Here is a 144179-nt window from a genome sequence, read left to right as displayed (position 1 = left end):
GCCTGAAATATCCAACTATCTATGCAATACCCGACAGAGCTCTCTTTCCCTTTGCCATGGCAAACAGCCACTTTCAGGATGATCCATCATGAGAAAACATGGAGTAGAACCCTAGGCAGACTTTACTGAACCTGTAGCATAAGTAAGAAATAAACTTTTGTCCCCAACCTTTTAATGTGAAAATGTTGAAATCTACAGAAAAGTGGAAAGAACTGTACAACAAACATCCACATACCCATCACCTGGATTTCACAATTGACATATTGATATATTTGCTTTATCACTTATCCATCCATTCATCCACCCACCTATCCATCCATCCATCCATCCATCCATCCATTCTCCTATGCTGAATCAATCTATCTTTTTTTTTTTTTTTTTGGTTAATGAGAAGCTACCGTAAAATACTACTAAGATTAGGTGTTGTTTATTATGACAGTATAACTTAGACTTTCCTGATCTACAGCTGAGGAGCCCTGACCAGCTACTCTCCTTTTCTACTGAGGATTCTAAAGTGGAACTACTCCAAAAGGAAAAGTAATTGTTTTAAACTAGTTCTAAGACATCATTTCCTGCCAGGGAAAATTTAAAGTCATGGAATGAATTAGGAGATTAATTAAACCATCTTTTTTTCCTCTCATGGACTTAAAAAATAAGATAAACTGTAAGCTAGTTTAGGTGAAGCTCTGTCTGGAGGCAATAGGATGGATTAAATGGGGGGAAAGGAAAGGCAAAAAGCACATTCATTAAGTGCTTGTTGTGGGGCAGACATTACTATATACTATCTCATTAAATCCTCTAAACTACCCTATAAACTATACATGATTTCAATTTTTAAAATAGGGATATTAAGCTCAGAGGAGTTAGGCAGCTGGCTCAAGGTCACATAGCTAGTGTGAGCAGAAGAGGCGGAGTTGAAAACCCAATGATTCCAACACATGTAACCTTCTCTAGAAATCTGCAAACCCCTGTTCTCTGATAGTCCCAGACGCTGTTTCTCTCCCACTCACAAAGTCACTCATAGAAAGGACATCGCCCATGAGGTGACACTTGGTGTTGGTAGCACTCTTCCTCAAATTATTTGAGAAAAATATTTTTTAAATATTCCAAAAATTCAACAAGCCCATTAAACCTAGGAGCATGGTGAATTTTTCAAAGCTGAAACAGCTGTTTATCCTTTTCCTTTATCAGTCACTTTCTCTGATTAACCAAAAATAAAAAAATTCAAAAATACTTCTTTTTCCATTTGTTTAGCTCAAAACCCAGTCAGAATGTTGATTTTCCCAGTTTATTCTTTAGGCTTGTATTTTGTTGTGGAATAGATGCACATATGTGTGTGTATGTGCACACACACATGTACACTGGGCACTTATTTCCCCAAATGTAGGTGATTGCACCTTGAAATTTAATGAAGAGACCACACTCAGAGTCTATTTTTAGAATTTTGATGGCTACAGCCTAATTTTGCATTCACATAACTTATACCCAAAGTAATCAGTGGGATGGATGTAACTTTATTTATTTTTAAATGTTCATTTATTTTTGAGAGAGTGTGTGTGCACAAGCAGGGTAAAGGGCAGAAAGAGAGGAGAGAGAGAATTCCAAGCAAATTCCAAGCAGGTTCCATGCTGTCAGCACAGAGCCTGGTGTGGGGCTCTACCTGACAAATCTTTTTTTTTTTTTTTTAATGTTTACTTATTTTTGAGACAATGCAAGACACAAAGTGCAAGCAGGGGAGGGGCAGACAGAGGGAGACACAGAATCTGAAGCAGGATCCAGGCTCTGAGCTGTTAGCACAAAGCCCGATGTGGAGCTCGAACTCACGAACCGTTGGATCATGACCTAAGCTAAAGTCAGATGCTTAACCAACTGAGCCACTCAGGCGCCCCTGTACCTGACAAATCTTGAGACCATGACCTGAGCTGAAATCAAGAGTCAGACACTTAACCACTGAGCCACCTAGGTTCCCAAACTTGAAATCATCAGGTTTCCATTCAGGGTAGGGATGTTTTTCCTGAACTAGGTAGCTCTTGCTTGCCTGTGTAAAAGGGAATAGCTCAGCTAGATTGCCTGGGAAGATAACCTAAGAACCCACTTAGCACTTGGGATTATAGGAATCTATCCTCACCCTGTAGATGTAATCTAATCCTGAATGAGAAGTTCCTTCAAGTATTGAACACAGACTTTCTTCACTTTTTATACAGCTTAACCTTTTCCCAGCAATTTTTATGAGACTAAGCCTTAAAGTAAAGCATGGATACAAAGGGACAGCAAGCAGGAGTTGCCTGGGGTGTTGAAACTGTTCTGTATCCTGACAGTGTTGGTGGTTAGATGAGTGTATACATGTGTTAAAACTCTATTCATAGAACTGTACACACACACACACACACACAGTTAATTTTACTATATGTTTACTTAAAAAAAAAAAGCATGAACATACTAATGCAAAGTGGCCCATGAGTCAAGAAATCAAGTTTTCAAGGTCAGGCATCTCCCTAAAGCATCAGAGAGGGACACATTCCACAGGGACAGACCACCGAACACACTTCCCAAGGAGTAGCTGCCAGTATGGTTCTCTCCTCTTTCCTTCAGGTATATAGATCCTTCTGGGAAACTGACAAGAACCAAATGTTTTCCAGAAACCATCTGAGAAGAGTTCAGTGTCTATCCCTGATGGTCTGCTTTGAATATATACATATCTTACCTTACTTTTGTAGTGGTATTTTTGTCCAATCTGGAGTCATGAAGCCGAAGGGTGGGTATGGTAAGAAGACCATGATCTAGAAGGCAGAACCCGGCAAATATGGAGTCAGGGAAGTACCTAAATCAGAAACTATGTTAATTCAATTGGGTTAGCCTCATTGGATCTGAGGAAATCCAAGTCTGTAGAGCTGAGAGGGGGTTCACCAGAAGAAAAGTCACAGGAATGAGGAGTCAGGGCAAATCCAGGCAGATCCATGGACTTGGACAGTGGCTGACTAAGTAGGAGCCCCTGGACCTTTGGGAGAACTGGTGCTCGGCACCAGTGGGCATCTGCTGCCTAAAAGTTCTGAACTTAACCCATCTTTACCACTGTCTCTACAAGATCCTGTCATTTAGTTGTGTCAAGTCTTCACTTTGGTCAATGTGTTCCTTGGCAGCCCTGCATTGTCCTGTGAATCTTTTTGCAGCTTATCTATCCAGTGTGGGAAATTTCTGAACAGACTTGAAGGCAGGGGTGGGAGCCACCTGGTGAAGACACCAGTAAGCATTTGGCAGGGTGGGTGGGGAAAGTGAGAGAGAGCGGAGGGTAGGGGCTGGAATTATCCCACTCTCTCCCTCTTTGCTTACATCTGGTGCCCCAGGAGCTGTTCTTGAGCAATGCCTCTAAGAGTTGGCGTGAACTTGTGCTTGTTCCTCCCTCAGGGAATGAGGGAAGACAGGCTTAAAGCTGCTAAAATGCTTGGAGAACATCCAAAGAGAAGCTTAATACAAATGCAACACATTAATGAAAACAGGTTGGGTCTGGCTAAATAGTGACTATTCTAACAAAACAAACATAACAAAACCTGACAATTGTTCTGAAAAAGAAACAGTCCAGCCCTTGTACATAAAGGTTGATGCTTCTTTAGAGTATTCACAGAATTCACTTCATTCTGGTTTCCTCAAACTCAGGCTGCTATCTATTTATTCTCAGAAGTGCCAACCACCGCAGGAGAACAGTCGCCTCAAAGGATCGCTTATGGGCATAAGCACATTTTTCAGTGTATGCCATCTCGAGGAACAAATATTCCTTGCTTTTTTTTTCCCCCAGATTATTTGCTTTGCATTCTAGGGGAGGGCTTCTTCCCACAGGCCATCGGAATTATCTGGGGTGCTTGTTAAAATGTAGATTCCTGAATTCTACCTTTTGCAGACCTGCCAAATTAGGTAGACGCTCTGAGAGTAAATCCAAAGTATCTGCATTTTAATAAGCACCTTAGACGACCCTTATCACAGTAAAGTTTAGAAACCGTAAGGTCTATTCTCTATAGTTCTTCTCTTTAATGTTCATTCACTCATTCAACAGACGTTTGTGCTACCAACTGCTCTGCAGGCCAGGAAATGGTGAGGGTGCTACAATAAGTATTCAAAGTGCTCATCACCAGATAATTACAATAAAATGTGGTAAATGCTGTACTGAAGGGGATATAAAATACATAAAAGGATAGGAGGACCCTGCAGGAGTTGAAGGCAGTTTCATAGGTGATATCAGAGATGTATCTTGACAAATTAGTAAAATCTAATCAGGAAGGGAGACAGGAGAAAAAGCACATTTGAAGCACAGAGAAGGAATGGCAGGATATTTGCATATGAAGGCTGGTAATCCACTCTGGAACAAGGGATTCTGTGTGGGTGGAGTGTAGGGAATAGTGGAGGAGGAAAAAAGGCTCAGGTTGGGGCCAGACTGCGAGGAGCCTTGCATACATGCAAATGGTTTAGGCTTTGCTCTGTAGAAAATAGAGCTGGAGGAATTTTTTAAGTGTAAAATGACAGAATGAAATGTGTGTTACAGAGTGATCTCCCTGTTGGCAGTTCAGAGGCAGGGAGAGGAAGACCAAAGCATCTGCAGAGATGAGGAGTGAGAGGGGGTAGACCCAGACAATGGCCCATGTGGACAGAGTGGTCTCCGAGGTGGGGTTAACAGACTATGAGAATGAGGGAGAGGAGGCTGTGTGGAGGCACTGCTGGTTTAGACCACAGCATGGGGAAGTAGAGGGACTATAGCCCTGGGAAGGAATGGGGTAGGGCAAGTAATAATAGCTAGTCTGAGTCAAGAACCGCTCCAGCAGAAGGCATTTTTAATACCCATATAATTCTTCCAGCTCAGCAATTTGAAAGCCCATCTGACAATTATGCTTGTGAGCAAACCGTAGTGTCTGGACCCACTAGTGATCGTTTCTGTTGTGCTAGGGACTAGGTACACTTGTTAAATGAAAAAAAAATCACCCCGTTATAGGTAGCATGATTCCACTTACATTTTTTAAAACTAAGCACGGGGAGACAAATAGAGAGTCAGGGAAACAGACAAAAAGAATGAGACAGACAGACAGGGGTTGGGATTTGAAGACGTGTATGGAAAAGGCGGGTTACTATTAATCAGGAAGAGGAGTAGGCCTGGGAGAGGGAATCTTGACAATTTGCTCTGAATTCCGGTGCATTTTCGAGTTGTTTTTAACAGTGAGTTTTATAGACGTATGCTTTTGTGACTTTTTAAAGCCGTTTGTTAAAAAATGCTTACACATCTTCTTGGTTGCCACTAGGTGGTACTGGTGGCAGGACAGATTGGACAGCCTTTAAGTTTGCTGTGCCCCTCCAGGACACCTGCATGTGCTCTAACTTCTTAACAGTAAAGAGTGAAATGAATTACTTCACCCATTATTATTAGCATATATTCTCAGAGCTTGGGGCTCAAGGGCCCCAGACGTCCCTTTTATTCCCCCTTTGGATATAAAATAAAGGATTTTCTATTCAATTTGTATCAAAATATTTTCAAGTCCAAAAATGTTCTTTCTGCACAATGTAAGTTGTACCCAGTTTAGTTCACATGTATTCAGATTTATCTCAAGATCTCCACTCTACAATAATATTCCCAAGCCAAATTTTAATCAGATGCCTAAAAATAATTTAACTCTTCCCTGTGATGTCACCCTTGACCCGAGGTTTCCTAATTCCAAGAATTAGGCCTTTCTTTTCATCCATGTACACTTAATTCTTTTGGAGAGTCATATCTTCCACCGATTCAGCTGATGTGAGCAGGAGACAGAAATGTTATCACTTATTCTCTTTCCATGTCCCATGAGAATGCAGTAATTGTGATTTCAGTTATGGGGGATAAGCAGGGCTTATCTCCTCTCATGTCATGGAGTGGTCTGAATTGTCCTTTGTTCTAAAACAGTATTTCATCCTCAAAACAAGTACCTGGGACTTCCAATCCTGGACTTAACCATAGCCTAGCAGAATGCAGTGAAAACACTTGTGTGCTCCCTTCAAAATGCCAATTAGACCAGCCCGGCACACACAAAACTACTTAGTCCCAAGGGCTGCAAAATCAAGAGGCATCTGCTATGGCTCTGGCTTGGCTAAGGCGTGCTCCTGGTCATAATCCTCCCTAGACCTGCCCGTGATTCTTCAACTTTCTTACTCCCACCCCCTACCTGACCCCTCCAGCAGGGGCAGTATGCTGAGTCAGCTTTTGGATCAAACCCAAGAAGAAAGTGACCAAGGTTACAGGGTTGTGCTCGACACTCCCTGCATAGCCAGTTGAGCCACTGATAAATACCAGGGCGGGGGGGAGGGAGTTAGGAACATTCCATACGGATGGCATTAGATATCAAATGGGTATTAGCTACTGTCCATTATTATTAATAATAAAGACTACTGTTTATTCAAACTCTTATTATTTGCCAAACCCTGTGCTAAATCCTTCACGTACTTTATCTTGATTTCCCTAACCACGCTGTAAGGTAAGCATTATTGCTCCCATTTTACAGATATGAAAACAGAGATTGGAAAGGTTCAAGTGGCAGGCTCAGATTTATCTGTTTTCAAAGCTTGTCCTCTTAATCCCTGTCCTTTTCTGGAGATGGTTAAGGGTCCTGATTGTTCAGAGATCTGTTTACACCAACATTTAGTAAGTTACCAAGGACCTCAACTTTCCCCGCTCCTTTACCTCTTAGTTCATTACCTTTTGCAAAGGGGAGAGAAAAGTTCAAGGCAAGAAGGTAAATGTAAATCATCCATGTGATATATATCCATGTGATAACATCTTGCCTTCACATTTTTGATGGCAAGAGCTATGTTTTTCAGTTACTTTTTGTCTTCCCTCAGCACTTCCCATGATGGTCTACCCACAATGGTTTCTCAATACTTTGATGCTTCAGTGACTGGCTGGCCTCTTGTTCACATTTGGGGTCAAGAAGGCTCATGGGATATAACCCAAGGTTTGTGATTTTCTGCGGGCAGAGATAATTTTTGCCATCTGTTTCCCTTTACCATGAATCCTTGAAAATTGGTCTCCAAATTGAAATATTTCATCTAGTTTTTTAGATGGGTCTAATTATATTATTTTAAGAAAAAACAGATCAAGCATAGTTGTTTGAAAGTAGTAAACAAAAATAAATCCACCACAACACTCTCTTTCCTAGGAACTTGGAGCTAGAGATTGTTTTTATGGTATAATTAGGTAGGGACTTCTGTGACTTAATTTAAAAGCCTGAATTATAATCACCTTTTTTTTTTTTTTTCAAAACAGTTTTCTTCTCTGCTACCCCTGGATGAACCTGGCTCTGCCTCTCCAAATTCAATGATGTCAGGTCAGCAGGGAGCAAATTTGAGACTCTACAATTCCCATCAGCTATTAGCTGGGGAGATGTTTTCATCCCCAAGGTCCAAGTTCAATGCTACAGGGCATGTTTTCTTTCTGACAGATGTGGTTATCCCTTATTAACAGTAATGGGTGTTAAGTGTGAATGTGAAGAAGACGCTATACCCCTAAGATTTTCCCAAGCTTGAATTTCGTGAGGCCAAAGTAAACACGGTTTTGCTCTTTGGCTCCATCCTCCTCTATGTTTGGACAAACGGTGACACCTGAATAAGACTCCAAGTGATGAAATGCCAACACATGTGGCTTCTGCATATGTCATCTAAAGGACGTGGGTTTTGAAAATGGGTTCTTCTCTGTGTAATTGTTGGCCTGGCAAGCCATTGTGACCGGGTGAGGGAGGCGAGGAGACATTTCTGAACAGTTTTCTTTTTCTGCCCAGATGTCATACAACTTGTGCCAACAAATGAGATAATACTCAGTACTGCGTTAATGTCCTATTTGAAATGCTTGCATCCCAGTCTACCTTCAGTTGATCTTATCAGTATCAGATACTGTGCCATCACGGACTGAAAAACAGGCACTGAAAAAAAGAGCAACTAAAATATGAATAATGAACTGTTCGAGATGAGACGGACAGTTCTGGAGGGCTGGCTCCACTTGCCTGAGAGGGTGTATAGCAACGTCAAATAAGCCAAATAAGAGGCAGCCTTGTTTGTATAGTACTTAATAGGCCCCAGAGGGAAAAGAGCTCAATGAAACAATCTTGCCTTATCTTTTCTTCCTTAGATTCTTTGCTCTATTTCATGTAACTGATGATTTAGAAACACTAAAATGTGCCGGTTGTAAGAAGACCCGTCTGCCAGGATTGTTAAAGTACACGTTAACAGCTTTAATCTGGTTGGATATACAGCTATCAATAGCAGCAGTGGCTTTAGCATGCACTTAAATTCAATAATTTCTGCCAATGAGGGCTTAGCTGACATTTATAAATTCTTCGCCAGAAAAAGAGTGGGAAATAATATGATTAATAGTAAGATGAAGACTCTTTCTTTTCCTCTGACATTATTTTAAGGATATAAACAACTCATTCTCTCCTTTGCTGGTATTAACCTACAAAAGACAAGAAGTCAACTTGTGGTTATTTCTTCATGACTGTTGGCCTCAATTCCCGGCTCAGGAGGTAACATAAAGCAGTTCAACTGGTTTCGTCTTGTTTGAGAAACTAAAATTAAAATCTCAGGAGTTACTTATTTTAACCCAGAAACAGGAAAGGAAGCAGTCTATCAGAAAAAATCATAAACACAGTTTCCCAAACGTGCGGACTTTTTACACTTAGTACCAATCTTTCACAAAAAACAAAACAAAACAAAAGTAGTTGGTTTTTTTTCTTTAGTTTTTTTTTAATGTTTTTTGAAAAATGTCTTTCTGTAGTTGCAACCCGACACTGCTACTGGCATGTCATAATCTACTCTGGGGAATGACTAACTAAATTACTATATCCATAAATATTCTAGTGGAAAACATTTGCAAGGCTCATTTTCAAAAGTACACTAAAGTACCTCGAAGTTGAGACCAATCTCATAAGACCAAATTCAATTCTATTTTTCTACATTATAGTCAACAATTTCAAGGTGTTATTTTAAACATCACAGCTCCAAAAGTATGACAGAAAAGAGTTATATGCATGCTATATAAACCAATACTGCAGTTTATTATGGAAAAAAAAAACCTACTCAGTGATGGTGAATTCCATTTTTCATACTACCCAATTCTGATAGTCAAGCAGCCTCTGGAATTTATTCTTGGCTAGGATAAGTGATTTTTTTGGAATATAAGATTTGGACAAATGTATGTTATGCTGGCTCTTGACACATTCAATCTTTCTGTTTTTTTAAAATCATAAATCATGCTCCTGTTGTCAAATTTTAAGCTTTTGAAGAAGAAATAGCACTAGGTGTTTATTTACCAAAGCTAGCTCAGTTGAAGTCATCACAACTAATTCTGGCTCCTTCCTGGAAATCTGCTAATCACAAATTACTTGGTTAAAGGAGTAAATGTGCTATATTAACTGAATGCTTGAGTGAGTAAAGTTGTTTATACATTGTGTTACCCATTAGACAAAATTCTATACTAGTTACTGGACAATCTCTAATTAGAAGGGGTATTGTGTTTCAGCCAATAAGGCTTTATTGAGTGCCTTCTATACATTAAAGGATAGAGACAGAAAAAGAGATCACAAAATAATTTCCGGATTATTTTACAAGTTACAATCATTGAGATAAAAATGTGAAAGTAAAAACCAGGACAAACAAGTAAATAACCTATCTGCTGAAGAGGAAGATCTTTTATTTTCATTTTTACTTTTGGTCTTCATTGTTATTAAATTCCATTTTTTTTAATATCTTTTTTTTTAATTTTTTTTTAACATTTATTTATTTTTGAGACAGAGAGAGACAGAGCATGAACGGGGGAGGGTCAGAGAGAGGGAGACACAGAATCCGAAACAGGCTCCAGGCTCTGAGTTGTCAGCACAGAGCCCGACACGGGGCTCGAACTCACGGACTGCGAGATCATGACCTGAGCCGAAGTCAGCCGCTTAACTGACTGAGCCACCCAGGCGCCCCTAAATTCCATTTTTAATCCACTTATAGGAACAATTTGAAGCTTACTAGGTAAGTTTAGATCTAAAAGATTGAGATCTTAGCATTATCAACAATTTGTGGTTGCAATTCCTGGAAACAAAGAGGTAACATTTTTGAGGGTCTCCGTAGGACACACAACACCCCCCCCACCCGCCACCAAATATATCAATCTAAAGAGAAGTAGAAATATTTTTATGCATGAATAATGAGTAGAATAAATGCATGCATGCATGAATAAAGAAGATTTTTTTAAGACTTTTTTCTTTTCTTTCTTTTTTTCTTTTTTTCTTCCTTTCTTTCTTTTTTTTTTTTTTTTAAATAACAACCCCCAGAGATCAAGAGTTGCATGCTCCACCAACTGAGCCAGCTAGGTGCCCTGGAATGAGTCTCTCCTTAAGTTGTAAACACAAAGGGCTCCAATTCCAACCTCCTTGGTTCCCTTCTTGGCTTGGCAACTTCTTCCACACATCCCCAGGGTGAATTGCTTTGTCTCATGGACACTTCATCTTCCTGCCTGGAAAAAGGAGAGGAAGAATAATAATGCTTTGACAGCAGAGGTGTTGGTAAGAATTAATTAATATTTATAATATGCTACATTAAGGTCCTCAAGTAATTCATAACAGAATTTATATGGCACTTGATCATTGCTTAAAGTTTTTAAAACAGTCCTTGGTTTTTCAATTCAGGCAAAAAAAAAAAAAAAAAGAGCAACAAATCTTTATATGTCAAACAGTAGGATTAAGCATAGGAACATTTTGGCTTTCCTAGGAGCAATTATTTTCCTGAGGTGAAAATATTGCTTTGCTTTAGGCTATGAATAGAGTAGCTTTCACTTAGAGTTGATAAAAGCCCAAGGAAGGAGGTTTTTAAAAAGCCATTTTAATAGCTTATTCTGCCATCTTTGGGTGTGTTTTCAACTACTTGTTATTCAAGGGGAATCGATTAATCTATTTTATAATTATTTAATTCTAGCACTTAAAAGAAACCCAAGAAGTCATTTGATTGATGTCCTCTTCCTGCAGAAATAGTATTGAGCACTTTTTCTGCAAAGCAACACTCTCATTTTATACATAAGGAAATGAAGGCTTGGTGAGCTTAAGTAACAGAGCAGGGATTTAAATCCACATCATTGGACTATATAGCCTATTCTCTTTCTACTACCTCAAACAACCGTTTTCAAGAAATGATACCAAAAGGTGCCCTGCCCTGTGCAAATAGGCATTTCTTCTCTTTGTTCCTTTCCTTTCTCTGAACTTAAAAATTAAACTAAGACATTCTAATGGAACTCAGTCCCATGCCAGAAAGCCCAAATCATCAGTTATTTTTGAAGTTGTTTTTGAAGGATAGGTAGTTTATAATCATTTTAAAAAGATGCTTTTATGAATTTTTATTGAAGAAACAATAGGTACATATATCCTTTTTTGAAAATTGACTTAGTTCGCTCAGTTTCCATAATTACTTATAGCAAATTAAAATGCATGTTTTATTTTCAGAGCCTTTAAACTTTGTATTAAAGTATAATATACGTACAGAAATGAAATGTACTGCCTAAATAAATGTCTAAAGTCCATTCCATCTTCATCTTACAAGACATGGTGCCATTTCACATCTCAGAGAAATCTATACAAGTAATAATGAGCTCTAATAATGTATAAATTACCTCATATACTTCAGAGTGCTCTGAAAGGTTAAGCTCATTATTTAAATTAAGATATTTTTATAAAGTATTATTATAATTGTGATTATCATTTTTTTTAAACGTTTATTTATTTTTCAGAGAGAGAGGGACAGCGTGAGTGGGGGAGGGGCAGAGAGAGAAGGATACAGTAGAGAACCCAACGCAAGGCTCCACCTCACAAACCATGAGATCATAACCTGAGCCGAAGTAGGACACTTAACCAACTGAGCCACCCAGGAGCCCTGTGATTATCACTTTAAATGATAATTACATATTTTTCTTTTGCTTTTGGACAGCAGGCAAGACAAGATAAAGGTAATTTTAAAAAGTGTAACCACCTCTGCGCATTATCACTGTCCTTAAACAGTGATTAATAACCCACACAAGTATGAATATGTACAAAATTTTGTTCATACAATTTACCTCCACACAATTGCATAGATCATCTTTGTTGCTTATTATTGGAATGATACGGCCTTCAGGGCCAGAGATACCTAAACACTTGAATAGCAATTAAGAGGAGTCAGTCCTAAGTTGATATCCATCTGTGTCCTTTCATTTTGACTCCTATTTCTCTGTTTAACATTCACTGACATGTAAACAGATGGAGAGACCTTTTCAAACTCACATCATTGTTCTAAGCTGGTAAATACCAAATTCCCAACTATGGAGGCTCTGTGATGCTCGTGGGCTAGGAGCACCTATTTATGGAAACATCACCAATGAGCATAGGTCTTCTATTGTACTTGGTTGCACTCACTTATCTCGAGACGGTGAGTCAGTTCAGCACTACTTTTAACTCAGGTAGAAGGATATAGGCCACTATCCTTCTACCTAAGTTGAAAGTATGCCAAGACTGAAACACACACACACACAAAATACATACACCTTGAAAGAATGACTTGGACTTAGTCCCTATTCTCTGTGTGTGTTATGACAGGTGTAAGAGCTGAGTGGCCTTCTGGGTACCATATCTCAGCTGTGCATCTCCTTCCTGGTCGTGGGGCTCTGGCACCATTAGGAGAAAACACCCTAAGAAAGCTTCCCCCAAGGGACTGAATTCAGCTTTTGTCTGCCTGGTGAAAAACATAATTCTTCTCCTACAGTTCCCCAAAGATTTTCCTAAGGGAGCAACACATAACACTAAACTGACCCAATTTGAAGAACAAGTTAGCTAGATGAGAAAGAAAACAATGTTCCATAAACATACTGACTGAAACCTCAGTAGTTTCAGTTTAATTTGCTGTCAGAAGTTGGTTAATTATGTTCTTTTTTGGCACTGAAATCTGGCCGTAAGTTTTCAGGAAAATATATTTTTAGAAAATATTAAATATAAATGCAGGTATTAAAAAGATCATAAAAACTTTCTTTTTTTTTTTTAATTTTTTTTTTCAACGTTTATTTATTTTTGGGACAGAGAGAGACAGAGCATGAATGGGGGAGGGGCAGAGAGAGAGGGAGACACAGAATCGGAAACAGGCTCCAGGCTCTGAGCCATCAGCCCAGAGCCTGACGCGGGGCTCGAACTCACAGACCGCGAGATCGTGACCTGGCTGAAGTCGGACGCTTAACCGACTGCGCCACCCAGGCGCCCCCATAAAAACTTTCTTAAGAGCTTTGTGGAGAGTAATTTATGTCTGAAATTTATTAGGGCCCAATATAATCACCTATTTAAATAATTTGATTTTCTAAATTTTTTTTCTTTAGAATTGAAATTTCTACAATGTTTTAGATTTCTCCCCAAATTTTATTTACATGGAAATATTTTTAAAGATCTTCATTTTGGGGCGCCTGGGTGGCTCAGTCAGTTGAGCATCTGACTCAGGTCATGATCTCATGGTTCATGGATTCAAGCCCCGTGTCAGGCTCTGTGCTGACAGCTCAGAGGCTGGAGCCTGCTTTAGATTCTGTGTCTCCTCTCTCTGCCCCTCCCCTGATCACACTCAGTCTCTCTCTCTCTCTCAAAAATAAATAAACATTAAAAAAATAAAAGAAATAAAAAAATAAAGGTCTTAATTTTATAAACATTATATGGTCCCAGAAATTAAGATAGATAAATACATACATACATACATACATACTTACATAAAACAACTAAACAATAAAAAAAAAAAGTTATGGGGTGAGGAGTAGAGAGAAATTAGAACTGATCTGTTGTCATATATTTTCCTACTAAATCATACAGATAGATCAGCAGATATAAAGCTATTCCAATTTACCTTGTAAAGACTTGGTGATACTTTAAAAATTGCCATGGTAAGAAAGTGTTTCCAGATAGCTACAATTAATGATGAAAATGAATGGTCATTATCTACATAGAAACACTGTACTTCTGGTACAATGAAATTCAAAAACTAAATTCATAAAGCAACTAAAAATAAGTAGAAAGTCTATATGAATCTATTTCTGAGACAAGTCTCTTGACTAATTCAAAAAGTATCAGTCTTTGCTCCCCTTCAAATGATCACTTGATTTCCTTACCTTCTAGTTACATAACTGATTCTGTGACTTGTAAACAAACATCCCCATTTCTTGACAATTCTGGATCTGTGGGTTTGTACTGCTGTTTCCCTGTGGAGGTTGAGAGCTGCATAATGATTTATTCTTCCCCGCCCCTGCCTTCTTTTCCTATTTTGCTCCCTCTTTTTTTGTCAAAGTAGGTTAAAAAAAAAATTCAAGGGAACTAAATGTGAAAACAAACCCTGGTGCTATAGGATTGAGGCCAGCGATTTAAACACCCTAGGCATAAGAAATGCAAAATGTGAGGGTCTCATACTCAGATGAGCTCCCCGCAGGGAGACTACTAATCTGTAGTATTTTTCAGCATCCCCTGGAATCCTAAACATATGCTTCTGTGTAAAGCAGCTTTGATTCTCCTGATTTCCCACGCATGAAATTCATAGCTTCAAAGAGAGCTCTGCATGCAAAAGATCCATGGTTGGGCGTTGGGGGGAGTTCAGGAGGAGAACAGGCTAGAAGGCAGAATGTGGGTGAATTAACATTTGAGTCTGTGCTTTAATTCCAGTTCTATCTTTCATTGTTGTCCCAGTTAAAATATTGCCTGCTAGCAAATTAGAAGCTTTCTATTTTGGTGATTAGACTTAATCAGTTAACTGGAATTAAAACACACCTAATTCCACCACAGAGAAGTTAGATTCCAGATAGGATGTTATGTGGTAGATTTGATTTATTTTCCATAGTTTAGATTAACTACAATTTATACTGTGGAGTGTTGTACCATGCACTTACTGGCATTTTGTGTTGCTGATGGAATCTTCAGGAAATATTTTCATTACATAATCACTTGATGCAGGTAAAATAAAGATGAATAAACTAAGTTTTTGGAGTTTTTTAAAAAAATTTTTTAACGTATATTTTTGAGACAGAAAGAGACAGAGCATGAACGGAGGAGGGTCAGAGAGAGAGGGAGACACAGAATCCAAAGCAGGCTCCGGGCTCTGAGCTGTCAGCACAGAGCCCAATGAGGGGCTCGAACTCACGAACGGTGAGATCATGACCTGAGCTGAAGTTGGACGCTCAACCAACTGAGCCACCCAGGCGCCCCTGGAGTTTTTAAAAAATAGAAATGTGATCTTAAGTGAGGACAAATAACAGAGCCTTTATATACTTTCGATGATTATGAAATTTTAACTAATTCTTCTTTTGTGCTTGCTATTTATTTATTTATTTATTTATTATTATTTTTAACGTTTATTTATTTTTGAGACAGAGAGAGACAGAGCATGAACAGGGGATGGTCAGACAGAGGGAGACACAGAATCTGAAACAGGCTCCAGGCTCTGAGCTGTCAGCACAGAGCCTGACGTGGGGCTCTAACTCACGGAGCGCGAGATCATGACCTGAGCCGAAGTCGGACGCTTAACCGACTGAGCCACCCAGGCGCCCCTGTGCTTGCTATTTTAGAAGACCTTTTTTCCTAAGTATTTTTTAGAACATTTTCTTTTCCACTTATCAGTTATTCTTCCATGAGTCTGGGCAGTGTAAATTATTTCTTTGCCAAAGAATCTCTTGGAACATCAAGAGATTGTGGACTTCCTTCTTTCATAAAAAGCCCCTGAAAGTATTTTATTAGCTACAACAGGGCAGAAATAAGGATCTTTTGAAATTGCAAACAGCATCTTTGCATAATGTCTGGCGATTTGGTATTAGTCCCAGGAGTGTTAAGTATTGTGACTAAGGAATATTTGATGATCTCTTTAAATGATGTTTGCCCTTCCCCTTTAAAAAAACATGTTGTCCTGCGAACTTTTTTACATTAGTGTATTCCCTAGCTTTATTTTTGAAATTTATTTTCACATGTATATTTTGGATAAGATAGCCCTATTCTCTCTGACTTTGATCTAGGTGATCCAGGTTGAAAGTGGCAGGCCCCAGTTCTGTAGCCAGCAGACTAAAAAGAGATTCTGAAGTGAAGTAGTTGCTGAACCCAAGAAATTAAGAGGAGCCTCTGTTCTTCCCAGAGACTATCATTAGAGCTTGCCTAGTTTTGCTCTGGCAAGTTTCATAAGGTCTGTTAGAAACAATAGAACCATAGATCTACTGAGCTGAAAGGGATCGTGCTTAGCCTTCATCTATTCTAAATCCCTTATGGTAGAGATGAGAAAATGCATCCCAGACAGGGATTGTGATCTTTTTTATTTTTAATTAGATATATATTTTTAAGTATTTATTTATTTATTTATTTATTTATTTATTTTGAGAGAGACAGAGAGTATGAGCAGGGGAGGGGTGGTGAAAGAGGGAGAATCTTAGGCAGGCTCCATGCTGTCAGCACAGAGCCCATGCAGGGCTCGAACTTGTGAACCGTGAGATCATGATCCAAGCCAAAGAAAGTCAAGAGTCAGACACCTAACTCACTGAGCCACCCAGGTGCCTCAGGGATTGTGATCTTGAGGGGCACATTTTCTATTTGTATTCTTTTTTAAAAAGCCATTTCTAATTCAAGTTCATTTTAACAATATTTATACCGTACTGTGGCCAGGACTCCCAAAATTTGTTGTGATTGCTGTGTTCATATGGTAGAGGAATTGAAGGGAAAGACTAGTTTGCTCCCACGAAAGGACTGAGAAAATACAGAGCAAAACATTGGACAAAACATAAGGACCTGGATGTGATTTGCCAGCCTCCATGTTAGTAAAAACAACTATTTGACTTACTTTATATAATCACAAACTTCAACTATGAAATAGAATAATAAAACAGTGTTATGGAAGACTACATGTTTCTCCATAATAGAACATAGTTGGTATTTTATTATTTTTTTAATCGTTTATCTATTTTTGAGAGAGGGAGAGACAGTATGAGTGGGGGAGGGGCTGAGAGGGGGGGAGGGGCAGAGAGAGATAGGGAGAAAGAGGATCTAAAGTGGGCTCCACGCTGACAGCATAGAGCCCAGTGCGGGGCTCGAACTCACAAACCGCGAGATCATGACCTGAGCTGAAGTCGGAGGCTCAACCGACTGAGCCAACCAGGTGCCCCCATAATTGGTATTTTGAAAAGGTAGTTTAAAAATTAGCTTTCTTACTCCACATACCTGCTTCCTGTGTATCTTGGAAACACATTTATTTACTGTATAAACAAAGTTGTAGTTTTTTTTTAAGTTTACTGCTACTTTTTGTTATTTAATGAGTAGAAACACTAGTTGAGGAAACAGTAGAGATTATCTTTCTGTTATTTCTACACACTAGCCCAAAACATTCCAAGTAAGAAAAAGTTGGTGAGTCTGTTGTCATGGATGCCCCCAAATGTCTCTATGATTTGACTGTTTTTACAAAGTCAGAAAAATTGGACCAATGCCTTTTCTCTCATTGCTACTTCTGGACTTGCTGTCTGACGGATGACTGGCACGAGTCATTGGTAGATTTAGTATGGCCTTCTGGGACTGTTCTTTACAGAGGGAATGGTTTTTATTTAAATGTGGTTCTCAGGCTAAGGGTTATATACCAGGAACCATTGTTACCAGAGCTCTCCAAAGCCTAAAGTGTTACACGAATACCACAGTTGGTAAGGAAAACAGTTACCCAACAGCGTCAACATCCTATTTTTATTTTAAAGAGAAAATTAAATACATAAGGGCAATGCATGTGTGTTTTTGCATGCGCACACAGATAGAGGTGTACCATAGTGGTGAAAAGCTTGAGCTTTGGAGTCACACAGACCTGAGTTCTACTTCCAGCTCCAGTACTTAATATCCTCTTTTCTTAGACCCACAAAATGATTTTCAGTCAACTGTGAAGAATTAAAAATATGGTATGGGTTTCAAAGTGCTTAAAATTATGTCTCTATAAACTATTTATACTCATTCCCACACTCTTCCAGCCAGCCATACCTATGATTCTTTATGACCTGCTAACCAGCCAAGCTCAGATCTCTCACTCCTTCTCCACCAAGTACTAGAGGGCTCTCTGGGGTTCAAACTTCTTAAATTCAGTGTTTATAGTCCTTCATTCTTCCACCCACCACTATCTAAACATCCTGCAGCCCCTGCCTGTCCAAAGCTTGTTTACTGTCACAAAAACATGCAGATCTCAACCACTAGTTGATTTGAATCTTCTGAGACTCCTCTTCTGATCTCAACCTCATAAGTCCTTATTCTTTTTTTTTTTTTTTTTAACGTTTATTTATTTTTGAGACAGAGAGAGACAGAGCATGAACAGGGGAGGGGCAGAGAGAGACGGAGACACAGAATCCGAAACAGGCTCCAGGCTCTGAGCTGTCAGCACAGAGCCCGACGCGGGGCTCGAACTCACGGACCGTGAGATCATGACCTGAGCCGAAGTCGGATGCTTAACTGACTGAGCCACCCAGGCACCCCCATAAGTCCTTATTCTTTTTTTTTTAATTTTTTTTAATGTTTATTTATTTTTGAGAGAGAGACACAGAGCACGAACAGGGGAGGGGCAGAGAGAGAGGGAGACACAGAATTGGAAGCAGGCTCCAGGCTCCGAGCCATCAGCCCAGAGCCTGACGCGGGGCTCGAACTCACGGACCGCGAGATCGTGACCCGAGCTGAAGTCAAATGCTTAACCAACTGAGCCACCCAGGCACCCCATCCAAAAACCAGTTTTAAATGGTAGAACATGTAGAATTTGCTGAGGAAAACTCATTTACCAAACATTTCATCCTTAGTCTAAAATATACAATTTTTAAGTAAAATATTTTCTTCTATTTCTTAGAAATACAATCACCTTCCTCATTCTAACAAAATTCATAAAATATATCTACATTGCAATTTCCAGCTGTGGCCTTGAAAATTTTAGCACTAGCACAATTTGCCAATTATGTAGAACCAATGAGTTCTATTTAAAGTATTCTAAATTTTGCATATCTTCTACATGTTTATAAACTTTTTTCAGAAGACCAAATTATTTTAAAAAGCGTATTGATTAATTTTAGTGACAGTCTTGAATATGTAGGTATGGCTCATTTACTGAATATTCACAGTTTACAACACTGTATTGGATATATTTCCTTCCACGAGTATTTTTCTTCACAATATGCCTTTTTGGTTACTCTTACATTTCCTGGAAGAATAGCATTAAATGTGGTTCTCAGGCTAAGGGTTATATACCATATCTCAACAGATATGTCCAGGTGTATACCAACGGCCTGAACTTTTCTATCTGTCTTAGTCCTTTTTGACATGCTGCTGGACCATCCTTTTCATCGTGAACTCCTCTTCTTCAGCTTCCTGGGCATCCTTGCTGCGTCTCCTGCCCTTAGCCAAGTCCATTATCTTCTCTGTCACTTCCTTCTCCCTCCACTACTTAAATGTAGATGCTACCTTTGGTTCTGCCTTGGTACTGCTCTATTGCTTCTATGTTCTCTGATTTCTGTCCTCTATCTCATGGTTTCAACATTCATCTTTATGCAGATAACGACCCAATTCTAACATACTTATCATCTGGAAAAATGATCAGCACACAAAAAGAATTGCTCATTATATGAAGAGTGTTAACAGACAGCCTCTAAAAGTACTGTGGGGTATTCCTCTAACACAGAGATTTAGATGTGGATTCAGGAAGTTTAGGAACACATTTCAGAAAGACTTTTATCCCCTTTTCTTTTTGGCCCAGTATATAATATAAAAATAACTTACATAACCAATTAATCACATAATTTTGGGAAACTTTTCCAAATTTAAAAATATTTCTGATTTGTGTTTCATCTGAAAATTAAATGATAGAGTTTTATTTTGAACAAATTCAATGTTGTTAATTCTTATGAGAATTAGAAAAGTTGCACATAATCCATAATTTAAAGTGTTTTATGCTTAAAAATTTTTAAATTCCATCCAGTAATTGATATACATTTTCCCCAAACTCATTAATTCATGAAGCTATGTATTATGAGCATTGTTTTTCTACCATTATGTTTTTAATAGCAAATACACAGAGTTTCAGCTACATTATCATTTAAATAGGCTTTTGCAGAAAGTCCATTGTTTACAAAACTCTTTGTAAAATGGGTTTCCACGGAGAAATGAGTTTCCAAGATGGAATTTAGAATCCTTGGCTCATACCTCTGCTGCTTAGCAAGAAGGGAACCAGCCACTTGCCTGCCATCTCAGGTGCTGAGGAACTTTTCCTCAACCACACCCTTGAGCAAGGGGTGAGCTGGCATCCTGCTCTTTCTTCGGTACAAAAAAAGGAAACAATATATTCCCCATGCAACCTCAGTTCCCACTGACAGGTAATTAATTTTATGGTGTGGAAGTAGCTGGCAAAAGGTACAAAATATTCTTAAATCTGGGATTCTTGAACTGGGGCATACATGTTTTATCTAGGAGGAGTGGTAGACATTTCCTCTAAACCTGCATTAACAATAAATGTGTACTAAAAAGGAACAGACATTACTTTTGAGTCGTTTTAACTCTCCTTTTTAATTGGCATTTTCTTCCTATATCTAAGTATAAAATTAAACACAGTATCTAGTTGACATTAGTCAGTACAATCATGAATAAAAGTGTGGATGCATTGGGGTAATATTGCACTGGAATATCTTAACTACAGGAATGGTAATTTGTTTCTCCTGCCACCCTTAAATCTTATATATGAATAAGGGACAGTGGTCAGTCCTTTAAGAATAAGGCATATTTCTGGATGTCACAATGATCTGGAAAGTCTACACATACAATTTCCTGTGACATTTCTAACTTCTTAAAAGATACTTGTGGAGGCACTGACACCTGAGGCTGCCTATGGTCAACTAGGACTGTAAACATTACTCTTTCCTAAAACTTCCTTTCCCTTTAATTTGCTCTCTGCTTAGCAGCTTATTACTATCTGTGGGTCCTTTCTTTTCTCTATCTCTAGGAGAAAATTTGAAGATTTCACTTTCAACCTGTTTTTAGGTTGATTCCCACATCTCTACTTCCTTCTAACCTGCTCTTCCAGCTCCCACCTGGTGCTTCCACTGGGATCTCTCATCAGCAACTCAAACTTAGCATTCTTAAATCCAAATTCATCCCTCTCCACTCAGCAACTAAACTTCTGATTTCTCTGTTTCTCTTAATAATGACATTATTTTCTGTCATCCAAAGTAAAATGTTCATCTTTTATTTCTTCCTCTCCTTGTTGCCTACATCCACTAAATTGCATAGTCTGTGCATTCTTGCTTCGTATTTACCCCTTCCTTTCCTCTGCCATTATTACTTCTAATTACCTCATGCAAAGCTGTTACTGTTTTTGTAATTAGGATCTCTGTCTTGTGTCTCCCTCCAACTTACCTGACATAGTACTCCCCAACAATCATCTTTTGGTTGCTAAGTTTTCCAGGAAAAATATCCACTTGTTAAATATGTCCTTTGTATTTTACTTATCTAGTTATCTAAAATCAAGTAAGGGGACCATTTGGTACCTCCCCGTTCTCCCTTCCCCACCCTCCCATATTAAGCTTTACACCAAAACTTAATAGAAAGAGACAAGGAGAATGACTATCATACTTTCATTTTTTTACCTTAGGGTAAAAACTTGTGTGTTAAAGGCACATTTTAGGTTTACCTCTCTCCATGAATTCAGAATGGACTAATTAATTTCAGTGTCAGAAATGCAGCCTGCTACATGCCTATATTGTGTGCAGTATACACAAAGCTGAGAGAATGTAAGTGGTGAATCTGGGAAATTTGTAGGATGAGAAAGAGCAAGTAGACATGGCCCTTGTGTCTCTTGCTATGGTCAGTAACAGGCTGACCTATCTTTCATAGTGCCTAGCTTTCAATTTCTGATTTAGGTTCACAATACACACTTGTTGAATGATTGTAGTCTAAATTGGTTCATATCTTCACAAAATTACGGGTTACTCTAAATCTACTGCCTCCAATATAAGTCAAATGCCTTCTTAGTATTTAATCCTCAGTCAAAATTGTAATTTGATTTTCATGGACTATGTCCGAAGGACATACACACAAATAAATGCAGTTATAGTGATGGTCTCTAACAAACTTGAGGAGGAGGAATTTTTTTATATGGTACTTAAAAAAAATGTGCATGTGGGGTGCCTGGGTGGCTCAGTTGGTTGGGCATTCGACTTTGGCTCAGGTCATGATCTCACATCTGGTGGGTTCAAGCCCCCCATCTGGCTCTGTGCTGATAGCTCGGAGCCTGGAGCTTGTTTCGAATTCTGTCTCCCTCTCTGTGCTCCTCCCCTGCTTGCACTTTGTCTCTCTCTCAAAAATAAATAAACATTTAAAAAATAATTTAAAAAAATTAAAAAATGAGTATGTCTTAATTTTATGATAAATTAAAATATACCTAAAAACATAAATGATATACATTTTAGCTTAGGGGCTTTTCCCTGTTTTAGAACATATTAGTATCTAAACACTATATAAGAAACATATATAAGAAACTTAAGTAGCAGAAGTAGTGTCATTTCTTGGCCTTTCCTTGATACATTCACTGTATGAGACAACTTGTTACCAGTCTTACTTTTCTTTATTCATCCGGACACAGAAATTATCTCTAGGAAAGAAAGAGACACAGACCTATGGCATGCCACCAAGCCTCTTAGAAAAGATGCAGGCTTATCATGGAAAAATAATTACCAAAGAATAACACTCATGTGAGGAACTTCAACAGACTGCTCTTAAAAACACTACGGCTTTTTATTAAACTACTCAAAGGATTTGTAAGATGTTTCTGACCACTCAGAAAACATTCTCTCCCTCTCTTTCACACACATAAAGCACAAGATTATCAAGAATTTGAAAAGGAATAAATGGTTAAAATAGTTGCAAAATGTATTCCTCACTATCCTTATCACAACTCTCCTATCGGCTTCCCCCCGCCCCACATTACTTTCCTCCTTATGCTCTTCAATACTCCATTTTCCATTAAAGTCTGAATTTTCTGGGAATGGTAATATTCACCAAAGTCGATATAGTCCTACAAAAGGGATAAGTGGGCGATCTATCTGCGAACGTGTTTCAAAAACAAACACTGGGCACCCCGTCAAACGGCAGCTTGGAGGGTTTAAGGAAACCACAGAGCTGAGTGAGGAAGTCTTCGCCGGAGTGGGAAGCCGTCCTTCTACTCGGCTGTCTTACGGCTCCCCAAGCCTCAAGCTGTAGTCAGCTTTGGCTCTTGTTCCCTGTCTTTCCAACCTGGCTCCTGACCCTGCCAGCTCATACTGGGGTGTGGGCCTGCGGGTGCTGCACCGGGGTGACAACACTCTAGATGGGCCGAGCAATTTTGTAGTGGGTCCAAACCGGTACACTGATAAATAAAGTCTTCCCGAATAAACCGATTCCCTCTAGGGCTTGGATTCTTTTTTTCTTTCTTTCGGGTTTTTTTTTTTTTTTTTTGGTGCAGTGTCTGGGTGGCTCTGACACCTTAAGGCCGCTCATCTGCTCCTCCTCCCCCACGAGGATCCTACTCCTGGATCCAAGTACGCCTTCTCCCGGAGCTCGCGCACCCCTTGCATTTCCTCCCTCTCACTGTACCCTTGCATTTCCTCCTCCTCCCGACCCAGCCTCCCCCCCACCTGCCCGCCTCCAGCCACATGACAGGAAGGGCTCCGCCACGCGACGTCACCGACGTCCGCGCCCCCGTCCTCCCCCCGCACCGCACGCAAAGAGCGGCGGGCGGAGGGGAGTACGTGGTCGCACGCTCCACGCTCCCCAACCAGAGCTCGCCAGAGCACCCCGGCGGCCACCGCCGAGCCGGCTCGCGGGTTCCCGGATGTGCGCCGCTCGCGGAAGCCCCGCCCCCGCCGCCGGCTCCGCGCGCGCCCCCGCCCTCCGCCCCGCTGCGCTCCGCTTTCCCCTCCCTCTCCGCCCTCCCCCTTTTTCGTGCCTTGAGGTTGCGGGTCAGCGCGAGCCACTGCAGTGAGTCCGTCACGGCTCCCGCGCGAGTTTAGGTTGCAGCCCTCGAGCCGCCTGGCCCCCTCTCCCCCTTCTTCCCCTCCTCTCTGCTTCTCTGTCTCTCCCCTTTTTCGCCATCTCTCCTCCCCGCTCTCTCCGTCTCTGAATCTCGACCTTAATTTCTTTTCTTCCCCGCCCGCTCCCGCGTGCCCAGTCACCCGGCCGGCGCGGGCCCCGCGGCGCCGCCTCCCCTCCCCTCGGGCGTCCCGAGGGCCGCAGCCGCCCCAGCCCAGCTGGGCCGCCGCCGCTTCCTGCGGGAGCCCTTCTGAACGCCGACACTCTTCTCCCCCCGCGCCAGCCGCCGACTGCCCAGCAAAATGGTGAGACCTTTGCTTCCCCTATGCACCATCTCTCCTCCGCTCGCCGCTTTCAGGGACGGGGGCGGGGGCGAGCCCCGACGCCCCCGGCCGGCTTCCCCGGGTGGAAAATTCGAGAGACCCAGGCAGGCTGGTGCCGCGGCGGGTCCGAGAGAGCCCTCAGCGGCCCGGGTGCGTTGGCGGCCGGCGGGGGGCGGTGGGCCGGCTGCTTGACAGGGCCACCCCCCAGCCTCTGCGGGGCGCCCCTCCGCCCCTACCCCCCGCGGTCGTCTGGAGTCCGTCCGGGCCTCGACCCACTCCTCCCGGCCCATGGGCCTGGTCCTGGCCCTTCGTCGCCCCGCGTTACTTCCCTCAGGACCCTCCTCCACGTGGAGACCCCCTTTCACCACCCCCCCCCCCCGCCCCCGACTCGCTCCTTCAAGTTCTGGCATATTCCAGAATCCTGGGGAAATAATATGTGGTAAATGGCTTTTTATGTAAGACCCACTTTCTCTCCAGAGCTGTTCTTTATCCCACTCCATTTTCAAACAGTGAGCCTTGGCAGGAATCCTGCCACTTCTCCCCTTTTCTGTTAGTATTTTGCTGCTGTTTGCAGCCTTATGGGGCTCCTTTCGCTGCTGCTTTTCTCTTTGCACTGGCGAACCGGAAAGGTCCAAGGTGTATATTCATGAAAACGTAGTCCTGCTCGGTCTTTGATAAATGGAGATACTTGTTTTTAAAGCTTCCTTACTGTCAAGGGTTTTTCGTTTTCTTTGTTACCGTCGTAAGTCTCTCTCTCTTGTGGTGGTTGTTTTTGAATCATGGCGATTTAAATTTGTCTTTCCTTACCCTCACATTAATCCCTAGGTAGAATTCATTGCTGTAGTGTTTCAAACCGACGCTAGGGGTGTGTCTCCCGCCTCTGTCACCGTGGCCAAGAAATCAACGACGCCCTTTTAGCCTGTTACCTTACCGGTTCTCTTGCTCCGGGTAGCCGCTGTAGTTTCCTCTTTGCAATCACGAACTGTATACGTAGTAGTTAAAGTTCGCAGTGCTTTTCCATGTAAGATATTCAAACATGGAATTTGGTGGTTACACTTTTTCTAGAAGTCTTCAAACAGTTGTCAGAAGATTTTTAGACCGATTGTTTGACGTTGGGTAATTTCTTGTATTGTATTTCACCCCGTATGTAGAAATCAAGTATTTGAAAATAGAGTGGTGGATTAGTGAAGAGAGAAATTCAGTTGATTGCAACTTAAAATCAGTTTGGTGTGATTGTGAGGGGACAGAGTGAAACTAGAAAATTCAAGTCAGCTTTTATTGAAAATACAGGGCAAAAGATTAAGTGCACTTTTCAGTGTACTTAAAATCCAGATTAAGAACAGACTTAATAAATGATTAGTGATTTTGATATATAGAGGAAAATTTTCCCTGTCAACTTGGGAGGCTGCTCAGAGACAACTTTGGCCGTCAAAGTTACAAAACTTAGGTTTTTCCAGACTACTACAGAAAGCAGCTTAGATCAAGGCCCTTCATAGAGCAGTCTTTTTGTTGCCATAGTTTTTTGGAGTTAGGAATTGCACTTTAGTGCTTTAATACCACTTCCTTATACATATATTTTACTTGACGGTCAGGATCTTGAAGATCTTTGGCCATTGCAGTGAATGTTTTTACCTGCATTTCATTGTGAGGAATAACGATCCAACTTTTTGTTGCTTGTGTATTATATATCAGAATGCGCTGTTTTCCAAGTAGTTTGCTTGCTTGCTTGCTTGTTTTCTGTAGTGTGTCCCCTCAGGAACCTCCTCTTCCCCTTTTTTTGTTCTTAAATTTACTTTCCTGGTACTCAGTGTTTTCTTATCTTTAAAAATTTTAAGATTTATTTTATGATGTTTTCTTATAGGTGATTATTTCCCTCTTTCTAGTTTCCTCTTTAGTATTTATTTTCTGATTTACTCTTGGTTCTTTTAGTCTGCCATTCTCTCAATTCCATTTCAAGACCTAGTTAATTTGTTGTGACAGAGGCCTCCCAACTTTAGGATTATTTTGGCCTGTTGAATGTAGTAGCACTGGTTTGAAAGTGTCAAGACAATACCTATAGCTGAATTCTGCTATATAGGATATTAATTAGCTCAAATAAATTGGGCTTTGGAGTGATCTGGTTCACTGTTCTAGTTAATGCAGTATAAAGTTCTGAAAATTTTCACTCCCTTTGGAAAACTTTATTATAACTCTTACTGAGTATCATGAACCTGTTTACGGTTTTGTCAGTGGGTTTTAATTTAGGAATTAACTTATAAATATCACTGATTAATTCAAGTAAGGGGAAGGTAAAGAGATTGGATTGAACCTATCAACAATCTTTTCTGACAGGTATTTATTTTAGTTGCTACATTAAATATACTTTATTTCTTCTTTGCCTAAGAGTTCAGTCTTTCCCTCCCTTCACCTCTTTTTGAATTTTAAACTGTTGAGCATCCAGGCGGGATGAAGATTTTATATACACAACACACACACACTTGAGTACTGTGCTTCTAGAAATTTTCCCTTACTGGTCAGTTGTCTATGGTAAAATAAATATTTCTTTATAGAAATACATAAATAGATAACTTCACCATTTTTTCTATAGGTGGGCATGTGTATTTAAATAGAGTACTTCAGTGTTAATGGCATGCAGAGGAATGTAAAAAGAATTAAATGATAAAATAGAGTGTTTAGGTCTGTGGGATTGAAAAGTTTTTGGAGGAGTAAATTTTTAAGGGCATTTTTAGAAACTTCGTTAACTTTTCATGTATCAGAAATAGTTTTTCTTACCATGTACTTAGGATAATTTAAAAATAGGATTTTATTTTGGATGCATATATGAATATAGTGCGTAAGTAATTGGCTTTTCTTTTAAATTTTGTTTCTTGGGAAACCTTAAATCTTGTAAATGACCTTTTTATATCTCTGTGTTTTTTAAAAATGTTAATTTATTTGAGAGAGAGAAAGAGCAGGGTAGAGGGGGAGAGAGAGAATCCCAAGCAGGACCACTCTCAGCATGGAGCCCCACTAGGGGCTTGATCTTACTACCATGAGATCACAACCTGACTCGATATCAATAGTCGGATGCTCAAACGACTGAGCCACCTAGGTGCCCCTATTGTTGTGTTTTTAAACTTATTAAAATCATCTCTACAATGTATAAATAGAACTTAAAACATTTATTGCTGTCTACGATACCTGCACTTAGAGTTGCACACGACATACTCTAATTCTGTGACAAAGGCTACTTCAACAGCAAAGCAAGCAACCTGTCTTATGGTCAGCAGAATTAAAACTGACATCAGTCATGAGGAGAAAATTTCTCTGCTCATTATGTCCCACAGTGGATGAGAAAATTGAAAAGGTGCAGATTGCAAGGTAAAGAAGCTAAGGGTCAGTTGGCAAAGCAGTGCAAGGGACAGACAAGTGTGGGAAGGTTGAAGCATCTGTCATAGGTAGTAAGGCAAGCAAAAGTACAAGGCAGTATAAGGAAGTCAGCTTGGGCAAGGAGGATTAAGTGAGTCAGACTGACCATGGGCCCAGAGTCTGGGCAAGCAACAGGATTCATTCATATCACGAGTACTTGTAGATTTTGTCTCATGTTCATTGGTTACTGTGCTTGGTTGTTGAGGATGTTAAAATGATTAAGGCAGGTTTCTTACTGTCATTTTCGCCTATAACAGTAGACAATGCTAGTAGGTGTGAAAAGTTAGCTCTAGTTATATGAATAATACAAAGCCTGATAGAAATTGAGGAAAGAGCAAGATCAGTTTCTTCTGGGATAGGGAAAGTTTTATGAATCAGGTGACAATTGAGCTGGGATTAAAAAGGTTATTAAGATTGCAGTAGGCAGAGTTGGAGGCATCAAGGAAAAGACTCTTTAAATCCTGGAGAAAGGAAGAGAAAACATATATTTGGAACACTAGTATTCAAAATGTGGTTCTTGGGCCAGTAGCATCATCTGGGAATTTGTCAGGCCCTAGTCTGGACCAGCTGAATTCAAAACTCTAGGGATGGGGCCAAGCAGTCTAGATATTATAGCTTTTTAGGTAATTCTGAAATATGCTAACTTTTCAGAGCAACTATTTAGAAAATAGCAAGGAATGTTTTTATTTAAATTTTAGTTGAGTATTTGTTGACATACCTCATACTGGCTGTATAAACATAAGACATAATTGTAATTTCCAAGGAACTTAATCAAGTGGAATAAACAAGACAGTTACGCATGGTGACGTGCTATTAACAAACTAAAGTTGGGGATGCTTAAGAGTACATAGCAGGGGAGGGGTACCCAGCTGCGTCAGTCAGTGGAGCATGTGACTCTTGATCTCCAGGTTGTAGTTTGAGCCCCACACTGGGTGTAGAGATTACTTTAAAATCTTTAAGTAAAAATACATGGCAGGGGAGAGGCTTAATCTAAACTGGGATGAGGATGAGGCAGTGAGATGAATGTCCCTCAGAGGAAGCTTCCTGGGAGAGATGGTGTCTGAGCAGAGTCAAAGGATGCATATTTAGCCAGTGGGAGAGGTCTGCTTAGAGTATTATGTTTAAAGCCATAAGATATGCAAGCCTGTTTAGCCTGGTTGGAGGGTAGAGGATTAGGGTGGAAAGGAGAAAGAGGGTGGTCAGGTAGATTGAGGCAAGACCATGGAGGGGCTTGCATATCATATGAAGGAGTTAACATTTTTTTTCCTAAAGCCAGTGGGAAGCTATTATTTTTAAGAATGACATTGTCTCATTTACTTTTTTAGAGAGATTAGTCTGGTAGCCATGTGGATAATAAAGTAGAATAAAAGAATATAGGTACGGGGACCAATTAAGAAATTATTACAGTAATTCATGTGAGAAGTAAGGACTCAAAAAGAACGTAGGAGCAGTGCAAATGGAGAGGAGAGACCAAGTATGAGACATTTTAGGAGCAGAAGATAGGACTTGGTGACTGTTGGATTGTGGGTAAGGAAAGGGATGAACCCTGTGTGGCTTCTGGCTTGGGTGACTGGATAGATGATGGTGGCATCTGTTCAGCAAATATTTATTGAACACCTACTAGGGTAAGATTCAGTTCTTCATATTCTAGGGGTATATGAGAAATGCTGTCCCTGTCCTCAAGAAACTTCCAGTTTGTTGGTATGACTTGTTTTATCTCTAGTGTTCTCTCCTCATTTGGTAATCAATGCTTGGAATGCTATGTTGCAAGATTCTAAGTTCGTTAGGATACAGTGCTGTGAAACATTAACACTGCCTGCCACATAGATATCATGGTCTAGGATAGAAGAAGCTTGGTATTCTAAAGGTAGGAAGAGGTAACATATGTTAGAACAGTGATTCTTAGTACGTGGATCTTGAACTAGCTGCATCAACATCATCTGGGATCTTGTCAGAAGTGCACATTCTCTGCCTAGGAGGTATAGGAAAAGGAGATTAAGGGAGTGTTAATAAAACTGTTAATAGAGGTCATAATCTCTAAGTAACTTCAGTTAAAATCTGGGTGATGAAGATAAGATTGTAAGGAAATGTAAACTCTAAGAATGCAGAGGCCTTCTCTTTAAGCTTACAAATACTTGGTATATACCAAATTTCTGTTTTGGACCTGTTGAATTTAAAGTAGTCCTGGATCATCTAGTTGGAAATGGCCAGCAGGTAATTGGCTCTCTATATCTGGAACTCAGAAGAAAAATCTGGGCTGGGGTTAAAGATTTGAGCATTGTCTATGCATGTGTATTAGGTAGTAAATGAAGCCATGAAACTGGATGAAATTATAGAGAAAATATAAAATGAGAAGAGGGCAAACCCTAAAGCACACTGCATTTAAGAGGAGGTAGAGGATGAGGAATCTGTGAAGGTTATCTGAGAATAAATTGCCAGACAGTTGGAAAATTAGTTAAGAGTGATGTCAGATTTGAAGGAGTCAGCAGTGCCTAGATTTTGCAAAGATTGGGAAAGAGAACTTACAAGCGTCTTTTAGAGGCATCAGGATAGTTATGGTGATCCTGGCAATAGTACGAGATAACAGCATTTTGTCCTGGTAGCAAGGAAAACCAGGATGCAGTGACTGAGGAATAAATAGGTAGCTAGACACTGAGTGTAGATTGTTCCTTGAAGCTTCCACTAGAAGGAGAGAAGATAAAAGCTGCATAGTTGAGGTTTGAGAAAGAATTTATTTGGGGGTAAAAGGAATAGCCTGGAAAGATGGAGTGTGTTTGAAGATTTAAAGGGAAAAGATGGAATTATTAATAGTTTGAGGTTCCCCAAGAAGATAGGAAATATGGTTCTCTTTAGGCAATAAGAGATTTTTTTTTAATGTTTATTTTTGAGAGAGAGAGCATGAGCTGGGGAGGAGTAGAGAGGGAGGGAGACAGAGAATCCAGACAGGCTCCATGCTCTGCACTGTCATCAGCACAGAGCCCGATACGTGGCTCGAACATAGGAATCGAACCATGATAGCATGACCTGAGCCAAAGTTTAATGCTTAACCAACTGAGCCAGCCACCCAGGTGTCCCGGCATAAGAGATCTTTTTTTTTCACCTGTTAATACAAGAGAGGAGATAAAATTGAAAACTGTTAATAGAGGTCATAACTCTAAGTAACTTCAGTTAAATTCTAGGTGATGAAAATAAGATTGTAAGGAAATGTAAACTCTAAGAATGCAGAGACCTTGTCTTTAAGATTACAGATACTTGGTATATACCATATATTAAGTAGTGTTAGAAGGAATATGTAAATGAGTAAGTGGCATAAAGGAGTAAGTGCTGATGAGACCATGGAGGCAATGAGTGTTCCTTTTTTGAGACATTTATGAAAAAAAGGACAAAGAAAAGTTAATTTCAGTGGTTTACAGTTGGGATGTATTCTATTTAGGATAGCAGATGTTGGTATTCTTTAGAATTAGAAGAGAAGCCAGGTGAGGGAGCTCTAAGAAAGGATGATTAATGGAATGAGTCCTAGAAGTGGCAGAAAGAAGAGGGGAGGGATAAAGGGAAAGGAGGGACATCAAAAGAGGGGAAAAAAATCAGAGTGAGGAAAGTAGGCCATGGCAACAGATTTGTTTTAATAATGGAGTTCATGTGGTATGACCTAAATCATCTCAGTAATTTGAGATAGTTTGAGGCAAGATCATCTGAAGTTGAGATTAAGGCTAGGCAAATGGGGTGAGATTGAGGGTGAGGAGTATGGAAAAGGATTATAATACTTATTTGGGGAGATTTGATATGCAGTTAATAGGGTATTAAATAAATGTTGTTAAATAGTAAGTGGACCCAGGAGAGAGCACCAGTGAGTCGGTGACCTAGGGAATGGATCTAGGAAATTGGAGTATTAACAAGAAAAGAGGTTAGTACTTTGTCAGTCCTTTTTTTTTTTTTTTTTAAGTTTATTTATTTTCAGAGGGAGAGAGAGAGAGAGGAGTGTGTCAGTGCACGAGCAGGGAAGGGACAGAGAGAGAGGGAGAGAGAATCCCAAGGAGGCCCCGTCTGCAATGACGGCATGGAGCCTAACATGGGACTCTATCTCACGAATTGTGAGATCATGACCTGAGCCAAAAATCAAGAGTCAGAAGCTCAACCGATTGAGCTACCCGGGCGCACCTGTCAGCCTTTGTTTTAATAACTTCTGATGAAATTACATAGGTCTAAAAGGAACCATTTTTCTGAGTTCAGATTTTATATAAGGGCTATATCTAGTTGTAGATTGATATTCTTAATTTTTTTTAAAGTTCTAAGGACACTATTAATACATTTGCTTAAAAATTCAAATTATACTGAAAGGTATAAATGGCAAGTGAGCCTTTTCTGGGCACCTCTTTTGCTTGTATTGATCACTGTTAAGTTTCTTGTATACTTTTCCAAAATGGAGCTTTTTGGTATTTTTTTCAGCCCACGGCAGTGTATGGATTTGTTACTTTTTCATAATTAAAGAGATTTTAATGATACCATGGTCTAGTTACTCCTTACAATGTCATTCCAAGGTTTTTAACTGTATTTCAGTTAAGCACTGACTCAAAAACAATTCAGTGTAGTTTTTTAATCAGCGATTTTGTAATGATTGAGGTTGAAAGTAATCTCTACACACAGTGTGAATTGAACTCACAACCCTGAGATCAAGAGCATATGTTCTGACTGAGCTAGCCAGGCCCTGCGAGAAAATATTTTACCAGAACATTTTTTTGTACTTATTTTTTCTACTTATCACCTTGTTAAGCATTAACTAAATGGGTAACAATTTCTTTCTTTTTTTTTTTTTTAACTTTATTTTTGAGAGAGAGTGAGCAGGGGAGGGGCAGAGAGAGCCAGAGCCAGAGAATCCCAGGCAGACTTTATGCCATCAGCACAGAGCCTGACGTGGGGCTTGAACTCACAAACCGTGAGACCATGACCCGAGCTGAAACCAAGAATTGGATGCTTGGGGCGCCTGGGTGGCGCAGTCGGTTAAGCGTCCGACTTCAGCCAGGTCACGATCTCGCGGTCTGTGAGTTCGAGCCCCGCGTCAGGCTCTGGTCTGTGAGTTCGAGCCCCGCGTCAGGCTCTGGGCTGATGGCTCGGAGCCTGGAGCCTGTTTCCGATTCTGTGTCTCCCTCTCTCTCTGCCCCTCCCCCATTCATGCTCTGTCTCTCTCTGTCCCAAAAAAATAAATAAACGTTGAAAAAAAAATTAAAAAAAAAAAAAAAAAGAATTGGATGCTTAACCAACTGGGGCACCAAGGTGCCCCAGGATAACATTTTTTTTTTAAATTAAAAGAAGAAAATGACCTCCAAAATGTAGTCTATAAAGCATGTATTTTATTTCAAGTTTGCCAGATTAAAATTACTTCCTCACTTTTATACTTCCAAATAAACCTTCTCTTCAGCAGCCCACATCTACTCTCTTTTCTGAATTTTCTCCTTGAACTCCCATACCCTTTTTGTGATTATGAGTTGACAGTTAATGTGTAGATCTGGCACAGGAGTAAATTTCGAGATGTGATTACTGTATGTTTTTGGGTTTGTCTTTGGTTTTGATAATCCTGTACTATAAAAATGTTTTTAACACTTGAAGATTTCTATAAGAAATCTTTTATTTATTTTTTTAAATTTATTATTTTTTTTAACGTTTATTTATTTTTGAGACAGAGAGAGACAGAGCATGAACGGGGGAGGGTCAGAGAGAGAGGGAGACACAGAATCTGAAACAGGTGCCAGGCTCTGAGCGGTCAGCACAGAGCCCGATGCGGGGCTCAAACTCACGGACCGCGAGATCATGACCTGAGCCGAAGTCGGACGCTTAACCCACTGAGCCACCCGGGCGCCCCAGAAATCTTTTAAAATTTAGCATTGAAAACGCAGCGACCCGTAGGTTCTTACAAGTTCCTTCCTCAGAGTTTTGTTTTGTCAGTTAAAGCCCTTTATTAGGTGTATCATAAGGAGGGCTGTGTTGGTAATCTATTGCTATCCCAAGAAACATTTCTGTGAGATGATACTTTGAATTGTTTTTGTAGCATAATTAAATTTATCTGTACTCTAACCAGGTCTCTTTTGTCCTTTGTAAATAATACAGAGTATTTTTGTGTGTGAGAATTAGGTATGCATTTTAAAACCTAGGTACAAGGTAGTGAAGCATAGCCACCTACCATTGGCTTTAATGGAGCTGTCAGCACTTTTATTTATCCTTAATCTGTCTAGTTTTAGGGCTGATTTTTTTTGTCCTATCTACCTGAGTCTGATGCCACAACCAATCTCCTATTATAGGTGTGCAGTAAGCCAGCATCTTAGGGTATTATTTACTTGTAAGGCAGTCTTTAATAGAAATTGTTAATGTCAGGAAAGAAAAGTGCGAGTAGGTAGTAAGGGAAATCTGTGATTTTAAATCTATTTGTGTTAAAACTGTTTTCCTAACATACAATTTTATGAATTATAAGCTAACTCATAATCTTTTTCAAGTAAATAATGAAATTTATGAACAGATATATTTACGCTCTGCTTTTCTGTTTGGCTGTCACTCTGTCATCATACTTCTTGACTATTTGCTCATTTTCTTGTTTTTCAGTACACTACAGTCTAGATCTGTGATGTCCAAATTACTAGCCACATGGGACTATTAAAATTTTAATTAAAATGAATTAAGATAAAATTATAAATTTAGTTTTTTAGTCACAGTAGCTACATTAAAAATACTTAGTGGCTACTTGTGGCTAGTGGTTACTACATTTGTGCAGATATAGAATGTTTATGTCATCGCAGAGCAGAAAGTTTTATTAGATAGCACTGGTCTAGAATGATTACGTATCTGCATTTCACTGAAAGTTATTATGTTGGCAGTAATCTAATTACCAGCATGAGATTTGGAGTTAGAAAGATTTGAATTTGGATTCTGGTTCTGCCATTCATTAGCTATGTGACCTTGAACAAACACCATAAGCTCTCGACCTTATTTAGTAGTGTAAATTGGGAATTAAGAACACCTCAAATTGTGACAATAATGAGTGTCTGGAAATCCAATTGGTACTCATTAAATGTATTTGGTTCTTCTTTCTTTGTACTTGGCTTCTTTGTAACGTTGGAACTTGTTGGAAACTCTTGGGAGTTCTTTCCTTTTTTGGCTTCCGTGACATTTTCTGCTAGTTGCTGTTCTGCGTCTCTGACCATTTTTAATCTTTGTTGCTAGCTTTTCATCTGGGTTTGGTCCAAGGCCCTCTAAGTATTGATTGTATCACTTTCCCATTTAAAATCCTATATATCATAGGATTAACACAGCCTTAACATAGCTCATAGACTCGATAGGTTCTACCTATTGCTTACTTTGCTTATTTCACCATGTTCCTGCTTTTGCTCTATGCTCCAACAACTTGGTCTTGTTACGTTTTATTAAGTATTGTATGCTAGGTTTATTCTGCTGTCTGTTTATTACTACTGTCAGAGCTTTTTGCATCGGCTATGGTTTGGAATGCCACAAAAGTCCCTCAAGTAAGTGACTGAGCCTCTCACCCCCATGGCAGGTCACACCACGTTCCTATATTATGCCAGCTGCCAGCATAGATTCCTCCATATTATAAGAATTTAATAAATATTTGTTGAACGGGTGAATTGAGTGAATGCATAAATTCTTTGTTTATTTTCAAAGTTTCATCATCTCTTACGTAGTGATGATTCATATCTTCAGCCTGCGTCATTCTTTTCTGTTCAGTCTGAGGATCTAACTGCTTATAGGATATTCACTCTAAATAAAGGTGTGTGTAAGTCACCTCAACTCATCATAACTAAAACCACATTCATTATTGTCTTCCTATTCATGCTTCCATTATTCCCTAATTTTTCTTATTGGAAACAATTATCAATTCATTCACTCCTGGCCGGAAACCTGGCATACCTTCTTCTCCCCTTTACTACTAAAGTCTTAAGCAGTTCTCAGTTGCAGCCTGTGCTAAGAGTAGTAGTAGAACATAGAAACATGTGGCCTGACCTGTGGGGGTGGGAGGCTGTTACTTACTCAGTTACTTACTTGAGGCATTCCTGTTGAGTTCACATACTATTACTGATAAAGAGGAAAACGTATTTATAATGTTCCCAGCATGTTAATACTTTGTGCCATCAAGCAGTGACAGCTGAATCCAAAACACACTAACAAAGCTAAAAGTAGTGAGCCAACAAAGAATAATGTATACTATCCATACAGCCCACATTCTTCCTCATGACTCAGTTTGGCCATTTATCAATGTTGGAAGAATTTATTGCACAGTTCCTCCAGATGTTTGTGCATTTTTCTTTTGTTTCTATAACTTAGTTTCAGATACTCCTTCTTAACACTTTTTTCTGTTACTTTCATCTGTACCTTTATTTTAAAAAAATTTAATGCTTTTTTCTTTTTTTTGAGAGAGAGCACAAGTGGGGGAGGGGCAGAGAGAGAGGAGACACAGAATCTGAAGCAGGTTCCAGACTGTGAACTGTCAGCACAGAGCCCGATGGGGCCTCGAACCCACAAACCGTGAGATCATGACTTGAGCTGAAGTCAGATGTTTAACTGACTGAGCCACCCAGGCTCATTTGTACCTCTTAAAAGTCCCATACTGGGGTGCCTGGGTGGCTCAGTCAGTTAAGCGTCCGACTTCGACTCAGGTCATGATCTCACGGTTCGTGTGTTCATGCCCTGCCTCGGGCTCTGTGCTGACAGCTCGGAGCCTGGAGCCTGCTTTGGATTCTGGGTCTCCTCTCTCTGCCCCTACCCTGCTTGTGTGCTGTCTTACTCTGTCTCTCAAAAATAAATAAATGTAATTAAAAAAATTTTTTTAAAGTCCCATACTTATTAGTTAGCACATCTTTATGCTTAATTAGGATTTTTGTTGGTTTTGTTGGTACTCTAATTGCATAGGTTTTGAGTGTCTGCTTCCAACTCTGTTTTCCTTAAGCCGTTTTGTTTGTTTGTTTATTTTAAGTAAGCTTTTTGCCGAGCATGGGGCTTGAACTCATGACTCTGAGATTGAGTCACATGCTCTAATGACTGAACCAGCCAGGTGCCCCAAGCGATGTTTTTTTGTTTTTGTTTTTGTGTTAATGTTTATTCATTTTTGAGAGAGAGAGAACATGAGCAGGGGAGGGGCAGAGAGAGAGGGAAGCACAGAATCCGAAGCAGGCTCTAGGCTCCGAGCTGTCAGCACAGAGCCCGATGCAGGGCTTGAACCCACAAACCGTGATATCATGACCTGAGCCAAAGGCAGGCGCTTAACTGACTGAGTCACCCAGGTGCCCCAAGCCATGTTATTTTTAATCGTAGTTTTAAGAGCATGAAGTTTTTTCAGGAGCATCAGTATCATGTTATAACAAACCTGTCTTCCCATTTAGAATCCCCCAAATGCCTCTTGAATCACCTTCTTTATCCCCATTGCCCCTGGCATTGTTGGAATTTCATTTATAGTTCATGTGGACTATTTCCATAGCCACCATAATGCTTTGATGTTTTTGCCTATAGTTTCTTCCTTCTTCATTCTGTCTTCCAGAGTTGCCACCAGAGTTTTTCTTCTGAAAAGGAAATCCAGTGTCACTGCCTTATTTGAAAGTCAATGCTACCTCTTCTATTAAAATTTTAAATTCCTTTGAATGCCACTCATGTTCTGATCATTGTTTCTAACCATCTTTCTGCTATAACCGAGTCAGGTTACTTGATTCTCAAGTGTCTCATTTTTTTTTTTTTTTTTAACTTATTGGTGCCTTTGTATATATTTTTTCTTTCATCTACACTGTGCTTCTCCTTTCTCTGGCAAATATCAAGATCCTGTTGCAATGGCATTGGGTGAAAACTTTACCAACTCCCTCAGGCAATTAATGGCCATTTGTAAGTAACTTTCATAATAGTATATACCATATTTCATTGTGTTTAATGCCTCCTCTAAACTGTGGCCTCCTCTAAAGCAGGGGATGCATTTTTATTCATGTTTGTAAAGCCTGTTCCCATTGTAGTATCTCTCATAGAATATAAGTGTAAGTGGTGGATAGGTAAATAGACACTTTGCTTGCTGGCTTGGGAAGCCAGCAGAGGTGCAGCTGGGTTAGTTATATTTATTGTCTAGGTCTGTGGAGGTATTTGAAAGTCCTATGCTTAAGTGCATTAGCATGGTGGGGAAGCTACTGAAGGATACTATTGATTCTGAAAGTTACAGGACTTCTTTTATGCTTCAAGAGTTTTTTTGTGTATCTGAGTAAATTATCAGTTGGATGTGAGTATGTTATTTCATTTGTTAAATAGTAAGTAGACTTTTCCATAAATAAAGGAGACTCAATTTATAAATAGTGTTTTTGTTTACGTAAGTTGATTTACCATAACATTTTTGTACTAAGTGTATTCTAGAACAGCTGATAAACTGAGACTCCCGTTCTAGATCTTTGATTTCTTAATTTAGCGAACTAATGTGTTTGCCCACTGCATATATCAAACATAGCGTTAGGGACAAAAATGAAGGAAAAAATACATAGCTCTAAAGATTCCATAGCATAGATTGAGTCAGGCACGTGGAGGAAAAAATGATATACAATACAATTGTGTGTGTATGTGTATGTATATGCACACACACACAGGTTTCAGTAGAGCTATTATAAGGTGCTAGATTTCTTCTGGTCACTCTGCTTGTCCAGTTTGAATTTGACATGTAGCAGCTATTTGGACATTTTATTCTGGTCATATTACTCCTAGAATAAAGTTGTATAATGTCAGACAATTAAGTACTGAAAGAAGACTGTCGTCATTTTGTTGTTATGTTGCTTTCAGTGAATTTTATTTGATGTTATGGAACATAATATGGTGTGGTGGAACACTGTTGAGATATAAATTGGAAGACCTCTAATGGAGTATGCTGAATTCACACACACACACACACACACACACACACACACACACACACACACACTATTTGTAAAGTGGCCACCAGACTGACTAAGAGTTCTTGTGGGTACTGAGTAAGATAATTATTAAGGTGCTTGATAAAGTGCAAAATACTGTTTAAAGTTTAAAAAATCAAACTACTGAAGGGTGGCTCAGTTGGTTAAGTGTCTGACTTCCGCTCAGGTCATGATCTCGTGGTTTGTGAGCTTGAGCCCCACAGCTCAGAGCCTGGAGGCTGCTTCAGATTTTGTGTCTCCCTCTCTCTGCCCCTTCTCCACCTATACTCTGTCTCTTTCTCTCTCTCTCTCACAAATAAACATCAAAAAAGTGTAAAAGAAAAATCAAACTACTAAAAACTAGTCTGTAGTATTCTTAGCAGATCTGGGTTTCATAATCACTTCATTCTGATTTCTGTGCAGCCTCTGTCCATTAAGTACTCATTAACAAAGTAGAAAATGTATCAGAGTGTTGGGTATAAGTAACAGAATACCCACCCAACTAAATGTGTCCCAAATAATAAGGAATGTACTAATTCACAAAATGAGAAGCCCAGAATCAGAGTTAACAGAGTGGTTCAGCAGTTCATCCAGTTTCATCAGGGACATAGGTCAAGATCACATTAAAGGTCCACTTGTCCAAAGAGGACCGCCACAATTTCATATACCAGCATATGCCTGAAGGAAAAAAAAGCAGGGAGCACTTTCTCAAGTGTCTCTTTTTATTAGGTTCCAAGTCTCATTACAGATTTTTTCTTAAGTTCCATTGTATTTTCCAGGTTTCTTACATACCAAAAAAAGACCTTTGTGCCTTTTGACCACCTTCCTTCAAGGCAGATCTTATAAATTGTCCCTAGCTTACCTTCCATCACTAGGCCTTATGTAATAAAAACAAGCTCAGTATTTTATTTGGTGCTCTGAACAGAAGTCACTGATTACTGATGGGATTGTAGGCAGTGAAATTATATCTGGTTTCTGATGTTAATACTGTATTTCTTCCCTCACCAATACGTGGCTATAACCCTGTGTTGTCAGCCTCTTCACAAAAGTATTTTTTGTACCTAGGTTACCCTAATCAAAATTCTGCTTCCTTACCAAGGATATCACTTGCCTTGCGCAGCAGCCGCCTCAAGTGAAGGAACAAGTTGGAAAACTTCCAGTAAAAGACCAGACAGTAAATATTTTAGGCTTTGTGGGCGCCATACAGTCTTTTGCAACTACTAAACTGCCATTGTAGCTTGAAGCAGCTATAGATAATACACAACAAATGAGCATGGCTGTGTTGCAAAAAAAAAACCTTAGTATACAAACACAGGTGGCGAATTCTTTCTAAAAGTGCAGACATCAAAAGAAAAATAAATTGAACATCATAAAAGTTAACTTTTATGCTTCGAAGAACATCAAGGAAATGAAAAGACAACCCACTGAATGGGATAAATTTTTACAATTCATAGACTGATAAGAGACTTCTGTCTAGAATATATAAAGAAGTCTTACAATTCAACAATAAAAAACCCAGCTAAAAAGTGAGCAAAGGATTTGAGCAGACATTTCTCCAGAGAAGATAAACACATGTCCAATAAACACATGAGAAGATGCTCAATATCACTAGAGAAATGCAAATCAAAACCAAAAAGAGATACCACTTCATACCCACTAAGCATGGCTATAATCAGAAAGACCAGATAAGTGTTGGTGAGGATACGGAGAAATCAAAATCCTCATAACATTGCTGGTGGGGATGTAAGTGTTGTAGCTGCTTTATAAAACATTTCTATAACATATTAAACATAGAGTTGTTATATAACCTCGTAATTCCATACCCAAGTATTCACAAGTAATGAAAGAAAAAACTTGTATATGAATGTTTATACAGTATTATTCATAATGGCCAAAAAAAAAAAAAATGGAAACAGGCCACATGTACACAGATTAAATAAATTGTGGTATGTCCATATAATATTATTGGCAGTAAAAATGAAGTATTGATTCTTGCTGTATTACATGAATGAACCTTGAAAATATTCTAAGTAAAAGAAGCCAGTTATGGAATACATACTGTATGGTTGCATTTATATGTGGTATTCAGAATGGGAAAGTATGTAAAAACAGAAGGTAGATTAGTAGGATGAGTCAGGGAGATGGGGAGTGACTGTCAGTGGATATGGGCATTCTTTTTAGTGTGAGGAATTTGATTGTGGTAATGGCTGCACAACTCTATGAAAAACCATCCACTTCAGGTGGGTAAATTGTATGGAATGTGAATTATATTTCAGTATAAAGCTATTTATTTTAGAGTGTGGAGTAGGGGAGAGGGGCAGAGGGAGGGAGAGAGAATCTTAAGCAGACCCCATGCTTAGCGCAGAGCCCAACACGGGGCTTGATCCCACGACGCTGGGATCATGACCTGAGCTGAAATCAAGAGTTGGACACTTCACCGACTGACCCACCAAGGGGTCCTTAAAGCTATTATGTTAAAAAACCAAACCCATAAAAGCTATGGTAATCAGAACAGAATGGTACTGGCATAAAAACAAACACCTAGATCAGTGGAACAGAATATAGATCCCAGAAATAACCTACACATATATATGGTCAATTAATTTATGACAAAGGAACAAAGACTACACATTGAGAAGAGGATGGTCTGGTCTCTTCAGTAAATGATGTTTAGAAAACTGGACAGGCACATGCAAAAGAGTGAAACTGGACCACTATCTTACACCATATACAAAAATCAATTCAAAATGGATTAAAGACTTAAATGTAAAACCATAAAACTGGAAGAGAACTTAGCTAATGGACATTTGTCTTGGTGATGATTTTTTGGATTTGACAGCAAAAGCAAAGGCAACAAAAGACAAAGTGAACAAGTGGGACTGTCACACTAAAAAGCTCATGCATGGCAAAGGAAACTGTCAACAAAATGAAAAGGAAACCTGACTGGGAAAAATATTAATAAATCATATATCTGATAAAGGGGTATTATCCACAATATATAAAGAACCCTACAACTTCATAGCAAAATGACAGTCCAATTTAAAAAATAGGCAGAGGATCTCTATAGACATTTTTCCAAAGAAGACATGCAGGTGGAAAACAGGTACATGAAAAGATGCTTAGCATCACTAATCATCAGGGAAATGCAAATTAAAACCACAGTGGGATATTACTTCACACCTGTTAGAATGGCTGTTACTAAAAAGCCAAATAATAAGTTTTGATGTGGAGGATGTGGAGGAAAGAGAACACTTGTGCACTATTGGTGTTAAGTTGGTGCAGCCACTATAGAAAACAGCATGGAGGTTCCTCAAAAAATTAAAAATAGAAGCCAGCATGAAAATTAAAATTAAAAATAGAAGCCAGTATGAGCCAGCAGTTCCACTTCTGGGCACTTATCTGAAGGAAATGAAAACACTAACTCTGAAAGATGTATGTACACTCATGTTCATTGTAACATTTACGGTAGCCAAGACATAAAGCAACCTAAGCATCTATTAATGGATGGATGGATGAATGGGTAAGAAACTATGGTGTGTGTGTGTGTGTGTGTGTGTGTGTGTGTGTAGGGTGGAATATCACTGTCATAAAAAAAGGAATCCATCTGCAACAATGTGGATTGGGGGCAATATGCTAAGTGAAATAAGATAAAGAAAATTACTGTATGATCTCACCTGTGGAATCTTAAAAACAAAACCAAAAACTGAATTCATGGGTACAGAGAATAGATTGGTAGTTGCCAGAGGCAAGAGATGGTGGATGAAATAGGTGAAGGTGGTCAAAATATACAAACTTTAGTTATAAAGTAAGTCATGAGATCTACAGCATGGCAACTATAGTTAATAATACCGTACTGCATATTTGAAAGTTGTTACGAGAGTACATCTTAAAAGTTCTCATCACAAGAGGGGTGCCTGGATTGCTCAGTCGGTTAAGTGTCTGACTCTTGATTTCCGCTCAGGTCATGATCTCACAGTTTGTGGGATTGAGTCCCATGTTGGGCTCTGTGCTTACAGCCTGGAGCCTGCTTGGGACTCTCCCTTTTTCTCTGTCCCTCCTCTGCTTGTGTGTGTGCATGTGCGCCCTCTCTCTCTCTCTCTCAGATAAACATTAAAAAAAAAAGTTCTCATCACAAGAAAAAAAATTTTGTGACTGTCTATGGTGATTGATGTTAACTAGACTTACTATGGTGATCATTTCACAATATATACAAATACTAAATCATGTTGTACACCTGAAACTAGTATATGTCAGTGATGCTTCAATTAAAAAAAAAAAAGATAATCACTGAAAAAACCAAACCAAACCCCTAGAGGTGGTAGGCCTGATATGCTTGGGGCCATAGTTTGGCAACCCCCTAATAGATTATTACTTCTTAATTCTCACGCAGAGTCATTTCCTTCTATCTGTGTTTTCCTTTATCTCTTTTCATTGCTGCCATCTAACATCTTCCTGGATACTCCAGTTTTTCATTCACAATTTAGTATCTATGTCACATTTTCCCTCTAGGATCCTCCATTCCTTAATTGTTTATGCACATCTTGCTTTAGTCTTCCTTGACCTTTTGTTTTACTAACTTATACTTTGAACTGCTTACTTTCACACTAGTTAGGGTAGTTGGTATACTAGTTAGGGTAGTTAGGGTAGTTACCATCATCCAGAACTGTGCTACTACTGGGGTTATATTTCCTCTGTTCTGAGATTATTTTCTTAATTATAATTACTGAAAATGCTATGCATACAGAGTTTTCTATTTTGTTTTAGGATTATGTATGTTTTTAAATTAAAATATAATACCAAATTATTGTTCCAAGTTGTTGGATGGTTTCTGTGTAATATAGTGTTTTATATTTTCCATTGCTATACTATTCTCCTCAGCTGTCTCCACCTATCTCATACCCTATTATTGTCTCGTTTTTGTGATTGAGACTATGTTAGATATATGAACAACACATTTTAAATTGCTTTGTCAGTGTAAGTTGGCAGTGACTAGCCACTTGAACCTAAGTTTTCCAAGATGAGAGGAAAACGGTTTCAGTAACTTACAGCTTCTCTTATATAATATAGAGAGGATATAGCTTTATCATATATTGGTGAGAATACTATGGGAATTATGTTAGTGTGAGTTCAAATTTGGTCTCTGTCACTACCAGTTTTGTGACCTTGTGCAAGTTGCTTAACCTTGACATCCCTATTTACCAAGAAGATTGTTTGGAGGATAAATGAGATAAATGTATGTAAAGTCTCTAAAAGAGTGCCCAGCACATAAATGTTATTTCTTTTTTTTTGTATTCAGTAAACTTTTCTTTTTTCCATCCATATTTATATTTACAAAGCTAACTTGTAAAGATTACTTTCTAGATCTGTCAGCTTTTGCCTTTAAAAAAAGCCCATGAGAAGTTGACAAAGTAACATTTATTGTTTTGCATGTTTTGTTTGAACTAAGGTAGTTTTTTCTTTTAAGTTTATTTTGAGAGGGGTGGGGGAGAGAGAGAGAGAACAACAGGGAGGGGCAGAGAGAGAGGGAGAGAGAGACTCTCATGCAGGCACCCTGCTGTCAGCACAGAGCCCAGTGCAGGGCTCAAACCCATGAACCATGAGATCATGACCTGGGGCCAAAACCAAATGCCTAACTGACTGAGCCACCTAGCAGGAGCCCCGGAACCAAGGTAGTTATTTAAAAATTTAAGTTAGTGCATCTGAACTTAGTCTGAGATATTAGGACTTTATATAAAGAATTGTTTTAATTTGATGGAAATAATGTTATTGTTATAAGTAAAACCAGATGAAAAGAGCCAGCAGGGTTTTTGCAAACCTAGACTTTCAGAGAGGTCTCTGCTTTAATAAAGCTTTTGTTGTGTCTGTTGCTACTTGAGAAGTATCTTACACCTTTGGGAATGAAATCTTATTCTTAAATCCTTCCTTTTATTAATTGCTTATAGTGTATTAAACACTGGAAGATATCATTCTTTTTTTTTTTTTTTTTTTTTTTAATTTTTTTTTTTTTCCAACGTTTATTTATTTTTGGGACAGAGAGAGACAGAGTATGAACGGGGGAGGGGCAGAGAGAGAGGGAGACACAGAATCGGAAACAGGCTCCAGGCTCTGAGCCATCAGCCCAGAGCCCGACGCGGGGCTCGAACTCACGGACTGCGAGATCGTGACCTGGCTGAAGTCGGATGCTTAACCGACTGCGCCACCCAGGCGCCCCTGGAAGATATCATTCTTAACTTTTTGGACATACACTCCTGTAAAAATTTTGGGTTGGCATAAAGATGATTAATTGGTGAATGGACTGTGTTTAAAGTTCATATGACAGTTGTTTGGAACTTAATACATTTTCCAAAGAAATAACAAAAATGGATGTACCTAATAAAGATTTACAACAAAAGCATATTTCAGTGATAATTCAAAAATATTATTAAGTATTTTCTATGTGTCATGCACTGAAGAATAACTAATGAAAAACAAAACACAGTAAGAATACAATCCATTGAACAAATTTGTGGGATGTAGCTAAAGCAGTGCTGAGAAGGAAACTTAACAGCGCTAAATGCACATTTCAGAAAAAAAAAAAGTCTCAGTAATCGTGAACTCCCATCTCAAGAACCTGAAAAAAGATAAAAAACAGCAAAATCTACTCAAAGCAAAGAAGGGGGAAATAAAGATAAAAGCAGAAATCAGTGAAATTGAAGACAAAAACAGAGAAAATGAATGAAATCAAGAGTTGGGTCTTCAGAAAGATCAATAAATTGATAAACCTCTACAAGATGGGGAGGAATAAAAGAGGAAACAAATTCTCAGTATCAGGAATGAAGTGGAGGGTATCACCATAGACCCTTCAGACCTGGCAAAGATCATATGGATATACTATGAACAACTCACATATAAATTTGACAACTTTGATGTAATGTAATGGACCGTTTCTTTAAAAATACAAACCACTACCGTTCACCCAATATGAAATAGATGATTTGAGTAGCCCCCATTACCTTGATACCTGCCCCCAAAAGTACAAACACTATCAACTTTCCCATATTAATGTATATGTAAAATTTTTAACAGAATGTAAGCAGATAGAGTTAGTTAAGCAGAATGGAAAGAAAATTGTATACTATAACCAAGTATGAGCTCACTGCAGGGATGCACAACTGGTTCACTATTTGAAACTCAGTATAAATAATCTGTATGAACAACTAAAGAAAACTCACATGATCACATAATTTGATGGAAAAGGCATTTAATAAAATTCAGGACCCATTCATGGTTTCTTTAAAAAAAATAAAAATACATACATGGGGGAACTAACTCAGTTGGTTATGGAATATCTATAAAAACCTATAGGAGGGGGGCGCCTGGGTGGCTCAGTTAAGCGGCTGACTTCAGCTCAGGTCGTGATCTTGCGGTTTGTGGGTTCAAGCCCCGTGTTGGGCTCTGTGCTGACAGCTCAGAGCCTGGAGCCTTCTTCAGATTCTGTGTCTCCCTCTCTCTCTGCCTGTCCCCTTCTCGTACTCTGTCTCTCTCTCAAAAATAAATAAGATTTAAAAAAAAATCAAACCTATAGGTAACATTATACTTAATGGCAAAGACTGAATGCTTTTCCCATGAGATCAGTAACAAGGCAAATATCTGCTCTCACCACTCTTTCAACGTAGTGATGAAAGCTCTAGCTGGAATAAGGGAAGAAAAAAATAAAGGTATACAGATTGGAAAGGAGGAAAATCTCCCTATTTGCTGATGACATGATTGTCTACATAGGAAATCCTGGGAAATCTACAAACAAAAAACTAGAACTAATGAGTTCAACAAGTTTGTAGGATATAAGGTAAACATACAGAAATCATGGTTAATTTTAGAAGAGAAAAATAGGATTGGTTAGGTTAGCTATTAGGTAAATTTTAAACTGCAAAATAAAATAATAGGTATCACTATTTCAGGCCCCAATATGCAGTAGGCTCTTTAAAATAGTTAACATTATGTACCTTCAATCATTTACTAGGTGAAGTTATAGAGTAAAATTTTGGAGTATTTATCAGGCTAGAAAATTTTAGGGTTTTGTTTTTCTCCTAAAATAATTTGACAAGGTCAGATGTTACTAACTTCTGTTGGAAAACTGGTCACTTTAACAGTGGTATACTGTATTAACGAACATTTCTGTCATACGATAGCATCATAACTAATTTTTATAGAGTATCTACAAAATCCCTGTTGCCAGATTTGTTGCTATAACTAAGGTCATGTTTGATTTGTATTGCTAACAGCATCTGCTGTTTTTGAGATTTATTGCCTTTTCTTATACTGTCTGTTGTACTGGCTCACAAAAGAACATAATATAAAGTTAAGCATACTCTGTTTGGGAAACTTTTGTCTTCTGGACCAGCAGGATGCTTCAAGGTGTTTCTTGACATTCCATGTCTGCCTTCTCTCTCCCTATCTCCCTCCCTTTCCTTCTCTCTTCCATATTTAAGTATGTCTAGCATCTTCATTAGTAGTCAAAAAACAATATACCTAGGAGGATCCCTTGAAATCATCTAGTTGAACTTTTTAAAATAACTTTATTTTTATCTTTTAAGTTTATTTAGAGAGCGAGTGTGTGCACACGCAGAGGTGGGGGAGTGACAGAGAGAGAGAGAGAGAGAGAGAGAGAGAGAGATTCCCAAACAGGTTCTGCGCTGTCAGCTCAGAGCCTGATGCAAGGCTCGAACTCACGAAACTATCGTGACCTGAGCCAAGATCTAAAGTCAAACACTTAACCAACTGAGCCACCAAGGTGCCCCCAAACTTCCCTGTTTCCTGAATGGAAAAGTCAGGTCTAGAGAAAGGGGTACTTGTGAACTCAGCCTGATAGAGACAAGAGATTGGTCCCTTGAAGTCTATGATCTTTTCACTTCCTTTCACCCAAATTGATCTATCCACAGTTTGAACCCCTTGTTGTATACTTCTGAGAGTAAGAAATAATCTGTCCTCAAACAAGTATTAAGATGGTTAGTGATTTTACTTTAGAAACTGATTTCTTTATAATTATATTAACTGTGGGAAGTTGGCAAACTTTGTCTTTCAGCAGATGAAGACTTTTGGACTCTCACTTTTTCTTATTTAGTATTTTTCAAATTTACCATATTGTAGTTATCAATTTTGATACACATTAAATCAGGAATAGGAATATTTCTGGCAAAGAAATGAAAGTATTTTTAGATCTCTTTTATTTCATTTTGTTTAGAGTTACTTTGATCTTGAAGTGTCTAGATGTAAGAGAATAAAAATAAATTTTATGAATGCATACTGTAAATTTTAGACTATTTTCAAAGGGCTACTGTCAGAATATGTAGACATTTATCTTTAGTAGACTTCAAGAGGTGACAACATTGTCTTATTTGGTTATAGGCTCTTCTTGGGAACTATAAATATTACTTAAGTATTAGAGTACTGCCTGCTTATTGGACATCCAAGTGCTTAGTAGATACTTATGAGGGTGAGTATCAAGGGAAGCAAAAATCTAAAGTTCTTTAATAACTGGACGTTTAAGAATTTATTGAATAATATACCCTTTAACTATGTTCGTTCGTTTTGTTTGTTTTTTGTGTTTATTTATTTTGAGAGAGAGAGAGAGAGTGTGTGAGCAGGGGAGGGGCAGAGAGAGAGAAAATCCCAAGCAGGCTTCATGCTGTCAGCACAGAGTCCAATGTGTGGCTCAGGGCTTGATCTCATGAACCATGAGATAATGACCTGAACCACAATCAAGAGTTGGATGCTTAACTGATTGAGCCACCCAGGTGCCCCAAACATGTTCTTTAATATGTTGATGCTTAACATGCCACTTAAACCAGGTTCCTAAAGGCTATCTGGATTTTTACATGCACCTATAAAATACTTCCTTGCATAAATTTAGGACAGTGTTAAATTTGGCAAGGGATATCAAAGGATAATGAAAACAATTGCTGCCTTCATGGAGTTTAAGATCTAAGAAGGGGAGTAAGTAAAGGATGAAAGAATTAGAAGGACTATAATTAGACTGTATTAGAATTAAAATTACTATAAGCTTCTGGTTTCTCATTGAAAATTAATCTAAAAATATTAATTTGCTGCCTTGAAATGAGTATGTTATATAAACAAAAATCCATATAGTTCTTGAATTATATGAGAGGAAACTATTACTATTTTAAAAGAAAGTGATGAGATATATATATATATATAATTACATATATATATATTTTTTTTTTTAAGTTATTTTGAGAGAGAGGGAAAGAGAGTGAGTGGAGGAGGGGCAGAGAGAGAAGGAGAGAGAATCTCAACCAGGCCCTGCACTGCCAGGGTATAGGAGCCCGATGTGGGGCTAAACTCAGGAACCGTGACATCATGACCTGAGCTAAAACCAAGAGTCAGATGCTTAACCAACTGAGCCACCCAGGCACCTTGAGATGTTTATATTTCTTAACTAGAGACTTGAATCTATGAGTTATAAAGCAATTCCATTATACTTGAGATCAGTTTTATTGAGGTATAACTTACATATAGTAAAATTAACCAATTTCAGGCATACAGTTAATATGTCTTGACAGATGTATAGTTTCGTAAGCACTTCCACAATCAAGATGTAGAACATTTCTTGTCACTCTAAAATGTTACCTGATACCCTCTTAAATCCTAGCAACCCCTGATCTTTTGGTAACTATAGTTTGCCTTTTCTGTTACTTATAAATGGAATCATGCAGTATGTAATGTTTTGTATCTGGCTTCTTTCACTTAGCTTACTGATTTTGAAATTGATTTATTTTGTTGTGTGTATCAGTAGTCTTTTCCTGTTCACTACCCAGTAGTACTCCATTGTCTGGATACACCACAGTTTATCCATTTGATGGTTGGTGGACATTTAGATTGTTTCTTGTTTGGACTGTTAACAACAGAGCTTCTGTGGATATATGTGTACAAATCTTTATGTGGACATGTTTTTATTTCTGAATGTTATGTTAAACTTACTATTAAGAATCCGTCAGGGGCACCTGGGTGGCTCAGTCGGCTAAGCATCTGACTCTTGGTTTCCACTCAGGTCATGATCTTACAGTTTGTGAGTTTGAGCCACACATCAGGCTCCCTGCTGACAGGGCAGAGCCTATTTGGGATTCTCTCTCTCTCTCTCTCTCTCTCTCTGTGCCCCTCTCCTGCTTGCTCTCTCTCTCTCTCTCTCTCTCTCTCTCTCTCAAAAATAAATACACTTAAAAAATTATTAAAGAATCCATCAAATTGTTTTCCAAAATGTGTTATTCTGCATAAAAATTTCAGTTCTCTATCTTCACCAACACTTGTCATGTCAACATTTTTACTTTTAGCTACATATACTGTATACGTCTGGGTGTTGATTCTATTGCTGTGTTACAAATAACCGTAAATTTAGTGGCTTAAAACAGCACTTAACCGTAATGCTAGTTTAACATGGGGTCTCTCTTCAGGGAATCACAAGGCTGAAATCCAGGTGTCAGCCAGAGTGAGTTCTTGTCTGGAGGTTCTGGGGAAGATTCTGTTTCTGAGGTCATTTATGTTGTTGGTAGAATTCAGTTTCTTGCTCTTGTAGGACTGAGCTCTCTGCTCCTTGGTTTACTGTCCGCTAGAGGCTACTCTTAGCCCTTACAAGCTGCCTGCATTCAGTGGCATGGGGCTACTCCCTAGTCTTGAATTCTCATGGTTTGAATCTCTGACTTCCCCTTTTTGCTTTTATTTTATTTTATTTAAAAAAAAATTTTTTTTAATGTTTATTTATTTTTGAGAGAGACAGAGACAGAATGCGAGTGGGTTAGGGGCAGAGAGAGAGGGAGACACAGAATCCGAAGCAGACTCCAGGCTCCGAGCTGTCAGCCCAGAGCCTGACACGGGGCTCGAACTCACGAGCTGTGAGCTCGAGCCCAGAGCCTGACACGGGGCTCGAACTCACGAGCTGTGAGATCATGACCTGAGCCGAAGTCGGCCGCCAACCGACTTAGCCACCCAGGCGCCCCTCCCCTTTTTGCTTTTAAAAGGCTCTTATGATTAGAACAGACCCACCTGAATAGTCTTATCTTATGGTCAACTAATTTGGAATCTTAATTACATATACAAAATCCCTTTGAGCCAATACCTAGATTAGTATTTGAATAACTGAGAAAAGATGTTTGTATACCTAGGGCTGGGAATTTCAGAGGGCCATCTTAGAATTCTGCATAGCACATAACCATTTGTTCTACATTTTCGGCAACATTTTATATGTCAAGTTTTTAAATTTTAGGCACATATATACTAGTTGCAAGTATTGTATGTAATTGTAGTTTTAATTTTGCATTTCTCTGATGTCTAATATGAAACATATTTTGATGTGCATATTTGCTGTGTCTGTATCTTTTGTTATAAAATGTCTACTCGGGCACCTGCACAGTTAAGCATTTGATTCTTGATTTCTGCTCAGGTCATGATTTCACAGTCATGAGATCGAGCACCCCATGTTGGCTGTGTGCTGGGCATGGAGCCTGCTTAAAATTCACTCTCTTCCACTCCACTCCCTCTGTCCTTCCCCCACTCGCCCTCTCTCTCTAAAATAAAATAGAGTAGAAGAGAATAAAATAAAATAAAAATCTACTCTTTTGTCTTTTCCTTTTTAAAATATTGATACCCATTTGTTTTAGCATCATTTGTCGCAAAGGATTTCTTCCCACTGAATTACCTGGACACTTTTGCCAAAAACTTAACCTTTGTGTGTGTGTGTATGTGTGTGTGTGTTCTCCATTTTATTCTGTTCCATTTATCTTTTTATCTAGTCTTACACCAATATCATTCTATTGACGATTCCAGCTTTATAATAATTCTTTAAGTCAGATAGTGTAACTCCTTCAACGTTGTTCTTTTTCAGATTGTTTGGCTACTTAGGTCTGTATGGAAATGCATTTGATTTTTGTATACACCTTGTATTGTGTGGCTTTGTTTCATTCATTTATTAGTTCTGAAAGTCTTTTGTAGTTTATTATTTGTGTACATACACAGTCATGTTATCTGCAAGTAAAAGCAGTTTACTTTTCTCTTTCCAATCTGTATGCCTTTTATTTCTTCTCTCTTGCCTTATTGCACTGGTGCAGATACCTTTATCTTGTTCCTGATCTTAGGGAGAAGGCGTTTAGTCGTTCACCATATTAAGTATGTTAGCTTAGGCTTTTTGTAGATAGGCTTAATAGATCGAAGATCTTTGCTGGATTGTGGTTCTTATGGGTGTTGAAATGTGTCACATGCTTTTGTTTATATATGTTGATGATCATATGGTGTTTTTTATTTTTTAGTCTGTTAGTGTAGTGAATCACATTGATTTTGAATGTTAAACGAAGCTTGCATTGCTGGGATTTTCCTCAGTTGGTCATGAATTTTATTCTCTTTAAAATTTTTTCTGGGGGCGCCTGAGTGACTCATTCAGTTAAGCCTCTGACTTCTGCTCAGGTCATGATCTCATGGTTCGTGGGCTTGACCCCTGTGTCAGGCTCTGTGCTGACAGCTCAGAGCCTGGAGCCTGCTTCGGATTCTGTGTCTCCCTCTGTCTTTGTCCTTCCCCCGCTCATGCTCTGTCTCTGTCTCTGTCTCTCTGTCTCTCTCAAAAATTAATAAATATTAAAATTTTTTTTTTCTGGATTTACTCAGATATTGTTAATGATTTTTGTATCCACTGTCGTGAAGAAGTATGGGAGTATAGTTTTCTTTTTTATAATGTAATGTTATTCTCTGATTTTGGTACGAAGGTAACACTAGCCTGATTAAATGAGCTTAAGAACTATTCCTTCCTTCTGCTTTTTGAAAGAATTTGTGTAGGGTTGGCATGTTTTTGTACTTGGAATATATGATTGAACTGAGGAGTGAAGCAATCCGGGTCTGTAGTTTTCTTTGTAAGAAACTTTTAAACTCAAATTCAGTGTATTTTAAGAGCTGTAGAGCTGTTCAGCATTTCTTTTTTCTCTTGAGCCAGTTTTGTCATATGGGCCTTCAAGAAACTTGTCCATTTATCTTAGTTATAAAATTTTTTTTATAGCATTGTTTAGAAAATTCCTTTATTTTTCTTTTAATGTCTGTAGGATTTGTATTGATTTGCCTGAGGGATTACTTATTGACCTTTTCCAAAAAAGTTTTTGTCTATCGATTTTTCTTTGCCCATTTCTATTTTATCAATTTCTCATTTTTTTTCTTTCTTTAGGTTTAACTTCTTTTTCTAGCCTTTTACTTTGGGAACAGATCATTATGTTTTGGACTTTCTCTTGTAACGGCATTTTCCTCAAAACACTGCTTAACCTATATCTTACAAGTTCTGATGGGTTCTGTTTTCATTCTATCCAAAGCATTTTCTGATTTCTCTTTGTCATTTCCTCTGTGACTCCTGGGTTATTAGAATTGTGCTTTGTTTCCAAATATTTGATTATTCCCAAATACCTTTCTAGTTTAATTATATCATAATGGAGGAATATATTCTGTATGATTTTAGGCCTTTCAATTTATTGATACTTTTTTTTGAGGCTCAGAATAATGGCTTTGTGAATGTTCCATGTTCATTAGAAAAGAATATTCTGCTGGTTTAGGACATGTTGGTTGATTGTGTTCAAATCTTCTATAACTTTGTTTTTTTGTTCTATTTGTTTTCTTTCAGTTACTGTGAGAGAAATATTAAAATCTCCAAAATGATTGACTGTTTTCCTTTCCATTCTTTAATTAGTACTTGCCTTCATTTATTTTGAAGCTGTGTTAACTGTGTGTGTGTGTGTGTGTGTGTGTGTGTGTGTGTAGACCTAATTACAGTATGGGAGGCTCGGGGGTTCCCCACACATCCGCACAATTTCTGGACATTAGTTAGATGACCTACAATTCAATTCTGACACTGTCTACCTAGACATAGCATTTGATTCTACAGGTGAAGGGCTCAGTCCTGCAAGACTGCCTCTGTCTCTCTCCTTCAGATGCCAGTTAACAGATCTAGATTGTCTCCTGGGGTTCTGACCAACCTGGTATAGTTGGAAGGATAAAATGACCCCCGTTTTGGGTTTGGTTAATTTGCTAGAGTGACTCATAGGACTCAGGGAAACACTTTATTTACTAAATCACAGTTTATTATAAGGATATAACTTAGGAATGGCCAAATGGAAGGGACACATGAGGCAAGATACATAGGAAAGGGTGTGCCTTCTCCAGGTGCTCCACTCTCCCTGCATCTTTCCGTGTTCACCAACTTGGAAGTTCTCTGAACCCTGTCCTTTTGGGTTTTTATGATGGCTTAGTTACATAACTACAGTTGATTAAATCATTGATCTTTGGTGATTAATTCATCCTGTAGCCCCCCCTCCCCAAAGGTCAGAGGGTAGTGGGGCTAAAATTACAGCCTTCTAATCATATAATTGGTTCTCCTGGCAACCAGACAGTCCCTATCTTTAGGTGCTCTCTCACAGTCCCCTCCTTAACATAAGACATCTTTATAGTTCTCACTTAAGAAATTCTGAGGGTTTTAGAATCTCTATGCTAGAAACAAAACTAAATACATTTTTTTATTATAAATCACAATAGACTTAGTATCATTACATCTTCCTAATGAATCCACTCTTTTAACATTATATAGCCCTTTCTATCCCTGATAATGTATTACTTGTTCTGGATTCTGCATTTTCCATTGTTACTAGCCACTGTATGCTTCTTTCGATTAATAGTTTTGTGGTATATCTTTCTGTCTTAGTTTTAACCTACCTCTAACTTGTTTTTAAGGTAGGCTTCTTATAGATAGCGTACAGTTGTGTCTTTAATTGTAATTACTACAATGTTTACCCTTAACATAGTATCATTCTCAAAATGTTTGGATTTAAATCTGCCATTCTGATATTGTACTTTGTTTTTTCCACACTTGATTTTTGTTTCTTTTATCCTATTTGCCTCCCTTTAGATTGAGTATTCTTTATGATACTGTTGTATTTATCTTTTTATTAAAAAACAGTTGCTGGGCTCCTCCTGGGTGACTCATTCGGTTTGGCATTTGACTTCGGCACAGGTCATGATCTCGCGGTTCACGAGTTTAAGCCCCATGTGGGCTCTGTGTTGATAGCTCAGAGCCTGGAGCCTGCTTCGGATTCTGTGTCTCCTGCGCTCTCTGCCCCTTGCCCACTCACACACTCTCTCTTTCTCTCTCTCTCTCTCAAAAATAAACATTAAAAAAAATTTTTTTAAAATTAAAACAGTTGCTGTAGGGTTTTTAATACACATTTTTTTTTTTAATGTTTATTTATTTTGAGAGAGCAGAGGAGAGGCAGGGGCAATGAGACAGGGAGAGCAAGAAGCCCACGCAGGCTCCATGCTGTCAGTGCAGAGCCTTACACAGGCTCATACTCATGAACTGTGAGATCATGACCTGAGCTGAAATCAAGAGTCAGACGGTCAGCCCAACCAACTGAGCCACGTAGGGCGCCCCTATAATATACATCTTTAACATTATGCTCTACTTTCAAATAACATTGTAATGTTTCCCTCATAGTGCAAGATCTTGACAACATACATCATTCCTCTCTCTCATATTTGTGCTGCTGTTGTCACACATTCTACTTCTATGTACATGTTATATACCCCACAATACATTGTATGTTTGTGTTAAGTAAGTTAATTATATTTTAAAGATATTTAAAAATGAGAAAAAAGTCTTTTATATTTACATACAAATATACCTTTTTTTTTTTTTTTAAAGTTTATGTATTATTGAGAGAGAGTGCGAGCAGGGGAGGGGCAGAGAGAGAGAGAGAGGGAGACACAGAATCCTAAGCAGGCTCCAGGCTCCGAGCTGTCAGCACAGAGCCCCATGTGAGGCTTGAACCCACAGACTGTGAGATCATGACCCGAGCAGAAGTCAGACATTTAACTGACTGAGCCACTCAGGCGCCCCACAAATTTATCTTTTTGGTGATCTTCATTTCCTGGTCTAGAATCAGATTTCCGTTTAGTACAATTTTTCTTATGCCTGAAGAATATTCTTATGACGTTTCTTGTACTGCACATGCATTGGAGCTTAATTCTTTCAGTTTTTGGTTATCTGGGGAAAGCATTTTCCTTGATACTTGAAAGATTTTTTTACCAGGCACAAGACTGTTCAGGTTGAGGTTGAAGTAACCTTTTGGATATATAGATTTTAAGTTTAGGAGATAGATGAGGCATTCAGTATTGGTGGAAAAGCACTGAAGGGCTCTAGCTGGGCTGGTCCTTGGGTCTTGTGGATGTTGGCTAGCTGGGAATAATGTGGATAGAGGATTGATGGTATTATTTATAAAGAAGTGATAACGCTGTGAAGGTTAGTGGGTGGGAGAAATAAGGACTGGGTTTCAGAGTCGTCCTTGAAACTACCATATAACTCTTTTGCCCTCACTTTATTTTTTTCTAAGTTTTATTTATTTAAGTAATCCTTGTACCAAATGTGGGGCTCGAACTCTTAACCCCTAGATCAAGAGTTGCATGCTCCTCTGACTGAGCCAGCCAGGTGCCCCATGCCCTCACTTCTAAGACAATTATAACATTAATCATTATCATAAAACACACACACACAACTCAGAATGACAATTCAAAGTGTCATTATACTCTTTTGAGAATGTTTCAAGAAACATACTTTAAGGTAGAGTGAGATTTTTTTTAAAGCATATATAAAATTTTAGGTATGAAATACGTATGTGAGGCAGTAAAAGATAGGAATCATTAGAGTCTTAAAATCAAGTAAGGGGCAGAATAAGCAAAACTCTGTCTCTGTTCATTACTAATGGTCAGGTTTTATTAATGTTTGCTATTTCTTCTTAAATATTTTCTTAATGTTTATTTTTGAGAGCGAAAGAGAGACAGAGTATGAACTGGGTAGGGCAGAGGGAGACACAGAATCTGAAGTAGATTCCAGACTCTGAGCTTTCCACGCAGAGCCTGATGCGGGGCTTGAACTCACAAACCATGAGATCATGACCTGAGCTGAAGTCAGAGGCTTAACTGACTGAGCCACCCAGATGCCGCTGTTTATCATTTTCTTCTATCTTTAATATATATTTGATATTAAAATATTTTATCAACATTTTATATGCTTTATTGAAAGTTGACAAGTGCAGCTGTTAAATACAGTGACACCTTACAACTGTGTAGAGAACATGCACAGAAACAAATGCGTATAACTACTATACAGGTAATATGCAGAAACCCCCACTGGGAGATCCATTTCATTAGCTAGAATGGATCATTTTTCAAAGTATTCAACCAGCTCAATCAAAAGATTTCAGCGAACAGGAATTTACTTCAAGATATTCAGCAACTAGAAGAGTTCAGATTACACAAAGTGACTGACGATGCCAGATTCTTAAAATTTCTTCAGGTGTAGTTTTCTTCATGTAGCATTTTTTCCTGTAGCTCTCTGTATAAAAGACAATTCACACCTCTTCAGACATCTAGATTTCAATCTGTACAACATAAATAGTAGTTACAGCCCTCTATTGTACAAAATAGTTCCACTACATACACAAATATACAATAAGCAAAACAACCTTCATGGTAAGATAGCCTGGGTCCCAGCTACCTGTCACCATCTCAAAGAATTTTGTGTCATCTACTGTTTTAGAAAGAGGCACAGTACTATCGTTTTATGGATTTTTGGTGACAGTCGTCAATTTGTATGATGAACTATGTTTCCCCTCATCTTAGGTGAGACTATGTGTCAGTCTTTACTCTGACCTCCCTTTCAAGTTCCTCATGGGGAAGAGGAGAGAGGAAAGTCCACTGGAGCCCCACTGCTTCTAACCCCATGGAGTAAACTACGTGCAAGCAGGAGAGAACTCGTGGGAGCAGGGATGGGGAGCAGGGAAGGGATGATGGAAAAGCACACAGCTCCTCAGCATGAATGGAACCACTTCTCACATATCTGCCAAGCTGCATGAAGTCCCAGTATATCCATGCTAATTATCTGATTAACCTTTAATTCACCCAACTAAGAAATTTCTTCAAGCCAGAAGCACATGAGTGTTTAATACTGGAAAACAGACACAATGGCATAGGTCAGCTTCACTTCTCTTGTGCAGTGAGCAATGAAATGGGTGACTGTAGAGGTGGATGGATTCCCCCTTGTATATCTTCTCTGGTCTGTTCAGTTCAGACAGCAGCGGCCAGTTCTTCAGGGGCATGGGAGGCTATGCGGTTGGTCCTGAGCCCTGGAACACTGGCTGGGCTGGGGGCTGTGTGGTCACAGGGCGGGAGCCAGTCTGCAGCTGGGCCTGAAACTGGGCAAGCTGCTCAGGACTGGCCAGTGTCTTCAGCAGATTGTTTTCCTGCTCCAGGGAATTTTTCTCTATTAGTTCTTTGATTTGCTCTTTAAGGGTTTCCACTTCCTCTCTAACCACATACATCAGATGGCTTTTCACCAGATCCATAGCTTGCTCGATTTTGTTGTCCATAGCTACCACACTTGCACCCGAGGAGCTATTGTCAAGTCTCACAGAAGTGTTTTCAGTCTCCAGCAAGGATGACAAGAAAGAAATTGAAAAGTGTATCAGTTGGTGAACTCCTAGATCCATCACCACTGGTCTACACCATTGGGATTTCATGCAATTGCAGCCACAAACAGCCTCACGGGAAAAAGGAATACCAGCAGCCTTGTTTGAGCTAGATAAAAATCTTCTAGCTTTTTGCAGCCCAGGGAGAAACAGAAAACAGCAGCCCTGGTTTAAAGAAACCCAGCTTCTGGGGCTTGGTGATCCCAGGAAGATGCTGATCCCACTGCTGTGTGGAGAAGCCTCCGAGGTCTACCGCCGGGCTCCACTAAGGCTTTTCAATATTAAAATATTTTTAATGTTTATTTTTTATTTTTTTAACATTTTATTTATTTTTGAGACAGGGAGAGACAGAGCATGAACAGGGGAGGGTCAGAGAGAGGGAGACACAGAATCTGAAACAGGCTCCAGGCTCTGAGCTGTCAGCACAGAGCCCGACGCAGGGCTCGAACTCATGGACCGCGAGATCATGACGTGAGCTGAAGTCAGCCGCTTAACCGACTGAGCCACCCAGGCGCCCCTAATGTTTATTTTTTAAAGAGGGGGAGAGAGCACGTGCTCAAGTGGGGGAGAGACAGAGAGAGAGGGAGACAGAGAATCTGAAGCAGGCTCCAGGCTCTGAGCTGTCAGCACAGAGCCCAGTATGGGTCTTGAACCCATGAACTGTGAGATCATGACCTGAGCTGAAGTTGGACACTTAACCTACTGAGCCACCCAGGCGCCTCAATATATATTTGATATTTAAAGTAACCTTAAATTAACCAGTTCTGGAAAATTGCAGTTACCTGCTATAATTTTCAAGGAAAAAACTAATTAATGATTGGTAGCATGCATGATAAGAATTGAAGATGCTAGCTAATTTACGGGATAACCTTTCTTAGACTTCAAATTTACATAGTGTAAGATAACTTTTTAGGAGTTTAAAAACTAGTGAGCCAGACTAGAATGTTCTTTTCAGACTGTATTCAATAACTTCACAGGCTATTGTAAGTATATTCATATATTAATCCTATTGCACATGTTGCTAGATAGGGTCAAGATTAGGTAAATGGAATATAGGATGTGTAGTACTCTGATTTTATAACTGAACTTTAAAAATTCAGTTTACATTAATTTAAATTCGGTAGACTTTAAAAGGATTTTCATTGTTTTTATCTCACGTGAGTCTTTTTTACTAGAAGTTTTTACTGTTTTAGATTTAGAACTGGTTTCATCACTGATCAAATGATGTGATCATCCACCAGGTACTCTGACCTCCCTAGGGTCAGTTCATTAAGAATTGTTAAATGTGGGCTTTTGACTGGGTCTGTAGTTTTTCTAGAGCTCTTTTTTCCTTAAATAAATTCACATGGAATCCTGGATAGTAAATAGATGGTTGGTTTTATATATTTTATAAGTTAGGAGTTCAGATAAATTATATCAACTTGGAATTTACCCATGAGATAAGACTTTTCAAAAGAAAAATTTGAATTGGCTGCCTTACATAGGACCCATCTTCCTATTAATATTTGTTTTATTTTAGTTGCGTGGCATATAGAAGATAGTAGGTATAAATGCTAATAGTTTTTTTTTTTTTTTTCTTTTTAACAGCTTTACAGTCTCAGGAAACTCTTCATTTAAATATATGTGGCAGGAGAAACTGTTCTGACTTTTGTCCCAAAATGAATTTACTCAGCAAGACAGAACATTGACAGTCTCCTGTGTTTTAAAATTATACAATCCATATGTTTAGGGCATTAAAAATATTTAAAGTAAATTTTAGTCAAGGGTTTGTATAAGTCATAATGTCAGAGACCCAACTCAGGCCTGTTGTGATTTGAGAGCTCTTTATATCCTATTTTATGATTTTTTTCTTATCAAAAAATGATAATTTATAGACCTAGATACATTGGTTTTGGCTTATTTCCCTATGTTTGTGACTCAGAATATTTAAACCTTTTAAAGACATTTGTACCAATTTTGTGACTAATTATTATTTATTTCTTTCTCCAGGGAAATGAGGCAAGTTATCCTTTGGAAATGTGCTCACACTGTAAGTCACATATTCTTGTTATCAAGAATTTCTTTTATTTACACATCTCTCTCTCTATATGTATGTATCATACACTTCTGTATATCTACATAGTAAAGTTAGCCCTTAACTATTTAAAATGAGTAATGAATTTGATTTTGTCTTTTAAAGTTATCAGAGCAGGGAACTGTTTTTGTTTTGTTTTGTTTTTTTTAATAGAGCTGCTCTTTATTATCTGTATTGTGCTGTAGTTACAAATCAGCCCTCAGATCTCAGTGGCGTAACCCAACAGAAGGTTTTCAGATTAACAAAGTTTCAGGTAAACAGTTAATTTACTTATCCTTTGGTTATATAAAATAAAGTGTGTTGAAGGCAAAACTTCGATAGACCAAATAGCTATTGCCAAAGATGTTTCTCAGAGGAGTGAAGAGTACAAGAAGTGTGGGGTGGTCTGGTTCTTTCTGAGAGTGTACTGGAGAACGTAAAGAAAGAAAATGACAGTTTTTGAAATTCTTGATTTAAGGATCAGAGCACTAGGGAGCTTATATAAAAATCATAAAGTCTCTTGTATGGAAGAGCAGTGATTGGGAAAGGGAGAGATCTTTAGAATTGGAATAGGGACCATTGGTAAGTTCAGATGGCATCACGAGGTCCCAGGATACCCAAACAGTTCTGAACCTTCCTTGCCATTTCTATTAGATGTAACTGGTCCTTCCCCATTTGGAGACATTATGTTGCAATGAAGTGTCGCTTGGTTTGTTTGTCACTTTCCCAGTTGCCCTTTCTTTCATTAGTCTCCTTTCTTTTCCCAAAACCTGTGTTAATTTCATTCTCTTCAACACCTTTGCTTGCTTATGCGCTCTGGGTAGAATGCTGTTCTATCAGCTCTTTATTTGACGTTGTTGTCATTCAACTGTCAGCATAAATGTCACCCCTTTGGAGATGCTTTTTCTCTCTCTGCTTAGATTCTCTGTCATGAATAGTACCCCATTTATTTTCTTTGTAGCAGTTATAATAAGCTGAAATTATTTATCATTTCATCTTACATTTTGTAACTTCTATAATTTGTTTTTAAATGCTTATTCATTTATTTTGAGAGAGAGCGTGTGAGCAGGGGAGAGGCAGACAGAGGGAGAGAGAATCCCATGCAGGCATTGAGCTTGTCAGTACACAGCCCAACACAGGGTTCGGTCCCATGAGCTGCAAGATCACAACCTGAGCATACACTGTTGACAAATAATGCATACACTGTTAAAGCTGCCCCTTTGTTTTATCTTCAGAACTTAGTAGTAAGTCTTCTTTCTTACTACTTCATCTATGCTTTGATGAAACTGTTGAGCCATGTCATTGAAGATCTGTAGTTGTCAGTGATTGTGTAACCAGCTATGAATCTATCTGGGTTCTTCTACCCAGTTTATAGCTTTTTTTTCTCTGTTCCCTATTTGGTTCACTAGAATAAAATGTGCTTTTATAATATTTTATACATGATTTGGATGATTTCCCCAAAATGAACTTGTCTACATTGAAACCACCACTTTTCTCCCATCCACATATTGTAGTAAATTTTTTTTGTCATTTAAAAAACTTCTTTAAGTTTTTTTTTTATGTTTATTTTTGAGAGAGAGACAGAGACAGAGCACAAGTGGGGGAGGAGCAGAGAGAGAGGGAGACACAGAATCTGAAGCAGGCTCCAGGCTCTGACTGTCAGCCCATGGCCCAATGCGAGGCTCAAACTCAAAACAAACAGTGAGATCATGACCTGAGCCAAAGTTGGACACTCAACTGACTGAGCTACCCAGGAGCCCCTAAAAAAAATTTTTTTTAACATTTGTTTATTTTTGAGAGAGAGACAGAGACACAGAATTGGAAGCAGGCTCCAGGCTCTGAGTTGTCAGTGCAGAGCCTGATGCAGGGCTTGAACTCAGGAATCGTGAGGTCATGACCTGAGCCAAAGTCAGACTCCCAACCGACTGAGACACCTAGGCACCCCTGAAAAACTTCTTTATATTATTGGAAGAGGTTAGTGTTATCTGTGAATAACTACCATTATAGATAAGAATGTTAAAACTCATTTTTTTTTAAATTTATTTATTCTTGAGAGAGAGAGTGTGCATGAGCCCGGGAGCGGCAGAGGGGGAGAGAGAGACTCCCATGCAGGATCTGTACTGTCAGTGGGGAGCTAGACTCAAGGCTTGAACTCATATGAGATCATGACCTGAGCCAAAATCAGGAGTCGGATTTTCACTGACTGAACTACCCAGGTGCCTCTGTTAAAACTAATTCTTGAGGCACTTCACTATTTATATGTCCCTGTTCAGGTTAAATAATGTCTTGCCTTCTCACCTCTTCAAGACTCACCTTAATTCTGTGTTCTTGATGGGTTCTTATGTAATTGTCTCAGGCTTGAGTGGTCTCAGCTCTTCAGGTAGTTACTGTCTGTTTTGTTCCTTTAGTATTTACCTTAAAAAAGGTAAGAAGATTCAGGGCGCCTGGGTGGGTCAGTCAGTTGAACGTCCAACTTCAGTTCAGGCCATGATTTCAGAGTTCGTGGGCTTGAGCCCCACGTCGGGCTCTGTGCTGACAGCTCAGAGCCTTGGAACCTGCTTCGAATTCTGTGTCCCTCTCTCTCTCCACTCCTCCCCCACTCATGTTCTGTGTGTCTCTCTCAAAAATGAATAAACATTTAAAAAATTAAAAGTAAGAAGGTGGTAAATTATATTCTGTAAGGTACTGTCTTCAGCCTTGTGATATACGGATAAAGTAAGCACCCACAAAGTACTTACAGTCTGGCTATTGGGTAAAATTATTACAGTACAAGTAAACCATTATGAAAAATAAAAATTCTAAGGAGGGAAAATTACTTTTGGTTACAGAAGTTAAGAGCTTTGTGGATGGGGTGATGAAATTGGTTTTGAAAGCTACATAAGATTCGAATGCTGATTAATTCTTTACCTGTCTGGTCCTGTTTGTCTTTTTCAGTCTCCTTAAATTTCATCCAGGTCTTCAACATTCTATCCAAATCCCTTGCATAATCCTTTCCAGTACTCTGCTTTTAATCAATGCCTTGTCTCCTGAGTCTTAAGAAAACTGAAAACATTTTAAGTGTTAGCCTCCTCATGCCCCTCCATCTTCTACCTCTGCCTGCCAGTTTTCTCAGTGCCAGTCATGCTTAACTGACTCCTTCTGTCAGTGTCAGTTTGGATTATACCCCCTTATTCAAGGTCAGCCTCCTTCCTTGTGCTTTTAACCTCATCCACTCTCATCTCTAGGACCTTATTTTGTTTCTCTGTCTTTTCCTATATATCTTAAGTTTTAGCTCTTCGGTTTACACATATAATCAACTATGCTTTGATTCTGATCCTTCATGTACCTCCTAGTTTTTCTTCACTTTTTCTCCTATTTGAGCTTCTCAAAAAAAGAGCATATACTGTACAGTTATCTCCATTTCCTTATTTCTTTTTTTTTCAACTTTAATTTGCTTTTAATAACATGTAGTATTAGTTTTTAGAGTAAAAAGGCAATAGTGAAACATCTGACAAAATGCAGTTGCATAATTTGGTTAAATGTAAGAATAGTGCCTCTTTACATTATAGAAAATGACCCAGCCAATAAGCAACACAGCATAGATCAAAGACTAAAATTTCACTCTTCCAGTCAAGTTAGGTCACTTAATCTGTCACTACGGATTAAATGTTCATAATGAACATAATTTCTGAATCTCAAAATACCCCAGAGATGAAGATATACTAAATATTTCTAAGTTTAACAGAGGTTAAAAAATTTAATAGGTCAGATCAAAAGCTAACAAAAACACTTATATTACAAAAAAAGAAGCCTTGCCACAGTTTGTGTAATAAGTACTGTATACCTAAGTTCAAATTCCAACTCTACCTTTTACTAGCTTTGTGACCTTGAGCACTTAAGTTATTTAACTTTTCAGTACTTTGGTTTCCTCATCTGTAAAATGGTAATAGTACCTGTTGTATAGAATTGTTGTTATTCAGTTAATACATGCAAACTGCTTTCAGCAATGCCTACAACTTACTAAGCACTATAAAGTGTTTGCCAATATCACTAATTAGAACAGCAGTATTCTGGATGTTAATGCTCTTGTCAAGACCAAGGAAAGAACTTTGAGTCACCAAGTTATACTCACATAGTATCTATTTCCTTATTTTTGCTAATTTCTTGGCCTGCTGCAATCTGGCTTTTATCTTTTACTACTCTAATGAAACTGTTGCTCTTAAAGTCAATTTCATTTTATTGACACATTGACTATTTGCCAAACCTGATGGATTAAAAACACCTGTAAAATCATTTGTGCTGTTTTGGGGAAATTGGAGCATGATTGTTTAATATCAAGGAGTTAATTACTAATTTATTAATATTTTTTCAAGTAGTGTTATTGTGATGTTTTTAAAAATAATGTCTTTTAAAGATAATACTGAAGTTACAAGGAAATGATATGTCTGGAATTTGCTCTAAGATAATTGAAGTGGGTGTATAAATAAGATTTCTCATGTGTTAATGGTTGAACAGTTGGATGATAGGTATATGGAATTCATTAAACTAGTCTCTCACCTTTGTATGTGTTTGAAATTTTCCATTATTAAAAAGTTTTTTTTTTTTTTTTTTTTAATTAGAGTGCAAGCTGGGGGGCAGGGTGGGCAGAGGATCAGAAGCGGGCTCCGTGCTGACAGCAAAGAGCCCAGTGTGGGGCTTGAACTCATGAACCTTGAGATCATGACCTGAGCCGAAGTCAGGCGCTCAATCAACTGAGCCACACAGGTGCCCCCAGAAGTTTTTGTTTTGTTTTATTTTTTAATGAATGGAAAAAGGGAGGAGGAAGAAACTAAAAGTAATATCAAGGAGCAATAATTAATTTATAGCTAAGTATGGCATATGCAGCACAGCAAGCTTTAATAATAAGAGGGTATTTTTAAGCTCATTTTCACCAATAAAGGAATTGAGGCCTTGACAGTAAAAGCATAAGTGCAATACCTGGCATAGAGCAGATGCTGAATAAATATCTGTTGACTGAATAAGCTAGTTAGAACTCAGAGCTGGACTACATAGACATCTACTTGGATAATTTTAAAGGCTGTACCTTTAGGAAAACCCAGTGGTTACCAGTCACCCCATTTATTTTCATAAAGAATCACAACAAATACTTATATGGCATTTAACATGTGCCAGGCATTATTCTAAGCACTTCACATATATTAACCTTTTTAATCTTTACAATAGCCTCATGAAAGAGGTTTACTTTCCCTGCTATATAGATGAGAAAACAGGCAGAGAGACCTTCACTAACAGACTTAAGGCCACACAACAATAGGAAAAGTAACAAAACTATGAGTTGATCTCAAGTAGTCATGCTCCAGAGTCATATTTTTTTTTAATGTTTATTTTAGAGAGTGTGTGGGTGCGCATGAGTGGGGGAGGGGCAGAGGGAGGGAGAGAGACAGACAGACAGACAGATAGACAGACATATAGACAAAGGATCCAAAAAGTAGGCTCTGTGCTGACAGTAGAGATTGTCAGGGCTCTAACTCCCAAACCATAAAATTATGATCTGGGCCAAAGTCAGACGCTTAACCGAACCAGCCACCCAGGCATACCACGGTTATATTTTTAATCACAATACTATGTAGTCTTCCGTATAGTAAATATTACATGATTAATGTTATGTTTGTGTTTACATGAATGATTTTAGACAAAACTGGATTGTCTAATATGTAGATAAGTATTCTTTTATTGTCTCACAATTCAGCGTTTACTTTTTATTGAGTTAAATTATTCTAAGCCATTGTGACTTTGGCTAACTTGTCTGGACCAGGAAATGTATACTCTCTTGGGTGATTTGTTCAAAGATGGGACCTTAGTTGTAACTTGGCATGGTAAGTTGGAAAAGTGACTCAGTGCAAGATACTACTTTAGATAGTTTAAGCAGAGGACTAAAATGGGGGAATAGTTGGAGGTATGAGTGGAAAATCAGATTCAGCTAATTTTTACTGCTGATAAAACCAGTATAATTCTGAATGTTTTTGATAAAATTGGTAAACATAGGGCTTATTTTGTAAACTGAATGTAGATGAAAGACTAAGAAATCTTCTATCTAAAAAGATGTCTCAGTTTTCTTTCATTAGAAGGTGACCCAAGAAGAGCTTGGCAGACTCTGAAGGCATGTCTTTTGCATAAAGAACTATAAGACATCATTAGCCTATAGGACACTGCTCTCATTTTGAGTAAACAGTCTCGTAGTCAGGCAGTTTTGTTTCTGTTTTGAGTATTTACAGGTGACTTGAAAGTGTGGAGTAATTGACCTTACTTTGTGCTGTTAATTTCTGCTCTCAATTAGATGGTCTCAGGGAAATTTACATGTTCATATTCTTTGATCTAGTTTTTCTTTGTTATGAAAACAAAACTTTTTCAAAGAAAAAGTTCCTCTAAATTTAATTTCCTCTTTTTCTGCATTCTTTTTTTCCTTTCTTATTTGAACTAGCTTAATTCCATTCAGTTTTTTTTTTAATTTACATCCAAATTAGCATATAGTGAAACAATGATTTCAGGAGTAGATTCCTAAGCCCCTTACACATTTAGCCCATCCCTCCTCCCACAACCCCTCCAGCAACCCTCAGTTTGTTCTCCATATTTATGAGTCTCTTCTGTTTTGTCCCCTTCCCTGTTTTTATGTTATTTTTGTTTCCTTTCCCTTATGTTCGTCTGTTTTGTCTCTTAAAGTCCTCATATGAGTGAAGTCATATGATTTTTGTCTTTCTGACTAATTTCACTTAGCATAATACCCTCCAGTTCCATCCATGTAGTTTTTAAATAATATGTGTTCTAAAGAGTGATTTCTGGTTGACTATCAAACCTTTATTCATCATCTCAAATCTTTGGAGGAAACCTTTTTAATATTTATTGATATTAAATTCAGTTTGAATGTGCACAGGTGAAAATAGTAAAACATTTTATTCCTAAAATGCCATTCAGTATTACTTAAAATTTTTTAAATGTTATTTTTGAGAGAGAGAGAGAGAGAGAGAGAGAGAGACTATGAGTGGGGGAAGGGCAGAGAGAGAGGGAGATGCAGAATCTGAAGCAGGTTCCAGGCTCCAAGCTGTCAGCACAGAGCCCCACGTGGAGCTCGGAGTCTGGAACTGTGAGATCATGACCTGAGTCGAAGTTGGACACTTAACCGCCTGATCCACCCAGGGGCCCTAAAGCTATTTATTTTAAACCTTTTTGTCATTAACTTTGAAATTGACTTCTGTATTTGTTACTTTGATTAAAATGTTCATAAATTCATATCACATAGTCCATGTTTCTTTTTTTTTTTTTTTTAAGTGTTAATTTTGAGAGAGGGTGTGAATGTGGGAGGGGCAGAGAGAGAGGGAGACACAGAATCTGAAGCAGGCTCCAGGGTCCAAGTCATCAGCCCGACACTGGGGCTCGAACTCCCAAACCATGAGAGCATGACCTGAGCCGAAGTCAGACGCTTAACCGACTGGGCCACCTAGGCATCCCACATAGTTCATATTTCTTAGTCTACCAGCTATGATTTACCATTTACTTAATTATATAGTGATCCTGAACTCTATTTTACCTAGTCTGCTGAATTGCTTATATTCTACTTTCTTTCAGTAAAGCCTTAGAGCTGAGCCATGAAGGCAGGGGAAAAAAAAGTTTTCTAGGGGCCATGGGTGGCTCACTTGGTTAAGCAGTTAAGCATCAGACTCTTGTTTTCAGCTCAGGTCATGATCCCAGGGTTGTGAGATTGAGCCCCGCTTCAGGCTCTGTGCTGAGTGTGGAGCCTGCTTGGGATTCTCCTCCTTTCTCTGCCCCTCCCCTGCTCATGTGCACTTTTTCTAAATAATAAATAGACATTAAAAAAAAAAAAAAGATTTTGAAGTCTTTTAAAGTATAGTGTATGACTTGAACATCTGGGTTTTGAGTTGTTACCGTGACTTGCTGTTATATGTCTCTTTTTTTACAAATACCTGGATTGTCTTCTAGGTTCTAAATATTTTGGGGTTTTTAATAGTAGTCTTGGGGCACCTTGGTAGCTCAGTCCGTTAAGTGTCTGCATTTGGCTCAGGTCATGATCTCATGGTTTGGTGAGTTTGAGCCCCATGTTGGGCTCTGTGCTGACAGCTTGGAGCCTGGAGCCTGCTTCAGATTCTGTCTTTCTCTCTATCTCTCCAATAAACACAAAAATTTTAGAAGTAGTCTTAATAAAAAGTGAGGTGCTAGACTATCCCATGTTGGTATGGCAGCACTTACAAATTTGTAGTTTTAACAGTGAAGTTCATGACATAGCCTACCACAAATTTGAATAATTTCGTAGGTGATAAGGAGAAGTCAGTTACTTTAGCTGGTGAAAAGGCCTAGCCATCCAGTTAGCAGAAGTATGATAAATTCTTGGATCTCCTTCAGAATGTTAGAGCAAAGAATAAGGAAAAATATACCAAAAAAGAAAGCTTTGCGGCACATATACAGACAGTAATAGCAACTGCCTAAAGGAAATTTCAAGAGATGTAGTAGATAAAAATAGAAGCAAAACTAATGATTGAAAAGTAGGAGAAAATTTCCCTTACCTGAAAAATAAAATCTTCTGATTGAAAGAGCATTCTGATTACCAAGAAGTTTAGATGAAATATGATCAACATTTAGTCTCAACTTCTTTTGAGAAGTTTACATTTTAAAATTCCAGGAGTGAAAAGAAAATTCTAAAAGCTGCTAGTTGGGGGAAAAATTGCCTAAAAAGAATAGGAGTGTTTTGGCATTGGATTTCTTAGATATTAGAAAGCAGTGGAGCAATTTATTCAAAGTTCTGAGTTCCTAAACCTAGAGTTTGATACCAGCTAAATGATTGTTCAGGTGTGAGATCAAAGTAAAGACATTTTCAGAAATTTAGGGACTTTTGGGAAATTTACCTTCTATAAGTTTTTGAATATGTAGTCAGAGAAATGAAATAGAAGTTAAAGCAGATGAGATCTGCAAAACCAAATCTCTAAGACACCAGTGAAAATCACAGGATAATAACTATGCCTATGGGCCTAGAAAGCAGTTGGTACAAATTAGAGCAAGAAACCAGAATTGTCTGTGAAGAGTCTTCAAGAAGAAAGAAAAGAATATAAATTGTGTGCTGGAATTTCTTTTCTTTTTTTCTTTTTGGAATTTCTTAAGGTAAAAGGCAAATCATTATAAGAAAAATAGAGATTGGGTATGTAGTGTGACATTATTGATGATAAACCATGTTAAGCTCTGGAGCAGCCATAAAATCTTGAATAATTGGTGCTAAAACTAAAAGAAGTCTTAAATATGCATTCTTTTGTAAAAAAAAAAAATCCCGTATTTTGGGGCGAGTTTTGGGGTTGGGGAGTGGTACAAAGCTTTAAAAAAGTGCAACTAAGTGTTTAAACACAACATAACACAGGAACATGATCCTAGGGTTGTGGGATTGAGCCCTGTGTTGGGCTCCGTACTAAGTGTGGAGCCTGCTTGAGATTTGGTCTTTCTCTGCTTCTGGCCCCTGTCTCCTCTCCAGGAAAACCTGGAGAATGTGATGTGTAATGAATGGGTTGGGATTGAATTTGACTTACAAAACATAGGAAATCTTTAAGAGCTGTGTCTTTTCAGGCTTACACTAGCTTACACAGTGTACACACATAGGTGTTAAAAAAAAAAAAAAGTATGTGGGGTGCCTGGGTGGCTCAGTTGGGTATGCTTCTGACTTTGGCTCCGGTCATGATCTCACGGCTCCTGAGTTCAAGCCCCACATTGGGCTCTGTGCCGATAGCCCAGAACCTGTTTTGAATCCTCTGTCCCCCTCTCTCTCTGCTTCTCTCCCACTCACACCTTTTCTTTCTCTCTAAATAAACTAAAAAAAAAAAAGTATGACTTGGTTATTAATAACAATGAGAAAACTTGAAGATGTGTTTTTATGGTGTTTTAACTATGCTTTTTCAGTAGGCTAATTATCTATTTTTATTAGAACCACAGTGTAGATAAACCAAAAAGAGAAAAACAACAGCAATACAAACACCTTCAGTAGGAAAACCAGTAATGTATAACCTGGAGAACATCCCAGAAATCTGTGGTTTGATTTTTATTTCTTTGAGATGAGAACATTCTTATTGTTCTCTTTTCTCCACACTTGCCTGAAAATGCATGTTGAGGAACAGCAGTGTTTAGTATCTCTTAGCTTAATCTTCTGTACTAACTATTCATATGGAACTAACATATGAAAAGAAATTAGATTAGAAAGTATTTCAAAAAATGCTGTCACTCAGTTTTGCCATCAAGCTTTATAGCATTTGGCAACTTAAATAATTCTCAGAGTCTGTTTCCTCATCTTGAGTTTTCATCTCCAAGGTTTCTTCCAACAATTTGCATTACATGGCTTTTCTATGACAAATTTTTTTCTGAAGCTGTTAGCTCTGAAAACAATTTAAAAAATTTTTTAAGATTATTTTAACTGTGCAGCTTATTTTGACATTTTTGGATACCATTCATTTGCCTTGAGTGAGTTCTGGTGTGGTGGATCATTTTGGGTCATATCTTTTATATAAGGTAGGAGGAAGTCTGTGGAACATAACAGTATTCACATTAGGAGGAACGTTTTAGAAGAAAACACAATTACCAGTATCAGTAACAGAAGAACTGAAATCATTACAGATCCTACAGATGTTAAAAGGGTAACAAGGGAATATTATGAAGAATTTTATGCCAATAAAGTTCTACACCTTAGATTAAATGGAAAAGTTTAATCTAAAACAAATACTTAAAACTGACAACAGTAAAAAAAATCTTGATAGAATTATATCTATTAATGAAATTGAATTCTTATTTAAAAACCTTCCCACAAAGAGGGGCACCTGGGTGGCTCAGTCGATTGAGCATCCAACTCTTGATTGCAGCTCAGGTCATGGCCCCAGGTGGTGGGAGTCAGGCCCTCCATTGGGCTCTGTGCTGAGCACGGAGCCTGCTTAGGATATTTCTCCCCCTCCCCCTCCCCCTCTCCCTCTCTCTATCCCCCCCCCCCCCACGCTTGAGCATGCTCTGTCTCTCTAAAATAAAAATCTTCCCACAAAGAAAACTCCAAGCCAGATGGCTTTACTGGCAAATCTAACATTTAATGAAAAAAAAGTTATAATCCAGATTCCTTCAGAAAATAGAAGCTAGCATTATTACACCATTAGCAATACCAAAAATATCATAGAAAACTGTAGACCAACATGCACCATGAATGTACATGTAAAAATCTTTAAATATTTGTAAATCTCATCCAGTAGTATTGTAAAAAGGACAATAAAACATGACCAAGTGGAATTTATCCTCAGTGTGATTTTAACTAAAAAACAGTATAATTCACTATGTGGGCAGAGTAAGAGAAACATGATCTTAGCAATAGATGGAGCAAAATCTTTGACAGAGTTCAGTGGTAAATATACTTGGCAAATTGGGAATAGAAGGGAACTAAACTTGGATAGAGCACCTGTAAAAAAAAAACAAAACAAAACAACAACCTATAATTAACATCATACTTAATGATGAAAGACTGAATGCTTTCCACCTAAGATTGGGAAAAAAAGCAGTTTTTCACTGTGAGGAAGTGTAGTTAAAGTTGTACTAGAAGTTCCTGGGACTCCTGGGTGTCTCCGTTGGTTAAGCATCCTACTCAACATCTGCTCAGGTCATGATCTCATGATCTTGGGTTCGAGCCCCACATCAGGCTCTGCACTGACAGTGTGGAGCCTACCTGGAATTATCTTTCTCTTCTCTCTGCCTCTCTCTCTCAAAATAAATACATATAAAAAACTTAAGGAAAATTGTACTAGAAGTCCTAGTCAATACATTAAGTCCAGAAAAAAATATATATGTATTCAGGTTAGAAAGGAAGTAGTAAAAAATTGTCTTTACTCTTAGATGATGTCATTGTATATATAGTAAATTGTGAGTTACTAGAAATAAGTGAATTTAGCAATATTGTATGATATAAGAACAGAAGGCAAAAATCAGTGGAAGTTTTATATAATCACAATGAATAATTGAAAAAAAAGTGAAATTGACAAAAATACCATTTATAAATAAAAACATGAGATATTCATGTTAGAAGTTTAACCAAATATATGTAAGATTTGTACACCTAACTATGAAATGTTACTAAGAGAAATCATTAAAAAGACCTAAATAAATGGAGAGAGATGACCACATCATAAAATGAAAGACTTGATTCTGTTGAGGCATCTGTTCTACTCTGATTGATCTATAGATTCAAGTCAACCCCTATTGAACTCTCAGCAGGCTTTTTGTAAAAATTACCAAACTAATTGCTAATTCCACATGAAATGTATGGGTCTTAGAAAAGCCATAACAGTTTTGAATAAGAAGACAAAGTATGAGGACAGTGCTCCCTGATTTAAATATTTACTATAAAACATTAGACTGGTATTGGCATAAGATAGACCAGCCTGTGGAACAGTAGAGGACATAGATCCATATAAATACAAATATATATATGTAGCTTCACTGGCAAAATATATTATTTGATTTTTTAAATTTTTAATTGAAATATAGTTGACGTATATAACATTGTGTCAATTTAAGTTGTACAATGTTGATTTGTGTAGTTGATTTTTTACAAATGCATCAAAGATACCATTGTAAGGGAGACTTTTCAACAAAATATATTTCTATATGAAATAAAAATTTGCCTCTAATCCCATATATAAAAAATTACATGGGTTATAGATTTAAACATAAAAGCTGTAAAACTGTGGAACTTTTAGAAGAATATGTAGGAGAAAATCTTCATGCCGGGTTTACTCAAAGATTTAGTACACATAAAACATGAATCATAAAAGAAAAAATGGATTTCATCAAAATTGAACATTTTTGCTCTTTAAAAGATACCTTTGAAAAGGTAGCTTACAGACTGGGAGAAAATACTTGAACTACCTACATGGTGACAGAGGACTTGTGTCAGTATACAGAGAGAATTTCACAACTTTTTCAGACAACCCAGTTTTTGTTTTTGTTCTTAATTTTTGAGAGAGCATGAATAGGGGAGGGGCAGAGAGAGAGGAAGACAGAGGATCCGAAGTGGGCTCTGTGCTGACAGCAGAGAGGCCCATGAGGGGCTTGATCCCATATGATTCGTGAGATCATGACCTGGCCTGAAGTCAGATGCTTAAGCGACTGAGCCACCACGTCGCCCCCCAGACAACCCATTTTTTAAAAGGTAAAGTATTTGAACAGTTACTTTTCAAACGAAGATATATATGAATTGACAATAATCACATGAGAAAGATGCTCAAGATCATTAGGTCTGAGAAATGCAGATTAAAACTATAATCATATATTGCTACCACCCGCTAGAATGGCTAAACTTAAAAAGACTGACAGTACCACGTGTTGCCAAGGATGTGGAGCTCCTGGAATTCTCATAGATTGATGGTGAGTGTGTAAAATAGTACACCATTCTGGAAGACCTTTTGACAGTTTCTGAAAGTTCAGCATACAGCTTACCCAGTGACCCTGCAAGTCTAGGAAAATATTTGTTTACAAAAAGACTTTATGAATATTCTTAGTAGCTTTATTTCTAATAATTCCAAACAGGAAACAACAGGTATGTCTAGTAACAGATGCATACATTTAAAAATTGTGTATATCCATACAGTGGACTCTACTACTCTGCAATAAAAAGGAACAAGCTACTGCCATGTAGCAGCTTGAATTAATGTGAAAAATTAGATGAGAATAAGAAGATAAATAGAAGAGTACACCTATATGATCCCATTTATATGAAATCCTAGACATAATTAGTGACAGAAAGCAGAACAGTGGTTACCTGCTATTGGTGGTAGGGGACGTGATTGACTGCAGAAGGGCTCGGGAACACTTGGGGATGATGGAAATGTGCTTTTATCTTGATTGTAGTGATGCTTACCTAAGTGTATACATTTGTCAAAACCTGTAGAACTATGTATTTAATAATGTGTTTTTGGAATGTTAAAGTTGGCTTAAAATTTATTGGCGTTTTACAGTTTGATAATTATTTTGTTGGTGCTGCTGTCTAGCTTTTTATTTAACAATTTCATTTTTAAATTACATGAAAATTATAATCCAGAAACACCAAAAATGCGCCTTGCCTCTTACATTAGAAAATTATGATATATCCCTAAAATCTAGACCTTTTTAAGTATATGCAGGTTTTTCATTTGTAAGAAAAATTTGTGTGACTTTGTGTTAATATTTCATAAAATACTTTTTCAGTTTTCTTATAATATTGTTAAGGTTCTTTCTTTGTTTGCTTTGTTCTGTTGTCAGACTATGCCTTGCAGAATATAAATATTAAACTGCTACACTAAAAGGTTGGTACAGAATTGGGGGCTTTTTTTGCAACTGCTTCTCTGTGACTGTCTCTATCGCGCCCTCTGGTGGGTTTTGCATCTAATTGGGGGTAACATGAAAATCCACTCATTACCTTTGTAGGAGATAAATCTTACAAAAGACTTAATAGAACTTTGAAATTAAACTTTAAGTTGAGAAATCACCCAGTATCTTCTATTGATGACACTATAATGCTTTATTCTTGTGGTAGACTTTATAAGAATTATAAAGTCATGTTTTTCCATAGGTTATTTTGTCCTGTCTGATGGCTCTTTCCAGAATATTTCTAAGATAGAGATTCTGAGATTGCTTACTAGAGTAATCTTTCCTAATAGTTTTCATTCTGTAATATAGTTCTAAATATTCTGCCATACAAAAGAGAAAATTCCTCTTGAAAATATATAGTCAGAAGAGGCTGGAATTCCGGAGTCTGGAATATTTTATGGTGCCAGAAATTAAGGAGATGCTCAAAATGGGGATTGTTGAAAGGTCACACAGGAGCCAACCTGAGGTGGTACCTAAACAAAGCTGGAAAAATTTGATGAATAGTGACATTATTGAATTTTAACCTGTAGAATAAAATAAGTATCTGTGAATCTATGCTGATGTGAATAATTGAATAAAGAAAGAAATGGGGAAGGGGCAGTTTTTTTTTGTTACTTAAATAGGAACGTTTCAATGTACAAGGAAAGGGGAAAAGAAAATCATTAAGCAAATACCATAGTGATTAAATCTTGCACACCAGAGTCGAGTTGCCTGTGTATGCTAAAATTAGGTTAGAGTTTTAGGAAAAACGGGATATTTGTATAGTCTCAAAGTATTGTTTCCCCTTCCCCTGATACATTTTTTAAATATTTATTTTTGAGAGAGTGTGAGTGGGGGAGGGGCAGAGAGAGAGGGAGACACAATCTGAAGCAGGCACAGCACAGAGCCCAACACAGGGCTCGGACTCCCAAACCACGAGATCATGGATGCTTAACTGATTGAGCCACACAGGTGCCCCTCCCCTGATATTCTTTAATACAAAGGGAAAGATAGTAGATTGATAGTGGAGAAATCTGACAGACACCACCCTGGCCAATTGATTAAAGTTAACATCACTAGCAAAAAGACATTGACATTGTGAACCCTTTGATAACAATGTGTGCTGATAAGGACACATCATCATTTCTATGGTATTTTTGCCCCAAATGCCAAAATGTATCCTAATCATAAGAAAATATCAGCAAGTTTAAGGTGAGGGACATTTTACAAAATACTGGATTAAAAGTTTCAAGGTCATGAAAGACAAGGGAAGAATTAAGAGCTCTCATAAATTAGAGGAGACTAAGGAGAAATTAAAAAGTCGCAAAAATAAGAGTTCCCAAATACCCCTCAGCTAGCTTCCTCTAATGTTAATGTCTCACTAAACCATAGTACAGTTACCAAAATCAAGAAATTAACATTGGTACAAACTGTTAAACTTCATATTTTAGTAAAAAAACTCGGGGCGCCTGGGTGGCGCAGTCGGTTAAGCGTCCGACTTCAGCCAGGTCACGATCTCGCGGTCCGTGAGTTCGAGCCCCGCGTCAGGCTCTGGGCCGATGGCTCGGAGCCTGGAGCCTGTTTCCGATTCTGTGTCTCCCTCTCTCTCTGCCCCTCCCCCGTTCATGCTCTGTCTCTTTCTGTCCCAAAAATAAATAAAAACGTTGAAAAAAAAAAATTAAAAAAAAAAAAAACAAAAAAAAAACTGGTGACATCTGAAAAGTTCTTTTCCAGGATTCTAAACAGGATCCTACATTTAGTTTCTTTCAAATTATTGTTACTGCTAGAAGAATTTGAAAAAACTTGATTTATTTTGTTTTTGTTATTAGATGATTAATAGACTAACAGATAGTAAATTATCTATAAATTGACTATTTAAAAGAATTTCCTCAAGAAGGATTAGTCTTGTTGCTGTTGAGTACTACACGATTACTGGGAATTGGCTAAAGTTTGCAGAAAGTTTATTTTTCTACCATTCTGCTTATTTCTTTTTGTTTTCATTTTGAGAAATCTCAGAATCACCTAAAAGAGCTTAGACTTCACAGTTGTTTTTCTTTTAACCCTAACAGTGGAGTAGTAGCTTGGTGTGTATGTAGTAATAATAATAATGCTTTAACAGTTGGAGACCTAGATGTCTTCTATACTATTTTGGAATCTCTTTTATTCCTTTTTTCTTTTTCTTTAAAAAAATTTTGTTTTAATGTTTTTTTGTTTGTTTGTTTTTTTGAGAGACACTCCCTCCACACACAGACAAGACAGAGTATAAGCAGGGGAGGGCAGAGAGAGAGGGAGACACAGAATCCGAAGCAGGCTTCAGGCTCTGAGCTGTCTGCACAGAGCCTGACGTGAGGCAAAAACTCAAGAACTGTGAGATCATGACCTTGAGCTGAAGTTGGATGCCTAACCGAATGAGCCACCCAGGTGCCCCATTCCTTTTTTCTAAATGAGAAAAAAATAGGAAGGGAGATGGTTGTTTTTCTTCATTTGAGAGAGTGATGAATGAATATGCAACCTTCTGTCTCTTAGTATTATTCTAGTATTAATATGTCCAGTTGACAGTTTTTATTAAAACTTACTGCAGCTCTCTTCAGTAAATGGTATTGGGAAACTGGACAGCAACATGCAAAAGAATGAAACTAGACCACTTTCTTACACCATACACAGAATAAATTCAAAATGGATTAAAGACCTAAATGTGAGACCTGAAATTGTAGACATCCTAGAAGAGAGCACACAGGCAGTAATTTTTCTGACATTGGTCATGGTATATTTTTGTAGATGTGTCTCCCAAGGCAAGGGAAATGAAAGCAAAAAGAAATTGCCACTACATCAAAATAAAAATCTTGGACATAGCGAAGGAAACAGCACAACCTAAAAAGCAGCCTACTGAATTGGAGAAGATATTTGCAAAGGACATATCTGATAAAGGGCTGGGATCCAAAATATGCAAAGAACTGATACAGCTCAACACCCCCCAAAAAACAAATAATCCAATTAAAAATGGGCAGAAGATATGAACAGACATTTCTCCAAACGACGTCCAGATGGCCAACAGATAAATGAGAAGATGCTCAACATCACTAATCATCAAGGAAATACAAAGTACAATGAGCTATCACCTCACACCTTCCAGAATGGCTAAAATAAAAAAACACAAGAAACAACAAGCATTCATGAGGATGTGGAGGAATAGGAAGGAACCATTTTGTACTATTGGGGAGGGGGGGGGGAGATGCAAACTCGTGCAGGCACTGTAGGAAAAGTTTGTCGTTTCCTCAAAAGGTTAAAAATAGAACTGCCCTACAGTAATTGCATTATTGGGTATCAACCCCCAAAATACAAAACACTAATTGAAAGGGATACATGCACCCCTGTTTATAGCAGTATTATTTACAATAGCTAAATTATGGAAGGAGCCCTAAGTGTCCATTGATAGATGAGTGGATAAAGAAGAGATGGTATGTATATACAGAGGAATACTGTTTGGCTAAAAAAAAATGAAACCTTGCCATTGGCACAACACAGATGGAGCTAGAGAGTATAATGCTAAAAACTAAGTGAGAGAAAGACATCTGATTTCACTTATATGTGGAATTTAAGAAACAAATGAGCAAGGGGAAAAAAAGACCAAGAAACAGATTCTTCACTGTAGAGAAGCAGAGAGAATGTAGGTGGGTTGATGGGTGAAATAGGTGATGGAGATTAAGGAGGGCACTTGTCTGTGATGAGCCCTGGGTGATGTATGGAATTGTTGAATCACTGTATCGTACACCTGGAACTAATATACCACTATGTTAACTATACTGGAATTAAAAACTTAAAAAATATCTTAATGCAAAAAATAAAATTTATTGTAGCAAAATGAGCTCTCTAAAAGCAGATTCTTAATTACTATTTTATGTGTTAATGAGATTCTCGAAATCACTTGTTAAAATGAGTAACCATCTAGATTTCACCTTTATCCCTGAGTATAGTCAGGGTGCATTGATCTTCAGTAAGGTCTCAACAGTTTAATTTGGTGTTTTCTGTGTAAGCAATCCATCAATTCCTTATTAATAACTTTATATTTCATAAACTCAGACAAAAAAATCCAGCTTTTAATGTCTTCCTTAAATATTAGAGAATGATACAATTACTTTATAAGATTCTTTATTTTAGTGCTTTGTAATAAATTGACTATGTAGGCTTTTTCAACTATTAAAAGTGATAGTCCTTCCAAAGGCGTCCTTACAAAAAGTAGAAAAATAACGAGTTTTAACTTGGCAAAACATATGAAAGAGAGTATCTCTGAGTCACAAGATGAGTCAAGAGGGTGAGGTTTGTTTTTTTTCCCCCCTTGTCCATCTGTTTTAAGGGAGTAGGAAAAATCTTTGATCAAAGTTGCTACCAAAAGTTGGAATTTGTTCTTTAGTATTTGACTTGTACCAAGTGCAGATCTGAAACGTTTAATGGTACTACCAAGATGGGTTTAATCTACTTCAGAGATCTGTGCCTAATTTGTACGAGATTGGTGTATGCTGATACTTCAAGAATCGAGATTCTGTTTCATGCTTTAGCACACATTTAATCCTGCAACACATCTGGTCTACAATGCTGGCAAGTGGAAGTGCTGAGTAACTGCTTCTCTGGTGAACAGTAATGACCAAATTCATCACTTTGTTCCATACCCAAAATAACTATTTTTACCATTTGTTGTTGAAAGCTAGCTTTCTTAGATTTTGGCTTTAAAAGATATTTATGGCATTGCCTTCCATGTTAACCATTTAAAAATACTGAAATTATTTAGTATAGATTCCTCCAGTTGTTCAGCTAGCCTCAGAGTACTGAGTAATCTAGTCTGTGTCTTACTTATTATTGTAATCCAGGCAGGAAGGAAGGGACAGAAAGGAGGAAATAAATGGGTGGTTGGAGAATAGATATTGCCTACTTTCAAATTACACTGTCTTCCTAAAGTAAATCCCAAGGTGAGTTTTGGCTGCATGGGGTATGTGCAAATGGTGGTGAACAGAAGATTAGATAGAGGTCATTCCCTCCATGTTTTATTTCTGGGGCTTTTTAAAAAGCCATTTGTCACTGGCACATTGCTTTGCCTTTAAGGAAAGTTGTAACTACTCATCCAGAATAGGTATCAACTATTTTGTAATATTTCACAAGCTATTTAAAGCAAAAGACAGAAAATGTCTTTTAAAATGTTTTAAGGGGCGCCTGGGTGGCTCAGTCGGTTAAGTGTCCGACTTCAACTCAGGTCACGATCTCGCGGTCCATGAGTTCGAGCCCCGCGTCAGGCTCTGGGCTGATGGCTCAGAGCCTGGAGCCTGCTTCCGATTCTGTGTGTCCCTCTCTCTCTGCCCCTCCCCCGTTCATGCTCTGTCTCTCTCTGTCTCAAAAATAAATAAACGTTAAAAAAAAATTAAAAAAAATTGTTTTAAGGGCTTGTGCCAGAGAATTAGTTAATGATACTCATAACTACAGGATATACAGTTAATTCCCCCCATTTTTTAAAGATTTTTTTTTTAGTGTTTATTTTTGAGCAAGCAAGTGGGGGAGGGACAGAGAGAAGGAGAGAGAATCCCAAGCAAGCTTCATGTTGTCAGTGCAGAGCCTGGTGAGGGGCTTGAACTCACGAACCATGAGATCGTGACCTGAGCTGAGACCAAGAGTCAGACGCTTAACCAACTGAGCCACCCAGGCACCCCAGTCTCCCCCCTTTTTAAATCAGAAATTGGTACGAGTCTCATGATCAGAGAGTTCAGGGAAGGACATTCCAGCAGAGGGTATATAAGGAAACGGAGGCATGAACTTTATGCTATAGAAGAATTGTGCCAGGAGCATTGTAGCTAAAGTAAAGACGGGGAAGAGAAGGATGGAAATTTAAACTGAGGCTAAATATTGTCAAGGGCTTTAGACTTTGTATCCTGAGCGTGTTAGAAAGCCACTACACATTTTTAAGCATGAGAGCCAGCAATTTGGCTGAATGTGGTTTTTAGAAAGATTACTGTTGGCAGTGTAAAGAAATATATTTGATTTATGATTCATCTTTATTCTTAATATTCCTTGTTCATCTGTCAAGACTGGAATGCTTTTGGATTAGTGGGGTTTTCCAGGTAATTGAAGATAGTCCTTCACCTCGCTTTCAGTTTCAGAATGTGACTTTATAAAACTGTTATCATGTTTATATCATAGCATTAGTAAATGGAATCTAACAGTTTCTATAAGTATTATGGCACTACAGTTCTGCCTTTGCTCTTTCCAATTAATGGTACACTCTAGAGTTACTCTAAATGAGATGCTGTTTGGGGACACGTTGTCTTTCCTTTTCCACTTACAGTGTATTTTAGTCATCCATTATGTTCAGTTTCCTCATCACCTTTTCTGGTTTGTGGTTGTAAGGCAAAACTAAAGATTACTGGAAAAAGTTAACTCATCCTTGGTATGGAGAGGGAGAGTAGCTTTCAGCAAACACTATGAACTTGGAGAAACTGTTCTGAAAGATCTGCTGATTGGTGTCTGGTAGGTTAAGTCGAGTTTTACTCTAAATTCTGATGGCATTTTGATGAGTAAGTTTTAAATCTGAAACACTTAGAATTAAAACTCATTTAAAACATTTATTGAGTACCTTTTATATGCAGTGTACAGAACACCAGTGAAAGGTCGTGGACTCTGGTCTGAGGTGGGGAAGACAGGTAAATAAATAAATGAAAAGCATTTAAGGGACTTAAGGTTTATTAAATTTTCCTCCCAGGAGTGAGGATATCCAGTTTCATCATGGAAAATAAGAAAATAAGGTTTATTTGAACAGTTGCTTTTATCATCTGTTCATTAAAGAATAAAAGGGACAAAAAGTTATTTGTAGTTGATGTGTTTATGAGGTGCGTATTTCAGTTTTGATTGGATTATTGTAGGTATATATGTGTGTTTTGCTATTTGAAGCAATGTTCAGTTGAATCATTAACATAAAGGCATTTCTGTTACAGTAAAATATATGTATTGAAAACCTCAAATGCTGCAGAATCACATGTTGGGAAAGTATGGTTTGGGTAGACTCAAGTTATGCAGCTTTGTAGCAGAGTACTTAGAAAACGATCACGGTCTTAAAAATTTTAGCATAAATAGCCTCTGGCATTTGTATTAAGCACCATAGCTATTCATTTATTAGCCTTAAACTAGGACTCGAGCTTCCTATTTTGGACCTTCCTCCAGGTCCTTGAGGGCAGCTGCTTTACAGAAACTAATTTTGTAAAAATTAAGTAAGGAGTCATGGTACAGTCCCTTTGTTAAGTGCTTTTTGAGGCTTGGTGGTGGGAGAGGTGGAGAGATGAGGAATTATCTTTGCAGCTGGTTCATTTGTACCCTTTTCACCATAGAACAGTGTTGGAAAGACTTTTGAAGTTCCTGAAGCTACTAAACTTGCTGTTTTCTGTAAAGGAAGGCATTTGTTTTCACCTTGTTTCTTAAGGTTTTATTTTATTAAGACTTGTTCTTTGAGAAAACTTGTCCACTTTTTCCCTTCAGAACGAACTAGGAAAAATCCCTATGAACCAGTGACATTTCTGTGCTCTGTTGACTCACAAACCAGCTCTTATGACTCCCTTTACCAGCTGCATATGAACTACTTCATATTGGAGCAGCATCTGTTGTTGTATCGTCTGTACTTTGTAGTGCAGATACAGTTTTTATTTCACTTTAACATAATCTTTTTAAATTTTTTTTTCAACGTTTATTTATTTTTGGGACAGAGAGAGACAGAGCATGAACGGGGGAGGGGCAGAGAGAGAGAGGGAGACACAGAATCAGAAACAGGCTCCAGGCTCCGAGCCATCAGCCCAGAGCCTGACGCGGGGCTCGAACTCACGGACCGCGAGATCGTGACCTGGCTGAAGTCGGACGCTTAACCGACTGCGCCACCCAGGCGCCCCAACATAATATTTTTATATTTAAAAAATCTTTAACTTTTAAGTTCTTATAGTGAGAATGCCATATATTCTAACCTTCAAGAAGTTTGCAGTCTCAGTCTTTAATACTGTGCGCCATAATACATGTATACCCATGGGCAGCATAACATTTGACTTAATTTTCTTTTAATATATTTGTATTATTTCTGTTACCAAGATTAAAATTATTTGTATGAATTTGATTTCTTAAAGGAATGAAGACAGTAATGTAATTTAGAAGAAAAAATCTTTCAAGAATGCATATGCATATTAGAGACTGGATACTAAATTTTTACAGAGTAATTACAAATTAATGCAAACATTTCTTAAGTGAATTTTGTTAGCTGTGGTTCTTTTGGTTAAAAAACATAAAAGCGGTATTTTATTTGCTCATACTTGCTAAGAGTATCTCTGGAAGAATACTCAAGAAACTGGCAACATTGCCTCTAAGGAGGGGAATTGGATGTCTACAGGGTGGGATAGGAGGGAGGCTTTAATTTTGAACCATGTTCAAACCATGAACTATTAGAAAGAAATCAAACTTGAAAAAAATAAGTGAAAGATGCTTTGGTACAGAACACAGATTGATTTAGCCTGCCTAGTAGGAATCACCTGACTCCATGATCGGCTTAGCATTGCAATCCTATAATATCTTGGTGCGTATACAGTTGGTTTGTATGTTATGGCAGGGGCAGGCAAACAAAAAGGTAACCAAATAAAAATACTATGTACTTTTCTGTTATAGGCAATTAACCAATAGAATATGTAACTTTTAATTAAACTCAAACTTTGATTAACTGCTGGATTTTTTTCCCATATAATTCTCATAAAATCATTTTGTAAATCTTGCTACCTCTTTTGGTTTGTTTTTAGTTGATGCTGATGAAATTAAAAGGCTAGGAAAGAGATTTAAGAAGCTCGATTTGGACAATTCTGGTTCTTTGAGTGTGGAAGAGTTCATGTCTCTGCCTGAGTTACAACAGAATCCTTTAGTACAGCGAGTAATAGATATATTTGACACAGATGGGAATGGAGAAGTAGACTTTAAAGGTAAGAAAGTTTTTTAATTTAACAAGTTAGGTAATCTATAACTAGTCTTATAGTTCTGTGTATGAAAATGTCTGAAAATTTAGTTTTTTAAAAATGTGTTTATTGGTGATCTTATAATAATAATGTTAAATTCTTGAAACGTGTGGTATATGAACCTTAATGAACTAATAAGTAAAAGATCTTTTACCGCTTGGTTCATATATGATCAAATTTATTTCCTTTGTTTTTGGAAAATTAATCTTATTTTGGGAAACATGTTAGAACTGCATTTTTAGAAACTTTATTTAAAGAATGAGACTTACACTAAGCAATAAAAAATAAACTGTAGTAATAAGGAGATGAGCATTTTACACAGGACTATTTTAATCTAGAATTTTACATAAAACAGTAGTGATTTTGCTAATATTACCATGGTACATAATTTTATATTTGATTCTATACTTTGTCATCAACAGACTTTGTTATTTTAGTTCCAGGAACTGAGTTTTAAGTGAAGGAGGATCTAAAACAGATTTTATGATAGATTTAATGTTAAACAGGCAGTGAAGAAAAATGATCATTTTCACGAGGCTTCCAACACTTTATTTAAATGATTCTGAATTTTGGGACCAGAAATTCAAAATTATTTTTGTTCTGGCAAAACAGTCGGGGGGTGCTTGCTGGCTCAGAAGAGCATGAGACTTCGATCGTGAGATCGTGAGTTCAAGCCCCACACTGGGCAGAGAAAATTACTTAAACGGAAGAAACAAAACAATGTATAATCTTTTTTTTAATACTTGTAAGATTTTGTGTTTTTTAAATATTTTTATTTTATGTTTAAATGTTTATTTTTGAGAGAAAGAGAGCAAGCAGGGAAGGTGCAGAGAGAGACGGACAGAGGATCCTAAGTGGGCTCTGCAGCTGACACATAGAGATGGAGCCTGATGTGGGGCTCAAACTCCTGAACTGTGAGACCTTGACCTGAGCTGCAGTTGGACGCTCAAGCAAACTGAGCCACCCAGGCGCCCCAGGATTTTGTTTTTAAGTCATCTCTGCACCCAGTATGGGGTTCCAGCTTACAACCTTGAGACCAGGAGTCACATGCTCTGCCTACTGAGCCAGCCAGGTGCCACTGTGATCTTTTAAAAAACCCCTCTTTTATAGTTCCATTCCAAAAAGAAAGAGTTAAATAGCTTAAAGAATTGTTTTTTAGTGGTAAGCTGTGTGTTACTTAAGAAATATTGCTCAAATTGATTTGACCTTAGAGAACTGAAAGTTTGGATATTTAAAAAAATACATAGAACCTTGTTTGTTGAAATTTCAAATTTGGCACTTTCAGTTTAAAACACTGCTTTGTAATATTTTCTTTTGCAGCAAAAGAAATATTCTTTTATGGATATGTTAAGTTTTTGTGTGTGGGGGGGTATTATGTATTTTCCTATATAAAAAAAATGAAACTTCTGATTTGTAAACACTTTCTGTTCTTATTCAGAATTCATTGAGGGAGTCTCTCAGTTCAGTGTCAAAGGAGATAAGGAACAGAAGTTGAGGTGTAAGTATTTTTCTTTACTGAATTCATTCTTCCTCTTATACCACTACTACCCATACTACATTATAAACTCCTTTTTTAAAAATATTCTAAAAGATGACTTTTTCTAGATTCTTAGTATATGTAACAGAAATTGTATATTCTGGAGAAAATCCTTTTAGGCTCTTTGCAACTAGTATATTCTAATGATGTCATTGTTGCTTTTTAGTTGGATAGAAAGAAAACAATTTCCTTCTAGTGAAAACAGCTATATAAACTGCTTGTCTTGGATAAGAGATTTGTTGATGAAAGGGGGAAGAAATGTTCTAATGTCATTAGGTGAACTTAGTTTATATACATATTTAGCCAGAAGTCCACTCTTTTGGTTTATATAGGCACCCTCTATCACAGTGAACATCTGTACCTTTGTAAGTTATTCAGCTCTTAATTAGACATTTTATTCAGTAATAGTTCTGTGAGGCACAGGATATATGCAAACATCTTTTGTAAATGAACTCTTAATATAAATGAGAATAACAGTAATAGCAGTTGAACTTTTGGCATGTTTCAGACACTGTTCTAAGCAATTTTTTACATGTATTATATGCCAGTTATAAAGTACTCTATAAAGAACCTGAGAAGTTGGAACTGTTATTAGTCCCAATTTTATGTATAGAAACTGAAGCTTAGCAAGGATAAATAACTTGCCTTTAGGTATGCTAATTGGCCCAAGCACTCTTGACTCCAGAGCCCATACTTTTTTTCTTTGTTTTTAATTTTTTAATGTTTATTTATTTTAGAGACAGAGAGAGACAGAGCATGAATGGGGGAGGGTCAGAGAGAGAGGGAGACACAGAATCTGAAATGGGCTCCAGGCTCTGAGCTGTCAGCACAGAGCCCGACGCGGGGCTTGAACTTACAGACCGTGAGATCATGACCTGAGCTGAAGTCGGACGCTTAACCGACTGAGCCACCCAGGCGCCCCAAGAGCCCATACTTTTAACCAGCCCCTAGAGGCAAGATCAAATGTGAGGAGCCATCTTCATAGTTATAATTCTAGACTAGATGTTTGACAACTCACTGTTTTCTTCTTCACTGAAGGTATTTACTTGTGATTGCCTTACAACTGCCATTGATTTTCCTTACTCTTTTTTTAGTTGCTTTCCGTATCTATGACATGGATAAAGATGGCTATATTTCCAACGGGGAACTCTTCCAGGTGCTGAAGATGATGGTGGGGAACAATCTGAAAGATACACAGTTACAGCAAATTGTAGACAAAACCATAATAAATGCAGATAAGGATGGAGATGGAAGAATATCCTTTGAAGAATTCTGTGCTGTGAGTACAAAAGAGCTGGTTCTTCAAAAGTTAGGTTTTAAAAGCATTTATAAAACTACTTAATAGAGAGTTCCTTATACTTATTTGCCCTAGAAATTTATTTTTTTTTTTTTTAATTTTTTTTTTTTTAACGTTTATTTATTTTTTTTGGGACAGAGAGAGACAGAGCATGAACGGGGGAGGGGCAGAGAGAGAGGGAGACACAGAATCAGAAGCAGGCTCCAGGCTCTGAGCCATCAGCCCAGAGCCCGACGCGGGGCTCGAACTCACGGACCGCGAGATCGTGACCTGGCTGAAGTCGGACGCTTAACCGACTGCGCCACCCAGGCGCCCCTGCCCTAGAAATTTATATACAGTATTTGATTTTACCTAATTGCCCATATTCAAAGTTTTGAAATATTCCTTATGGTAACTGTTAATAACTAACCATTATTATTCTCAAGAATTCCTGTTCCCAGTGATTATCTGGTAATACACCCTAATGCTAGTACCATTTTACTTATACTAGTAACTTTTACTTATTGTTGGTAGTCCCCCACATTACAAACAGGGCATATTCTTAAGGTTCATTTAAAAATAAATATGTTTGAAAACACTTGTGGAGGGTAGGTGTTGATGCAGTTTCAGCTAGGAATCCAGAAGTTTGGCTTCATGAGGACAACAGAAGTGGAGTGCCTATGCATGTTAGACTCATCAGCTAGGCAGTGTAAATGGTGATTCCTCCCCTGTCCCCTCTCCCAAGCTACTGATGGATTTGCCACCACTCAGTGCTTCCAAACAGGAACACAGCCGCTCGGTTTCTTTCTACTTTGCCAAAGCAGAGATACTAGCCTTTTGATACATATAATAAGGAGTTTTAACTGCAAGCTAGAAAGACCAGAGAATCCAGAGGAGAGGCGAAGATAACAAAGAAAAAAGTTTTAAAGTTTTTCAGTTATGATTGGATGCTACTGTGGCAAGATTTCCTTCCTCCTTTTCATTTTTTATTTAGACCATACAAGGAAAAACTAATGACTGCTTGTGTGTCATGTAAGGACTAAAGTTGTTACTGTGGCATTGAAGTAGAAGTTCACATTATCCTTTAAGTAGCTTCCTTGCTCTCAAGGGAATACTGTGTGCATGCTGTTTCAAAAAGTAGAGTGATGATTGGGGCACCTGGGTGGCGCAGTCGGTTAAGCGTCTGACTTCAGCCAGGTCACGATCTTGCCGTCTGTGAGTTCGAGCCCCGCGTCAGGCTCTGGGCTGATGGCTCGGAGCCTGGAGCCGGTTTCCGATTCTGTGTCTCCCTCTCTCTCTCTGCCCCTCCCCCGTTCATGCTCTGTCTCTCTCTGTCCCAAAAATAAATAAACGTTGAAAAAAAAAAAAAAAGTAGGGTGATGGTCTAAAATTGAAAGAACAGACTGGGTCTTTTTGGAAGAGGGTTAGGCTTGAGATTGGAGACTTTGTTGCCTGGTAGTACTGCTGGGAGGGTTTATGTTACTCCTGTTTCTTCTTTACCAAAGATCACGGAAAGACTGGTGTGGAGTGTGGTCAGATTGTGCCGTGGGACCAGGCTGGTCATGTCAGCATAGGTAGCCAGTTTTCAAAAGAAGGAAAGAAGGAATTCAGGGGTGCCTAGGTGGCTCAGTCACTTGAGCATCTGACTCCTGATTTCAGCTCATGTCATGATCTCACAGTTCATGAGATGGAGCCCTGCGCTGGGTTCTGCGTGGCTCCAGCAGCGCAGAGTCTGCTTGGGATTCTTTCTCCCTCTCTCTCTGCCCGTCCTCTGTTCACACCTGCACTCTTTCAAAATAAATAAACATTAAAAAAAAAAATCCTGAGCATTGAGGGAACAAAAGCAAAAATGGAAAACTCTTTCTACAGTGATGTGAGATGTATATAGATGAAGATTCCATTTAGTAAATATAAAAATGTAAGTTAAAATTACACATAAATTGTTTGTCATTGGAAGAAAATTAAAATGTGTATGATGCTGTTTACGCTGAAGACATAAGCTGTGCTTTGAGTTTATTTCCAGTATTTGATAAATTGCTTTTGTATTTTTGAGGAGTGTAGTTTGGGGATGGAGAAAAACTTTTGTGCTTTAAACCCAACTTCTCTGAACATTGATCAAGTCCATAACTTTGGCTTCATTGAGTCCTTTTTATTCTGATTTCTCAAGCTATAGCAGTAAAGAGATGGGAAGTTACTTTAAAAGATCACATGCTTGTCTCCCTCCTTTAAAAATTTCAGAATACTTAAACATACAAAGAAAATAGAAACAATTGATGACAGTGTTAAAGTTGGCAGGTTGAACTGAATACTTGTACAGCTGACCCTTGAAAAACATGGGTTTGAACTGCACATGTCCACTTATATGCTATTTTTTCTTTTCAGTGAAGTATTGCACATGTTTTTTTGTGTTAATGTTTTCTTTTTTTTCTAGCTTTATTGTAAGAATGTAGTATGTAATGCATACACAAAATAGTGTTAATTGTTATTCATGAGGCTTCTGGTTAACAGTGGGCTGGCTATTAGTTAAATTTTGGGAGAGCCAAAAGTTATATGTGACTTTTTTTCTGCATAGCGGGGTTGATATCTCCAACCCCTGTTGTTGTTCAAGAGTCAGATTATTTATTTTTGCTTTCCTCTCCAAACTCCAGTTTAATTAAACGGATTAAAAAGTAAAGGTTTTGAACCCACAGGACAAAGAGAATAGTAGGGAGGATAGCAACTAGACAATTTAAAACTCTGTAAACTGACTTAATAGGAAAAAAAATGAATTCTGAGCTATCAGCTTGTAAAGCTGAGCGGCAACTTGGTATATAATGCAGAATCCCTGAAAGGCTCAGAAATTGGTAGCATAAGGTAAGTGAAAGTGGAGGGGTGGCTCAGTTGGTTGGGCCTCTGACTTTGGCTCAGGTCATGATCTCATGGGTTGTGAGTTTGAGCCCTGCATCGGGCTGTGCTGACAGTTTAGAGCCTGGAGCCTGATTCTGATTCTGTGTCTCATTCTTTCTCTGCCCCTCCCCCACCTGTGCTGTCTCTCAAAAATAAATAAATGTAAAAAAAATTAAGTGAAAATGGGGATAAAGGCAAGACTAAAAACAGTTGCTTGAAGTCTGTTTAAAAAGCATTCAGAACACTAGATCTCCCTACTCTGTTCAGACTCCTCCACTGTAGTGGGAGATTGGAGAGGGTGAAGTAATCTGAGTCTGGAAAACATGAGGAATAGATTGTGTGTGTGTTGGGGGTGGGGGGGGGGGGCGTGGTGGTGAGTATCCAAGAGAAGGCAATGCAGGAATGTTATTTGCAGACGTGTAGGGAAATACTGAATATTACCTGAAAATCCTAAATGATTATCTCTGTGTAAAAGAAAACAGAGAACGAAGGCAGGGTAGCAAACTGCTGTTTTCATAGAAGTTGTAGAGCTAATTGGCTATTCAAGCTTTATTTTTGAAATAAAAATTTTGGGTTAAATTTAAAAATAATACAGATGCAGTTATACACAACAACATGGATTAATCTCAAAAACCTGTTGGGTGAAACAAGCCAGACATGAAAGAAATTTCATTTTAAAATGTACAAAAACAAACCAAACTAATCCATGTTGTTAAAGTCACAGTAGTGGGTGGGTGTGTGGGGGGGGGGGGGCGGGTAGGGCAGGAGGAAGGAGATGGCTAGTGCTGGAAGGGGGCCGCAGAAGACTGCTGAAAATGATCTGGGTGCTTAGCTACTTGGGTGTTTACACTGGGAAAATTCAAGCTATGAACATTTATGACTTACGTATTTTCCTTATGTAGGTTATATTTAATAATACAGGTAAATTACACTTTTTAGATTACCATGTCATTTATTCACTGAGATTTCTGTAACAATTCTGCATGTATTGAATGAAGCCCATGAGAAAATGTGCAGAAGTTTTTATTTGGTATTTTTATAATGCCTTCTAGAATGGACTGACAGGTTGGGTTTTGAGGATAATTTTTATGCTAACATCTGGTTATTATTTAATATTAAACTACCTTAGTGTAGGGGTTAGCAAACCAAAATGGGTCAAATCCTTCCCGTGGCCTGTTTTGTAGGTCTTTGAGCTTAGAACAGTTTTTTACATTTGTAAAAAAAAAAAAAAAAATGTGGGAGAGGAAAACGCCAAGAGAAATTATATGTGGCCTACAAAGCCTATAACACTTCTTATCTGGCCTTTTAACTTTGCCAACCATTGTCCTGAACACAAGAAAATGCCTGTTATCCTGAGAGAAAGCCCTTACCTAGAGGCAATACAGGCTTAAAAAAACCCAAACCTCAAAAGCCAGCTTCTGAAAATGGTTAAAGTAGTATTGTTTTTTAAATTGTAGGGTTTTTTTTTTTAATGTTTATTTTTGAGAGAGAGTATGAGTGGGGGAGGGGTGGAGAGAGAGGGAGGCAGAATCCGAAGCAGGCTCCAGACTCTGAGCTGTCAGCACCAGAGCTTGACGTGGGGCTCGAACTCATGAGCTGTGAGATCATGACCTGAGCCGAAGTCGGACACTCAACTGACTGAGCCACCCAGGAGCCCCTTAAATTGTAATTTGGTTAAGGTGGTCAGACTAGTAACAAGGAATTTTCAAACGTGGTTAAGCTTGATTTGTTCCTATCTGTTGCAGGTTGTAGGTGGCCTAGATATCCACAAAAAGATGGTGGTAGATGTGTGACTCTTTTTCTAAAGAGTACCACCCAACACTTTTGCTTTCTTCTCCATCTCTGAAGATCTGCTCAAGACGTCCAGCAATGCTCTCTGTGTATTTAAATGGAAGTATTTTTCTCTGTGAAGCCACATTTTCCAACACGAGCCTCATGAAGCCAACTAAGTGTTATTGAACTCTTATTCTCTCAATAACTCAGTGTAGCACTTTAAAGTCTGAAGGACAGCAACATGAAAAGAGCATATCAATGTGGTGAAGAAAGGGAAGGGGTTGGCTTTTTAATTTATTTTTCTTCATCTTTTATAACAAGAAAGTATCTATATATACATATGTAAATATTTATATATAGATATATGTAGCTTTCTATATGTGTAGGTTGGCTTTAATTTAATATACTTGATTCAGAAGCAAAATGATAGAGTACAAAAGTGCCAAGCAGAACATAAAACATCCTTACTTTTATTTCACACAGTTTTATATATAGATAGAAAGTTGTACAATTTGAGCCGGGTGTTAGGCCAGCTATTTTCCTTTTCCTGTGCTTTCTCCTTTGAGAGATTGACAAAGCATTTGTTAACGTCCTATTACTTACCTTAATTACATTTTTGTAACAGAGGAGTCTGTAATTTTCTTTATACCTATGAATAGATTTCCAGGGACTAGGTCTCGTTGCTGAGCAGCTCTACTGCATCTCTGCCTGAGGAGAAAGTACAGTGCAGTGCTGCCGCCAAGAGCTCCTCCTTGTGTTCCGACAGGAACCGCACCAAGCTCACGGCTGCTTCGTTGTTACTTCTGAACGAGGAGCCATTTTCCTTTCTTAAATGTCCCTGAGTTAAATGTAAGTTACCAGTTGTGGAAAGGCCGGAAGCTATCTGAGGCAATCACGATTTATCTTAAGACATTACTCAATGAAGAATACCTGAAGTAATCATGGACTACTTAGGATATCCATTCATTTGTTTCATTACATGGGTAAACAGTTTGTCATTAAACTTCTGTTTGAACCGTAAATTTCTTTTCCGTTTCAGAAAACTTGCAGCTAATCTGGAAAATTGGTGATATTTAATGTGCATGTACATATCTAAACACCCACATAGATTGGTGATTTAAATGGAAGAAGTCTTTTTATCTCTGTATGCCACAGAAGAGCAAAATTGTATCAAAATTTATACCTCTCCTGTTTCTTTACCACAAGGCATAGAGAGTGCATGGTGGTTTTCTTTCTTGATTTGCCCATATTTGTAATGGATGATAACTGAAGAAACGTGTGATATAAAAGTAGTGTATCATGTTCCACCACTTGATATTATCCCTTCCCTTTTCTGCAAAGGTACTATTGGCTGGAAGAGAACATTTTGGTTAGCTTTCTAGGAAAGTAGTCTTCCCCTATGTAGTTTTTCTAGAAAACCAGTTTCATAATCATGAGTGGAAAAGGGCAGGTTGAATCAAAGTAAATGAATCTTAAATTGGGCACGCCTGCCTGCCATCGCTGTTCCTTCAACTGAGTGCTGCACATCATGGGCTCTGTCTGTGAGAGAAAAATCCCGGTGCTTGGTGTCTTTGCATGACATGGAGTTTTGCATGTAGATCAATTTAAAATGTACCTCTTGTTTACATAATTTGCATAATTTTAAAAGATAATGTTGCCAAACTTTGGAAATGTTAATGTTCAAACTGAGAATCTCCACTACATGTAACTTTCTTCCTCTGGATCAGTACGTGGCTTATAATCCCAGCCAGTGGTTTGATCTGTTCCAGTGTCAACTGCCATGTGCTCTGCTTCAAGGGGGAACTAGTCTTTTGTGAATTTTTTGTACATAAGTATTTGTTACAAATATTTTAGCAAATGCTTTCTATTTCTCTTGCTTGTGCATATCTTGGCTGGCGTTACAGAAAAATAGTGCAAACATTATTTCCTTACTGGGGAATGAGGGTTTTTTTTTTTTTTTTCTTTTTCTTTTTTAGTGGGGGTGGGGGAGGGGTTTATGTTGAATGTTTAGTTTTTTCTTCTGCATGAAACGTCATGTTGTGGGATCGTTAGAAAACTTCATACTGTATGAATAAGAAAATAAAATATTTGAAACTTGCTTGAGTGTACTCACAGTCATCTTTGTTGGGCTCCCACAGCCATTAGGTAGTGTTTTGTCCATTAGGTAGTCTTTTTTTTCATTCTTTTGATTTAAAAAAAAAATGGTAAATTGATGTTTGGTATTTTGACTATAGGCCATAAGATAAATCTGCTTTATCACTGGTTAAAAACACAAGTCATTACAAGGACCTACAAAGCCTTTCCTCATTATGCCTTTACTACTTACCCTTCTTCTGCTTCCAGCTGCCTTCGCCTCCTGTGGTTCCTGGATCTTTGGGCTTACTTCTGCTGTGGGCCTTTGTATGGTCTCCCCTGCCAGATCCTGCACAGCTAATGCCTCCAAGTCTGTTCAAATATGTCCTGGCTCCCAACGATGTTCCTGGCCATCCCATGTAAACATACTACACCCGTGTCTCCTTTACCCCCACCCCCCCTTTTTTTCCCCCCTCTTCCGTTGCATTTACCCTCTGATGACAGAACTTACTTGGGTATTTTGTACATCTGTCTTCCCTGGTTACTGAAATAAAACGAAAACTCCACAAGGGCATTCATTTCTATTTGTCCATTGTTCACTGACAGCCTCACTTGTCTAGAATTCCATCTACCTCTTAGCGTTAGCTCATTAAATACTTAATGAAGGATTAAACAGGCAGGCGTTAGTTAAAACAACCTCTTGCATTTGCAGAACATCATAGTCTTGGTAAAAACGTTCTTTTACCATTTTTCACCTTTACTACTTAGAAGAAATATGCCCAAACACTGGTCTGGCTACTTTAAGTGTTTATTTGAAAAATAAAGTTCTTTCTTCACCATCAACTTTGTGATGTTTTTAATTTTATAAACTACAAAATAGGTACAAAGACTAGCTAGCCTGCCTTTGTTCACTACAGTTATCTTTGAACTGCTGCTTCTATGATTCTAAAAAACCCACATACTACCCAGTATTAAGGGTCATGATTCAGAGCGGTTTTGTGCGATGATTTTTTTAATTACACTCCATAGACAAGAAATGTTTATAAATTTATAAAAAGTTATAAATTTATAAATAAGTTGATAAGTTCATACAGTACTGTTTAAACCAGAAGTTTCCCTCCTAGAAGAATCATAAACAATGCAAATCTTTTATTGAAAATGAATAAATTACAGTTAATGTGTAAGTATAGTGTGCCAAATTCAGATATGGAAATTATCCTCAAAGTTGCTGTATTACCAAACCTTTCCTTTCTGTTTATGCTTCTGGCTGTGAGAACAGAAGTGATGAAGGCTTAGAGTGACTGGAATACTCTTCACATGGTTTCTTGTGACATGTGGAGGAGAAGGCTTTTTCTCTAGAGTCCAAAGACAAGATAAAAAGTCTCTTGATTTGAAATCAGAACCGATCTGCTGCTCTGCTAGCCACGGCTCGGATATTGCCATAAACCTTTGATGGAGGATTTCCTGCAGAGGAAAATAAACGTTATCTATACAAATATACCCACATACAGAAGCTACATGGAAAGCAGTCTACAACTCTAAAAAGAACATTTTCCAGTGGATCGCTCTTAAACCAACGAGAACTGTAAACCATACCCAAATATCCTCCGAAAACATTTTAAATCCTGAGTCAAAGGCACCAACCTGTCTGTTTCAAAAAGAAGCTGGTCAATCAGATCTGGGCACTGATGGAAAATCCCATCTAGAGCAAGCTACTACAATCCTGTAACTCTTAACAGAAGTTAACGGACTTTGCTGCACAGCTTGAAAATAGGACTAAGTGTGTCAATTAAATTGATGGTGACCAGCAGCTCTTTTTTTTGTTGAAACCTAAAACATGTTGCCTACTATTCTGGAAGGGCTTTTCACTGCACCTCAGGGGAAAGCAGCAAAGATTTAAGCAATATAATCCAACAAACCCTGTATCTTCTCTAGCAAACAGAATCCAAGCAAAAATACTCCTTTTTTTCTTTAGGTCCACATTTGCCAACCCCCATTTCTACTTGCTATCTTTAACATTACCCTTCACCTACACTGATTTGCAAATGTGGTTTGAGTTCTAAATTCCCTATTCTTTTCTTTCCAGAGAACACACCCAAGGAATAAATTGCTGTTACCCAGGATAAGGTTGCATATGGCAGTTCTTGCCATCTTGATGTTCTGGAAAGAGCCAAGGATGTGAACTTTCCTGCAAGAGAGAATGTGAGACAAGTTAGCAACAAAAAGCATTTCTTTAATGAAGCCCCCTAATCCAGAATGACAGATACAGATCTCTAAATAAAGAAGGTGGTGATGGCTGCACAACTCTAAATGCACTAAAAACCACTCTGAAGGGGAATATTATGGTATGTAAATTATATCCCAATAAAAATCAGAAAAAAAAAAAAACTTTTAAGAAACCAAGAATTTAAGATTCTTAGTTAATGATGGTTACTAACAAGTGAGTGCCTTCTATGTGCTGTGTATGCCTTTATGTGTTCCCATTCATTTAAATTTTTTTTTTTTTTAATTTTTGAGAGAGAGGGGGGAGAGAGACACCAGGGGAGGAATACAGAGAGAGAGGGAGACACAGAATCCAAAGACAGGCTCCAGGCCTGAGCTGTCAGCACAGAGCCCGACATGGGGCTTGAACCCACGAACCGTGAGATCATAACCCAAGCCGAAGCTGGATGCTTAACGGACTGAGCCACCCAAGTGCCCCTATGTGTTCCCATTTAATCCTTACAGGAGCTTTATTAGGTAATTTACTCCCATTTTACAAATGAGGTAAATTTACAAGAATTAAAAAAACAAAAACCCTGTCCAAGATTACACACTGGCAGAGGTGGGATTATTAAGTACCCACAAATGCAAGTAATGCTGTATTTAATCAAAATATTTGGGTTTCAACTGCAAAGCTTTCTAAAGGTTATCTAAGTTTAGGGGCGCCTGGGTGGCTCAGTCGGTTAAGCGTCTGACTTCAGCTCAGGTCATGATCTCGCGGTCTGTGAGTTGAAGCCCGCGTCAGGCTCTGGGCTGATGGCTTGGAGCCTGGAGCCTGCTTCCGATTCTGTGTCTCCCTCTCTCCCTGCCCCTGCCCCGTTCATGCTCTGTCTCTCTCTGTCTCAAAAATAAATAAAACGTTTAAAAAAAATAAAAAAAATAAAGGTTATCTAAGTTTCTTTATTCATAGGGTCATTCAGACCCTTCTAATGGGTATTCCTGGCTGACTGACTGAAACAAGATGGACAACATAGTTTAGTCTTTTTGAGCCCATCTTTCAAAAAATACCAGTAAACTGACACCAAAATTGGCAGTGGGAGCACCAAGAGGAACCCTCTTGCCCAGACAGACTCAGGCATTTCTGAAATTGGGGTAAAAGTGAAAGTCTGTTCAAGATGATCCTCCGATTTTCTTCCCTACTCCGTGGAATCTGGAATCAGGCAACCACCCACTGTAACGGGTGAAATTATGGGGGTGGGGGTTGTTCCCTGGAAAAGGTAAAAGACATGATGTCTGGACCAGGGGTACCAGGTACAGTTGAAGTAGGAGTACCATGTTAAAAACAGGGGCATGTCAAAGCAAATATTTGCACACTGATTGTTGAGACCTCCAACTGTCTCCCATAACCAGGCTTCAAAGTCTGGCAGCAAAGAGCCTGGAGAATGCTTCTCTGGGGAACCTGCCCTGCCCAATAAAGAAAGACTAAAAGAGACATTAGGGCTTCCTCAAAGAAACAGCCTGGCAGTAACCCTGAGTGAAGCCTACAGTCAACCAGCATTACCCCCTCACCCCCCTGTGAGCTCAGGGCTTCCAGTCTGCTCTTTACTGCCTCACACATATGGCAAACACTGAGGATCACCAGAATCTGAGAAGACCATCTAATACAAAAAGTAGAAGTTACAACCAGCAAGGTGAAGAAAGCATTACAGAAACAGAGGCTGTGGGGAGAAAAAAGTGAAAACCGCAAGAACAAAACAAAATCAAGTCAGTAAGATCAGAAAAGCCATTTCATGTATCCATGAATCAACAGCAGGATGTTAAGAAAACTAAACATAAGGATTAGAAGACAGAGTTACAGAAAGGAATTCCAGATAGGGTGGGGGGAAAGAAAAGGAAAGCCAAAATGATTCAAGAAAATTTCTAAGACATTTCTAAAATTTCATTATAGAAAATGAGTTTCTAATTTGAAAGGGTCCAGTACGATGAATAAAAACAGACCCACACTAACACATATCACTATGAAATTTCAGAACACGATTAAGAAGATAGTACAACTCCCAGATAGGAAGCTAAAATAATCAGATAGCAAAATGTCTTTGGACTTCTCAACAGCAACACTGAAAGCCAGGATGTAGCAATGTCTCCAGAGTTCTGAACGAACTGTATAGTTGGCCAGCAGCCAGGACATCTTCAAAACAAGATCTCAAAAAATGTTCTTCCTATGCTAATAAGCTTGCTTCTGGACTATCTACAGCACCAAAGTAAGGAGTACTCGGGGGTGGGTGAAATGAGTGAAGAGGGTCAAACAGCACAAAACAGCATATAAATTCCAGTTATAAAATAAGTCCTGGAATGTAATGTAGAGCATGTCAGCGATAGTCAATAATACTGTGCTACAAGCAAAGCTGCTGAGAATAAATCTTAGAAATTATCACACAAGAAAAAACAAATTTGTAACTGTGTTGATGAACGGATGTTAATAGACTTACTGTGATCATTTTGCAATATATACAAGTATCAAAGAAGAAAAAAAAACCCACAAGTACTCAAAAAGAATCCAACACCAAGGGATTCAAACAGCAAAGGGGCAAAGCTGAAAGGAGAACCCAGGATGCCGGCTGGGTGCCAGGCAGAGAGGGTACCAGTGCTTCTGAAAAAGAAGGATCCAGGAGAGATTTCTCAAACGTTTGCTAAATCCAGATACACCAAGGAGAGATACAACAGCAGACAGCTTTTTAACTGAATTTTACTGAATATTAAGAAAGCACACAAGTAAGGAATTATTTTTTCAAGTGAAAACAGAATTGTAAAGGACAGAGGAATCACAGTATATCACCTGGTTCAGCTGATGATACAGTGAGCAGAGATTCTGTACTCAGGGAATACTGAACACCAGTCTTACAGCACCCCCAGTTTATGGGGGACATAGGGAGGGAGAAGCAAACTGGATGTGAGAAGGCTTGAGTACAGGGGGTGGAGGTGGGGAGAGGGATGAAAGAAACCTAAATTTTCATCTTTCATGGTAGAAAGTCAACAGTGAATCTGGAAAAAAAAATCAAGCTGGTATATAAACAAGATATTTGGAAATATGGGCATAAATAGTTTAAAATTAGCTAAAAGAGTTGAAACTGGTTCCTCTGAGGAAGGGGAAATGGAAGTAGGTGGTAGAAATTTGGGGCTTGCTCACAGATGTATATGTTTGATAAAAATAAAAATTCTTTACGACAGAGCAGAAAGGTGAGGAAATAGAGAAAGCAAGAATACTTGAAGTGTGACTAGTTGTGCTCCCAAAGTAACGGGGCAAGATCTGAATGGAATGCAGGTCTCAGGACATATAGGCAACATTATTTGTCATCTAATATACTGAATATATTTGGAATAGTTTTTAGTTTATCGTGCTCACGTTATACTGTATTTTACGAGATTATCGACAACTCATCAAAAACAACATAGGTGCATCTTAGTCCACCTTACGGTTATATCATAATCAATATAAGTTGTTGAACGTGTGGATTTCCAATTAGTCTATTTATACTGAAAACTCAAGATAGTGCATTTCTTTGATTTCAGGTAGTATGTAACTCGGTTTGTAACAAAAATACAAAAACATAAAAAGTTACTCAATAACAGCAACACTATTCATAATAACCCCAAACTGAAAACAGCCCAACTGTGAATGGATAAACAAAATGCAACACATCCATATAATTAGTACTTGGCAATAAGAAGGAATTACTGACACACCCAACAAAATGGAGAGACTCAAAACAGCATGCTAATCATAAGATGCTATACAACAAAGACCACATACTGTGTATTTCCATTCATAGAAATTTCTAGAAAAGGCAAAACTACAACAGAAAGTAGATCAGGGACTCCTAGGTGGCCCAGTTGGTTAAGCATCAAATTTTGGCTCAGGTCATGATCTCAGTTTGTGAGTTCAAGCCCTGCATTGGGCTCTCATCAGGCTCTGTTGAGCCAGCTTCGGATCCTCTGTAAGCACCTCCCCACCCCCCCCCCATCGGTACCCCTCCCCAGCTCTAACGTGGCATACGCACTCTCTCTCACAAATAAACAAACATAAAAAAAAAAAAAAAAAAAAAAGTAGATTAGTGATTGCCTGGGATGAGGTGGGATCATAGGACTACAGATCTGCCCCCAAACTCACTGAACAGCATACTAATAGAGGTAATTTTGGAGGGATGTAAATCATACTGCAATAAAGCTGTTAAAAAAGCTAGTTCAGGGGCGCCTGGGTGGCGCAGTCGGTTAAGCGTCCGACTTCAGCCAGGTCACGATCTCGCGGTCCGTGAGTTCGAGCCCCGCGTCGGGCTCTGGGCTGATGGCTCAGAGCCTGGAGCCTGCTTCCGATTCTGTGTCTCCCCCTCTCTCTGCCCCTCCCCCGTTCATGCTCTGTCTCTCTCTGTCCCAAAAATAAATAAACGTTGAAAAAAAAAGCTAGTTCAATAGTGCATTTTAAGGTGACACAAATATGCTTAAAATTTAACACAACACAGTACCCATAATTTGATTACCAAATCAGTTACATTTTTAGATTTCTAAATTAACAAAGTTTTTAGGGCTACATAGGATACTTTCAAATGTGGTATACGTTTCAAAACATTTTAAAATTCCTAGTTCAAAAAAAGCTTTCCTCATGGCTCCATACTCCCAACTGCAGGCTCACGTCACAAAGATCAAAATTACAATACACCTGTCTTCCAGTAAGAGGGCCACCAACGTGGTATTACCATTAACCCTCGAGTGTAAAACAGAGTCTAAAATTTAGATTCTAAATTACAGTGAGGCCCTGAGTTTAGAGCAAAGACAGTATGATTTTAAATTAAAATTATTTCTGGGTTTAGCAGCAGGCAGATCCCTCCTCCTCTCAGTCAACTGCTTCGTTCCCCAACTTCATGGCATTATATAATCTTCGAGCCATCTGCCAGTAACCCCGACCCAGCACTGCAGCAGCATCAACCCCCGACAGGGCTAATCCCAGCTTGACTTCCTGCACCCTTACTTTAAGCCTGTCTCATCTTCTTTCTGTTCAGATAGCTGCTCTCTAGTTTTTCATCCAATGTGCAACACTCTCCGTCCTTTTAGGGAGGACCTTTCCATGTAATTCTACATTATTTACAAAGTTTCTACATATAATTCTTTAAAAAGAAAGTCACAAGAGCATTCAAAACACCTACTCTTTTCCCTCTCCTACTGATTAAAGAGTCCCCTAAGATTCTACTGAAATCTTCACGTGTCACGTAACTTCTTTTAATAATAATTCTAAACATTTCCTTTATTGCTGAGAAAAAAGCTAAAATTTCTAAGATCTTCTCAACCTACTTAATCTGCTTTCAAAGTAACTATGTATTTCATTCAGAACCATATACTGACAAAGATTCAGTGGCAACATAATGGATAAAATACAATCTTTATAGCTTCTTGAAACCAGCAAAAGATCAAATATAAATTATGACAATAATTTTCTCAAGATCAGATACTTACACATCAGCCAAAACTATCCGCGTCCGTGTCACATTCTCTATGGTGAATTTGGTTTTTCCTCCTTTGCCAGCGATTCTTCCTATTGCTCTTGACAGGTGGTCTCCCTTTAGGGGCTTCACTAAATGAGAGGAGCGAGACCTCAGGAGGCAAGCCATTCCAGTATACCACCCACTCCATAATGAAGTTTAATCATTAACTAAATTTCCCTACTAAAAGACACAAAACATATATTGTCTATTTTTAAAACCTGCTAGTAATACAGGTCAAATGATGCTATTAGAAAGCTAAGAGACACATACGATACAAAGTCAGCAATACAAAAGTACAATAATAATAGGAAAAGACCACCATACACTCACCATCTGTAATTTCAAAGGACTCTAGGAAGAGGTCATCCAACCTAATGAGGGCAACTGCATCCTACAACATAAAAATAAATGCTGTGGAGCCCTTCATTTAGATACCTGAGAATGACTATTAAGTTAAAATTCACCAACTGTAGGGGTGCCTGGGTGGCTCAGTCGGTTGAGCGTCTGACTTCGGCTCAGGTCATGATCTCGCGGTCCGTGAGTTCGGGCCCCACGTCGGGCTCTGTGCTGACAGCTCAGAGCCTGGAGCCTGTTTCAGATTCTGTGTCTCCCTCTCTCTCTGACCCTCCCCCGTTCATGCTCTGTCTGTCTCAAAAATAAATAAACGTTAAAAAAAATTAAAAAAAAAAAATTCACCAACTGTAGACCTAGAAAACCCCCAAATTTTTTTCAAAAAAGCCCAAATCCATTGAAACATTCATATTATGTTTAAGCCCCTATTTCAGGTGTCATGAAATCACTCACCTCTACCTGAAACCCAAGAATAAAGGCTTTCACAAAATCAGCTGCTTTTGTCAGAGCACTAACATCCTTGGTTTCTTTACAAGTCTGTTAAAAAAAAAAAAAAAGGAAAAAAAAAGGTACAAATTAAGATTGGAGATAATATTCCAACAAAACACTAGGACTGACCTTCCCCATTATTAAAATTTCCTTTACCACCACCCTTCCCCAATATATTCTCTACGACCCAGTTTTTGGTGATACATCAGCACTACATTTAATTTACCCAAAATCTATAAAGAACTTATCAAACTTAACATCCAAGAAACAAACAACCCAGTTAAGAAATGGGCAGAAGACATGAATAGACACTTTTTCAAAGAAGACATCCACGTGGCTGACAAGATACATGAAAAGATGCTCAACATCGCCCATCATCAGGGAAATACAAATCAAAACCATGATGAGATACAACCTCACACCTGTCAGAATGACTAATATAAACAATAAGAAACAACAGGTGTTGGTGAGGATACAGAGAAAGGGGAACCCTCTAGCACTCCTGGTGGGAATCAAACTGGTACAGCCACTCTGGAGAACAGTATGGAGATTCCTCAATAAACTAAAAATAGGGGCGCCTGGGTGGCTCAGTCGGTTAAGCGTCCGACTTCAGCGTAGGTCATGATCTCACAGTTCATGAGTTCGAGCCCTGCATCGGGCTCTGTGCTGACAGCCTGGAGCCTGCTTCGGATTCTGTGTCTCCCTCTCTCTCTGCCCCTCCCCCACTCACACTCTCTCTCTCTCTCTCTCTCTCTCTCAAAAATAAACAAACATAAAAAAAAAAAAACAACCCTAAAAATAGAACTACCTTATGATCCAGCAAGTGTACTATTAGGTATTTACTCAAAGGATACAAAAATACATATTTGAAGGTGTACATGCACCCCAATGTTTACAGCAGCAATATCAATAATAGCCAAACTACGGAGAGAGCCCAAAGGTTCATCGACTGATAAGTGGATAAGAAGATGTGGTAATATATATACAATGGAAGAGGGGTGCCTGGGTGGCTCAGTAGGTTAAAACGTCTGACTCTTTTTTTTTTTTTTTTTTTTTTTTTTTTTTTTTTTTTTTTTCAACGTTTATTTATTTTTGGGACAGAGAGAGACAGAGCATGAACAGGGGAGGGGCAGAGAGAGAGGGAGACACAGAATTGGACGCAGGCTCCAGGCTCCGAGCTATCAGCCCAGAGCCCGATGCGGGGCTCGAACTCACGGACCGCGAGATCGTGACCTGGCTGAAGTCGGACGCTTAACCGACTGCGCCACCCAGGCGCCCCTAAAACGTCTGACTCTTGATTTTAGCTCCAGTCATGATCTCACAGTTCATGACATCTAGCCCCATGTGGGGTTCTGTGCTAACAGCGTGGAGCCTACTTGGGATTTTCTCTGTCTTTGCCCCTGTCCCACTCACACGCGTGCTCCCTCTCTCAAAATAAATAAATAAAAAAAATGAATGGGATGGAACATTACTCAGCCATCAGAAATAATGAAATCTTGCTATTTGCAACAATGCAGACGGAGCTAGAATCTATTATGTTAAGTGAGAAAAGTCAATCAGGGAAAGGCAAAATACCATGATTTCATTCATATGTAGAATTTAAGAAACAAAACAGATGAACATATGGGAAGGGGAGGAGAGAAGAGAAGGAAACAAACCACAAGAAACTCTTAATAAATAATAGAGAACAAGTTGCCTGAGGGTTGATGGAGGGAGGTGGGTGGGAGATGGGATAGATAGGTGATAGGCATTAAGGAGGGTACTTATTATGATGAGTACTAGGTATTGTATGAAAGTGATGAATCACAGAACTCTACTCCTGAAACCAATATTACTCTGTATGTTAACTAAAATTTAAATTAAAAAATAATAACTTGCAAAACAAAATGCTCCCAGCTTTACAGCTGGGTAGTTCCATCCTGCCAAATGACTACACTCCATGAGCGATCTCACTCTGGGGTAAACTGCAAGATTCCCTCTGGCACAGCCCAGACGCCCACACGCTGAGGGACCTCTGACCCTGGTCTATCCCGTCAATGCCCAGGCTGGTCCTCTTCTTCCTCAATGCATGCAGTCTTCCTGGGAGTTCTGATCTAATCTCCTGACTTCAACTGTCATTATATACTGATGTTTCTCAAAGCACTAACTCCAGTACTAACTACCAAAAATGATTTAAGCAGGGATCTTTTCCTCAAAGGCTTTACTGGATAATTGCAGAAATAGCTGCTATTCATAAAATTCCTACCACTGAAAATGACATGCATTGCAAAGGTGCTTTACATACAGCAGCTCTAACCTTCATGTCAACCTTGAGTATTAATATAAAAACCTTTACATTTGAGAAAACTAAAGTACTAAAATGTGAAAAAGGTAGAATTCCAATACAGGTCTGATTCCAAAATTGTCACTTCTATTCTCCCACACAGACTCACAATTTAGTTGAGACCACATATTTGACAAATTTAAAACTCTACAAGGTTGTGTAATGGCACATTTAAAATCAGACCCCAGTTCCAATCCTGTATGTGACCTTGGGCAAGTCCCCTTCTTGCTGCAGGTCTTAAGTTTTCTCATTTGTAAAAAAAAAAAGGTCAGAGTGGGAGGTCCTGAAAGCCCCCCCCCCCATCAAGATTCACTTATTAGTGAATGAACTTTGACTAACATACTCTTTTTTTTAATGTTTGTTTATTTTTGAGAGAGAGAGAGTGTGAGTAGGGGAGGGGCAGAGAGACAGGGAGACAGAGGATCCGAAGCGGGCTCTGTGCTGTTAGCACAGAACTAACAGGGGTCAAACCCACGAGCCCTGAGATGATGACCTGGGCTGAAGTCAGATGCTTTAACCAACTAAGCCGCCCAGGGGCCCCAACTAACATACTCCTTTGACCCTCAGTTTCCTCGTATCTAAATGATGGGGATTTGTTAAGTACTTCACAGGGCTGTCCTAAAGGTTAATATGATGTGGTGCGTGCTAAAGCACCACTACGTTTATGGCCTCCGGCAGGACCAACAAGTGTGAGTGGAATCCAAACTAATGCTGCTGGGACATGTGACAGCCAAGCACAGCAAGAGTGTAGGCTCTGAAGAGACGACTGCAACACAGGCCAATCCTAAAGGAGAAAGCTCTTGAGCTGGATTCTGAAAGATGACTGGGATTGAAGCAGGAAAAAAAAAAAAAAGAGTACAGAGGAGAGGGCCTTCTTCAGACAGCAAAGCCCCCAATAGTATGGACATAAATATGTTCAAAGAGATGGTGAGATGAGTTAGGACTTAAATTCCTACTTAAAAGGCAGGTTAGGTCAAAAAACAGCTTTTGCCCTTCAGAGATTTTGAAGACACTAGGATATTATAGTAAAAGCAGTGTGGTCCGCGCACTGGCACACAGGAAGGGGTGGTGAAAGGAGATCTAAAGCAATGAAGCAAGGGAAACCCTTAAGGAAACAAGGTGTTCTCACACAAAGCTACAAAAACCTGCATGAAAGTGACAATGAGAACAAAGAGGAGTTCTACCGCCAAGTTCTAGATTTTAAACTTTACCAACTCTTCAGACCTGTGCATCTACTTTACTGCATTATTCTAGCTCAACATGAGTCTATACCAGTCCTGATGACGGTATAAGAACCCTCAAAACAGAAGATAGAATTAATTTTGGTTATTGATTCTAATACGAAACTGGCACCCAGGAAAAGAAGACCAAAGTCAATTAATATTAACTTTCAAACTGACACCATGAAATGAATATATGTGTGTGTGTACAAGTATGTACTTTTGTTCCTTATTTACATACTTCTGTTTATGACAACCTCTTTACTCCACCTTCTCTCATTTCAACACAGAACACATCATAAAATACATGTACAGGCATGGCCAGTATTTTCGTCTGACCTTAGGCCCACCTTATGAATTCAACTAATATACATGTTGAATGCAAACTTCAAAGACATTCAAGAAGTTCCAGCTCACTGTACTATTTTAGAAAACTGCATGACGACCGTTTAACAAAACAACTCCCACTAAGGAAAGCCTATTCACTCCTTTTCATCCCTGTAGGAGAGAGAAGCCCTAACATATTTGGAAGTGGTTGACATTCTCCTTACCCTGATCTCTACATTCCTCGATTTCAAGTTAAAGCGTATCTGAAGTCCCAAATGTTCTACAACAGGAGTAAATATCTTCATCCAGTTTTCTTTTAATGGCGTGTATCTGTTAGCTGGGACCGGAATTTTCCTTGTTTCTTCTTTCCCACTCTACAATAAACGAACACACAACTCGGGAGATGTCTCGAAGGATGGAGATGGGCATTGCAAAATGACAGCTTTTCCCCAAAAAAGATTTAATTGAACGAATTAAACTTCGTTCAGGAGAGTCGTTTCTCTAAGAACCCCACTACGGAAGAGCCCCAGCAGTTTTAACATCACCCAGAGGCCACCGGCTTAGTCCAACTTTGGCCCCGGCCTCGTTCCTCACCCACGGTCCCCGCTAGTACCAGGAATCCATCCCCAGCGAGGGGCGGGAAAACGGGTCTCTTCGCGGGCCGGGCCTCCTCTGTGTCCATGCGGGCCGCGTCCCCGCCCTCCCCCGCCGCGGACAGCTGCTCAGCCTGCCGTTTCTTCGCCCGCCGGCCACCCTTGCGGGTGACTTGGGTGAAGCCGTCCTCGGCCCCCGCGCTCTGGGCCTCCATCTGCGTTTCCATCCCCAGGAATCTCCAGCCCCAACATGTGCTCCCGGCCAGAACGCGAGCACCGCTGCAATGCGCAGGCGCACCTCGCAGGGTCCAGCGTCCGCCAACCAGCCCCAGGGCTCCGCCCACTTTCCTAAGAAGTCCCACGTAGGGGCCCTGGAGCGGGATTTTGTGCGTTTTTTGGACCGGAAAGGGGAATATCCTAAAATATGCCTGATTCCTGTCGTGCCCTCTGGCTCCGCCATTCCCAGCCGACGCATTTGCAATCTCCAATATGTGTATGTGCGAAAGGCAGTAGGTAAAGACGATAAACAAGTTTGTGCTGTCAGTGAAGAAAAATCTTGCTTCACTTCAGTGGCGCATCGGGCATTATCCGAGACAACTAAATCCAACTCTCCTTGGTTTTGGGGGCTACTACGGCAAGCGGGAGGGCGAAAAGCGTTAATGTTTGGAGTCTGGTTTCCCGGTTTGTGTTTTGTCAGGGTCTGGGTGTACTGGTTGGGCGGGGGGAAGTTGGCTGGACCATGTCGGCCTTCGAGAAACCTCAGATCATCTCCCATATTCAGAAGGGCCTCAACTACACGGTGTTTGACTGTAAGTGGGTGCCCTGCAGCGCCAAATTTGTGACCATGGGCAACTTCGCACGGGGCACCGGCGTCATTCAACTGTATGAGATCCAGCACGGGGACCTAAAGCTGCTTCGGGAGGTGGGTGCCAAGCGGGACTGCCCAGTTCCAGGATCTGGGACTACCGTTGGTGAGGGGTCGAGTGCGGATCTGGGGTTGGGGGGAGTCTGCATTTCTTTTTGCCCAAGCCTCCGGCCAGAGTCCCCCAAAAGCACAGCTCGAGCTGCGCGGAACCAACGAAGATGATCGCAGATTGAGGAATACTTCCGACGTAAAATGCTTTGGTTCGAGTCCTGAATTCTCGGCTGGCCAGTTCATCCGCGCCCTGCTGGCCCCTTCCTGCAGTCACCCTCGCGGTCCAGAGCGGGGTCCCTGGGAAGTGACATTAAGATTTCGTATCTAAATTCGAGGCCCTTCTAGGCAGTGCGCAGTTGTTTGTGGAGTCTTTTTAATAGGCCCTGTTAGTAAAATGCTTTTTCTTATAAGCAGAGACAAAGCTGGTACCGTGATGCCTGCATTATAATTGGAGGAGACAGCCGAACCATTTATTCTTCAGCGAGTATCAATTGATTGTCTGATATTCCCCGGCATGTGAATGACAATGACCCTGGTTTCACGGAGTTTATTTTCTAGTGGGAGAGAGAATCAGTTAAATGATCAAACAGACGATGCATAAATACAAGCAGATGAATTCTCTAACATAAAGGAACACGGTTCTATGAGAGTAAAAACAGATTTGGGAGAGTAGATGCTAACTAGGCCAAACTAGGAATAGAGGAGGTTTCCAGAGGAAACAGGGTATGCGGAACCTGAGCGATGGGAGTGGTAAGCAGGGACCAAACTTTGCAAGGTCTTTAAGTTGTTTAAAGGATTTACGCTTTTTTAAATGGGACATCTCTGAAGGACTTTTAACTGGATGTGGCAAGAGCAAGTTTACAAGTTTTGTGAAGATCATTAGTGAAAGAATTCGAGAATAATGATGGTAACTAATATTCTTGTACTTGTTTACAGTTTTAAAAATGCATTGATCTCAGGTGATCAGTCATAATCAAGTATTAGGGTTGTAATAGACTACAGGGAAGGTTGAGAGCTCCAGGGATTAAAAACTATGGAGAGAATCTGCATGGGGAAGATTGGCTTTAAACTGGTAGATAAAGGTTGGGGTGCCTGGGTGTCCCAGTACAATGAGAGTTGGACTTTGGCTCAGGTCATGATCTCAGGGTTCCTGAGTTGGGCTAGCTGCTGTCAGCACAGAGCCCGCCTGGGATCCTCTGTCCCCCTCTCTGCTTCTCCATGCTCTCTCTCAAAAACAAACCAAAACATTAAAAAAAACAAAACAAAACTGTGGTAGATAAAGAATGAATACAATTTGGATAGGCAAGCTTGGATTAGAAGGTATATAAGATCGATCCCATCTCACTTTAAATTTCAATGAGTGCCAGTTTTCTTGTTCAGTTTGTCTCTTCTTTTTTAGTTTACTTATTTTGAGAGAGAGCAGGGAAGAGAGAGAAAATCCCAGGTAGGTTTGGCACTGTTAGCAAAGAGCTCACAGATTGTGAGATCATGACCTGAGCTGAAATCAAGAGTCAGACACTTGAGCCACCCAGGCACCTCAGTTTGTCTTTTCTAGCCAGGTACTCAGAGTTCCTACACATGACTTATCCTTTTCTACCTTGCCTTGCTTATGTTGTTCGCCACTTAGCCCTCAGGCACCTGTTGCTATTTTAGGGTCCAGTTCAGCTTATTTGATTTAGGAAATCCCTTCCTGATCCCCACACAAAGTAAACTCTTTACATTGCATTATGCTGGTTCTTATCTGCTCCAGAAATAATGTAATTCTGTCTAATCTCTAATTAGATTGTAAACTCCTGGAGAGTAAGGACAGTGTCTTTTCATCACTGTGGTTTGTAAAGTTCAACCACTCAATAAATTACTTGTTAAAAGGATGAGTGAATGTATAGTCTGTAAAAGGATGTAACTTGGAAAATTTAAATATCAGTTTATTGATCATTAATCAACTGGGGTCAGGGTTTGAACAAATGGAAACACTGGAATAGCAGACAAAAGCAGGTGAAGTATTAGGAACAAATACCAAATACCATCAAATTTAACCAGAGAACATTTACAGACTGTGACTTTTTAAAATAAGGTATAATTTGTATCACTTAGGAACACACTTGTTCCACAGAGTGAAATAATGCCCTTTGTCTCTGTTGACAACCTATTTCAGGATACCATGCTAAAGAAGGACCAGAGGTACTTGAAGAATGAGTCCCTTCTAAAAAGCCTCTTGTCTAGAGAAAGGATAAAACAAATGCAAAAACACATTTAAGAACTTAGATTGTGTTTGGCTGTTATGGTGCAGTGGAAAAGAATACAGGTTAAATATAGGCTCAATGGGTCTCAACTCTTACTGTGCATCAGGATCAGCTGAGTATGTTCTGTTGCTGTTGTCATAGACTGTGTGTGTGCGCGTGTGTGTGTTTTTTAAAACATTCATGCCTTGGTCCCACCTTAAGAAATTCTGATGGAGTGCGACTCTTCATTTAGAGTAGAGTGAGGCCTAGATATCAGTATTTTTTAAACTTCAACCAGGTGATTCTAACAAGTACCAGTGTTGACTACCATGGGGCTAGATGAATTTCTGAAATACTTGATTCTTCAATGTGGAACCACCTCAAGTTATGTGTTCCAAAGCCCATGTATCCAAGGTAAAAATGTGAAGGAAGCAAACAGGTCTTTGTTAATGTTTGCCTTATCTTGTTACTAAGGATAGCTAGGGAATGAGGGCCTTCATGTATAGTTGAGCAGTTTGCTACACCACACAAGGGGTTGCAGGGTTCAAGTGGAAACTGAAATCTGTCTCTTTCTCATCAAACTTTATGAATGTGAGACTTCCTCAGCCTATAAAGGACAACTTTCCTCTAATTGGCACAGAGGACTGGGGCGGCCCTGAAAACTGGAATCATAGTTGTGGATGTTTATACTTTAAAATTTAGTAAGTTAATAAAGTTCTGCTTTTTTAGCCCCTGTGCCACTGAGTTCACTGCTTGTTACCATGTGGTTCACTAACTCTTTTAATGTTAATTAAAGTAGTGCTAGGATGTGGAGGAGGAAATACTGACAAGCTGTACTAGACCCACCCACAGATGGAACAAAAATAGCTCTCATGGGACTTATCCATCATGGGCTTCCTTAATCATGTTAACTTATTGTAGCAAAGAGAACCAACAGCTAAGTCATGGTCATTTTCAGGGTCCTACAGCAAAAGTTATTAATATAAACCAATTTTCTTTTTGGAATAAATTTTGCAAAATAAATCTTTTTAGCTGTGTTTTTTTTTGTTTTTTGTTTTTTGTTTTTCCCTAGCAAGGAAAATTTAAGTAACCAGTGGATTTTTTTTAAACCCTTGTTTCCCAAAGGTAAAATACTTAACAGAAGCAGGGAAGGAACCTTTTTATGAACTATAAGAAATTAGCTTCACTCCATTGCCCCTTCTTAATTTAGCTATTATGATGTCCGTGAATATCTTAGAAAGAGAAAACACCCTTGCTTCTATAAGTCCATTTGCCAGCAGAGCTCAGCCCTTCTTGGCCAACTGCAGTCCTCACTGCCATGCAAATAATAAAATGTTTATACATTTGAGGTTTTTTAAAAATGTTTTTATATTTTGAGTTGAATTTTATTCTTGCACAACAGACTGCTAGTATCTATAAATCTGTATTTCTTTAGTATAAGGAAGAAAGAGAACATGAGGGAGGCATAGATAACTATATATCTTGTAAAGATATGAATGAAGGTAGGAGTGAGAGGACACAAATCTGAAAGTAGGTTCAGTTTGTGACAATACCATTTACTCACCCAGTCCTTTTCAAGGTTGGAACATTTTTGGTACTTCTAATCACTCTCTGGTTTATGGAATCGGGGCTACATAATAAACTTAATTGATTTACATGTAGGTCTGGGGGCAGCCACAATTAGTATAAAGAACTTGGAATCTTCTTCGCTGTATGGACCTTGAGCAAGTCTTAGTCCTCTAAACCTGTTTCCTCATCTGGAAAGGGGTGTTGCAAACACTTAGCTTGCAGTTGTGTGAGGAAGGAAAGTGATGGCCTAGACTAGAAGAACATCTAGAACAGTATCTGATAGATGTGCTCAATATATGGATGCTGTTTTCATTATTGAGTATAAATGACACCAAAAACTATGGTGTGTCATGTGAAAACACGGTGGGAGAAATGGGATCGTGGACTCCCAATGGTTTTTCTCCAGCACTAGGAATGAGAGGCTAATAGATGTTAATTTATATTTTTATTCAACAAATGTTGAGCACTTTAAGGTGTTTAACAGATGCTACAGGGCCCCATTTTCATGGTACTCATTCTAGAAAGGACAGAGATCATTGAATAAATAAAATAATTTTATTGGTAAGTGCAATAAAGGAGATTAAACAGGGGGGGGTGATAGTGATTTGGGGGTTCCACTTCAGATTGGAGGTGCAGGGAAAGCCTCTCAGAGGAGGTGACATTTAATCTGAAATCTGAATTTGGAGAAGACAGACATGATGTGAGGGAGGAGCAGTTCAGACAGTGGAAATAGTAAATGCAAATGTCCTGAGGTAGAAATGACTTTGTTGTGTCTGAGGAGCAAAAAGGAAGTTGCAGATGTGGCTGGAGTGTAGTAGAAAGGAGAGAAGCAGGAAATGAGGTCAGAGGAATCAAGGCAAGATTTCAGAGAGCTTAGTACATTTGTCTACCACAGGCCTTGGTACCACTCCTGTGAGTCTTTGCCTCTAAATGTAGATGCAGTTTATTTCATTCCATTATATTTCAATAAAGACTGACTTGCAGGGGCACATGGGTAGCTCCATTGGTTGGGCTTCTGACTTTGGCTCAGGTCATGATCTTGCAGTTCGTGAGTTTGAGCCCCGCGTCGGGCTCTGGGCTGACAGCTCAGGGCCTGGAGCCTGCTTCTTGCTTCTGTGTCTCCCTTTCTCTTTCTGCCTCTCCCTGGCTTGTGCTCGGTGTCTCTCCCTCTCTCTCTCTCTCTCTCTCTCTCTCTCTCTCTCTCAGAAATAAATAACAACAGTTAAAAAAAAAAAGACTGACTTTTAGAATTTGTGCAATGACAAATGTGGAAATACCTAGTATGGGATCTATTGTAATAGAGTGGCTCTCAGTTTGGTTTCTTTCCTTTTAAGGTAGAGATTCTCAGATGTGTTCAGGTGCCAGAGTGTCTGGACATTGTGGTGCTGTTTTTGGAACTCCATGAAATACTCGAGTAGTTTGTTCCAATTCCGTACAAAGAAGGGGTTTTCTAGTGGAAAAATCAGACTATATTATACATATTGTGATCTTTATATCACAAGAAGCAACCATACATAAACTTTAATCTTCATTTCCAGGTTTTCTTATTGGCGTTCATTTGCTAATATTTTCTAACAGACAAGGTAAACAAAATATTGAAGAAAACTTAAGTTTGAGAAAATCATATCCATTAGCTTTTTTTTTTTAATTTTTAACGTTTATTTTTGAGAGAGAGAGAGACAGAGCATGAGTGGGGGAGGGGCAGAGAAAGAGGGAGACACAGAATTGAAGCAGGCTCCAGGCTCTGCGCTGTCTACCCAGAGCCCAGTGTGGGGCTTGAACCCACAAACCATGACATCATGACCTGAGCCAAAGTCTGACGCTTAACTGAGCCATCCAGGTGCCCCTGTCTATTAGCTTTTTAAAGGTTCTGTGTGTGTAAATTTATGTTGGTGCTGGAAGATTAGTGTGTTCTAGGAGCATGGTCTGAGAATCTTTGTTCCAAAGGCTTAAAAGGTGAAAGTTAGATGAAGAAATACCATAGGGAGGAAATTTTTTGCTTCCTAGTTTTTTATTACCAGCAGTAAAATCCTCGAAGAACCATGTGCTCACTGTAGGGACTGAAAAGTAGAGGTTAGCTTTTATGGTATAACTCTTCTGTGGCTTAGGAAGAAGAGAAACCCTATGAAAGGCTCCAAGTGATAGTGGAATTGTGAGAAGCAGAGTGCTTTAGGTGGTAAAAGAGGAGAAAATGGGAGACAAGTCTTCCCAGGTCCCTGAGAAGAATTTTCCTGGAGAGTTCTATCAATACATGATGCAACCTCCCCACAGCTCCTAACCCACGAGTCCCTGGAGCCATATTCTTGTCCATGAGGCCTACCAGCTGCTTACCCAAGAGGCCCATCTTCACCCTCTGCCTCAGACCGGGGGAGCCATGACCAGTGACTTCTTGCTTGGGGCATCCAGGCCAGTGTAACATAAGTGGAGGAAGGAGTGGGTGTCTATTTCATCAGTTGGCATACGTTGGAACTCTGAATTACTTTAACCATAGAAATTGTGTCCTAACAGTGATTAAGTGCTGTGCCACTAGTGATATTTCAGTTACTTTTATTTGGGGGAAGTGGACGGTGGGGAGCACAAAAGTGATCTGGAGTTGGAAACCGCTTTGTTAAGTTGCCAAATTTTTGATTCTTCGTGTTGCTGCATTATAACTTTTTTTTTTAGTAAAATTGGAAAAAATAATTGAAATAAGTGAATATCAGGTTTCTGAGTAACTATCTGGTACCACAAATGCATTAAAAAAATTATTCTTGTAATTTTGTGTTCCTCATCAATACGGTCTTTTACAACCATGTTATTACAGATGACTGCTTTTGTTTACTGGGCAGTTTCCACGGAGGCTGTGAATGCTTTCTTGTAGACCTGGCTACATAGTAACTGCTCATTTCTCCAGATCCCAAACAGTGTGAAAGCTTAACAAGCTGGGAGTTTCCAAAGCCGTGTACCATATAATAATATCTTTTGAATCATGAGAGAAAAGTTCAGTTTAGTTTGTATTAAGTGGATTTTTTTTTTCTTTGAAAACTGCTCTATGGAAGTGCCTAGCCAAACATTTAAAGTGGCAGGGAAATTATTTTTTTAATTCTATGAAACAGGCCAAACCTACTAGGAGGGATGAGATTGGCCCAGGAACTGAAAAGTTTCAAGAAGAAATCCCCTGGAAACTGGAGAACTCTGGAGGGAAAAAAGTGTATGCAGAATACTGTTATGTCAAAAAAAAAAAAAAAAAAGTCAAAGGAAAATATAAGGGCCTTCTTATATTAAATTAAACCTATGTGTTTAATTTAGTGTAAACGTGTAGAAAAAGATCTAGAATGATGGGGATTACTACTGGGGAGCATCAAAGGGAGACTCACTTTTTTCCCTTCAGTTTTTTGTTTCGTTTGAATTTTTGTAGGGAACATGTATTACTCTTGTACACATTAAGAATAGGGGCGCCTAGGTGGCTCAGTCTGTTGAGCCTCTGACTTTGGCTCAGGTCATGATCTCGCAGTTCGTGAGTTTGAGCCTCTTATCTGGCTCGTTGCTGTTAGTCTGTCAGCAAGGAGCCTGCTTCTGATCCTCTGTCCCCCTCTCTCTGCCCCTCACCTGCTTGTGCTCTCTCCAAAATAAATACTTAAAAAAAAAAATAAAAATCTGGGGTTCTTGGGTGGCTCAGTCGGTTGAGCATCAGACTCTTGATTTCGGTTCAGGTCATGATCCCATTGTGGGATCAAGCCTTGCATTGGGCTCCACTCCATACCCAGCATGGAGCCTGCTTGGGATCTCTCTCCCTCTCCCCCTCTCTCCCTCTGCCCCTCTCTCCGCTCACATGCTCTCTCTCTCTCAAAAAAAAAAAAAAAAAAAGAATAAAAATCTTAAAGTTTATAACAGACTAAGACAATAGGTTTACCCCGTTGAGGCCAAGTAAATGGAGGTGATATTATAGGGCTAGAGTATGGAGTGGGGTAGGCATCAAGCCTCATCAGATTCCGTATTGCCCAGAGTTCACAGGGGCCAAGGCAGCAGCTGACTCCAGGAAAATCAGGGCAGGTGGGGTTAGGGTGGGTGGGGGTGACAGAGTAAAAGGAGATTAGTGGATGACCCTCACAAGTGTGGGAGTAGCTAAGAGTAGCATGTATATGTGGGAGGAGTCAAATAGGAACTGATATTTTGGTTGTAAACTCCTTCTTGAGGGCATGGCCAATCGCATTCATGTTTGTATCCTAGTCTGTTCAGTTCATTGACTTTATTTAGTAGGAACTCAATAAAAATGTTGGAATGCATAACTTGGGCAAAAGTGTAAAGTTGTGTCCTTCAAGCTCTTTGCCTATGACAGGAGGGTATTGTATGATATCATTTCTTTTTTTTTTTTTAATGTTTATTTATTTTTGAGAGAGAGAGAAAGGATCCCAAGCAGGCTCCTTGTTGTCAGCGTAGAGCCAGACATGGGGTTTGATCCCACCAACAGTGAGAGCATGACCTGAGCCAAATCAAGAGTTGGCCCCTTTACTGACTGAGCCAACCTTCGGCGCCCCTGTATGATATCATTTCTTAGGATCCTTTTGATAATATGGTCTAGACTTGATTTCCTTAAGCCATGTACCTTAACTAGTGCATTGGTATGTGGTTGTTTTACTAATGGGATTATATGCAATACTTGGAACAGAGCTTTTTAAAGAAACTTCAAAATATTGGCTAATCCATAGCAATAGCAGTGCCTTTGGCACTCACACATCTACAAATCTGTGTGCATTGACAAGGTCCCAGAGAGAATAGTGACATAAACACTCTCAGTTTATAGGGTTCTGCAGGGAAAACTATAAGAGACACATGAACATTTTTGTTCCTGTAGCCATCTGGAAAGAATAACATCTTCATTATGTTCTTATTCCTACTGAGGATCTTAGAGAAGAATACCACATGAAATGTTGAAATGTTCATATTTGCAAACCAATGGAGATGGTGCACTTGTCAGCATTTGAATGTCTCATTAGTGAGATGAGAGCAAAGGCAAAATTAAAACTCATTCTTTTTGACAGTTACACACTTTTAAACTACAGAAAAGTGATGAAAGGAAAAGCATAATTTTGAACAGAAAATTTTTTCATTGCTTTTTATATTATGTGCCTTATTTAAGGCCCATAGTAGAGCCATAAATATCATGAATTATAAATAGCTGCTTACATAAATAATGTATCCTCTTTCCTTCCCTCTGTCAAGATTGAAAAGGCCAAACCCATTAAGTGTGGAACATTTGGTGCAACATCTTTACAGCAGAGATATTTAGCTACTGGAGATTTTGCTGGAAACCTTCATATATGGTAAGATTATTTAGTCAATATTAAGACGCAAGATAGGCAGTTTCCTTGATAGTCTTGTTACTCTTCCTCTGAAAGGGAGGTTTCTTATTTTAAAATGTTCCTTGTTCAATTTTAACTATTTATAAAAATGTAAGAATTGTCCTTTAATATATATTTCTAGATTTCATATTCAAAATCCATTTAAAAATACTGTTTTTCTTTAGCTAGTTTGAATAATGTTACCAATATTTATTTCCACACATGCTGTTTGGTGCTAGCATTTAATCCCCTGTATTTGTACATAAAGGGCTATTCCCCACACATGTAAAACATGGAAAACTTAAGATACTGTTTATATTTCAGTGAGACATTTGGCATTATAGAATGATACACTGAGTTTTTCTTTGTTTGAATTTTTTAATGTAGAATTCCCAATTCATTAAAAAAATTCTGCACATCTAAGCACAACTTTTTAGGAATACATCTATTGAGCAAATCAATGTAAACCTGTTGCAAATGAACAAGACCGTAATTATGCCAAATGCTTATAATTTTCATGTTCTACCTTTAGTTATTTCCTACTTAGATTGCATGAACTGAAATTCCTCAATTACTTTTCAAGAATATGTCTTATTTTTACTGTTTAAAGTACATAGTAATGTTCTAGAAAGAAACTATCTTCTCTACTTCATGTTTTCTAAGGTGACCTTTCTTGATTCTCACTTAGAATCTGTTGCTTTCTTATTAAATTACTGACATGAATCATAAAATAGAATGAAGCTATTTTAATTCCCCTTGCTTTAACTGCTTAATAATTAAGTTAGCATTTATTAGAATGCATCAGTTCTTACATATACTTTCAGAGAACTTGGGAGAAACCAGTCTGAATGTTCTTTTTAAAAATAACATATTTCAGCATAAGACTAAGCAACAAATATAACTATTGACTGTCTCCCTAATAGAGTTTCCTAGCATAGTCACAGGTATTACTGACTTATTTTCATTGTTAAGTCTTATAATTTTGTGTTGTAAAAAGCAGTATTTTAAAGTCAAACAGTAAAGCAATTCTTTGAAGTGGAATCTCAGTCCTGTTTAGTCCTGATTCTTTCACAATGATGCTACAAAAATAAACATGGTCTCCTAGGTTGAGCTATCTGAAATTTTAATTAGGGAGATTTTACTAATAAATCTTGGCCTAGTAATAAGTTGGGATTACATTTCGTGAATAGCTACTTTCATTTTTTTTTTTAAGTATAAGTTATCAAAAACTGACTTGTTAAAGAGAAATGTGGATAGAAGCTCCAGGAGAAAAGAGGGAGGCAGGAGAAGGGGTGTATTAACATAACTTACTTGAGCCATTCATCACCCTGCCATCTTGGGTAGACTCAGACACCCACAGTAGTGGGTGCTTTCCTGCATTCCTTTCTCTTAACTAACCTGGATTTAGACAAGCTTCAGCCAGTTCGACTGTAGATTTGCTGTGCCCAGCATGATGGTACACTGAAAAATACGTAACTAGATGAAAATAGTAAGGAATTTAGTGAGAAAATAATACATTATAAAGGAAGAAACATATACAAAGTAAACACTACTCATATTTTATCCTTCCAAAAGATCTCAAGATCGGACTACCAAGGCCTACTTTGGAAACATTCTAAATCACTTTGAATTTACTCTATGTTTAAAGTAGTGATTATCAGACTTCAGTGGACCAAAGAGTCAGCAGATTTGGGGCTGTTTATCCATTACATCTGTGGAGGAGCCCAGGAATCTGTATTTGTTAGTAAGCTCACCTGGTAAGTCATGTGCAGAGGTCCTAGATAGATCATCTCTGAGAATCACTGAGTGTGGTCAGGACTTTGAGTTCCAAGTTGAATGATGGCAGTGCTCATTAAGGGCTCAAAAGAAGCTAAAGTGGAGAGAAAATATTGGAAGTAAATGTATAAATTACCTTCATAGCAAAACCCTTATTTTTTTTTTAAGTTTATTTATTTTTTTTATTTTTTATTTTTTCAATATATAAAGTTTATTGTCAAATTGGTTTCCATACAACACCCAGTGCTCATCCCAAAAGGAGGAGATGCCCTCCTCAATACCCATCACCCACCCCCCCCTCCCTCCCACCCCCCATCAACCCTCAGTTTGTTCTCAGTTTTTAGGAGTCTCTTATGCTTTGGCTCTCTCCCACTCTAACCTCTTTTTTTTTTCCTTCCCCTCCCCCATGGGTTTCTGTTAAGTTTCTCAGGATCCACCTAAGAGTGAAAACATATGATATCTGTCTTTCTCTGTATGGCTTATTTCACTTAGCATAACACTCTCCAGTTCCATCCATGTTGCTACAAAGGGCCATATTTCATTCTTTCTCATTGCCACGTAGTACTCCATTGTGTATATAAACCACAATTTCTTTATCCATTCATCAGTTGATGGACATTTAGGCTCTTTCCATAATTTGGCTATTGTTGAGAGTGCTGCTATAAACATTGGGGTACAAGTGCCCCTATGCATCAGTACTCCTGTATTCCTTGGGTAAATTCCTAGCAGTGCTATTGCTGGGTCATAGGGTAGGTCTATTTTTAATTTTTTGAGGAACCTCCACACTGTTTTCCAGAGTGGCTGCACCAATTTGCATTCCCACCAACAGTGCAAGAGGGTTCCCGTTTCTCCACATCCTCTCCAGCATCTATAGTCTCCTGATTTGTTCATTTTGGCCACTCTCACTGGCGTGAGGTGATATCTGAGTGTGGTTTTGATTTGTATTTCCCTGATGAGGAGCGACGTTGAGCATCTTTTCACGTGCCTTTATGGCAATCCGGATGTCTTCTTTAGAGAAGTGTCTATTCATGTTTTCTGCTCATTTCTTCACTGGGTTATTTGTTTTTTGGGTATGGAGTTTGGTGAGCTCTTTATAGATTTTGGATACTAGCCCTTTGTCCGATATGTCAGCAAAACCCTTATTTTAAAACAAAAATCTAAATATGGTATGCATTCTTAAATTTCATTAGTGGACTAAATGTTTAGAACATGTGGAGTAACTAAGAAGCTGTGTTCTGTTGTCTAGGAATTTGGAAGCTCCAGAGATCCCAGTATATTCTGTAAAGGGCCATAAAGAAATTATAAATGCCATAGATGGTGTAGGCGGACTGGGAATTGGGGAAGGTGCACCTGAAATCGTGACTGGCAGCCGAGATGGTAAGTTAAAGTATTCTGTGTATTTAAATTTTTTTTTTCTTTAGGTAAGTCTCTGTGCAACAATATGCCCTCTCTATATGGAAATCCTCTTCAGAGGCCTTGACGTCCTAAATCTAACAGTGTTTTTTAATGGGCAAGTTTAATTGCATATCCCTCAGTTGCTTCAGACTTTTGAAGTATTTTGAGATAGAGGCATAGCACTTACTATTTTAGTTTTGAGCAAGTTCAGCTACTAACAACCATAGTTTCCTATGAACCTTGAAAGATTTAAAATTGCTTTACAGGTTTTTGAGGCAGCTCAAAAACAATATAAGGTGGGCAGCAACTTTTCATTTTCTTTTTTTAAAAAGCAGAATTGGTACTTGTGAAAATTGTCATATTGACAGTTAGTTGAACATCGAAGTTCTGTGATCCTTCTACTGAGCATCGTAGAATGATCCAAGGGCACCAACTCTGCTTTCCTGCCCTGTGGTGACTAGCAAGGGACAGGTCTGTTGGTGTTCAAAGCTGTTCTGAATGACTGTAATGGAGTCAGAATTTTTGTTGCTTCACGATGGGTACATAAAAATTTGGTGTCTTAGTGGGTTTGGCTGCTCGAGACCATGAGGAAATTACTTTAAAAGAAAAGAGATGTATTTTTCTAGTAGTTACTCAACAGTGTCTGGGTTTTAGAAATCAATTATCCGGGGTGCCTGGGTGGTTCAGTCGGTTAAGCATCTGACTTTGGCTCAGGTCATGATCTCACAGTTCGAAGGTATGAGTCCTGCATCAGGCTCTGTGCTGACAGCTCATAACCTGGAGCCTGCTTGGGATCTGTGTCTCCCTCTCTCTCTGCCCCTCCCCCACTCGCTCTCTCTCAAAAATTAATAAAATGTTAAAAAAATTAAAATCAATTATTCTTTTTAATCATAAAAGCAATATGGAATATATAAGGAAAAGTAGCATTCAATCTACCACAGTAACATAACCATTAGATTTGTTTTCCTTTCCAATCTTACATACAATTTTGTGTAGTTGTTTAGATATGATTTTTATCTTTTTTATGTTTTGTCATATGCAAATGTTGCTGTCTCCATAATTACCATTTAATGACTGTAATATTCCATTCTATGTATATATCACAGTGTCCTTAACCATGTCTTTGTTAATAAGCACTCACTTTGCTTTAAATTATTGTTTTGGGAGAGTGACTTTAAAATAATGAAGGAATGAGTATCATCATGTATCTAACTTTTTTAGAATAAACGTGTTTTATGATTTTTTAAATTTATTGTCAGACTTGCCAAAGTATTCATGTACATTCTCAGCTACAGTCGATGAGGTAGATTTCGAGTCTGTCCTACCAGCACTGATTTTCTTTTTTCCCCCCTAATTTTAGATTAAAAAAAAATTATTTAATGTTTATTTTTGAGAAAGAGACAGAGCACAAGTGGGGTAGGGGCAGAGAGAGAGGGAGACACAGAATCTGAAGCAGGCTACAGGCTCTGAGCACTCAGCACAGAGCCCAATGTGGGGCTGGAACTCATGAACCGTGAGATCATGACCTGGGCCAAAGTTGGACGCCCAACCGACTGAGCCATCCAGATGCCCCTCCTTAATTTTATAAGTAAAAATGGTCCTGCATTCCCACTTGTGTTAACTTCTTTCTATATTTGTTTACTAGTTAGTTTTGCTTTGTGAATTGTCTGTTCATGTTCCTTGCTCATTTAACTATTGCAAATTTCATATGAATCTTAACGATTTGTATGAACCCTCTACAGTAATATAATAATCTCTTGTTACATTTGTGAGAATTTTTTTTCTCCTTAAAGTAGCCTTTTTAATGACTGACTTTATTTTATCCTTAGACACAAATCTAGTGGGATATCTCCCCTTTTCCTGAGTTTAATTCCCTTTTAAAGATTTTTTGCCTTTTTCCTGTTCTCTCTCAAGTACTTACTTGCCTTTCAGCCATTTTATTAAATGCATTTGTATTTCTCCTAGGCAGTGATGAGTTTAGTTAGTAGTCCTGCAATTTTCAGTAAAATGAGGGGGTTGAAATTCAATTGAGAAGAAATATGTGCTAATTTTATTTAATATTTCCCTCATCTCTATTGCCACAGGGAAATTAAGTTTAATTGTATGTGAGATAGTGTTCTAAAACCCTATATAAGAAATCATAAATGTAAAAATCAGAGTTTATTCATCTGTATAAGAAAAATGCCAATGATTATAGGGTAGTATGGAAAAAAATAAAAATTAAGATGACACTGATATTAGTCTAAGTAAATAGTACGTTAGTTTTAGGCTCAAAGAAAGTAAGACCTGATCTGAATTACATAACATTTGTGTTTGCCTTGTCGGTCAGACCTTATTGATAACTTCGGAATAGTTGTTGGCTCTTCTGTGTATCTATTAACTTGGAAATCAAGTCAGACAGTAACATATGGGTTATATCTCTGATATTAAATACAACTTGCCCATTTAGAAGTCAGAAATATGTGAAAAATTTTCAGGTTTTTTAGTATCTGTAATACCGCCATGTACGTAGGAAGTCATAGGAAGAGAATGCAGAAATGTCCTCAATCACTGTTGAATTTTGCCAACTCACTTGTATTCACAACAGGAACTGTGAAGGTGTGGGACCCAAGGCAAAAAGATGATCCTGTTGCCAATATGGAACCTGTACAAGGAGAAAACAAAAGAGACTGTTGGACTGTGGCATTTGGTAAATTCTTGAAGAATTCTTGCATTTGATGTATCAGATGGTAAAAAAGCACAGTGGTTCAAGATAGTCTCTTTACAGTCTGTTTTTTGGATTATTCTGATAGTTTACTGAGGCAAATAGAGATGGTGGTTAATGTCAGCCACTGGCGCCTAGGTTTGAATCCTCACTTTTTTATTTCTTGCCTGAGTGAGGTGGGCAATTTAGCAATCTTCTCTGTTCCTTAGTTTCTTCATTTATGAAGTGAAACTAGTAATAGAATTTACCAAATAGTTTTATGAGGATTCAATGAAGTAGTACAAATACAGTGCTCAGAATTGTGCTTAAATTATTAAGTGCTCAAAAATATTTGCTACTATTACATACTTGGGTCTAACGAGACAATGTGGACCTAGTTTAGAGTCAAGTGCCATTAGTGGAACTAAGCAGAGTCTGAAACACAAGTGCTGACCTAAAAAAATCTTACATTATACTCTACACAGAGGATGTTTATTTTCTAGAACATAGTTATGCCATTACAGAATTATTTGTTAATAATTTGATAACAGTGTTCCTCTGTTACTATACTTAAAGTGAATATTGATTTTGTAGACTAATTGATATTCCTTAGTATCTCTTACTGGGAACGAAAATGAAAATAATTTTTGCTACTACAGGATATGGGTCATACTTTGTTTGAAATTTGAAATTCTTTCTCCTTTTTCATTGTATAATACTATATAGATAACAGACATTAATAGTGGGATTTAACAGTATATGTGAACTGTTTAAGTTCTATATATTATTTTAAAATTGCACTATTATTTAATCAGAGGAAAGTTTTAGATTTCCAAATTAAAAACTAAGTTATCGTATGGGAATTACTATGTGTTTGTATATAATGAGCAAGAATATGTAAACTTAACACATGTACGCTTTGGGGAGAAATTTCAGGATTTGTATTTAGAATCATCATCTAAAATTTGATGTGATAATTAAAAAGTAATTATCTGTGGGCCATTAAAGCCTTTCATCTTTGACCTAAGGGACATAAGTACAATTTAAAATCGGGGACATTAAGTTTGAAAAATAATCCATTGATTTGACCATTTTATGAATGTCATAGTACTGTACTGTGGGCATGCAAAGTGAGAGAGATTCATATACTACCTTCCAGAAGCTTATAGTTCAGTAAAGAGGGTGTAATATCTACACTAATTATAGTACCGGGTAAGAGTGAGAAAAGGTCACAAGAAGTATGGATGAATATAGAAGGAATCTTCAAGTGAGAAATGGCTGTGGAGGAAGAGCATTTTGACCTCAGACCAAGTATACATAGGATATCAACCACTGAAATTGGGAGGAAGTGTCAAGCATAAGGAATAGCCTGAAAAGTGTCAAAGTAAGTATGTTAAATGAAATAGTGGTAGAAGTAGCCTTAAATGTGGCTCAGGGCCACAGTGTTGAGAAGTGTTGAGATGGTGTGGAGGTAGTGGCAAACCTCTGAAGGTTTTTGCAAGGATGAGATGTGACTAAAGCTTTAGGAAAATCACATTGGTGTGTGTACTGGGGAGAGATGAGTGCCAGAGGTACTCCAGAAAACATCCTGGATCCAAGCAGGATGAATTAAACTACAGATTATAAATTTACTTCAGGGGCCACCATCCATACAAATGTTTAACAGTGTATTACAATGTATTTCAGATTTCCTTGCAAAGATAACACCAGACACCATTTTGCAAACTAAATGGTTTTAAAGTAGTTTCTATTTGCATTCAAATATAGTTACTACCAAGAAAGCAATAGAAGCATAGCTGTATTTATTCTACCAACCCCTGCTATGTTTGAACTGTAATTGACCTGTTAGTCTGCAGATATAATAGAGAAAGACCATTTGCTTTCAACTTAGACTCCAATAAACATTTTCACTCACCCCTTCAATATAGAATCTCAGCAAATGAGCTTTAAAAAAAAAAAAAAAAGCAAAATTAGATAACCAACTTAATAATCTTGATGTCCTATCAGGTTTGGCAAAATGAGATTCTGCCTAGTGTGATTTTGTATAAGGTATATGTATAAGGTATAAGGTTCTATAACATTATTTTAGCAGCCTTCAAATTAGTGTTTATAAAGATACACAATGTTGTGTCTTGATTTCCAGGCAATGCTTATAATCAAGAGGAGCGTGTTGTTTGTGCTGGCTATGACAATGGGGATATCAAACTGTTTGATCTCAGAAATATGTCATTGCGGTGGGAGACGAACATAAAAAATGGGGTAATGTACCTTTGGGTTCTTATAGTTTGTCTGAGCATGTTTTTGTCCACCTCCAAACTACTTCAAAAGGATAGCACCTCTAATAACTCATCTCAGTACAGCCCCTCTGCCAATGGTTTTTAACCTTTTTGAGCTGTGGAGCCCTTTGAGAATTTAATGAAAATCATGGATCCTTTCTTCAGAAAGTGAACACACACTCAGATGTGGTATGACAACTCCTGGTGAGTCACCAGCTCCTGTGTCCTATTTGTGGACCCCTGTGGGCTATGCGCAGTGTGATATTAAAATGAGCTAGGCTAGAGGCCTTTTTTCCTGCTAATATTAGAATAGTAACAGCCTCCACAAGTTCTTTCAGATTTTTGGGTCCTGAGTTGTACACCTTTAGTGAAGAATGTGGTTCCTTCCTGTTTTCTAAAATCAGCTTTGACTGGACTGTATAAAATAATTATGTAACAACAGGGGCACCTGGGTGGCTCAGGCAGTAAAGTGTCCAACTTCAGCTCAGGTCATGATCTCGCAGCCTGTGAGTTCGAGCCCCATGTCGGGCTCTGTGCTGACAGCTCAGAGCCTGGAGTCTGCTTCAGATTCTGTGTCTCCCTCTCTCTCTGCCTCTCCCCCACTCATGTTCTGTGTGTGTGTGTCTCTCTCTCTCAAAAATAAATAAACATTAAAAAAATAATAATTATGTAATAACAGTAAAAAATTATATGGCTTTACAAAATAATCTACCAGACAGGGGAACTCAGGATGGTTTTGTTGATCCTATAAACCAAAAAGAAATTTTTTCATTTAAAGGTATTTGATGTATTGGTTCTCAAAAGATAAAATGATTATTTAAATCCTTTCACATGAGCTGATAATTTTAAAGTTGTTTTACTTAGTTTAAAAGAACCTCCTGAATAATAATCATTAGACCATCAATAATAAATATTTTCTATTACAGGTATGTAGCTTGGAGTTTGACAGAAAAGACATAAGTATGAATAAATTGGTAGCTACATCACTGGAAGGAAAGTTTCATGTTTTTGATATGAGAACACAGCATCCAACCAAAGGTTTTGCCTCTGTTTCAGAAAAGGTAAATATGGCGGAAATGTCTTTCTATGAAGAGGAATGTTCATAGCTTGTTTTAGACTAATAAATAGAATTAGTCATCAAGGTTCTTTCCAGGTCTTTATATGAAGGGAGCTATTTTTAATATATTCTTGTGGGAACTTGACAGGTTTTTCTGTGCAGAGTACTTCCCCAAAGTTTATCAGTTTTAGATTTCTTGACTATAATAAAGGCTTCAGTTGGCTAAGAATCTTATTTTGTAGTTTAGGAGCAATCAAAAGAAAACTAGCTGATGTTGAGAATTGGATCAACAAAACCTAGCGTAGTGTTTTCTAATAAATATATAGTATTTGTACTAATATCTAATTATATACTTTTCAGAACATATCAACATATATACATTTATGTCATTTCATCACATCTTATTTCATATTCTGGTTTGCTACATTAAGTGAAATTATTTCAAGCATTAACCCTTGTACATAGTAGGTTCAAAAAAATTATTCAGTCAGTCATCCACACATACATACATACTTTACCTTGTCCCAAAGAGTATTTGAGGTAGCTTAGAAGGAAACATGGTATTATCACATCAAAAATAGATGAAGAGAAGGCTGAGCACAGGAAAAATACTGGTTAAAAAAAAGAAAAAAAAAAAGATGGTGATGCCTGGAGTAAGGGGATTGCATAAATTCCTGCTGCAACACCCTGTCATTTGCCAGAGATGGATTGGGAATGTGACTCTGACCTTCCTTGAATGTAAAAGTAAAGATCAGTTACAGATTTGTAGTTTCCACAAGATTAAAATATGTAAATTGCTCAAGAAATAAAAATTGACTCTCTTGTTCCCTCTCCCTCCATTGTGGATTCAGTAGTACTTCTCAAACCTTCCCATTTTGTCTTTTTTTTTTGTTATTGCTGCTAATTATTATTATTATTGCATATAAATTACTGTCGCTGCCTGATGAACTAAATTCTTAAGGTAGCTATAAGTTGCAGTATTGTTTTGCCTTTGTTATTTCAGAATATATTAAGTATCAACAACATAAAGCACTTTATTAAATTGTCCCTTATACAATTGTAACATGGTTCTCATCTGCCCATTATAAAGTGTCTTCTTCAAAAGTTTTTGTTATATTTATTTAATCAAGTAATTGCTAAATCTGTCAAACAAATGAGGCCACTGTATTTTAAGAGGTCATGGCCCCTCTTTTTGTGTTTTTACAATTTCCAGAAGAAAAAGAGAAGTTTAAACTATGAAACAAAGTAGGTTTTAACAGCCTGGACCCACTCACTTGAGGACTGTCACACACTTAAAGGGTATATTTTGAGATATGTGTTTTTAATCTGCTAATGGTAATCCCCTTACATGACTATTAAGTCAAATGCCTAATCACTAATCACTCCCTAAAATATAGTGTCTAAGAATGACTTAGATCAAGTTAGTTGGTCTCACTGCTCCTGCAAAGCAGAAATCTTTCCTCCCTCTTTCTCTCTTCCACTCTACCCCCTTGTCTCTCCCTCTCCCTAGGTCTGCCCCTCACCCTCGCTTCCTTTCTCTCTGTCTGTCTTTCAAATTCCTGGCAGTGAATATTACACCATTAACACTGATTTACTAGCTGTTGTTGAGGTGCTAACAAGCTGTTAACCTTCCAGTTGCCATTTTTGTCTTTTAGTTTAATATGACTGAATAAAGATCCTGGCTTATTATAACCTTAAAACCCCATCTATAAGTCCCTGTGGTCCTTATTTTGAAGAATAGATAAGTCAAATGGTACAAATTAAAGAGAAGCCTCTTGGAACTTTAAGTTAAAATTCATTCTGTATATGGGAACTCTCTGAAGTTCCCACTCAGTTTTCTGGAAACCTGAAACTGCTCTAAAAAATAAAGGCTGTTTTTTGTTTTTTGTTTTTTTTTGTTGTTGTTGTTGTTGTTAGTTTTTAAATCAGTCTATCCTTTTTTTCCCTTAGGATGAAGTATGTTTTTGTACTTTGAGTTTTTCTTCTCCCTCAGAGTGAGCTAGGGATATTTACATGTGTAAAATCTATGTATATGGTACTATATACCTAAATGGACTTTTAATCTGATAACATCTTTTTTTTTTTGATCCAATAGAACATTGTTTGTAAAGCCACAAAGAAAAATGATGCTTTTATTACTTATGATGAACTCTATAAATTTCTGTAGCCCTTATGAAGAGATGTGCCAGAAATACTTGAATTACTTCTATAATGGTTGTTGAAATTATAGTGGTAAAAATTCTTTTTTACAGTATTTCTCTTCTCGGACAATCTTTATCATATAAACAAACATAAAAACTAGTTATGTGCCTCTCATCCTGTTTAGGCCCATAAATCAACTGTGTGGCAAGTCCGACACCTGCCACAGAACAGAGAGCTCTTTCTGACTGCTGGAGGCGCCGGCAGCCTTCACCTCTGGAAGTAGTAAGTCTCTGCTGATGCTCATGGCTCCTTGTTAAGTTACTGGTGGGTGGAAAGTAGGATTAGATTGAACTTGGTTGTCCTTCTTCCTCCTTTGACTTAGTTCATTTCGATAATGATTTTAAATTAAAGGGTGTTATTTTGTCTGCTTTTTCAAATTAATGTCATTATTTTACACTTATAAGTATTAACCTTCTTTTGGCACACTAAGTATATTTGTCATTTTGGTTGTGTCTTCCATCTATCGGGGTAACTTAGGAATAGTTCTTTTCATAGCTTAAAATCATGGCTTTGGCTAGGTTTTATTGTTGTCGGTTTTTGTTTTTGTTTTGCTTTGGATGTGAAAAATTTGACCAAACGCTTTTGTGAAGTGTTACTTACTGTCTGGTCATTAGAACACCACCTCTAGAGAATAAGAAGTGGGTTAGAATTCTTAATTGTAGATCCTGATCACTCACTTGACCAAGTTCAGTTACCGTTGTTGTGAAAGAATCCAAACAGCACTGAGGTGACGGATGGGTCTCCAGGAAAAGCCCCATCACGGAGTTTGCTTTCTGTGTGCTGGAGGCAGTGTGAGTTACAGCCTTGGCTGTGCTCTGAGTCCCTGGTGCCCTAACGTGGCACATACTAGGTCAGCTGCTCATTTATAGGGCCTGATGAAAACTGAGACTTAATGGTATTTCTTTCTCCATCACTCAAGGGGGAAAAAAACCACTAACACAAGCCCATAAATGAAAGATATTTCCAAAATAAAGTTTGATTCATGATATAAGAAGAAAACCACCATCTTCAGTATGGCTAGGACTTTCACACCTACAAAATACTTCTCGGGGCGCCTGGGTGGCGCAGTCGGTTAAGCGTCCGACTTCAGCCAGGTCACGATCTCGCGGTCCGTGAGTTCGAGCCCCGCGTCGGGCTCTGGGCTGATGGCTCAGAGCCTGGAGCCTGTTTCCGATTCTGTGTCTCCCTCTCTCTCTGCCCCTCCCCCGTTCATGCTCTGTCTCTCTCTGTTCCAAAAATAAATAAACGTTGGAAAAAAAAAAAATTAAAAAAAAAAATACTTCTCTATTTATTAGCTTCTTTTAGAAGGCAGCAGGGGAGCTGAGAAACAAAGCCACAGTTGGAAAGTGTTCAAGTATTTAGGGATCTGGCCAAGAAAAATGCTTGAGATCAAGACTGTACAGGTCCTGTGAGTAACAAGCAGAGGAAAAGCTTTATGAGTTGTGGGAGAATGCCCAGTAGACAGACCATTTGGTAACTCGTCTTCTCCTTGTACCTTGCCCATTGTCCTTACCCGATTCTCCCAAACCAGGCCATGCTCCCCATTAGTCTCTGCCGATTGGATTGTGCAGCAGCACATCACTATTCTGCCTGTGACCAAACTATTTAGGCTGCTTCCTTGACGAACTAGTTCCAGTTTTCTCTGTAATCCACATACGGAGTTGTAGTTCTGTGTGATGTGCAAACCACGTTTGCAGCTAGAATTTTTGACGATAGTGTAAAGTGGAGTCTTGTATACAGTTGAAATTTGAAGCTAATCTCAGGGTGCCTGGTTGGCTCAGTCGGTTAAGCATCCAACTCTTGATTTTAGCTCAGGTCATGACCTCACGGTTCGTAGGATTGAGCCCTGTGTCGGGCTCTGCACTGACAGTGTGGAGCCTGCTTGGGATTTTCTCTCTCTCTCTCTCTCTCTGTCTGTCTCTGCCCCTCCACTCAATTAATAAATAAACATTAAAAAAAAAAAAGAAACTTGAAGCTTATCTCAGTATGAACTTTAATCCTTACCATAACAGGTATCTAGTCTAATCTTCAAATTGGTTTGGAGCTTTGCTGTCAAGTATTACACCAGCAAAAGAGATTTGGTTTAAGTAAAATGATATTTAGCTCTATTTCCATTTGCCAGTCTCCTTTGGTAGTAATGCACTTAAATTATAAATATTTATTGAGCACCAGAGAGTTCCTAGAGGAACTCACCTAGTTAATTCAGAAATTGTTTTTTGAATGAATGAACCCCAACATGCTGATTTTTGTGTGTGTGTGTATATTCAAAACACACAAACATACATTCTTAAAACTTTAATAGACAATATAGAGGGTTTAAAAAATCTTTATGTTGTTTTAAATACTAAATATGTATTTATGTTATGTTTTAAATACTAAATAAGCTAAGAGACCTGAAAAAAAATTCTGTAATTTTTTCATCATCTGAATATCTTATTCCTCTTAATCAAAAGAAGTTGTATGGTCCAAGAAGAAGAAAGAATAGTAGGTTATCTGCCTATCACTTCTATTTCTTCTCTGCTTTTGAGTTGCTTTGTACCTTTGAAACTCTTAGCCTTTATTAGCACTTAAGAAGAAATGAAGGTAGTATCACAGTCGATACCTAACAGGCTTTAAAGGCTTTCAGAGGCAGATTGTCCCTGTATTTCACTAGGAGCTCATCTCTGCTGTAGGGAGGGATGTTTCTTTTTACCCTCTCAAATCCAGACCAACTAGTATTTACAGTTGTTAACCTTCAGCTCTACTTATTTTATAAATTGATATTTTCAGCTGAAAGAAAACAAATATTCTTAGAATTGCTTTTTTTTTTTTTTTCCTTGGAGCAATGATATTCTAGGGTCTAAAATACCTGAGCAGCACATTCCCATGGAAACGGTACACAGAAGGTGTGCATTGGGTCTGTGTCATGGGGCTCGAGGGTTAGAAACAGTGTCTGTTCTTCATTCTGGAAGTATGTAGGTGAGGTTTTGCAAGTGTTACTCACAGCCTTTGCTTTTGCACCTTTTCTGCCTATGGTGTCCTGCAAGCCGAATCTAGAGAAGAACTGCAATAAAAGATTGTGAGGAACACAAGTGAATTTCATAAAGAATGCTAGATCAATCTAAGACTTTTATTATGAAAAGAAAATACAGACTTATGCTGAACAGAGATGATATTTAAAAGTTTTTAGGAGAGGGGTGCCTGGGTGGCTTAGTCGGCTGAGTGTCTGACACTTGATTTTGGCTCAGGTCATGATCTCATGGTCGTGGGAGTGAGCCCCTCATTGGGCTCCACGCTGAGCATGGAGCCTACTTGAGAGCAAGCACTGTCTCCTCTCTCAGAAAAAAACATTTTTTTAGTAGAACCAATCCCCTTTAAAGCTGTTGAGGTTGAAATAGTGTCTCTTTGTATAAAACTCAACATTAGAAAGATTATTTGTTCCAGTAATCAACTGAGAAGTAAAAATAGAGTCACGGATTATATGTATATGAACACAATGTGGAGAATATTAAGATTTCTCTCCTTACCACTCTGGTCTTGTTCTCAGCGAATACCCTATTCAGCGGTCAAAGAAAGATTCTGAGGGAGTAGAGATGGGAGTTGCCGGCTCCGTCAGCCTTCTGCAGAATGTCACCTTGTCTACCCAGCCCATTTCCAGTTTGGACTGGAGTCCAGATAAAAGGGGTCTCTGCGTCTGTAGTTCATTTGATCAAATGGTAAGAGTACTGATTGTTACAAAACTCCATAAAATTTGATCTAAAGACTTTGGACTTGAAACCTTCCAGAAGAACACTCATAGTATTTAGAATGTGCCCTGGAATCCTCTGACCTTCACTGAACAAAGTTGGATTTGACTGAGAAAACAGGCCCCAGACGCAAACATCCAGACTAGCCCGTCTCTGGGTGGGAAATGCCGAGAGGTGTGTTCCAGCAACCTGACTGGACACCGGTTTGCGGTTTGTTAGCGCATGGGGCACCGCTGTCTCCAGGGCCAGCTCTGTTCATCTCCCCTCTGTTTCTAAGAAAAAGTTGATACTTGTCTATATTCAAACATATTTTTAATTTGTTCTTCATCACCAGAGTTATAATATTTTACCATAACACCTAGTTTAAAATTGTTTGTTTTGGTAAAACTACTGTGAATTAACCTTCATAAATATACTTTGAGAGATTTCAGTGTCAGTAAGTTTCTGGAAAGAATAGTACTTTATAAAATACCAAAATGTCATGGTCAGACTAGATTTGGGTAACGGTTTTTAGCTGTATAACTCATAAAATGAAATATTATTTACAATGACCTCTTTTTACTTCAGAAATAAGAGTAAAATTAGACTTTTGCTTATTGAGTGGTAAGTGATGTTGAGATGTATAAGATTGTGGGGTTTTCTAGCCTTATTTTTTGTCACATCTTTTTATATATTTTATGAATAAATTTGTTTTTTGAAATCTATGGAAGCTCTGATTCTGATAATTTAACAGTAGTAATAAAGCTGACACCAACACTTCTTTGCTGTATAAATGCTTAATAAGTACCTCTTAATTTACTTTGTTTCCTTAGTGTTCACTAGATCTTTTGATAAAGCTCAGAGGTATTCACTTTATCACTCTTTCATTAAGCCCGCCCTCCCTCACTCTTCTACTCAAGAGTCAGAGCCACCTGAAGCATTTGTAATACGTAAGCTTCCTGTGATCTCATGGGTTCTTGGAAAGTTGCTAGTTCAGAATATTAACCTCTTAAAAAAACCAACAAGATGTTTTATGCTGTGGACAGAATTATGGAAGTAAAAATTAAATTGAACTTTAGGGGTGCCTGGGTGGTTCAGTCATTTGAGCGTCTGACTTTGGCTCAGTCATGATGTCACGGTTTGTGGGTTCCAGCCCCACATCAGGCTCTGTGCTGACAGATTGGATCCTGGAGCCTGCTTCAGATTCTGTGTCCCTCTCTCTCTTTCTCTCTGCCTTTCCCCCGTGCATGCTCTGTCTCTCTCAAAAATAAATAAACATGAAAAGAATTCAATTGAACTTTAAAAAAGCCTATACCTGCTGGATTTTGGTTTTGTTTTTTCAATTTTCAAGGAAAAATAAAAAATTTGTGAAATTCTTTCTCAGAAAACTTGTTTGATGGTATAATTAGAGAGGTTTAAGTCAAGGATAGTAAATACTTCTATCATTAAATCTAAGATGTCATTGATGGTAAGATGATCTGCCACAGAGAAAGGAAAATGCTGCCAGTGAAACCAATGCACACTTCTTATCACTTAGCATTTCTTTAATATTCCTTGAATGGTCTTTTAAACTTAGATCATCCTTATAAAGGAAAATATATACAAAATAAATTTGGTATGGTATGCCTCAGATTTCTGCCTATTCAGAGTCTGAGCCTTCTACATCACCTTTCCATGTTTCCCTTACGGTATTGTCCTTTGTACCACAAAAAATGTTGGTGAGGCAGGATTTCTTTAAAACATGGTCTTTAATTAATTGTCACTTACTCTACAAATTTGGTGTACACATGCCAGCTGTGACAACTGTCATCATGATTGCTGCCAGCTTACCAGGATCTAGCAGGATCGTTCAGTTATCTATTGCTGTGTAACAAATCACTGGGAAACTTACTATCTGTGCTCCGTGCAGCCTCAGTCAGGCAGCCAGACTTAGGGCTGGAGGATCTGTTTCCAATGTAGCCTTCATATGGCCTGCAAGTTGTCAGCTGGGACCTCAGCCAGGCCTGAGAACCAGGGGCCTGTCCACATGGCATGTGCTTCTTCAGAGCAATAGTGGCTGGGTTCCAAGGATGAGCATCTGAAAAGAGGAGGCCAGGTAGAAGCAATATCATTTTTAAATAGCTTAGCTTCATAATTCATTTAGTGTCACTTTTGCCACATGATATTAGTTGAGGCAGTCACAAAGTCCCCCCCCACAAACCCCCTGTTCAAGGAGAGAAGATATAAATTCTACTTCTTGATGGGGGCTTGGCTAGGTTCTGGACGAGCCTGTGAGACTTAAAATATTGTGTCCAGTTTTGGAAAATACAATCTGGCTTGGTGATACAAGATGCATCTCAATTTCAAGATGTAAAAAAGGAGGGAGAGGAGTGATGGGCTTGTTAAAATTGATGAAATTTGTTAGTTGGAATGCAAGTCCTCTATCCCACTCAACTGCTTACACCCCTCCCTGCCCCTAATTTATTGCAGCCATTATTAATCAATCATGGTACTCATTTTCTCTGAGCCTCACAAGCTTTATTACACAACTAGGAGCTACTACCAACTGTTGGTGATCCCCTGTGGAGTCCAGCTAGTCTCCTGGACCAGGCATTACCTCAGTGTGGACCCCCTCAGTCCTTGGGTCTAGTTTTTGGTATCCCACACAACGATGGGGGTCTCCTGCATGAGACCATCCGTATAAACCAAACATGCAAAAACAAAATGGCACTTCATTTGTATACCATGAGAAGTGAGCCTCTTAGCTACCACAATGCTTAGGTTTGCCAGTAGGTGCACCTTCTGTCAACTTACCTCATGTGCTGCATTGCTTCCTGTGAGGGCCAGATTAGAAGCAGACATTCACAGCATTTAGAAATAATTCATCCAGGCCTCAGTACAACCTAAAAACCCAACTTAGATATTGTGTACATTTTAGTGTACTTGTTTCCATTCTTCTTTAGCATAAACATGTGGCACTTTGCTAGGGGTGGTGGTAAACTATCAAAATATTTTGGTAAGGGATCCCTGGAATAATTCTGATCATGGGGTCTAGGCCCTTCTAGGCAAGTGCTACTTTGTAAAGACATGTTTTCCTTTGGTCACCAGATTGTCCCCTAAAGTAGGTGAAGCAGCAAATAGGCTTTGGATACAAGGCTGGTTTATGCAACCTGAGTATAATATCTCAATCTGCATTCAGTCGCTATGGCTAATTTGGAAAATAAGTGGGCAGTTGGCTTTTAGCTATGTTCCTTAAAAAGGACTGGTTGGTTTTTTTTTGCCCAGGAAGACCTCATCCCTGCAGGTCCACCCTTGTTGTCTTGTGTAGCCCCACCTCATTAATCTGGGTGGGATTAGGCTGCCAGAGCTGCACAGAGCTGCACAGAGCTCTCCCTCAGAGCTGGGCCATGCCCAGCAGTCCCTATAAGCCAGGGGGCCTGGTGTTGCCTCCTGAGAGAGCCTGGGGGCACTGAGCCTATGCTGTTCTTAGACCTGCTGGGATCTGCTCATGGAAGTCCTGTCCCACATCCAGACAGCTGAGGACTCAGGGCTGCTAGGACGATGCCCCCACCCCACTCCACCCACACCCCTCTACACTGCCTGGAGTGGGGGGCAATTCTTTGGCCAGTAGAACCGCCCCTTCGTCTGTCCCACAGGGCTAGGGTGGACAAGTAGCTGCACAAAGACTCTCTTTTATTCAGATCCTGCAAATCTGTGTCACTGTATCGGGATCTAGAGGGAAGAAGATCTGCCTGTCCTTAACCTTGAACCAGAAAAGTGGGTGGTTCCTAATCAGAACAACACAGAGAAAGCAGATGCACATTGGCCTCACAAGGCCATGGCCATTAATGTCCATAGGTTTTGTATATTTTCCATCAACCATCAAGTTTGAATGCAGGAACAGATTCTGGCTGTGTTTTAAGTCATAAAGGGAGATTCAAGATAAACACAACCTCTGCTGCCAGGGAAAACACAGATGTCAGAAACAGCTATGGCTGTGACCAAATACAACTGCATTTATTTATGTAGTAGCACTGAAGCAATTTTCAGGAAGGATTTTTTTAACAACTGAACTTTGTTTCTGGTGGTCCTGATCCAACTCTGTCCTTAAGTCAACTTAAAGCCAGATCATCCAGCAGTGCCCTTCACACAACATTCAATACATATAGATTGGTGATAAAAAAAATTATGAAATTATGGCAAAACCCCCAAATTATTTTTATTTAAAAATAAAATTATTTTTATTTCTCTCTTCCAAACATCTAGGTTGGCAGTCTAGGCTGCTATGGTGGCTTCATAACGAGAGACCTGACCCTATCTTGTTTTTCTACCATCTTCCTTATGTATCTTTTACCTCATCATCCATCATCACTGGGGCTGTTACAGCTCCAACCATCACATCCACATTCCAACCATCAAGAAAGTAAGAAGAGAAAGGATACCCTGTCACTTAAAGAATATCACTTCTGCTTTCATTTCTTCGGCCATGGTTGTTCACATGGCCACACCTGCCATAGAAAGGTTGAGAAACAGACTTATTCTGTGCAATGGTATACTCAACTCACATCCAGGAGTTCTGAGAAAGACAGGGGAATGAATATTAGGAGACATAATGGATTTGGCCAGTGTCACAGAATAATAGTCTAGCATAACACATCCCTAAGTTCTCCCATGAGGTGAAAACCAGGGAGTGATCAATTCATACTTCCTCAGGCTGGATCTAGATCTTGGCAACCAATATACACTTTTGGGAATTGCATCTTCTCCCTCAGCTAGTATAGACATGACACAGTGGAATTACTTGTTTTCCTGACCTGTTAAATCTTTTATTATCCTTTACATACATTTAATGGAAGCCTAGCCCTGTACAAAAATATGAAAGGGAAGTTCTCCCTAAAACTGAAACTGATCTTCTATCCTAAATTTCTTTCCTGGAAAATTTGTGTTTACTTAATAACAAATTGTTTCAAATTCTAAGCACTGCTTCTGTCCACTGGACAGTGCAAAGACTTGGAACACAACGTGAGTGGAACACTTGACCTCATGCATTTCCATAAACTCACAAACGAAACTTGAAGGGAAAACAATGTATTTATGATTCAGTGTATAGGTCTCTGCCTAAAATTGCTTTTGTTGGTGACTTAGGTGGATAAATTTTGTGTAGATACAGAAAAAATAATTTGTTAATACTGAAGAACTGTCCCTCACACAAAATGATTTCATCCTTTTTCTATGTGAGAACAACCAAAAGGTTTCTGGCAGATACTTAGGGCTTTCAATTATGCCGAGGTACTATAAGATCTGCCTGTTAACAGCTTTTAGTGAATTGTCTTCCCTCTGGGAAGGAGTCACTCTCTCCTAGGGCTGTGCTTTCTGAATCCCAGGCCTTTGTTACACCTAAAGACCCTGTGGTGTGCTGCCCCCTTGTGGGAAAGTGTGGGCATTGGGGATCACAGAAGAAAATAGATTTTGCCCTTCAGATGCAACTGGAAAACCTTCAGTGTTCAATTCACAGCAGGCACACAAGTCAAACTGGACCGCAAGAAAGACATTATCTTATAGAAATTTCTTCTAAAAATGAGAGTGTATTTACGAGGAGAAAAACACTTTACAGCATGGCTAAGCTTGTACACAATGGATTTATTAGCCAAAACTTGTATAATTAGATTTATTATAGATTCAACCTTTTAGTGCACCATGAGAGCTGACTTCCAAAAGGAAACATTTAGCTTTTTATAAAGTGGGACATTATCTTGTAAAGTAAATAATCTCTGCCCCACCTCCTATCACCCACTCATTCTGTAAGTTCTAATTGTAATACTAAGTATTTCTCCAAGTAAAGACCTCTTTATACCATCGGCTATCTTCCTGCAAATATTCTAGAATCCTCCCCTTCCTTGTTCCATATTTGCATGGGATATAGTCACTGATTTTACAAGCTATTTCTGCACAAACAACTCAATGAGCGGGAGCCCTGCATCTGTCCACTTTTGGCACTGTGACCACACAGCTAAAACAGGCAGCACAAAGTAAAGTGTGGTCAAAAGAGATTCACAATTCTCCCTCACACAAGAGGCTGAAGACACTCACATTTCCTGCTCATTTTAAGTCTTCAACTCTTCTTCCTTCCCCCTAAGAATGCTCCCACTGGGGTTTTTGTAGCAAAACAGAACGTCAGCTCTGGAAGAGGCCTTTGAGTCTGCTGAGCCCCATCCCTCCGTTTGTATACAGACTCAGGAGCTACGTCTCCTGACCCCCTCATCCAGTGCTCTTCACCCTGCACCACCTGGAGGCTGTTCCATGCTCCATCCACCCCCCCCATCCCCCCACCCCTGCCGAGAACCAGGGCACCTTTCAGTCTACCAAGCCAGAAACTGAGATCAGGTGCACAAACAACACCACCTTCAGAGGTGATAAGGGTAAGCAAATAAATACCAGGGAGGAACAGAAGCAGAGTTTGGCTCTCAGCACCCTGGAGATAAGTGTTTGATCTGGGCTGAGCACATCCCTTATCTGGTGAGAAACCACATTCACACTCAGAGGGAGCTTGCAGCAAGCACATCTGGAACCCTATGAGTGCTGACCTGGTCCTCACACTAGCTGAACAATGGATTAGGGGCAACTGTTACCACCCACCCAGGGGTCCCTGAACTCCTGGGAGATCATAAGCTAAAGATTCCAAAGAAGACAGAGCCAAAGTTCTCAGCTGAAGAGTCCTGGTGGCCCCAGTCTCTCCTCATCCACTAAGGGCCTCTGGGGCATGCCATGGATTTTCCAAGTCTGCCCAGTAAAGCTTCTTAGAAGTGTCATAAGCCTCATTCTCTCTCTCACCGTTCAAGTTACTGAAGCTGAAGAAAACAGTGAAGAATGAACCCAGGGAGAAAACCATTAGCGTGTCTCTAAAGAGACTTGACTAAGATGACGTACATACAGATAATAATAGTGACAATAATAGCAGCTAATGTTTACTGAGCATTTACTATATGCCAGGCACTATACTAAGTGTTTCTCCTTCAATCCTCACCACAAAACTTTGAGGTCAGTACTATTGTTGAAATTTGCAATTGAAAAATAGGATTCAGGAGATTAAGAGACTTGCTCAAAATCCCACAGCTAGGACACAGGAGATCCAGGAATAGAAACATGGTTTAAAGATCCCCTAGAACCCAGACTCTTAACCTCTTCTTTTTCATATATTGGTGTAAGTTGTTTGATGCATTTTCCCCCCATCTGTTTCACTACATTAAGGATAAAAGTCCTGTGAAATAGTGTTATCACAGTGAATGGAGCCTTTAGCAGGGATTTTCATGAGAGCAGGAGAGATGGAGGGAGCATTGATTGAGTGCAGGATTGGGAGGGGGGCGGGAAGGAAAATGTGTTCTAGCATAGACTGGGCGCTGGCTTCCTTTCCACCCTCGGCACAGCCCTGTTTTCTCCCATTACGCAGGCAGCAGTGGCCTCCCCTGCCTACTCTTTCCTCCTCCCTCAATAACAGGAACCCATTTCTATTGTAGCACACAATAAAGATTATGTTTGCCAGCCTCTCTTTTAGCTAGTTGTGGCCACTACGGTGAGCATGGGCTTGCACTACAGGGACAGCAGAATACAGAGCATGAGGAGCCTGGAGACAGATGGTGGAGAACCATCACACCTGCCTGAGGCTGTTTACCTCGACTTCTTCCACATGATGGACAAATGCACTTGTTTCGTGTTTAAGTTCATAACTTGGGATTTTCTCTTGTGTGCATGGATACCTAGTCATAACTATTAACTTTTTTTCTTCTTTTTATAAAGGGATTCCCAGAATCCCTCTCCTGGCCCACATGACATGAAAACATACAGGAAAGGGAATTCTGGTAAGTGTAGTTCAGCCTAGCCAGGTTGGGATATTATAAAGCTACCTCAGGTAGCTCATGGAACTGAAGGAAGAGCTGAAGAATCAGGCTGTGGACAGGAAAGAAAGCAAGGCAGCTCTGGGGATCTGGCAGATGACACTCCTATTTTCTCTATGTCTCAGAGTCACCTCCATCTGTATTCCCTCCTTGTACTGTTCAAATTCTCAGGACACAGTCTCATTGGCTGGTGAGGTCATGTGCTCATGCCTTGACCAAAGGAGAACAGACTCCTTGATTGACTGTCCAAATAACAATCCATGAAATGGTGGAGTGGTGGTCCCCCAGAGGGAAATCAAAGTGCTGTTTTAAGAATAGGGGTGTGCATGCCGTAAAGGCAGACACAGTGGATATCCATTGCACCTGTTATTGGTCTGGATTGACTGCATTTTCAGGCAGACTCTCCCTACGTGGTAGCTGAAGAGACCGAGTGTATATCAGCTCAACTGAGCAGCCCCTGTGGGCAGAAGGCTTGTTCCCCTACCAGATCCAGTAGAGATCTTGGGATCAGGGTTCATTGGCCTTGCTGGTCCCAGGGCTTCCCTGAGCTAACTTGTGATGGTCAAGGACAACAAGTGCTCCCATTATTTAGGCCCAAGCCCACAAAGTCCAGACAATGTGGAGAAGATTGGGTGGTTCCTATACCAAAGTGAGGCTACTATCACTACAAGATGCAGGGGAATGGCAACTGGGCAAGCCAAAACAGCATGCTTGGGGAGGCTTGGTCCCAGCCCTGCTCTTCACATGCTGCAGGTCTAGCTTGAGGCCTGTACTTGCAAAACCAGCAACTGAGACAGCCTCCTGCAAATCTAAAAGGTCAGACCTATGAGGAAACCAGCACAGAAGACACGAGAGCATGAGTAAGGGAAACAGAGTAACCAGGATGAGGGTGGGCAGAACCCTGAAAAGCATATAGAAACAAAGACCTCAAGATCCCTGGGTGGGGAACAAGCATACATAATTGATGTTGGATACAAGAGCAGACATCACCAACCGATAAATAACTTGCATAAGAGTCATTCCAGTAATAGCTGCAATTCTCAGCCCATGGACATTCTCATTAGTAACCATTGGGGAAGACCTGGCTACATTTCTGGGCCCCCTGGGCCTCCTGCCCTCATAGCTCTGTCAGGAGCAGCCTGAGTAAGCAAGGAGAAAAATGGGACCTGTTAATTAGTGTAGCTCCCATGTGCCTGCCTGCCATGGGGAAAGGACACCCAAGAGGGCCTGGTGCCTCAGGCTGGGCTGTTATTTACCAGGCCCAGTGAGGCCCGAGGCAGGAGCACTCCAGTGACCCTGGTGCTGGTCTCCAAGGAGAAGCAAACTCTGAAGCAAGATGCAAGGCAGTGCAAACCCAGTGAGTCAAGCACCCAGTGGCAGCCACGAGGTCTGCTCTGCATACAACAGGTAAAGGCCTCTTAGGTTATTCCAATCCACATGCCAGGGCTCCTCCCCTCTAAGCATGACCACCTGTCCTGGGATGTTGCTGGGCTTTTAGTTAAAAACCCAGAAAAGTGCCAGGCAGACCAGGAGGAGTTGGTCATTCTATCCACCTTCTAGGACTGAAGTGTCCTCTGACAATTCAGAGGAGCTGACCAGGAGGAGCTTGAGTGTGTATGTGAGGGGAGAAAAAGTCAACAGGGATAATTTGGACTTTGCTCACCCATGCTTTGGGGGCCTTAAAAATAAGGAAGGAAGCAAAATTGTCTGCCTGGTTTGTCATTCACTTCAAGGCAGGTGACACCATCTTTGCCATCAAAGTACTTGCAAGCTAAGAGAGGTGTCCCACAACAAATTCAGAGGGGAAGCAAAAGTGCTGCTCACAGATCATTCATGGTCCAAAAAAGCATGTGCTCCCAGTCAGATAAAGAGGAAAATAATTAATAAAATGTTGTCAAGGAGGGAGACCTGCCTCTTCCTTGACGCACAGGTCCTGTCCTGTCAGTAAACTGAACAGATACTTTCCTGAGGATCTGGTATGTGTCAGAAGAATTATACTCTTTTATTATGTAATTATTCCCACTCCAGAAAGTAGAGGTTATTATCCGCATTCTACCGATGAGGAAACCAAGGCTCAGAGCAGTTGAGCAAATTGCTTCAGGTGACACTGCTAGAATGTAGTAGATCCAGGACTTCCCTCAGTTCTTCTGCTCTGTATCTGGTGTCCCTTCTCCTGCAGCAGGCTAAATAAGTCAGGTACTAATACATTACTCACAACAGAGATCCCCTGGGTTTGATTGCATTGACTGTGAACCTTTGACGCACTTGCTTTCCATTTGACAAATTCTACAGGACCTCATGTAGATGAAGAAGGAATTTTATTTGCTGTCTTTGCCAGTGAAAGTGGGACTTGGTTTGGGACTCAGGCACTGTCCGTGACACCTGTCATCTGCAGGGTGGGTGTTCTGGATATGGGATGGGAGAGGACCCTGGGGAGGGAGGTGATGGGCCATTACAATGGTCAGGAACGATCCTTTGGGGATATGTGAAGAAGTCACTCCTGCTTGATCCTCACCAGGGACAGGAGCAGACTCAGTTGCCAATAAAGTCCCATTAATCTTTAGAAGGCTACAGCCATCACATTTATTCAATAGCAAATATGGATTGTTACGCTAACCGGACCATAACTTAGAACAGTAGTCTCTAAATTGTGCCTTTTGTATTCATCACTGTAATAAAATTGTCTAATTGGAAAAGTCCATATTGACAAATCAACAGGAAGCACATTGATTTAATAGTAGCTCTGAATTATTAATTCTGCAATTTTTTATTCCATAGAGCTATTACATTTTCATCGGATGGACCTTCTCTTAAAGAGGGCCAAAGGGTTATTCTGAAAAATTCCTGAGACTGAAATAAGGAAGTTTTATGGGTGCTGTGAAAAGCCATTTGGCTTTTTGTATGCACTGCTGTGTGTGTGTGTGTGTGTGTGTGTGTGTGTGTGTGTGTGTGTGTGTGTTTCTAGACTGATTTTCTTAGGTGATCTGAGCCAAAGATGGGAATTTAAAGTTTGCTCTGTTAGTTCTGTGGACTGAGATTACCATTTGGGGAAGAAGAGATGGGAATCGATATAAAAGATCACATACCTGGCCACACTAACCCCTCTGAGGACAGTCCAATTTGGGCACAGGCAAGCTTACTGTGGTGATAATCCATAGCACATGACTAGGCCCATAACAAAGACTGGCTTATGGGTTAAATGATTGAATGGGACACTGTTGGTTAGGAATTGCATTCCTAACTGCATGTGACAAAGACTCTTGAATATAGTGGTTTTTTCTCTTATATAATGGCAGTCAAGATGCTGGCAGTCTAAGGTTGTGTGGTGAAACCACATTATTCAGCCTCCTTTCTTTCTTTTCTCCAATCCCTAGTACATACATCATTTCTAATGTTCTTCTCTATGGAATGCTAGCCATAAAACCACTGCAAGGACACCTGGGTGGCCCAGTTGGTTGAGCATCCTACTCTTGATTTCCGCTCAGGTCATGATCTCATGGTTTGTGGGATAGAGCCCCATGTCAGGCTCTGTGCTGACAGTGTGGAGCCTGCTTGAGACTCTCTCTCTCCCTCACTTTCTGCCCCTCCCCTATTCGTCCACATGCATGCTGTCTCTCTCTCAAAATAAATAAATAAACATTAAAAAAACCCCACTACATATGTTGGAAGAAGGCATAAAGGCAGAAGGGCATAAAGTGGCATAACTTCCAGTAAGCAATATTGCACGATATTCTAGTAACGTTGCCACTCACAGCTCAGGGGGCAGAGATAGTCATGTGGTCATACTTCACTGAAAGTAAGGGTATGAAGTGTAGCCTTTAGGTAGGCATACCACCATTCTGAAATAAATTAGGGAATCCCTACTCAGGAATTAGGGGAAATGGACATCAATTTTGCATTAGTAGTTTGTTACAAAACACCATTAGTATGGCTTTTGGGGGAGACAGATTGGCAACATCTACCAAAATGTTAAATATTCATATTCTTTAAACTAAAAAAAAAACTATTTTCAATGCATTTTTTAGAGAGAGAGAGTGCAAGAGGGAGAAAGAGAGAAAGAGCGAGAGAGAGAAAGAGAAAATCTTACGCAGACTCCATGCTCAGTGCAGAGCCTGTTGCGGGGCTTGATATCATGACCCTGGGATCATGACCTGAGCTGAAATCAAGAGTTGGACACTCAACTGACTGAGCCATACAGATGACCCTAAAAATTTTATTTTTAGAAGTCCTTTATATATATTTACTCTCACATATGTAAATACACAAAAATGTATATATGTGCTTATTATAGCACAGCACTATTTATAATATCAAAAAATTAGAAACAGTGTCTGACTCTTGACCTCAGCTCAGGTCATGATCTCATGGTTCATGAGATCAAGTCCCACATCGGACTCTGCACTGGCACCGTGGAGATTGCTTGGGATTCTCTCTTTCTCTCTGTCCCTACTCCACTCTTTCTCTCTCTCTCTCTCAAAATAAATAAACACTAAAAAAACCTGGAAACAAACTAAATATCCATCAACAAATTGTCCAAGAAACTATAATATACACTATGGGATATTATGGAGTTATGAAAAAAGAGTAAGATGACTAGAAGTACTGAGATGGATATGAGGTATTACTAAATTAAAAAGCAAGTTGCAGAATACTACACATATTATAATAAGTGCAATATTATCTCGTTAGTAGAGTTTTTAAATGTGTATTTAGTTATTTTTTGAGATAGAGTGGGCAAGGGAGGGAGGGAGAGAGAGAGAGAGAATGAGAATGAATCCCAAGAAGAGCCCCGACATGGGGCTTGATCCCAGAAACCGTGAGATCATGGCCTGAGCAAAAATCAAGAGTTGGACGCTCAGCCAACTGAGCCACCCAGGTGCCCCTAGTAGAGTTTTATTATATATATTTCTGGAGGTGTATCA

At 38.9% G+C, this 144179-nt stretch overlaps 4 protein-coding genes across 5 annotated transcripts; 2 read left to right on the top strand and 2 right to left on the bottom strand.

The window, feature by feature from the left end:
- Positions 1 to 23958: 23958 nt before the first annotated feature.
- On the top strand, positions 23959 to 93251 carry PPP3R1 (protein phosphatase 3 regulatory subunit B, alpha). Its single transcript, XM_030310730.1, has 6 exons — positions 23959 to 24367; positions 60225 to 60264; positions 83472 to 83648; positions 85120 to 85179; positions 86313 to 86497; positions 91126 to 93251. The coding sequence occupies exons 1-6, from the start codon at positions 24365 to 24367 to the stop codon at positions 91171 to 91173; spliced, it is 513 nt and encodes a 170-aa protein (XP_030166590.1). The 5' UTR covers positions 23959 to 24364; the 3' UTR covers positions 91174 to 93251.
- LOC115510657 (TSC22 domain family protein 1) lies at positions 57873 to 58286 on the bottom strand. Its single transcript, XM_030310731.1, has one exon. The coding sequence runs from the start codon at positions 58284 to 58286 to the stop codon at positions 57873 to 57875; it is 414 nt and encodes a 137-aa protein (XP_030166591.1).
- A 1223-nt stretch (positions 93252 to 94474) lies between the features above and the next one.
- On the bottom strand, positions 94475 to 106559 carry PNO1 (partner of NOB1 homolog). Of its 2 annotated transcripts, XM_030310729.1 has the most exons (7): positions 106286 to 106557; positions 105897 to 106046; positions 101767 to 101850; positions 101293 to 101353; positions 100934 to 101051; positions 95344 to 95414; positions 94475 to 94690 (listed from the first exon to the last, which is right to left on the bottom strand). In XM_030310729.1, exons 1-7 carry the CDS (start codon positions 106490 to 106492, stop codon positions 94623 to 94625), a joined length of 759 nt encoding a protein of 252 aa, XP_030166589.1. In that variant the 5' UTR covers positions 106493 to 106557; the 3' UTR covers positions 94475 to 94622. The 2 variants fall into 2 exon arrangements, with proteins under 2 accessions (XP_030166589.1, XP_030166588.1); XM_030310728.1 differs by lacking the exon at positions 94475 to 94690 and having other exon boundaries at positions 94733 to 95414; positions 106286 to 106559.
- A 327-nt stretch (positions 106560 to 106886) lies between these two features.
- On the top strand, positions 106887 to 132111 carry WDR92 (WD repeat domain 92). The gene is made up of 8 exons (XM_030310726.1): positions 106887 to 107187; positions 116175 to 116275; positions 119316 to 119446; positions 122052 to 122153; positions 124291 to 124406; positions 125350 to 125484; positions 127807 to 127904; positions 131209 to 132111. The coding sequence occupies exons 1-8, from the start codon at positions 107005 to 107007 to the stop codon at positions 131414 to 131416; spliced, it is 1074 nt and encodes a 357-aa protein (XP_030166586.1). The 5' UTR covers positions 106887 to 107004; the 3' UTR covers positions 131417 to 132111.
- The last annotated feature ends 12068 nt before the right edge of the window (positions 132112 to 144179 follow it).

This window comes from Lynx canadensis, chromosome A3 (assembly GCF_007474595.2).
Source record: "Lynx canadensis isolate LIC74 chromosome A3, mLynCan4.pri.v2, whole genome shotgun sequence".
Classification (NCBI taxonomy): domain Eukaryota; kingdom Metazoa; phylum Chordata; class Mammalia; order Carnivora; family Felidae; genus Lynx; species Lynx canadensis.
Note: the sequence above shows the minus strand (reverse complement) of the source record. Positions and strands in the feature narration are given on the sequence as shown.

Bases quoted from the DNA above. Each gene is read 5' to 3' on its own strand.
- PPP3R1 (XM_030310730.1), top strand. The intron at 83,649-85,119 runs GTAAGAAAGTTT...GTTCTTATTCAG, and splicing joins TGGAGAAGTAGACTTTAAAG to AATTCATTGAGGGAGTCTCT. The intron at 85,180-86,312 runs GTAAGTATTTTT...CTCTTTTTTTAG, and splicing joins TAAGGAACAGAAGTTGAGGT to TTGCTTTCCGTATCTATGAC.
- LOC115510657 (XM_030310731.1), bottom strand. From the start codon at position 58,286: ATGAAATCCCAATGGTGTAGACCAGTGGTGATGGATCTAGGAGTTCAC.
- PNO1 (XM_030310728.1), bottom strand. From the start codon at position 106,492: ATGGAAACGCAGATGGAGGCCCAGAGCGCGGGGGCCGAGGACGGCTTC. The intron at 101,354-101,766 runs GTGAGTGATTTC...TTTATGTTGTAG, and splicing joins TTCTTGGGTTTCAGGTAGAG to GATGCAGTTGCCCTCATTAG. The intron at 95,415-100,933 runs GTAAGTATCTGA...TCTCTCTTGCAG, and splicing joins CGGATAGTTTTGGCTGATGT to GAAAGTTCACATCCTTGGCT.
- WDR92 (XM_030310726.1), top strand. From the start codon at position 107,005: ATGTCGGCCTTCGAGAAACCTCAGATCATCTCCCATATTCAGAAGGGC. The intron at 116,276-119,315 runs GTAAGATTATTT...TCTGTTGTCTAG, and splicing joins GCTGGAAACCTTCATATATG to GAATTTGGAAGCTCCAGAGA. The intron at 125,485-127,806 runs GTAAATATGGCG...CATCCTGTTTAG, and splicing joins TTGCCTCTGTTTCAGAAAAG to GCCCATAAATCAACTGTGTG.